Consider the following 121,896-nt stretch of genomic DNA (forward strand, 5'->3'; position numbering starts at 1 on the left):
TTTATCACAGCTACAGCTGTTACAAAGCAGTCTCCTCGATAAAGGTATCATGGTGAATGGAAACGCTAAACAGGAAATTCCAGCGCCACAGCCGTGTTCTCTGCCACCTGACGCCGTCCGGTACGAAGCCGAATGCCTACGGACAGATTTTAATCTTCGAATAAAACAAGTTCTGTTTCAGTCACTTGTATGCGCGTATTATGTTGGTTTTATTCCAATGAAGTTTTCAGAGGTGAGGATTATAAGCAAATTGAATGATAACTATAAGTAAAATACGTTGTTTTAGTTGAGCAGACGTATTGAAAATGCCGCTTCGGAAATTTGCGCACTTTAAAGTTTCGATCGTACGACATCTACAGATTGCAGTTAAAACTCTTAACGCCCTAACAACATTTTTCTGAAGCAGACTTTCAGCCAGTTGCGACGTTCTCGTTGTGGGGCGTGGACAGGTTGCGTGAACTTTAAATTCGACTTGGTTGAATGACGTTTCTCTTTGATTTCTGATTGGTCGAAGCGTGTTTGGTCCACTTTTTTCGTTTAGTTAGAAGAACACGTATCAGGGTTGCTAAGGAACAGACGTATCCGAATATTTAATTATACTCGTGTTTGCCCGCGCTATTTTGTGATTGGATAACAAACATCAGAAACCAAGGTCTGGCCAGAAGAGTTACCAGTTCCCCTGACTGGACAACCCAGTTTACACGTCCGTGCTTAGTGTTCAGGTCTTTGAACAGAAGCGAGGCTAGAGTTGACTTTGTTTTGATCCAATACAAACCTTGCTACTTTTCAAATGTAAATGATCCTGTTATCATGCGAACTAGTTTCTAATCCAGTGTCCAGTGTTTTGGCTGTGTTTTGTGATCATTCCCTTGAATTTTCTATTATTCACAGCAACATTACGTGTATTACGACATGTGGTGGGCTTGTCAACACACGCTGTTTGTATGGCTGAGTTCTCTTCTAATGCTTATGATGTTTCTGTTACCGCTCAACTATTGTGACGCCCTACACAAGTGTGCACTGCATCTTGGGGGATGGGAGAGATATCCATGCGGGCACCGAGACACGCCACACGTGTAAGTTACGGAAACTTTATGTTCTTATTAACAACAGTTTTGTTCGGTCAGATTCGGTATCATTCATTTTGGACGGGGAAGTTTTAAGGTTGGAAAGTTTAAGAAGTGCTTGTCTCCCTTTTCCTGCAAGAAATTGAAATGTTTCAGTCACCTCTAGCGCCTGCGTTGTAGATTGAACTTTAACGTAGTAAAAGCTGCTATACGCCAGCGGTAAATTTCGCAGCAGCGAAGACTAACCATTAGAGTTTTACCGATGTAGCTATCGTTTATGATAAAATTTCGGGAACCCAGAAGTCCACAACCACTGCTTGCCCTCCACCCCATCCCCTCCCGGGTTGGAATGCTAGTCCATTAGATACAGGCTGCTGCCTAACGCCTTCTTCTCGATTCTAAGAAGAGTCTGAGTACGGGCTAACCCTGAACTGAAAGAAAACAATTGGAAAATATCCCAGTAATAATTAATGTGGCGTTTACTTGATTTGAAACCTCTGCTATATAACGCTTGGCTATTGTCTTTGGCTTTTCCCTCCCCTAGATGGTCAGCATTAACAGTATGGCCCCAGGGGGTCCTAGTACGACACGGTAAACTACTTTACAGAGCGCTTGGTATCCACAATGTAGCTATCCCAGGAGACTCGCATCATGGGAGATTTTTTGTAAGTATACGATTTCGTGAAAAGATTTACTATGTGAAAATACTGTGAAGTACGTGCGTTTCTGTATTTATTTCATCAATCTAATTCAATATTCGGTAGTGGCTGGTACTAAATGGATCTAACAAACTCTGACATTGTTTTGCAGTTCATGTTTGAATCTCCCTTGCGACTTATTAACTGGATGTCTGCAGTTCTCCTCTTACTCGTCCTATATCAACTCTTTATGATCACGCGGTCCCATTCTTGGCACCAGCTCCTCTCGGTCACGGGGCTTCTGGCGTTTAACTACCTGATACTCTACCGGCTTTTCCGGGATCGCTGGGCACTCCAGGCAGTGGTGCGAGAGAGAACGGGAAGTTGAGCCCCTAATTATAGACCTGCTATATCGGTTTGAAGTGCGAGAATTCGATTAGTTATAACGGATGTGGTATTCAGGCGTAGTGTGTCACAATATTTTCTCTCTTTATACTTACAGTTACCATTTCTTTCTATCGCTATATGCTAAGCTAATATATTGTTCTTCTTTCTACACATTATTCTTTTATTTCGCTTTATCGTTTTCCAGTTCTTTTTCCTTAGTTCGTGAGCCTAAGGGAGGTCTGCATTTGAATCTCTTTTCAACTGCTTTTGAACCATTTCCTAACATAGTTTCTCTGCGGTAAACAAGCTTATGTTTTCGAGGAATTCCGCAGCTTTGAAGTTTTATTTATTATTTATTAAATATCGTGGATACAAAAATGATAAAATGATATACAAGGATACAGTAGAGCCTTCTTGTGATATTCAATTAACTCTTCAAGAAAAATAACATTTAAAGTACCTGCTTCAAAGAATGGCAGTGAACCTTGTTCGCTTTAAAATAGTCTTGCCGCGAAAAACTGAGGATGGGCAAGGATTCATCGGTTCCTTTGACGCACCTTAGACCACTGATCTTGACCCAAATCATACCAAAGGAACGCACCCTTTAATCGGTTGACGTATTCTAAATCGTCGTTTTGGTTCGGCGTGTTTTAAATTGACGTCTGATCTCTTCTCTTGTAGTCTTTGTTCTCCGCTAAATTCTGGATTTGACAGTGTTTTACGGCTTCTCGTTATAGAAAATTTATCCCCATCGCTTCTCCTTGAGCAACTGCCCACTTCTATCCTAAAATCATTTTTTTCTTCCGAAATGCAGCTCTTCTAGTTGAACTTGGCTGACAGTTTCCCCTCTGGTAGCATTATCAATATGCGATGGATTCTCCACATTTCCTACAAATTCGCATAATTTAAAAGCGAACTAAAAAGATTTATTTTGGGCAATCATTCGTCATTTAACAGGTCTGCGTGTAATTTGGAATATCGCGAACGATAAGAAATCGAACATTTTGACGCAAGTGTTTTCAAACCATAAGTTTCTTTTCAAAGCAAGATATGGCTATCGCCTGCAAACGCACTCCGTTGTAGCTAGTCGCATTCCATCTGCAACTATCGGCTCCAAAGTTAACTGTAGAACAAAGTTTGTTTTAATGTCACAACTGGTAATTTATAGAATAAAAAGGTATTCATCTGAGAGAAGTTATGTGTTCTTTGAACAAATCTGAAGCGTTGCAACTCTGTGTTGTGATCTCCACTGTATGTCTTTAATATGCGTTTGCAATTACACAGTTTCTGAAGTTTACTGAACAGCAATTTAAAACTGGCAATGTCTGACTGGACTATAACTGAACTACTAAGAAAACGCGAACACTAAGGCTCTGTCCACACGTGAAGACAAAGTTGCGGACTGTTTCTAGCAACTAAGACATCTGCGTTTACAAAGGCAGGGCCCTGGTTAGTAACAGGCAACCAGAGGCTCTTGCCTCCGACAGTTTGTTCGTTTTTGTTGTTTATAGTCATCATAAACACCCTAAATAGCCTGGGAGAGAACAATTTTTGTTCTGACACTGAAATGTACTCGTTTCTAAAGAATCTGTCGGCTCCGACGAAAGGTCAATGCAGGAAACTCGGCTTGACAAATTCATCACGGCGGTTAAATTAACTTTGATAAGTAGCTAATCAGGCCCAGTTAAGAGGCTGAACTTTTCACGAGCCGAACCTTTTTCAGCCGGGAATTTCGGATTTGGAACGGCTTTGATTCAGACTGCGTCGACCTTTAAATATATCTGCCGAAGCTAGTGCTTAAATTATTATAGCGTGGTTTACAAGCAGTTTATTCCTTGCCTTAAAATCGCTGACATTTCGATGGGATTTGTTTCAAACTAAATAAAGTTCGGCGAATTAAGTTCGACGTCTGAATCAACAGGCGTGCTTTTGATAATTTGGGTCGGTCCCATTCGAATTAAGTTGGGCTCATGAAAAGGTCGGCGTCTGAACTAGGCCGAAGTATCTTCATATTACGTGATCTCGTGTGATCTCTCAGCATAAACGTGGGTACCGTAACTGAGTAGGTGCCAGAACACGTATGGTGTCGCTGTACTCATATGCACGTTTTTAACGTCGATATCGTCCCCGGGCTTTTTTTTGGAGAGCTTGGGATTATTGCTCCCATGTTCCGAGCCCACAGTTCCTCGGCGGTCAGCGGGTGGGTCGCTGGCGGGACAGGTGAAAAACTGGGGTTGTTTATCTTTTACCCAAAAAATCCGGAAATTTCGGATGGAATGTAAATGGAAAGATTAATTTTGTCTTCCCAAACGGAAATTTTCTCGGGAAAACGGGATTTCTTGAAAGGTAGACTAAAATTCCCAAACGGAATTTCCCAATTCGGAATGGAAAATGTACGTTCCATTTCCTAGTTTTACTGCTGTCTTCTAGTCCTTTTGGTTTGGATCGCCCTTTATCCTATCTTCGGGAAAAAGCTATGGAAATGGAACGAGCGCATCCCCGTGAAAATTTCCATTCGGGATTTGACGCGTCCCATTTACTACAACTGTCGACCAACCGGTTTTTCCGAGTGATTGGTTCACTACCTGGGACTGCTGAGTCAGATCTGTTGATCTTGTGTATTTAAAGCAACGTGTACAGAACCTGTACTGTTTAATACTCACGTGCTATTCAGAGAAAAAGAAATCGGTTTTCTGGGTGCTATCAAAGCCGCTCGATCGTGGATGTCACCGCCAAGTTTCATATACACTAATTATTTTGTCTAGCCTTTTGTTAGCTGTAAATTTTCATTTATCTCCAAATCGACAGGGACTCTATTCAACTGTCTTTGTTTTTTTCACCTCGCAAGAATTTATTTTCCAAAGCTGCTTTCCAGCCATTCATTGTCACTGTTGTTGTTAAAATCTTTTATTAGTTCATCTTCAGTCGTAGTGTTAAATGTTTCCTGATCGACAGGTGAAAATACCTCGTCATCGTGGTCTTCAGAGGTTAATAAGGGATGTTCAACCCCGCTACCAGAACAGCCAGACCTGTTTTCTTCTCGAAGCGTATCTTGTACAGTTTCATCGTCTCCACCTTCCTCCATTTCATTTAAACCTCCGTCTTCTCCTTTAACCTTTTCTAATTCTCTTGGTGGTTTTTCTTCATTGATCAACTCTTTACATCTATTTGAGTCTTCCTTCAATTGAGTTATATCCACTGTTTCTTCGAATATTTGTGTCAAGACTGCTCCTGCGAAATTCGTTTGAGGTACTGTAACTTGGTCTGGACTGCTTAAATTTTCTTGGAATTCCACCAATAAAGGCTTGTTGTGGAAAACATCGTCTTGGTCGTTGTCCATGTCGAATTGCTCAACACTTTCTTCTACAAATTCTTCGTTCAACGTGAGTTGAACGTTCTCATAGTTGCTCTCTTTGTCTTCTTTGGGATGCCCCTCATTCGGAACCGTAAAAACACCGCCAAACTTGCAAATTGCTGCCAACAGCTTTTCATCCTGGTACAGAAAATGAAACTTCATATCTTCGTCGTACTCCTGAAAGTCGAACGTGACTCCCTTTAGATTATTCAACTGCCTTGTCAATGCTTTTTCCCATTCCTCGGCATCTTCGACTGCTCCGGTATTTTGGGCGCAACGCAGTACATCTTCAACAGCTCGGAAATGATCTTGTACGAGTTCTTTTTCTCCCTGTAAAGCGCGCAGTTTTGCCTCGGTAAGTGCGCAAACTTTGGAAACCAATTTGTGTCTGTGCTCGGTGATAGTTTGCACGAGTCTTTGTACAGCCGTCTCGATATGCAAAATGGTCCTTTTACTTCGTTCGTTCACATTGGCGACAACTGCGTCAACTTCGCTCAGTGTTTGATGAAGAGAAGAAATAAGGTTTGCTGCTTCCTCCATATGCATTTTGACAGAGGGTCACAAATGTTATCTTTTGATCGTTAAAGGTTGTAATTGTTTTCGTAGAAGTTTGAATTTGAAATGACTTCGACTTCGACTTCGTTAATAATTCTTTTCCCAGTGGGATTTGCTTGTTTATGAAAACAAGGCAATTAAATTTTGGGCGCTTACCATTCAACTAAAAATTCCAGTACTTTCGAAACGGGGGCAAATAGTACGAAAATTTTCTGGAAAGTTTCGGAAAAATCCGAAAATTGTTGAATTTCTGAAATGTGAATCATTCAACCGAAAATTCCAGAAATTTCAGGAGAGAAATCAACTGAAACTGGAATTCTCGGTTAGAAATTTTACGACAAATGGAAAACACCTTCCTCGCCTTATCGCCTCTTGAGGTTTGAAACAAAGACGTACACACCAGTTTGGTTCCTAAGAACATCCACCCCTAGAACATTACATTCATGAATGGCCCAATTTGTTGTATAAACAAATCATCCTTTTGTGACTTCGTTGGAGGGACAATTCATCCCTAGTATATATATTGAGCTTACGTAAATAAGCGATAAAGCGCTCGCTCGCTCCAAGCGATAAAGCGACCTTTATCTCTTGGAGTGATTTTAAGGCCTTTTGGAGTCGTGAAATCAAAGTGCATATAGCTATTATGGTGCAAAATCTTTAACACGGTTTTTATAAATTCAGTCATATATACCCTGGGTGAGTATACCTGCATCATACTGGAGCCCACCTGCATCATTTCAGTACAAAGATCCCTCCTCCCCGGCCCCTTTGCGACCGTTAGCAATAGCCTCTTTCAGGGTAACTTTTTCCGTTTGCATCAGAAAATAATTCAACATGTATGCGAGGCAAATTTGGGTAGTTCTGCGGTTTTCCTTGCAATTGCCACGCACCTCTTTAGAAAAGTTAACCGAGGAAAGGGCCGTTTTCGCGATCACGAGAAGGACTGGGAAGAGCACAGAGTTAGCACCTTTCTCCACTCCGTACATTCTCGTCCGGCCGCATAACCCTTTTCGCTTCTCTTAGCCGGTGCGGCCTTGGCACGAGAAACATTACGACTGCATACATGAATACCGAAAGTCCTAGAATCTAGGACTGGGAAATCCTTTGTCTCCAAAACCCTTCGTTTCTCGTGCCAAGGCCGTGCTGGCTTTAGAGTAGCGAAAAGGGCTATGGGGACGAGAATGCATGCTCACTCCATAGGGATTTTCTTTCGTACTGCCCTTTTCTCCCGCTATACTGTTCACTCTTCGTGACCTTCTGATAAGACACTTGGCATCTCACTGTGCCTCTACCTAACAGGGCCGTGATCAGTATGAGGCAAACCGAGGCACTCGCCTCAGTCATTTTTTTTTTTCGCTGTCTTTTTGAGGGGAGAGGTAAGACACCGCTAAATACCTAATAAGAGAATTTAACCATGGACATGGCCTCAGTCATAATTTTTCTCTTGCTTCGGCCCTGCCAAGGAGTATCACTACTTACCGGCGAACTTCATGCAACCCAGACCATGCAAAGATGAGGAACAGACCCTTACCATTTGACTTCTCAACAGACTGGAGATATCATAGAATGATTGCGAAAATAGAACCCTTCCGTTTTGACAAACGCAGGCCTCGAAGGCAAAATTTACTGCTACAAAGACTGAACTTCACGTAAAGATTTGATTGTCCTAGGTTCTTCGGTTGATTTTTCATAAATAAACTTTCGACATGAAGTCAACATACCAACGCAATAACCTATGAGGAGAAAATTATGGGAAAGGAGTTACATTATGGAAAGTCTACTTGATAGCCACGCAGTAACCTTGACGCCAGCCCAGGAAAGTTAGAGGCTGGCATGAAATAGACGCACGGGTCTTCTTGCTCACTTTTCCAGGCTCGGTTACGTTTCTAAACCTGTCGCTTGGCCAAACACCAAAACGAGTTCCAGAAGCGCAGTCCGAAAGCTCGCATTCTCGTCTCCAGTGCTACACGTGATGAAATGACCACAAGGAACGGAGGCTCTGGGGACGAGAACGGTACTGTAGAACTGAGCTCTGTCGTCATTGCAGGTGCTGTAATTGTTTTCGAGCTAGGGGGCATTGTTTCTGTTGTTTTTTTTCTATTGTCCTCTCAAAGGGTTTCAAGCCATTCATGTGAGACCTTTACGAAAGGTGCAACATGACCCGGCGGGAATGGAGAGCTCTGCACAAGCTATGATAATACCAGCTCTTTCCGCCATTCTATTCTCTCCCGCACAACTGTCACACGAACATTCAGAAAGGGAATTTATTTTCCATCATTCGTTTCTTATTTACATTTCTACAAATACCACTAATAGACACACCACCGAACATACAATCTACGAGCCAAAGGCCATTACAAACCTCATGACAACTCTAGCTTTATAACAATAAATAACTTCTCTCTTTACTATAAAGTATCTTGAAGTTTTTTGAACGCTATACAATATGTACATAACATGGAAAGATACGAAGAATGAACTTTGGATGAAACAACCTCACTTTTCGTCAAACATCCCTTCGCGATCCAGTTTACAACCCCTAAGCAAAACCTAACACAAGAGACCACTTGAAAGAAAGGTATGTGTGAACAATAAAAGAAGGCAATCTTATTTGGCATGTTTCTTGTCACCGACAAAACTGAGTGTTCTATTCGCCAGATTTAATCTCTATTGGTGACCTCCACTTCTGTTGTTTGCTGGACATTTCCACATACCATCTAGAAGCTTGGCAGACACGCGTAACCGAGGTTGCAAAAGCTAGCTCTCAGTTTGTCAGCAACGCATTTTTACTTTTAGTTACAATTTGATGGCATAGCGAATGAATTTTATGAAACACAACAACCCTCCCCAAACTATGATTAAAAAAAGATAATCGAAAATTAGACTGTTCACAGCGTCTCGGTATTAAATCTTGTATGAAACAGAGGATCAGAAACAGTCGCAGTGTATATGGATATCCACGCGTTATTAACACTCAATTCAATTCGTCACGCTATGGCTATCCGAGCTGACTGTGTGGTGATGTTCATGGACTGTCGATAACTTCGCGGCAATAGCACATTCTGTCGTGATAGTCGCGGCGTTTTTCTGTATATTATCTAGTGTGAAGAAGGTTCCTGGTCGACAAATGTTGATTGGCCTGCGCTTGTCTCGTTCCTGAACCAGAAGGACTCTAAAATAAAAATAGGTAATTAGCTTTAACAACGTTAGCCTTATAAGCCAAGGCATAATACCTTTCAAAACCCAATTCGAGAGATCCGATCCTCACTATCTAATCAAAACACAGTACTTTCACTCGAAAGTTCTGCGGAAGTGGCAATTGTGTATGACGCCATAAGGATGGGTGATGTTCCCTAGCAACTATGGACACTCCAATGGCTCCCAGAGACGGTACTTTCGTCCAGAATTAACAGATTGGGGCCATTTTTATTTTTATTCCCTACTTTTAATGCAAGGATCTATCTCTATTGTATTCTGTGCAGTATGTATGTAGTTCACAGAGCTAAGTTTAAAAAAATAAATTTGATTTTATTTGATCTGATGTATAAATACCTGTTGGGTCTTTCGGAGGCCACCGCCATTCATTCTAGGTTTCTGTGAAATCGCTTTGGTGATTTCCTCTTGGGCTGCAGATAAAAAAAAATAAAAAATTCAAACATCATAATCCCATTCATAATCAGCTGTATTCCCCCTCTTGAAATATTTTAACACCGTGACTGATATCAAACAGAGGTCAAGATATTTACATTTTTTTGCCATGTACGGCTTTGGTTTGTTACTGGCATCAATTCCTAAGACAATACATAAAAAACAAAATTCACGCCAGCTACTCAACTCTTGTATTTTAGTTCATAGTTCATACCTTTTAACCTTTCGTTCAAACGATCCAAAGACTGCAGCAACCGCTGTTCCTCCAATGAAAGAGCACTAGGACCTAAACCGCCATGGACAAACAAGAGGATCAGTCGGTTTGATGCAGAGTTGACTTAGTATAACGTACTAAAGGATGACATCCGCTGTAAATTCAGCCTATTAAACCTAAGAAACCAGGGCGCTTGCATGCAACAGGTTTACAGGGTAAAACGAGAACAAAGAAGCAAAATCGATTCTTATTTTTTGAGACACACATAAGCGCGTTGCTAAGTGCAGAAAACACTTTCCAAGAGAGGGGTACCAACAGTAACAGGTTGTCGTAAAGATAGACGTACAGATAGACGCACAAATAGACATTTTCAAGGTACGTGCGCAGTTCCTACTTAAACTATCGCTAAAAGATCTTTGAAATCCTTCAATTTCACGCTAAAACTTGAGCCTTTTATTTACTGAAAAATTGCCATGCACGTTGAACGAAAAATGAGCATACCGAATTTCACTGTACTACTTGTTGTCCGACCATTTGGTTTGTTACTGTAGTTTTGGCAACGTTTTCTTAGAAAACGTCACACGATACGCTTCACGCTCTTACAGAATCCAAAGCAGTAGAAACAGGGAGTGGCGCCGAGTTTCTTACGTTCGACCGACGACTAGTGACGCAGCGTTCTCAATTTCTTGGACAGAATCTCAAATCTTAACTCGCGATCAAAGCGATGGAAAACGCCCTTTGATACAAAAACCACCCAAGCTTACGGGGCAATGAGGCATTTCACAGGAATCTGAGTATATTTAAAGACGAACTGACCTGCTCTGCCGCTCATCATAGCTTGGTATTGGTGGTGAGGAGACACCTCTGTGTGTGCATCTTGTTGATGCCTATGAAACAATTCCTTTTCTGAGGCCATCATCACAGCCTGCATTTCCGCTGGCGACAATGGCTGCGGGGCTACAATAGAATGATTGATATTACTAACACATGCACCCACAAAGAAACGAGTCAGATGGGAGGGGGGGGCAAGGGGAGGAGAATGGCAAAGAAAGGGGTAGTTGTCATGTCTTATAACGCCTCGATGCCAGCGTCACCAAAACATCAAAAACTATTGTTTAAAGCAAGCGCATATTTTACATGCGAAGAAAAAAAACAAGACTTTTTCTCATACAATTTGTCAGTGAAGCCAAAAATAAATTCACAGACAGGGCAAAAGACTGCAAACGAAATCTTAAAAAAAAAAGGATTAAGAATTCGCCCTAAACACTCTAACCTCTACTAGATACTGAAGCAGAGGGTCCAGCCTGACTTGGTGAAGGATTATACTCATGCTGTCGCGGCAATGGCGGTCTGCCGTTCTGACCATGAGCGTGCTTCTGCGGACGTCTGTTTCTCGAAGCACGGTGCTGCAACAGTGGCGACCTCTTAAATGACAAACTATCCGAAGAGCTATCTCTCCTGAGGACCTCATGAGAGCCGTACCGGCGAAGACCTCCGAGCGTGCTTCCCCCAGTCTGAGGGGGTACCCCAAGGTGTTGCGCATTCAACAGCTGGCCGCCTGGTGGATTCTGCTGCGGGACAGCAGCGCGCGGATTGTAAACTTGCTGCATCGAGCTGGAGCGTGTTCTAGAACGCCGAACATCAACTCTGTTCACGCAGGAGTCTGATCCGACGGACTTGGTGTTTCCTCCATGAAGATACGATCGGACATGGGCCCAGAGGTGGTTAATTTCATCGTCTGTAGGCGTCTTGTCTAGAGATATGGACCTCTTTTGGTCGCTATCCTCCCGTTCATAAAGCGTGCTCCCCCTCGCCTGTAATGGCCTTTCTCGCTCTTGACTTGTTGTAGCGGCACTTGTTGAATGACCAACTGTTGACGTGGGATATTCATGTCTTCTGTCGTCGTAAGCGAACTGCTGGTTCAAGACTGGTTCATACGGGGATTTCCGAACAACTCCTCTTGCTCCGTCACTAGGTACTCTTTGAACACTCTTCTTCTCAAGTGGTTTATCTCTGTTTGGATATCCATCAAATCCCGTTTGGTGATTGCTGTCATCGACAAGATCCAACTTGACACTGAAGCCAGCAGGAGGTCTGCCACTTCTTGATCCAGCCGATCCCACCCGAGGATGATGTACTCTTCGACTGGCAGGGTCTTGTGTTTTGATGTGATGTTCAGCTGCACCATCCCTCTCTCCGCTATTCCCACCATAGACCGCTGGTTCCTGCTGCACCTTTCTACCATCGCCAAACTCCAGCCTCAGTGAATTCAGGATCCGCTGGTGCTGTTCCTCGGCTGCTGTGGTCCTCGTTCTCATGCTCATCATCTCCATGTTACGTTTGATGCTTTCAATAATACCGTCATGATCAGCGCTGTTATTTTTCTCGTTGCTGTTTACTCGTTTGGAATGGATCCTCTCTGTTCCATTCCTGCTACTCTCTGTTCTTTTTGAATCTGAGTTTTGCCTTTCGCCTGCATGTTCCCTTTGGCTATTTCTGTTATTTGTGCTCGTCTTTGCGGTTTTTACCGAGTGACCACTGTCGGATACAGCAGAATGGTTATAGTTTGCTTTGCGTGGACGAGCAGTAATTTGCTTTCTGTGGAGACCACCTGGGTGAAAGCGACTTTTACCAGATTTCTTTGTGGCCGGGGGTCTCGGGATCATAGATCTTTTGGATTTACTTGTACTAGTTGATGAGGCAGAAGATGCCGTCGAGGAAGGCGAAGATGTAAGCTTCTGTCGAGATGTCGCAGCTTTGTTTGTCTCGTTTTTGGTTTCAACCCACCGACTGTCGCCGTCTCTAACTCCAGTGATGGCGGGAGTGTGACTGTTGAAAGTATGTCCCACATTCACCGTAGAAGACGATGAAACCGCTTCTGCGGCAGGAATCTCTCGAGAGCTGGTCGGATAGGCAACTTCTCGGCCTTCAGGACGATAATTTATTGTTGAAAAATGAGAGGTTAGCGAAATGGGTGAAGTTCCAATTTGATGGGGTTCCTGTGGAGCTTCACCTACTCCCATTAACACAGACCCAGCACTGGTGTAGAAAGGATAAGGGAAGTTGGAATGGAATGTTCCCTGGCTTGCGAGGTGCACGCCACCGTACACTGGTGTACTGTGATGGTAAACATGTGGAGACGTCGTAGCTGCTTGAACTGCACTACTGTCAAATGGGTAATGATACTCGTACCCGGATCTGACAACAGAAGAGGCTGTGATGTACCCTGGCTTGGAATAAACAGGTTTCCTCTCTTCCAAACCACCATCGCTAGGCGGAAACGTTTCAATTGGTTCATCTGCAGGTATTTCACCAGTGCTCTTTACGTACCTTTCTAAAGAATCTTTCACCGCCGAGGGAGATACTGTAGCAGTCCAGTGTACAGCTCTGCTTTTGTCGCATTGCAAATCATTTTGATCATTTAAGCGAACATTCTTTAAACGATCATCTTCGCCGTCCAAGCTGTCCTTTTCAACTTCCAAACTGTCATTAAGCTCCACATCACTGACAACATCAGTTTCATCTTTTGGTTCATCTGGCTCTTTAACACGAATCTCTGGGTTTGAAGAAGCTGGTGTTTTCTCAGGTTTGATTTGTGGACTTTCCAGAGGAACCGGTTTTACTCTGGGATGGTCAGAGTGAACCACAGTTGCAACGGAAGCCTCATTTCCTGATGTTTTAACTACACTGGATACTGGACTACTTTGCTCAGTCCCCGTTTGGGATGCAGATGTCAGTACTGTTGACTTGTTGACCTTCTGGCTCATTCCTGAGTGCCTCGTTGTTGATGAAGGGCTTGAAGACGGCATGCTGTAATAGTTGTTGGCATTACGAGCGTACAACATGGTGTAAACTTTGGTACTTTGTTTCTCTTCCGTGACAAGTTGCCCAGTGACACCATCATCAAACTCGATGCTGTCCGAAAAGGTGACCCTTCTTTTACCAGCAGATTTGGTTTCTTTACCTCCCCTGGCAATTATTCCAGACCTAGAAAATGCTCCCGACTCTTGCCCTTTTCCAAGCCCCGTCAATTGAGGGACTTCATCTAAACTATCTAAGCTTGTGATACTCCCTCCTGGCGAGTCCCTGCCCATGGCACACGGCAAAGCCCCTTCAGGGGGTTCCTTTTGAGACTCTTCATTGATGAAAGCGAGCTTTGGTCCAGTCATAGCAATGGCATCAGCTCGCAACTTTTCCTGCTGGGCCACTGTCCATGCATCAGGAACGAGTCCGTTTTCCATTCCATTACCAATCTTCCCATCAGATGAAGAACCTGCATATGCCGGGTCAAAGGCAGGCTGCATGGAATACTGCCTATCTTCAGTCATTGCGTATAAAATTCCACTGTTTGAGTGGTTGTTTGATAAATCTTTATATCGGCTTTGAAAGTCGTAATTATCGGGCATTTCAGTTCTCCAGACTGCTGGTCCACCTTGATGAAGTGTTTCTGTCGCCTGTGGAGAACTGTATGGCATTTGCTTTCCATCCTTTACTTCAACCACATGACCTCTGACTACATAGCGACCATCACGAACAACTGAAATGGGCTCTGCAAAAAAAATATACACAATGTAAAATTAGAACTTGAACCTTTCTTTATAAAACAAATGCAGGTTGTGGAGGGTACTTCAGGAAACCCTTATTCACATTCTCTGACACAGTTCTGAGAAAACTCCCGTAGCTTCTTGTAAGTAATAATAACTGAGTAGTACAGTCTCAACTGGTGGGAGGCGCAGTGGCCTCATGGTTAGTGCACTCAACTCCGGATCGAGTGGTCCAGGTTTGAGCCCTGGCCAGAGACATTGTGTTGTGTTCTTGGGCAAGACACTGTACTCTCACAGTGCCTCTCTCCACCCAGGTGTATAAATGGGTACCAGTGAACTGGCATCCCATCCAGGGGGAGTAGAAATACTCCTAGTGCTTCACGCTACAGAAACCGGGATAAGCTCCAGCCTGGTAGGCCACTTGGCTCGTATGCAGACTTTTACAGTCTCAAATGTGAGGATATCAATAAGGTGTGCATGCACTAAATTGTTTAGGCAACAAGAAACAAGAACACAGCACAATGACCCCAGCCAGCCCTCAAACTCAGACCACTCCATGCAGATTCCAGAGCACTAACCATTACGCCATCATGCCTCACACTTCACCAGCACAGAGATCACCCATTATAATCCACAAAATATTTTCGCTTGTGCGCCATTGGTCTAAAATGCATCACATGACTGAATATGTACCAGGTAAAACTGGGAAATATCCAAGTGATATTTCCCAATTTTCAAGACTTTGCCTGTTACGAAAATATTTGAAGGCTAACAATCACAATAGCCTCTATTTGGCGCTAAAATAGACTTGCATAATTGCCCTCACACCTAATCTGTTCCTAAAAGCTCACAAGTTTTCTCGAGCTACACTCTCAGAAAACTGTTAACTTCTTAGAGCAGATAATGTCTGCAGGCAAATATCCAAAGATATTTTCACACCAAATGGAGGCTATTGTTTATTTAGTTCACTCTCTTAATGGTTTAAGATAAATCAAGTTTGGTTTTAACACCTGCATTTTAGTAGCACATACCTTGATCACTTCCATTCACCTGTGTTTTAAGTTTTTTCTTGTGTACTGTATCTTTTTGGAATCTCTGTGTTGCCTCTTGCTGCTCTTGTTTTCTCCTGGCTAAAACCTCCTCTCTTTTCTGTTCCTCATTGTCTTGTTGTTCTTTTTTCCTCTCCTCAAGAGCTCTAAACACAAAATTAACATTGTCAAACATTTGAAGTCTCACACTCTTTGATTCTGAGAGCTGCAGATTATTCTGGATATTTCAGCAAGTGGAATGCAGATGCTGAACTAAAGATGATTTGCAGTCCTTTTTTAGTGTTCTTGGGAATGTGCTGTTCAAGAAGATATCCATACTTCCCCCACAAAAGGGATTGGAATTTCCTGGGGGTGGTGGGGGTCTGTAAGATAAAAAATTAAAGAAATGTATGAAGCTTGCTTGGAATGTCTAGAGGGGTGGGGGGTCTTAGAAAAAATCCCTTCTGTGGGGGAGGGATCCATATTTTCTGGAACTACACAATTGAATTATCCCTTAAAATTTATGAAACATCAGAGAAATCAGAAAACTTTGCCATTATGTGGACAAACTCCAGTCACTGCATTCTAATGGCTGATAGTATACAAGCAGATCAGCCAATTAGAGTGCAGCATTTGCATTACTATACTAGTAGAATTCTTCTAATTAATAATATGACCTCTTTAGGTGTAAACTAGAATCTGAGATGAAGCTTCTCGATTTGAGATAAATGAAAAGCACTGTAAAGGCATTAACTTCAGTATCACGAAATCAGTCCTCCAGATCAATACCATCAGCTGACTGGTCTGACAAATAAGTGGAGGCCCATACACCTACTGACCTGAACATTTATTCATTTACATACATTGTTTAAAACTTATCTCGAACCCTATAAAACACTGTTCAATTTTATCTTATAAAAGTTTGTTTACACGTAATGTCATTTTATTTTCCACATTTAAACTTTTAATGCATTATAATTTTATATAATTTTTATGTGTGACGAAGCATCACATGGAAGTCTGAGATTATAAATTTTAATGATGATCAGGCTTTTAGCCAGGATTTGAAAAGTGAGCATCCAAAATGTGCTATAGGGCCTGTTTAAAATAATGAACAATTTGTAAGGCAAACTATATGAAAAATAAAATGATTTTCTTTAATAAGTGGCCGTCCAAGGACGCCTGGATGCCCATCGGGTTAAAAAGCCCACTGCTGCTGCTGCTGCTGCTGATGATGATGATGATGATGATTACATGAAAGTAAGACCTCAGCATTTGCTTACTTTCTTCTACGATTTGTTTCCTTTGATAGTTCCTTTGCTCTATCACCTCTTGTCTTCAGTGAGTCCTTTTGTTCTTCCTTGAACTTGTCCAGTTGCTCTTTTTGGATAGTTTTGAACTTGTCACTAAACATTTGTCAAGGAAAGTATACCCTGGTTCTAGTATTGAATGACTAGGACAGCGTGTAATTTACCTCACAATATCACTTGATGGGCAGACTTGGAATAATAATAAAGAATCATTTCTACCTCAGTCTATAACTAATCATACTTTTTTGTTACACTAATGACATAGAGTTAAACCATGCGATCTTAAACTCTTAAGCGAAAGAAAAACAAATTTGAGAAGTTTGAGATAGCTGAATGACTGAAAAAGAGGGAAAAGAATTTGAGTTCAAGATAGCTGGTAACTGAACCAAGATTGCCACGTTCAACTGCATCAGACAAAAAAAGTGTTGTCCCGCCAGAAATATATATGCTGACACCAAACCTCTGTTTCTATGTCTTTACTCTCTATACTAATGAATATCACATGCCAGATGGCAAAGAGGAAATTTGAGGAAATGACCTAATGTGCTTTAATTCAACAGATTTTACAGACATAAAAACAGAGGTTTTAAATGTAATAGTATCTATCTTTCTCCATACTCGACTGATGACAACCTTTTATTTCTGTGAGAAAGGTGCGTACAAGAATCTCCGTTGTTTTTAGCTTATAATTATGAATAGATTACCTTATTACAATAACAAGTTTCTATTTTACCTTCTAACCTGTCTCCTTATATAAGGTCTAATGTGGTAAGGGAACATGTGAATTAAAATTTGAATTTGTTGAACATTTTCTCCTCACTTGGTGATCATTTTTTTTTTTGCAAAAGGATGGCCAATGAAATGGCTCACCAAAATATAAGTTTTTATACATCAAAGCTTAGTAGTAAACCAAAAAATTAAACAGGCCGTCCATTGTTGTAAGCTCACGTTTAAGCTTAAATTTATGTAGGCTCTTATATAAACAATTCCCCCAAAAACAGCTTCGTAAGACTGAGAGAATCTCGCATCATAAACTATTTGCTACCAGTTAACGGGAGGAAGAAATTTAGCAAAATATGGGCTAATGATTGAGACTACTATAAAATAATAACCAACAAAACTGAAAATTTTTAGATCGAGTACAACTGCGACAGTAAACTGTCGATTTACAAAGGATACGAATAAGCGCCCTTTAACATACTACATCCTCCCAAAAATCCACAAAAGGCTGCAAGTAGAATGATTAAGCCATCCCATGCAACAGCAACTCCGTGATTTCATTTAAATAGAGAATTATCAATGTGATTTATCACTTTCAGCTTTCGGCATAAAGATCTTGGCAACAAGCAAGTAACTTGGCTTCTCTTTCCGCAAAGACCGCTGGGTATCACTCGCCCCAGCTTCCCACTCTACATTATTAAAAAGAGCCGTGAGTTGGGGGACGGGAGCTGCCATGAACTGTGATCATCTCACGGATATTCAGCTAAAATTCGATCCAGATGCATGGAGAACTGAATAACGTGCCTGAACTGAGGCAACAGCATGCTTTCCTTGATCCAGTCAAATTAATAGTTTGATCAGTAAAATTGATGTCTCATCTACTTTTTCATAACAAAGTAATAGCCAGAAATCTGTCTGCATTCGCAGGCTAACGTTTTCAGAGATCAGCCTTGATTTTTCCAAAGTCAGCCCTAAATATGTCCCAAACTCAAATACTGCAGGAGAAAGGCAAACAAATGTGCACAAATGAAATAAAGTTGGCTCTCTATGCAAGGAATTGAAATAGAAAGGGGTCTTGACTGAAGTGAGGTATTTGGCCACCGAGCTACATCCCAGTTCCCAGCAATCCAAACCTAAAACAGGCTACTCACCTTCTGCTCAATAACGCCTGTCAAAATGAACTCACAAGTCTTAAAACACGAGTTGAAATGGACTTTGGAATTGATGGGTCATTTCTAATACAGCAAAAACAACTTGTGGTGACTCTCCTAACTACATACTAAGTTGGATGAAGGTGACAAAAATAATGGTGAAGCACTTGCGTGAACTTGGATGCAAATTTCATTTGATCAAAGACATTCGATCAAAGAGAAAGCAAGTTAATGCAATTCAATGAAAATGTATACAAGTCCTGGCCAAAATCTACACAAAAAGGGTAAGTTGGATCCTTGCATCTCCTTACAACTCTGTTTGGCAAGTGGGTTCAAAAACTGATTATTGTCAACCCTGTTTATTGAATCTACACAAAGACAATGCATTTTTATTTATCAACTTTATTTACATCAGAAAATCAAATTAACATCACTCCAGTTAAGAACACTCAGGAAGACACAGCCTGGGAATAAACAAATTGTCTTTGAAAGATGGTTTGCTTGCCCTCTTAACCCATTGCATCCTTCGCTGGCTGAAAAAGAGAGATATCACAGAATGAAATCTGTGTTTAAACATTTTCACAGTGTAACTCTAAAAGAGTCCCAAAGCAGTGTGTCTTATATGACATTTTAGAAAATAGTTCAAAGAAAATGTGTGCTGATTGGTTAAAAATTGTGTTTCTAAAAATAAGATTATGAGCTCGAGATCTCTATCATGTGATTGTTGACGAGGGCAAAGCTCAAGTCAACTATCATGCATAGAAATCCAGAGCAAATAATCGAATTGTTTTAGTATAAATCTACTAGTCGTTCAAAAGTTTAATCTAAATCCTCTTCAAAGATGCTTCGAAACACAAAGAGGCGGCCCCTAGTGCACACTGCTATGCTACTCACTATCTACAACAGAATAGATAGTGAGTGGCGTAGCCAATCAGAGAATGCCAGTCGTAATAGAACGCTAGTAGATTTATACAAAACTCAATAGGAAGAGAGAACTAGCACGAGCTATTGACTACAGGAGATATGAGCAAAGAGAATTTACATTTTGATGATCAAGTTTTTTTCTTTTTTGCATCACAGAATTTTCTAAAAGAAATAGGAAACATGTTCTCTGTTTGTCTATCCCATTTTAGTATATATAAATCTTCTAGTGTTTTATCGCAAATGCTGTTCTCTGATTGGCTACACTACTCACTATCTATTCTGTGATAGATAGTGAGTATGTAAAGGTCTACATATATATGTCACTACTCAAAAACCAAGAACCAGACATCCATTCAAAAGTAGGATATCCTTGTTACTTGCCTGCAAAGACAGATATGTTTCTACTTTCCTTTTCACACTGAATGGCATGAGATGATCTGCATTTACATACCGTACATCTTGTTTTATATGTACATAGTTGATAATTTCTTTGTTTTATCAGCTGCCTTGCTTGACCAATCAAGTAATAATTACTAATTGCAACATAATAACTCATCTTCAATTTTAGTTGATCTCTGAAAGGTCTTTGTTGTGAGACACACCCCAACCCTCAAACCCCCACCCCGCCAATCACCACCACCACCAAACATCTGGTTTTGGCTTTTGAAACCCCTACCCCCTCAGAATTTTTGATGACTTTGCTTGGAATGCCCAGGAATATTTCCTGCAACTGAACAATAGGGTCACGCACATATGACATCACAAAAATTTAACCCCCAGTGAGACTCAGATGAAAAAATCATTCCATGCACTACTCCTTTGAGAGCACTGTATGACATAATGTCACTCATGAGCACTTCAGCAAAATACTTGTTGATTAATTTCCACTCCATTTTAAAGTCCATAACCTCTCTATAACCTCTCTAGCTCAATATGAAAGAGAAAACCTTCAACATGTACCTTGGTATAATAATTATGAAAAAGTTAATCATCTAGGGGACATTCTTGCCTGTGGCCTTTCAATTATGAGTTTGAAAGAGGGTGGCAAAATATGAAAGTCATCCTTTGTATAAAGGGACTACACTCCTTACGTCCTCAACAGGAAATAAAATTATTACCACTGTATCCAACATTCTGTTTAAACACTCACAAGAAAGCCAGCAAGCCAACGGGAAAGAAATACCATTCAAAAATGCTGTAAATCTGATCCAATTCGTCGCCTTGCTGTAATGAAACTGGCCTACTCTATCTGAAGTCACATATAACAAGAATTTCAACCCGTGTTATATATTGCCGTACCGAGGATATCTATGAAATATATGCAGCTGATGTCTGTTCACAGACAAAGATTTGTCTATGTGGTCAAAAAAAAATGGCTCTCTTAACACCTACATGTAGGTCCTCCAAACTGCACAGTACACCAAATTTGGCCATGCATTTAGAATTTTCTCAGGGGTAATAATGATGTACTTTTATATTGTATTTGTCAGAGTGGATGGCTCGGGTCATCAAATATGAGAAAATATTCTGGAAATAAGTCGTGTCTTAAAGACCTGGATAAACACTACATAATACTCTTTGTAATACATTTCTGTGTAAAGTATCTGATAAGCTGGTTGCAACCTGCCGCATTAAAATTTCTCGACTTCCGATTCCTGCAGGTTTTTGAATCTGTCAGACTGTCACTGGACTCATTACGGCTCTGTACGATTCTCATGCAATTCGCAACAGTTAGGCTCTTTTCTGGACACATTGAATCTGTTTTACATTTTACCTACAGCAGCACTGTTTGCTTTCTAACATTATCAAAAACCTGGGCCACCAGTCCTTCCTTTCTTGCCCGATTTTCTGGTCTCGAATATAACACACCCATACAAAACCTTCTACCGGACTGTAATTCTTGTCTGAGTCATGAGGGGGCTGTCAGGTTATGTAAGTCATCGATTTTTAGCAATTATGTGCAACGCTATCGATAAAACATACATATGCCCAGTAGAAGAAGGACAGTGTTAGGTAATCACCTGCGTCTTGCAAATATAGAGCACAGCAGCAGGTACAAGCAAACAACACATCACTGCATTACGAACACTGCGAGGCTTAAACTTGAAGAACTTGTCTGTGTTTTCTCTTATCCAACCAAATTTTTCAATGGCTGGATCTTTCTGTAAAACAAACATTGGTCAAAGATCTATATTATAACTCACATTTTCAGTGCAAATTCTAGGTGAAGTTTGTTTCTGAGCTGTATAAAACCTAAAACCTATTATTTAGAAGTGATATCTAGCTAATGATGTTCGATGTGAAATGGGCTTGTACTAATGGCATGATTTCTTGTTTGATCTTCCATTAACATTGCTTGGATTTTGATGACCACGTAACCAACATTTTGACTTTGGTTCACTGGCATTTAAGTATGGGTAATTGACCAAGTGTGAGGTCAAGATGGCAGGATATTGGCCAAGTTCTTTTTTTGTGTGTGTTTATGGACTGAGACGGAGTCGAGGTCCATAAACTCGCAAAAAAAAAAAAGAACAAGGCCAATATCCAGCCATCTTGACCGAACAAGCTTGGTCAATGAAGGATTTATCACATGTCTTATGGGGAAATTTTTCTTGGGGGACACGGCGGGTAGTCCCAAGCGGGCAAGATAGCTCCATCTTGCCCGCTTGGGTAGCCAATCACAGCGCAGGATTTGATTCATCTTGACCGCTCACGGAGCTAGCCATGTAATAAGGTGTCTTAACTCCGGCCGAGACAACTGGTAAACAGTCTAGAGTTCAAAAGCCGAGTTATTTTACACTTAAAAAGGAACGAAAGCCCATCAAATGAGTTTCACAAGCAATATGAAATTATCTGGGATTACGAAAATGTAAGTTAAGACAGTTTAATAGAGGAGTGATTGAGATTTCACTTACTATAAGATCAGCACATTCTTCGGGAGGTTTCCACTTTCCAGTAGCCTTGTATTGAGCGGCATATTTTGCCTAGGAAAGAGGCCATCGGAAATATATGAGAGCTGGTAAGTTCATTTGAGAAAAGCTTAATGGGAAGAGAAACTTTCTACGTAGTTAAAATTGACCATACCCTCAATTTAAGACTTTCCTCAGTTGGATTCGGCCCGTGTCGATATTCCCATCTCCAGCGCTGATCCGCCATCTTGAACCCGAAGACTCCAGTGCCAGGCCTCCCTCGGCCGTATGCTGTTGGGTCCCCCAACAGGAGGTCCCTGGAGTATTCTTGCTGTTGTTTGATTTTTCCAGGGGGAGGAGGAGGAGGGAGTACGCTCAGAGAAAGCTTTCAAGAGCTTTTCATTTTTGCTGTTGTTGTCATTATTATTGTTATGCTGTAGTTGTTGTTGGCAGAGTGTTCAAGCAGCAAGCACATTGGCTTTGCTACTGGGAAGATGGTTACTAAAGGGTTTCATCTGTAGAATCTGCCCCGTGTAACATAATACTGCAATAGCTCATATAGTGTGATTGTCCTGGTGAGGGTAGCTCTGAAAAGAACTGTTGTTGGTGACTGACGTTTTGATGACCTAAGCAGAATTCATTTTCAGAGTCAAGTGAATAGTGTTTGTCAGTCGATGGTATTTTAAGTCTGTTCTATTGAAAGACCACACTTTCAGCGGACCACACTTAGTTTCAAAGTTTCACTTTCAAAGTTTCACCATTGATGTACCAGACTTATAACACCATCCACTGGCACATGCTATTCACTTGACTCTGAAGATGACTTCTGCTCAAAACGTCAGTCATCAGCAACAGTTCTTTCCAAAACTACCCTCACCTGGATGATCACACTATATGAACTACTGATGCTACTGGGTTCAAACCATTTACTACAACAATACTGCAATAGCATTTATTTGTGTTTTTTATTATTTATTATTCAACTTTAATATTATTATTACATAAATTTGTGGAAAAAGTTGGGACCAGCCTGCACTGCAATAGACCAAGTTCATATTCTCGGTATAGGACTGGAACTAGCTTGCAATGGAGACTCATGCGGGGAAATATCATTAAAAAGAGATTAATGTCATTTGCATTTGGAAAGACTCCCCGCAGTTTAGCCTCAGTTGCAAGCTAGTTCCAGTCCAATACCAAGAATACAAAACCAGTATATTAAGTAACACTCATATATATATAAAATAAAAGAAGGCCTAACACTGAAGCAGAGGTTCCTACATTTCATTGTAATACACAAACTGATACTAGGTATAGAAAGAAGTATTAACACATGAGTGCAGAATAGTGCTCACTGACTGTTCAAGTGCTCCATGTATGATGGTTCAGCTTAGTTCACACTAGGGACATATAATGGCAGAACAGCATTCGCATACCAGTAAGTGACATAACAAGGACGTTATGATATTATGTTTGCAGTGTGAACATTCAGACATAACGACATAATAGCAACGTAACAAACAGCATGAACAAAATGACATATGGAAAAAAAGATCTTTTCGTTATGTCTTTATGTTGATGTTCACATTACCGACATACATGTAAAGCGATTACGATGTTATGTCATTATGTCATTTATGTCGCTAGTGTGAACCAGGTCTGACTGATACAATAGATCTAGAAGGTTTCTCCACACACTGGTGCTGTAAATGAACACACACACCATTTACTGCCTCTCTCCAACCTGCCCAAGGTTTATCTATCTTTATCTTGGAAGCACACAAAATCTTTGCATAAAGTGGTTTGGATTAATGATAAGTTTCAATTCGTGTCTCTACTAACTACTTGAACAACCCACTTCTTTGCAGTCACAAATAAACCCGACTGCTTGCTCGTCCATGACATTCAGGTTGTAATCACACATCTTGTAACTGCCGCAGTAGCAGGTCATTTTCTTGAAAACTGCGCAAATGCCACAGCGTTTTACGCATAGGTCAGTACAAGGACAAACTTCCGTTTCCCCGTCACACGTAAAACAACAACAAGGTCCGATGCAAAACCAGCAAACACGCGCAGGAATGCTGTCTTCTCGCTCTTCATAGCTTTCCATTAAACTGGTCTTTCTCGTGTAGCAGTCGCCGCAAGTCTCGGGGCAAATTTTCTTGCAACCCCAGCACAAATACACACTGGGCGCGCAAAGAAGAAGATAGGATAAGAATCCCAAACAATTAAAACAAAATATTTCGCAGTCGCATGTACATGGTGTCCACTGGAACGCAGAACATAAACAGTTACATCTTACGAGTTTTTTGCGAGGCTGCGTGACGCCATCTTCTTGACGTGCCCTGTGTGCACCTATTCTCTCGTTTCGTCGGCCTGGTTGATTTACTATAACACTGTCCGGGCTCGTAATGATCGGCGAAACTCGGGAATGTCTCTGAGTAGGTGTATGAAGCTCTGATCGTGGAGTATGTGTTGATTCCGGCGCTTGAGTCTCCGAATATGGCGGCGGCGGACGATCGTCGCGGTCGTTTATAGCTTCCTCGTATGTCGGTGGTGGGCTTAAAGATCGTTGTTGGTCGGCCATTACAAACACAATTCAGCTTTTGATAAACCTTCTTCTGAGGAGGAGAACAACAGTTTTACGACATGATGTAGCTGTTATAAATCAGTAAACGGCCAGAACATTGAGTATGCATATCACTTTATCGCCAGTTGATCAGCACAACAAAAGATTTTTAAAATTCAACTGGTTGGCAACCGTAGTAAACAATTCCCAATAGTCCACAGTGGCGTGAAACGAAGTCACGCAAAAGTCGCGCTATCTCTATGTCCTTGTAGTTTGTATACACGCCCGGACACGTTTCCCTGACCATCTTCTCATTTTGGCGATAGTACCTAAATGGCACCAGGTTTGTTTTTGGCCCAAATGAAAACTGGACTTATTAAAGCATCGCCGAACTGTAACCGCTTTATATTGTTCGCAGTCTCTCTCTTCTCTGGGACTTTTTTTACGTCATTAAATGACGCATGATTTTAAATAGAACTACGTCATAGGTAGAGGAAGGACTGGGTTGAACCTATCTTTGGCAACTGACATGGCGGACGAATCTGTTAAGTAGAGCTTTTTCTGTGAGTCCCAGGTTCTTGTTTACTAGAATTGAACACAGAAGCGTTTCTTGATCTCTTCAACATGTTTGGAAGAAAGAAGGATCCTAAGGGTAGGATTTCATCTCTATCTGAGTTTGATTGTGTCCATTAATGGCAACATTTAACGCAGCTATTTTTTAAGTTTATCAAGTTTTAAGGGTCTCAGCTGTTAGGGATGTATACGTTCAAATACGGTTTTATATGGTGTTGATTTATTTCAGGAGCGTCTTAACTAAAGCAAGTACCAGGGAGGTTTTCAATTTTTCTACAATCCCATGATTTATACAGGTGCTTTGAGTGTCATGGTATGACACTTGAACCACCAACTTTCCCACATGCTTTTGAGAGCATTTATGAATTATTACCACTGCACTGATGCACACCATTTTGAGAATTCATTTTCTCCTTTATTTATTTGTTTTATGTTTGTTTGCAGAGCAAATGCGACAACAGAAGAGGGAGCTGAACAAAACGCAGAGACAATTAGCGAGAGATCAGACTGCACTTGAAAGACAAGAAAAGCAATTGGTAAGACAGATAGTAAGCTGGACATTTGTTACTGTTTGGACCAAACCTTTGGACCATCATGCTAAAAGTTTGGATCATCAGTTAGTGATAGTATACAGTCAAACCTCCTGTAAGCAGCCACCCAAAATGTCAGCCTAGGTGGTCGCTTACGGGAGGTGGTTGCTTACTAGAGCTTAGACCATACTGGATCAAAATTTTGCCTCTTTAGCATATGGGAACTGCAGAGACTTACCCCATGTTTTAATGTTTTATTCATGTGAGAAGTCGTTTTCGTGGAAAAATCTGGTACTTCCCATTGAAATATTTCCATCTCTTGTACTACCTAGGAATGTGATAATGTTACAACTTCTTATTATCCAATTTCTGCTCTAGAATCTGTCAAGTAGTTGCTTATGGGAGATTAAAAACAAAAGAAAATTTCAAACTTTTAGCTCTTAAAGTGGTTGTGGTTGTTTACAAGAGGTTTCAAAATAATATATTGATCTTACTTTGAAACTTTTGGTATTTTGGAAAACTGGTCGGTGAGGAGGGGTGATCGCTTATGAGAGGGGGTCCCAACAACAACAACAACAACAACAACAACCACCTTTTATTTGTACTCACAATTTATAAAATAATTACAATAAATATTAAATTAGTATAGAGTACTGCCTGCCCAAAATAACCATAAGGGCTAAAAAGAATGGGCAGACATTAAGTTACATAGATTATTTATACAGTTATCGGTCGGTAACACACTTACACACACACTCACAAATATAACGATACAAACAGAATGGAAACTCACAGCAGAACAGAATATATCCTTATGAATTAATTAAAATAATTGTAATATTTAATATTACAACAGGGGGTTATTAAGGAGGTTATTAAGCCATCACCCTCAAGGAAATAAGAGGTGGCTGCCCAATAGAGGCTGGTCACTTAATAGGGGATCATCAGGAATTAGCATGAAGCTTGGTAGAAACATCAGTTCATTCAAATACAAACAATTTGATGCCTGGCCTCTACTTTGAAGTTAGTGTACTCCAAATATTATTTACCATTGGGTTAATTGCTTAGTGAACATGGATTTCAGATTGGATCACGTCAAGACATTCATAATAATTGTGTGTCAGTGAATGTTTTAATCAGTCATCACTTTCTATTGTGGACTCTTTTCTGTCATTGCCCTTTCCAGAACAAGACCAAACTACCTGTATTAAATTTTGGTTGGCTGCTTAATGAGGGTAAAGACAATAGAAAACCCTCACCAGGACAACCGAAAGGTGGCCAGTTAGTAGGGGCTTTATCTGCATTGGGAGGTTGACAACTGGTGGCTTAATAAGGGGTGACCACTTACCTGTAATGGAGGTTCAACTACAATAGAAATTTTAGCAGTAATAGCAGTAGCAATAGTTTTTTGCTGGAGATATTTATTGCTTGTACAAAAATAATTTACAAACAAATAAATATTACAATGACCACTAATAATTTGCAAACAAGTAACTTATTATATTAGTACCAACATGCATACATGTACTAAAGATAGAGGTTTGACTGTAATAGTAAATAATTAGCAATGGCAATGGCAATTATAGTAATTATAGTTACTGTAGTAATTATTTATTTGAAGTCGTGACACTGGAAGTGGTAACACATTCTCCCCAGCCAGGGGCTCTTGATAAAAGGGGGTTTCATGATAAAAGTTCAACCAAGACCCACTGAATACCAATACCAATCAAGCTTGTTGTACTGAAAATATATTTTACAAATAGGCACTTACTAGCAGTGTATATTAATTTCCTTAATGAGATTTATTTTGCATAATATGTCTACAGGAGGCAGAGATCAAGAAAATGGCAAAACTTGGAAACAAGCAGGTTTGTTGATAACAGTAGGCAATATTCATATTCTTGGTATCAGACTGAAACTAGCTTGCTGTTGAGGTAATGCAGGCTTTCTTTTGAAATGCAAATGTCATCTACCTCAGTCTTTTTAATGACATTCCCCTGTATGAGCGTCTGTTATAATCTAGTTATGAACACTTTCTAAAGGTAGAAATTTTTCCTAAACAGAAAGTCCCTCCTTTTAAGAGAAGGAAGTCTACACAATGATCCAATGGTTTAATTATTCCATGTTTTTCTCACATGGAATTACAATTTTTCTACTAGTTTTCTGCAGGAATAAATTTATTCAAGAGAATGATCCAACTGGAAAACATTGCTAATTTTTGTTGAAATCCACACATGCACCTTCATTATTTTTTCATTGCAAGCAATGACGAGGATCAGTATGGTCTTCAACATGTTTTACTTGAATCCAAAACATTTACACAGACAGCGGAGGCCTCTTTTTTTGCTTTGCTTCCATGGTCAGTTTTTTTTTCTATGGCTGGAAAAGTTTCGAATCAGAACATTGGAATACTTGTTCACAAGCATCCTCAATACAGTTTACCCCTTGAGACACCTTTTAGTAATTTACCATTCTTTGATTTTCCCAAATACATCTTCTGGACTGGTCACATGGATCAAGTGGCTGTCTGATGCCAATTTGAGTAGAATTTATTTTGCACACCACAGACCATATCTTTCCTAAATTCTAAGAAATATCTTTCCTATAAGTGTGCAGGATCAACTTTAAATACATGTAGGTGCAGAATGTAATATTATGTGATCAGATATATCATACATGTAATTAAGAAAAAGAAAACATGTACTGTGCTTCTATCAAGTTATAGAAACACAAGTGGAAGTTTGAGAGAACAAGGAATGCTATGGAAATACAAACCTACAAGAAAGTGTTTCCAAAGCTTTCTCGAGTTCTCCCAAACTTCCACGAGTGTTTGTATAACTCAATAGAGACACAGAGAACATGTTTTCTATTTCTTTTAAAAATTCTGTGATGAAAAAAAGAAATGAACGTATTTGGAACTTGTATCAACTTGTTTCAATCGAGTCAAAAGAAACAGGATTTTTAACCAATCAGCATGCATATTTTCTTTGGGCTATTTTCTAATAAGCTATCAAGCCTTTCAACCACCTTCATGTACATAATTAACAGGCTCATTAAAAATGCTAATATCTCTACTCCTAGATCTATTAATAAATGAGCAAAAGTGACATTATTGTATTAAAACCCTTTTACTTAGGCTGCAACAACCTTAGCCAAGCAGCTGGTAAATCTACGAAAACAGAAAGCTAAGAATATGAATGTAAGTTCTCGCGTGATGGCTATTGGACACCAGACACAAACCATGCATTCAACAGCAAAAATGGCTGGAGCCATGTCAACTGCAAGCAAGGTATGGTTAATAATACAAAACTGAACACAAATTGCAGTTCAGGTTTTCCTTAAAGTTGCTTACATTGCAGGCCTGGTTTGTGCATGGCCAATAAATAAATATCTTTTAATTCAACGTACTTAAAATAAGTTGAAATATATGAAGATATTATTCAACTATTTTTTCCTTTACACTTCTGTACATCACATGAGCTATTTCATTTATATGTCAAATATTACATTTTACATTACATGTAAATTATATAAATTACTGGCCTATTTAATAGACTGTGACAATGTGCACTCATTTGCAGACCATGGGAAGTGTAAATGCCCAGATGAATCCAGCTCAGTTGCAAAATACTCTACAAAACTTTGAAATGGAGTCGTCAAAAATGGACATGAAAGAAGAAATGAGTAAGTTAACTTTGATTACTAGACAGTTTATTTTTAATTACTATATGCAGCTGTTAATTTGGTTGCTGTATTAGCCCGTTCTTGACAGATTTAACATTTAAATTTATTATAGAAACTCACATAATTATGTTTAATATGTAATGATGGGTGTTTGGGAGGCACTCCAACCTATTGGTTATTGCCTTGAAATTTTTGAACTTTAAAATTTTTGTTTTAGCCTGATCAGGTTGCTCTCACTTGTGTTCTCAAACAAAAAACTTTGCACCATAATGCTACAGGGGTAACTTCCTTGCTGGTAGCTTTACAAATTATTGCTGACATCGCCATTACAATCACTCAAGGATGATGTTGGGGGAGCACTGACAAGTGATATTTAAGTTCTCTAGGGTGTAACACCACAATCTAATTTGCCCTTTTAGCAATATTAGCTAGCTCTTTGTACACATTGCAGGCCTATGATGATAAGTTCTCTGTTGCCTTGCGTTCTTTTGTAGTCAATGAAACTTTAGAGTCGATATTGGACGAGTCTGGTGACGAGGAGGAACAGGAGGCAGTTGTCAATCAAGTTCTTGATGAGATCGGCATTGAAATCTCTGGAAAGGTAAGGTGGAGGTAGTCAGAGGAAAAAGAATGGCACCAAAAGTTATTTTGTTAAAAGCAACTCAGTCGTGGTATTTTGAGTTATTTTGGCCATGTTATTTATTCAAACGTTTTGTTTCTCTACTTTTCAGATGGCAGAGGCACCCTCTGCACATGGGGGTAAATTACCAATGGGACAGCGAGCAACAGCTTCCAAAGGGTCAGCAGATGCCGACATCGAAGAGATGCTTGCTAATCTTAAGGCTTAAATATGTCTAATAGATCTGGGGAGTGGATAGACTTTCCATAAAACACTGAGGTGGTACTCATTGTACCTTTCATTTAGTTACCATTTTAGGGTGTTCCATTTCATTTCAAATTTTAACAGTCAGTTTTCTTTTATTGGGTGCTACAAATGGCATCCCCATCACATCTCTATAGGAGTTTCTCCTACCCCAAGTAGAAGATTAAACACACCTTACAGTTCTAAAAGAAACTACCCTGGTTATTTTCAGAATTGGTAGCCTTTTCCAGTAAGATTGCCAACTCCTTTAGGGAATTGCTACTCTTAGCACTGTTGTAAATAAACAAAATTATGATATTAAAATGATAATAGAAAATTTACTCATTGAATTTCGAAGTGTGCAACTAGCTAGTTCAGGTATTTTGGAGTGGATGTGAGAAGTAGCTGCAAGTGGTATCTGTCAGTCGTTTATCATTGGTTTTTGACTGCCAGTCCTGCTCAAAGGATGTAACTGTCACTACTTTTGGAAGGTATTTCTTGCTAAAATTGTGAAATTTTAATTGTTAGGGTTGAGCGGTTGCACTTTGGAACTTAACAGTACATGTATATCACTTAACTACAATCTCTAATTAAAGAAAGTTTTAAGAGTGCAATGCTTGGTGAATTTTCCCAACATTTTCTTTTTTTATGGACACAGTTTTTTCTTGTACTGTTACAATAAATTTTCTTTTAAAAAAATTTATAATTTTATAGTTTTATAATTTTTTGTTTAAATTTTATAATAATTTTATGATTTTCTTTTTTTACCATTTTATAGTTCTAAGAAAATTTACAAAATTTATAAATTAATTTTGTAAATCATTCCAGAATGTAGCATACTGGATTGATGATCTAATTTTAAGACCAGTTTCCTAGAGCACAATGTAGTTAATATGAAATTGAACAACTACAGATGGTTAAGATTTCAGGTTTGGTTTTACTGCTGATGTAAAGGTTAAAAACAAAGTGGTGCGAGTTTTTTCAAGCTAATTGCTTGGCGCAGTCATGCAAAACCAAAGTGAATGCAAATTACTTTTGATAGTCAAGTGAAAACTGCTCTATAGCATGGATTTTTCTAATTGTGCTAAGTTTATAAATGATTATCTCATCTTTATGAAATAAACAATATACAGGGGTGGATCTAGGGGCAAGGTGCAGGGGGTGCACACCCCCCCCCCCCCCTTGTGAGATGAAGCCTTCTTCGTCGTTTTCACTTTTAAAATTTGTTTACCTCACCAGTCAGTTGCGCCATACTTAGTGATGCACCCCTCCTAAGAAATATCCTGGATCCGCCCCTGATATATCGTGTGCACTATGAAGTCTTTTTGACTATTTCTGACAACTCCATGGAAACATGAGTATGACAGCATTAACTCTGGCCAGCAGGTAGCAGCCCCCTTCTCTCCCCTTGCCCCCCTCCCCCGTCATCTCTTGTGACGTGTGGGGTGATAGGAAGGAACCATAGAAGTGAGAATCTTCCCTCCTCACCCCTTTCTAGTCCTTTCTTTTATTTACGTCATTGTTTTGATCGCTTCAAATCGGCATAAAAAGCGTAAAGACAACAAGTAAGCTCAGCTTGAGGTTGGCCACCCTGTATGTCAACAAGCCTAAGAAAGGCTGGAAAATTGCTTTGAATGAAACTAGTTTATTTTGTGAGAATGCTTAAATGGACCTAACTTCAGTTTATGTTAAAGATCGATAAAATATGTAGGCCTGTTTCCGAATATGTTGTGCCTTAGGTTTAAGAGGTAAGGTAAAGGTAAAGTCTACATACGAGCCAAGTGGCCCATCAGGCCGGAGCTTATCCCGGTTTCTGTAGCACGAAGCGACTAAGAGTAATCCTACTCCCCCCTGGATGGATTTCTAGTCCATCGCAGGGTTACCCCAGCATTAAATTCGCCGGTACCCATTTATACACCAGGAAGAAGAGAGGCACTGTGAGAGTGACGTGTCTTGCCTAAGAGCACAACACAACATCCGCGGCCAGGACTTGCATGCACCCGGACTCTCGATCCAGAGTCTAGCGTCCTCGCCATGAGACCATCACGCTAATGCTAGGCTTTTGTACATTATGCTAGCAATTGTTCGAGCATTTTAGTGAGGCAAAAGCATTAAGCATTATTCGAGCATTTTAGTTGCAATTTCCCAAAAAATTCAAATACTTCTTCCACAGAAAATAGAAATAAAAATTATTTTTTACAATAAAATGAAGTCTTAACTTAGCCTCTTCACTGAAGTATCACTGAAAGGGGACAACTGAAGGATTAACAGAAAAAAAAAGATAATTTTGAGAATTATCTTTTGGCATATTAAAACTATTACATACGTTGTTGTTACTTGTTATACTAAGTATCTGTTTTTGTTAAGCACTCTAAAGTGTTGTGTTGAAACGTTAAAATCATTAAAATTTAAAAAAAAAAAAACCTGTGAACGAGCATTAACCGAGCATTTCAGTGGCTTTTTGGGGAAACCAAGCATTTTAGTGGGAAAAATGGAGCATTAAGGTGGAGCATTTTAGTGGGGAAATAAAAGCATAATATACAAAAGCCTAGCTAATGCTAATTAGCGTCCACAAAGCTAATTAAGAGTCCACCAAGAGTCCACAAAGCTAAGACAGTCGCGAACGAAACAAGTTTATGTTCCACCATCTTGGTTTAGTCTGTTGAATTTCATCCCGGTCGACCGGGCTGAAATTTTACCCGGCTGCCGGGCTCATCCATACCGCCCTATTTTCCCTATAAATCGAACCACAAAAATATCAGTTCTGAATATTGAAAGGGCATAGCACGATTAAACTGTTCCGAGGAATTCGACCCGAATACTTTTTGTTCGACGCGCGATAAGGAAAACTTGTATTGATAATGCAAAAAAGAAAATCGGACAACCGCAGTAACAGTAAAATAATTTTCGAGCCGATGTCTCATGAGTTCAGTGTAGTATGTACTTCGTACAACTTTCGTAAACACGTAGGTTCCATCAGCAATATCTACATTTCAATCCTCATTTGAATACTTGTAGTCACATCCACGAGGATATTTGGGAATTGCAATGATGGAAATATTCAGTAGAAAAACAAAATACGACTCTACGGTGCAGACAGTGCAATACGAGCTCATATATTGTGCGAGTTCTCCTGATCAACTACGGTAAAATGGCGCACTCGAGAGGAAGAGAGAAACACTTGGACTTCTTGAGTGCATACTCAAGCAACAGAGGTTAGAAGTGCTAAGCTATGCCGGGCATATCATTATTTCTGATCATCCACGTCACGTCACATATGTTGAACAAAAAATCGCCTGTCGATGGCGTGAGAATTTGTTTAAGCTCTGTACTTTTGTACTTTGTATGTAAACCAGCTAACATCATGGCTTAGAGGCTTTCAGGACAAACTTCTATATTTGGTGTTTGTATCCAAGTCTCTTTTGGAAATTGAGAGACAAAAGAAACTCAAAACAATTTTGACCCAAAAGCCCCAGAGCCATGTTAGAATATTGATCTATCGAACGTGACCCATTATTTTACACCACTATAATTACTTTTATTTCTGGCCTAGAGTAAAAGAAATTTTTACGTCGGGGATTAGCTCTTTTTGACATTTTTCCCTTTACAAACAATGAAACGTCGATCTAGACCTGCGCCAGTTTAAACTGCTTTTAATACATCTTCATCGGCTCTGGATAATCTCGAGGAACGTTCATGTATAACGAGCAGTTCGGAACCATCAATCAAATGTCAAAGACCCTAGTGAATTTATGCATATGTAAGGACTTGCGCAGTTCACATTAAGTCAAGTATGCTTGCGCACAAATTTCATTTCAATATTTTCCTTCGACCGAGCAAACAATGTGTAACGCATTTTCTTTCCAAGTTTACATTGCTACTCCAGGGTAGTGTGGCCAAACCAAAGGTACATAAGCAATATGAAAGTCACAAAGATCATTTTAACATTATAAATTAAATTCAGTTATAAGAATGTACAGGAAAACTTAAACTAAAGATTGATACGCAATATCTCAAAACAGGAACTACAAAAAGCCAAGGTAACGGCGGATTTTCTGCTATGCCTTCTTGCATAAATCAATTCTAAGTTGTTTTCACAGGTTTCAGAATAGATATAAATTAGAGAACTTGTTTACCAGGTGTCCTTTAAAATACGTCGTCAAAGCAAAAGGACTATTTATACAGTGACAATGTTCGTGTCCTGTTTTTTTCTTTTCTTTTTTTTTTTTATTTCATATATTCTGTAACTTTATTGCAATATTTTTTCCGCATGGCCCAGCCACTTAGCTCGATTAGCCTTAGCTATTTCTAAGTGGCTGTGCTCTGTTTTTCATTGTTATTTTTTCACATTGCATGTATTTATTTTTATTGTAAAATTTTTCTGGGCACGAAATAAAGATTGTTGTTGTTGTTGTTGTTGTTGTTGTTCATATGTGCACAAAATTGTTTATCAGCGAAATGGATTGGCATTGACTTCCAGACGAATGAACTCAAACCAATATCCGAAACGGAAAGGCAGGTAATTCCATGAAAAGCAGCGTAAACTAGTACTTTGGGTTAGGTTAAACTAGCAATGTTCAATTTTTACTAAATTTTAATACTTCACACATCAATTGCAACGCCTCTATTGTAAGGATACACAACGATACATTTTTATCACGCAAGGTTCTATGTCGTAAAGTTCGTGAGTTTGTGGTTTAACACTCGCGCAAAGTTTTTCGATGGCGTCTAAAGTGGGATGATATTGCGATCTGAGTTACGCAGTTTGCACGCGCAAAAACAATTAGCCTGGATATGCTAATTAATGCGGGGCTAACATGAGGGCCGTATTTTGGCTGGGTATTATGATTTTAACGCAAATATCTCGTTCACGTTTCAAGCAGTCAAAAATCTCTTAGCTCATACCATATATCCACGTTTTGGGCTGTTTTGTAAATTTTTGGTGATTTTTGGGTATATTTGGGGTTAAATAGTTTTTCTCAAAGGATTAGTTAAATTTATGGAAATAGGAAATTTTGAAGATTTGATGTTGTTTTAAAATTTAATCCCCCTTAATGGGCGGGACATAAACTTTGCCCGTTACACGTCTTTCTTGCAACTGAATGACTCAATGCTGGGTATGCTGGAACTGAACCCAACGGCCTATTTTTCCACTTAACATATTTAGCAAGGGATCGTTTTACACCTACAGTGACAGTCAATACATGCAAATAATTACGAGACTGAAAAAATATATTTTAAAATTCTTTTTTCTGCAAAGCGTTGTCCTTGGCATCGCCGTTGAGGTTGCGTTACTGCAGCTTCCTAACTACGTTGGACCAAATGTGGCCCTGCATACCTTAGTTACTCCAAAATAAATCATAATAAATCCTCTTTTTGATCAATTCTCACTGTAAAATCAGAGAGAAACTGTACACTGACTAATTAAAATCTCAGCTGTGACATATTGCCATTCGCAAGGCAAAGATCAGATTTACCCATAATGCTTTGCACATCGATGGGCACGTACACATCATCCATAGTAGTGACCATCCTTCTGATCCGTTCTGTCGACCAGAAACTACTTGACCTTCTTGCTTAGTGCGGTCTTGAAGGGAAGAAAGGCGTTTCCAAATATTTCCACTGCAGGAACAGTTTTTCAGGTGAGACACCTTCGAATAACGGGGCTGTGGGTTGGTTTCGCGTGTGACTGATCTGTATGCGAACAAGTTCAGCGATCAATATATTATGTTTAGAGTACAGCCCTATATAGCTGGAGGCTAAAACAATAGCATCGGGGAGGCATAGGAGTGGCTGCTCGATAGGTTTATATACCGCAGATAATTGATAAAAATATACTAGAAAATAAAATGTCGTGTGTTTCAATGATCAGCTGCAGAATAAGATTAACAAGTGCTCATCCCACCCAGGATGTTTGGAGAGCACGAGAGAAGCGTAGCAGTTGCTTGAGAACCAGCTTCCTGTCGCGAAAGGAATTTTGCACACGCCATGAGCCTGCGTCATCGGATTATGATGCACGCAAGCATATCACTGCATTTAAAAAGCACGGCTTTTCTAGCTTTGTTATAATTTTTTGTTACAAATTAAATTTTGTCGATACGACATTACTGATGGCGGCTTAGTCATTCCGTCTCCTATATGTTTTTAAAAGTCACAAGAGTATCACATAAAGGAAACTACCCGTTTTCTTTACCTTTGGCGCATACTTTGATAAATGCATGGAACGGTACCTTCGCTCTGGTTAGATACGAACTTAGCGCGTCTTGCGTTTTTCCGTTTGTACACGCATTCTTTCCGTCATCATCGCATTCTTTTCGTTTATCTCGCTTTCACGTTCTCAAATTTTCGCATAATTTTGTTTTGTTTCAGTCCCCTTTTGTATGCGTTTTCTAGTCTATTTGTGCATGTTACTGTCATCTTGTTTCATTTACCGCCTTCCGCTTTCCTCTTTCGTGTTCCTAATCGTCCTAGTCATACAACGTTTCAATCGCTCGCTTTTCATCGCCTTCTTCGCTTTCATCGTTTTATCACCGCACTCTATCGTTCGAATTGTACATATTCGTGGCATCGATTAAAGCACATGTAGCGTGTTGAACGTTTGACTACAATATTAATGCATTACTAATTCTGTGAATTTTGCTTGAAGTCGGCGATGGTGAATCAATCTGTTCTTATTTCTTTAAAACTAGGTCAGAAATGAAATGTTACATCAGTCACAAAATTCTAGGATTAGGTAGACGAAAGTCAGATATTGTAATCACACCTCCGTGGAAATGCAAATTTGCAAAAATAAATGATAAGCAAAGCTGTAGCCTGCGAATACAGCCGCCTCTCATTCGCTCCCGCTACTACGTGCGAAACGCGAAAAGAGACTCTCTCTTCGCGTTTCGCACGCAGTAGCGGGAGCGAATGAGAGGCGGCTGTATTCGCAGGCTGGCAAAGCTGTTTAAATATACGATGGCCTCCTGTTCAGTAGGAGGCGGGTGGGGGAAGGGTACTCCATTATATGGGCCCCATAGGCATATGCGGTCCTAAAGGGTCTTTGGTCATAAATGGGGTATCGATTTTGACCATTCTGGTCATAAAGAGGATATGGTTTTTGCACTTTAGTCTTAAATTGGTTATGTCTTTTTAGAAGAAGCTCCCTTTTAATCATTATCCATAAGACCATCAACATTAGTCCTTCATATATTATGTTCAGAGCAACTGTGCCAGCCCCAATTGTCATAACTGAGGGTATCGAATTTCTGGTCAGGTCATAAATAGGGTGGGAAAAATTACACATTTTGGTCACAAATAGGGTAAGCTATAAGCTATAGCTGGTTTTCACGTGACGTCACCAAAATTCGAACTACAAAACTATTGATCTTCCTGAGATTTTACTTAAATGATGTATAAGAGCAGCTGAAAACTAATATTCATACAAATTTTCGCTCCGAATGGGTTCTTGGTTTTGTGATACACTACGCTTGAATTTCTAAGCTTTTGCGTGACGCGGCACTCACATGACGGCCAAGAGAGCTGTCATGATGGTTAAAAAAGTGACTTACTTCGGGGAACTTGGCTATCTGAACAGTTCATGTCTTAGAAAAAGTATGATTTTAATGTTTTAGAGTTCCTCGAGGGATAAATTCACGCTTTTGTAGCAAAACTCAGTGACAGATGTTTCTGTTGGTTTCCGGCCGCCATGTTGGTGCCCATACGGATGGCACCAGCATGGCGTCTCCATACAAATCTCTATAAATTTGGGTAAAAAATTTCTCCGCATATCTCGCATAAGAAAAATTGCTGTGACCAGAATTTTGGCGAGAGTCTTTGCATATTTACCTTCTTTCATTTCCCAGATTCTGGACTTTATCTATTGACCGGTTTTGATTTTTATTTTGATCTATTTTCAAAAGGCGTGACACTGAAAACCAGCAATAAGGGTTTTGAGAAGCGTACCGTACACCCCCACCCAACTTTTCTGGGAATACCCCCCCCCCCCCGGGTTCAGTAGGCAACGAGAGTTTTGACTGAATAAGTAGGTCGGTGTGTTCGTTGTTCCACAACTGCAAGGAAACTCTATTTTACTCGAATGGACCATTGCTCGTGTTATTTGGTTTTCTGTTGATCCTGGAAAGCCAGCTATAAGCCGGATATGCGGTGTAATGAATGAGTTGCCAGTAATCGGATACCCGTGTTTGCGCGAAGAACTCTGGGATCGTCATGGGGCAAGCATTGCTAGTCGCTATAAGGGAATGTATAGCTAAGAGTTGTTTCAAGGAACAAGAAAACGATTTTTTAGAGAGATCAACGCTTTTTCGCCGTTGTTTTATCGCGAATGGATTTTGGCAATGTTGATACATGGAAAATGTAAGTTTTTATTTGAATAACCGTTAAATAAGTGATAAAATTTACCGATAAACTCCCTTTTGCTTGCGTGAGGTTTATTGTGAGATACATTGAAGAGAAGATTCAAAATTTCAATACACGCCTGATCTCGATAGGCTACCCGGAGGAAATGGTAGAAAAGACCCTTCGAGAAGTTAAGTATAAAGACAGAAAAGAAGCTCTAAAACAGAAATCGAAAATTGCAGAAGGAGCTACTACCCTTTGTGTCGGGCAATTTCACTCAACCGTCAATACAAAACTTTGGAAAGCATAATCACGCACAAATGGAACTTTTAAATACAAATACTCAGAGATATATTCAAGGAGCCCCCCTCGATCTGTTATAGAAAAGGAAAATCACTGAAGTACGCGCTTGTAAAAGCAAAACAAAGGCTTTGAGCAACACAGTAGCCACACAGCATGAGTCGCGCGGACTCATTTGTCATTAAATCAACCCCAGACAGTACAATGATCGCCACCGGACTTATTTCCAGTATTATTTGTATGATTGAGCTTTCAAATAAGCCAAAAGTAGCCTGTACACAATTTAAAAGGCTTTACTGGGTTATTTCCTCTCGATTTATACCTAATTAATTTTGCAATATTTTCAGAGACAGACCATTTTTAATACGCGATGTAAATTTCACAATACACCTCACGCAAGCAAGGGAGTTTAGCGGTAGGTTTTATCACATATTTCACGGTTATTCAAACAAAAATTTACATATTCCACATATCAACATTGCCCAAATCCATTCGCGATAAAACGACGGCGAAAAAGCGTTGATCTCTTTCATAAATCGTTTTCTTGTACCTCGAAACAACTTTTCGCCATACATTTCCTTCTAGCGACTAGCAAAGTTTGCCCCCTGACGATCCCAGAGTTCTTCGCGCAAACACGGGTATCCGATTACTGGCAACTCATTCATTGAGCAAGCGAGAGGTCAAGGTGTCAAAAATGGCTCGATATCGCGTGTTTATGGCCGATTTATGAAATAAGGGAGTTTATGGCGTGAAGAGTATCGTTTTCTGGGCACGCGAGCCGGCTCAGGTAGCGCGCTAATCATAGTGTAGGAGCTGGATTTTCTTGCCCCCCTCTTTTGAGCAAGTTGTAGTCTGGTCAATACCTCGATTTTTAACCGCGCGGCCATGGGCCGAGCGCGGTTCTGGGTTTACCCGTGGTTTATTATTTTTTTTTTTTTTGTCGGTGACCAGACGCAGACTTCCGCTCGGCAAAACTTTGAGTCACGGAACGTGTGATGTTTTTCCGCCAGAAGCTGTTAAAACATAAATACACGGACAATTTTACGGATATTGTTTTCTTTTTTGTGGGTAAAATATATTTTCTTTTTTTTTTATCAAAGCGTTGGATTTAAAGGGAATAATAAATACGCTGAAAAAAGGTATTACGTCAGCCATGGAATGCGCTGACGTTGCAGCTTTCACTTTCGCTACGTGACAAATACGATCGTGTTTACTTTGCAAGTTTATTTCGGCAGAAGCGACGGTCATTAATTTATTTGTAATTTTGTGAGTATTTCTTGTGGTTTTACGCAAATGAAGTAAATCCTTTGACTGTTTCATCACAGCCAGTTCATAGATCGGAAGGAAAATTAAATATTTGCAAGCTAAGCAAAGAACGTGTCAGAACGTGCAAAGATTACGTCATTGGTAGGGAAATAACCACCGTACTAAAGATAGCCGTAGATAACGCAATTCTTGAATTATGTAACTCGTGTGACTTCTTTGCTAACCCTTAACTCAAGGGAAAAAACAATTAAATTTAATCGTGACTTTAAAGAAAGAAAGCGGTTTGTAATAATGTTCGTATCTTCATGCCCATACATATCCCGAAGAAAGTTCCAGATTAAGACTACTACGTCATCGGAGATGTCACAACGGCTACGACTGATGGTGCGGTAATAGAGTTTGTGTTGATCAAGTGCTGTGATGTCTACAGTAATCAATGAATCATCAAAGATTGCTTTGGAATATGCACTGCGTTGCGACTGTAGTACTAAGAAAACAGTTAAATTTTAAACGCGCGGTTATAAGATCTAACAGATCTTCTTGTTTATTCAGATTTACCCTCTGCTTTGTTATTAATCAGAATGACTACAAACTCCAGACTCAATTGATAATTCGTAGACGCTACGGAGCACGTTATACTGCATTCTTTTATCGTTTCAGTGTCGTTGTTAATGCAGAAGAGATGGAAAGTGGCGGCGCATATATAAGCAGGTTTCACTTTGACGTAGCATCTGTCCGTTGCTGTTTTTTGTGTGTGTGTTTGTGTGTGTTTTTCGTTCATGGCGCTCCGCTTTAGTGCTTTTTAACGCAGACGGTCAACTATTGTGTTTTTTTTTTTGGTCCGCGGAATATATTTGCTGTCTCGCTGATTTCTCACGCCCTTTCCGAACCGCTTGGTCGGAAAAGAAGAAAGGCCTGCAGCTGAAAACCTTCGAGTACTGAATGATTTTGAAGAACTGTGAAAGCAGGAAAGCACTTATCCCTGAAAAGTGGATAAAAATGAGTTTGGAGTTATTTTTAGGGAACAAGATAATATTGGACTCTTCAGACACACCCTCAAAAGGTATTGAATTTGGCGATAAGGGTATGACTTTCATGGAGCAATGTTGATCAGAAATAAAACGAGACTTTTGACCATTTTTGACTAAATAGAATCTGTTTTACACGGGCCTGGAAATTAGACAAAACAAATTTTCACGAAATCGGCACATTTGAAGTTTTGCTCCAGTGAGTACATAAAGGAAAGCTGGTCGGTTAGCTGAGGTCACGCGTTCTAATTTTAGAGAACAAACTAAAGAAAAATGCAAAGCCGTGAACGAAGGTCTTGCTTGATTTAATACAAACCCAGCACTGTTGTCGAACATTTTCTTTCTCATCCTAATCACTGCTACACTGACACGCAACTAATCCCGCTTGATTTTGTCCACTCCTCACGTTATTCAATCAGAAAATTCCAGTGAGTTCTTTAGCGTCATTTAGCGGGTTCAATGGAACCCCACACTTTGAATAGACGCGATGAATCGTAAAACTTGTAACCTACAGAGACCTGTTTTATCTTAACTATATTTAGTTTATCTTAACTATATTTAGTTTGTTTTGTTCGTCATTTCCGCCACTCCTTTTAGTTTCGAAATATGTGTTACGTTACAACATACACAATTATATAATATTGTAATTTCATATTTGCTGCCCGCCTAGGGCAGCCTCTTATTTCTGTGTTGATGTCTTTGCTGCCCGCATATGGCAGCCTCATATTTCTTTGTTGATATCTTTGCTGCCCGCATAGGGCAGCCTCCTATTTCTGTGTTGATATCTCGTCTTGAGCCTTGAGGGTGTCTGTTTGTACAAGATAATGCGAAAGTAAGCTTTTTACTAAAACGGTAAGTTACTCAGTAGCTTGTCTTGTCAGGTGTAAATTTAAGTATTTGGAGAAGTGTTCCTGAGGGTAGCGAACGTTTTAGTGATGAATTGAGGGGAAGACGATATTCTTTCACGAGTCTCACCGCGCTGGGTCCATGAGTATTGCCCAGCGAGGTATACAGACTGAATTATAATTTGCCCAACGAGACGAATACAACAAGTGAATTGCCCAGCGAGGTGAACAAACTAAATTCTACTTTGCCAAACGAGACGATTAAAACAAGTGAATCGCCCTGCGAGGCGAACAAACTGAATTCTAATTTGCCCAACGAGGCGAATGAGACAAGCAAATTACCTACCGAGGCAAACAAACGGAATAATAATACTTAAATTTACCCCTGATATGACAAGCCACTGAGTAACTTACCGTTTTTGTAAAAACAAAATATCTATCACGTTTTGAGTGCGAAGCTGCAAGACTCATGCCTTAAGAAAGAAAACAAGGCTTAAATAAAAATACAACTTAGAATTCAATTTCAAACTTGCTTATTTCTGCGATATTAATTTATTATATTTTTCCAACGATCTCCAACACCATGTGATATCTTCACGTCTCACTCCCACCATCTTTCTACATGGGGCAGCACTTCACTTCCACTTTGAAACCACTAGTTATAATTTAGTATCATCTAAACCTGAAGAAGGCTGATCTGCCCAGCCGAAATATTGTTTTAAATATACCACGTTGTGTCAGCCTTACAGTAGTCCTTGACATCTCCTCGTTTTAATTTTAGAGCCTGGAATTGGGGAATCTTTGTTCTTGCCTCATTAGCTCAAGCCATTAAGTTTTTGATCGAGCTACAAAAAATATTAGGTCTGAATATTGAAGGGGCATAGCATGATTAACTGTTCTAAGGAATTTTGGCCCGACGTGTATTGAATACTTTTTAATTTGTGCGACGCGGGATTAAAAATCAAAATTTGTACAAAATATGCATGACCTTATTAGCGCTTTCGAAGCACCCAGAAATTTTGCAGTTTTTGAAAATGAATTTCTCTTCGGAATGCTACATCCAAAGAGCCAAGCATTTCACCAATTACTAAGTTTCAAAAGCTCTTCAAACGTTCGGCAGGCCCTTAACGAAAATACCAAAAAAAATTATCAAAAATGTCGAGGGTCACCTCCCACGTGGCAATTATATCTGCATGCTTGCACTAAATATCTGTTTCTCCGTCAGGGGAAACTAGCCCATTTTCTTGCAAACCGATGTCTGGAGAGACGGGATACGAATTTGTAATATATTAGGGATACACAAGCCTTTGTTAACAAGATTTTCGGCTGCTCTATTTTCAAAGCGTCAATTCGACGATGTCTTTTGTTATCGTGGCGATAAACATTGAAAGTGTTATTGAATGCATTTCCGCTCTCATTCACGTGCTGTTCCTATCAAGCATCCGGTAGGACTGTGTTAATTGCTACCGAACACATCTGCTAAAACTGAGCTTGCTGTACGAGGGTACGTGAGTTCGTACGTGATGATTTAGTCCACATGTCTAATTCCACATGAAAGTATACTTGTACCAAAAAAATTTCATGCACACGATCATTGCCGAAAAAAACATATTCAAAAGCCAAAAAAGCATGTTACACAGAGAACACAAAATCAGGCATACACGCGCTCTGAGAAAAAAATTATTAGTGCATGAAAGGGCTTTAAAAAAATGCCTGCCTGTACCAAATAACTTCCTCCCCTCCTCCTCCCTCCTCAAAAGTCAAATGATCCACAAATAATCGACTTGCATGACAGCGTCTCAGTTCATAAACACGAATCCAAGTTTTGCATGGAAAGAAAAGTGTTGCATGGAGAGAAAAGTGCTCGTGAAAGTATGCTTTATGTGCCGCGAGCTGTAGCAAGTTATGTTTTGGGTGGGTGGAAAAGACAACTGACGCCTACCTTTGTTGTTTTTCTTGTTTGCCCTTGAGGACTGATTTATTTTGCAATGATTTTAAATTACGCCTACGTAAGATCAAGAGTCAGAGAGGTGAATAGTTTGAACCAATCAGAAGACGTTTTTGTATCGTGATATTTCCCTAATCCTTTCTTTTGACTTGCCTGTTGTTTTGAGGGACTGTTTGTACAAACCCTTCACACTCCCACGTGCATAGAGGGTACGTGACGTGTACGAATGCCGGAAAGGTGATCATTTTTGACCAATCAGGAATCGCAGTCTAAACGGTAAATAAAGTAAATGCAAGCTCCGAATGAAAGCTCCACACTTCGGCTTGGACAGCGACAGCAGGGACTGCTTCTGCCATCTTTGAAGTGAAGCTATCAACAATTTCAACCGTGCACGCAAGGAGGTTCAGGTAGGAAAAGCAATCACCTTTGCCGCGCAGCTCAGCTACAGATACAAAACTACGGACGTACCAGTTCGCATACCGTAGGCCGGGACCGTAAGTCGGTAATTTTATCGCTGTTCTGTTCGGAGTATAATATCCCCGTCGTTAGACCGTTATGCTCACAATTAATAAATTTATAAATTCCCGTCGGCCGAGCCACGTTTTCATATGCCACTTTGCAATCCTCGTTTTGTCATTGATGGCGTAACCATTAAACGACTTCAGTAAACAGAGCTTGCGGATATTTGGCCGCTTTGAACTCAGACATTCTTGCTAAAGTCTGGATACTCGATCGATAGGTGGACATCATTTACTCTCTGTACATGTCAGACTTGTGTAACATCTTTTACTCGACTATATTACCAGATGTTTACATACTAGTCATATAAAGATATTTATTTTTCTTGTAACCAGCGTCTACTGCCACGCCTTGCCTTGCAGAACTCTAATCATTATTCAAGATACAAAGGTTGTGTGATAAACGCACGCCTTCATGAGAAATAATGAACCGCAAAAATTCGGAATTATTGATTTCTTGGCTGACTAGGCGCATGCACATTTGCTTTCAATGTTCAAGATTTGATTGGCAGCAAATCTTATTTTTGTTTAAAAAAAAGCAAGGACAACGACGGTCAACGACAGGAAACGTGATCTCTCGTGATTTAGTCTCGTGATTTAGTCTTTTTTTTCTCTAAGGGTCACTTAAACGGGTGTTAAATCATCGCGAACGCAGAAGGGCGTCCATGTCTCGCCCCATTCCCCTTTTCGCTAAAGCGTCATTCCTCATAGCCCCTGCTGAATTTCGAGAGAAAAACAGACTGCCAGCAGTCTACTCGTGATTCGGACTCCTCGTTCTCGAGCTCGCGAAAAAGAAAACCAACAAAACTTTCATGACTTCCAAAACATGTCTTGTAGATGAACTGTCGGTTCATCTATTGTTATGACGCAAAATGTATAATTTCAAATGCTATTGTGATTTATTCGAGATCAAACATACATATTTTTTTCTCAAGACTACGAGTAGTCCGCCGTGCGTGACGCGAAAGAAAATAGCCGCGCGAAATCCTGGGGACGAGGAGCGTGCGACCGCCTCATAGGCGAATCTTTGCTGACGTCATTGTTTGCATTTTTCTTCATTAACATACGACTTTGCGCATAGAAGGCATCATGCTAGACACGATTTTACTAGAAAAACTTAAAGAGCTTGTGAAACTTAGTAAGTGGTGAAATTTTTGACTCTTTGGATGTAATATTCGAGGAGAAATTGGGTTTCAAAAACATCAAAATTTCTGTGTGGCAAAAGCGCTAATGAGCTGATACATTCTTTGTAAAATTTTGAGCTTTGGAACCCGCGTCGCACAAAAGTATTCAATGCATCGCGCTCAAATTCCTTGGGACAATTAATCGTGCTGTGCCCTTTCAATATTCAGTATTAATCTCTTTGTAGCTCCATCAGAAACTGTATCGCTTATGGTAATAAGGCAAATATTGTAAACAAAGATTCTCCTAAAAGCCAGGAAGTTTGACCTTTCACGGCCGAGTGATTTTTCGGTGTAGGACTTCTGATCTTGACGTCGTCTTATTATCGCCTGTTGATAATAACCCCGGGAGATATCCTGAATATAAATTTGTAGGTGTAAATCGAAAAGTTATAGCGAGTTTCAACCGAGAATTTACATTAGGTATTTGACATAGGAGATCATCCAACTGTGGTGAAATGTTTGCCGATAGCAGCGGAAAGTTTCAGGTAAATGTCCGGTTTCAGGTGAAATTCCGGTTCAATCTTTCTAATGGACGGCAGAAAAGCCAAGCTCAGTGAATTCATATTCACTGAATTGTTCTTGGACAAGCGGCGAAATCACTAACACGCTCGAAGTCGGGTTGGAAGCGGAAAGCTCTGCCAAACAAAACACTTGATAAATTTAAATCTTTTCAAAGCCTGTTGGCAGAATCGCAAGAACATCACGGCTTGCGAAGCGCGAGTCCAACGCTTCGATTTGCTTCGGTTCCAAATATTCCCGCAAGATGTCACACGTATCTCGAATGTTGACAACGCGTTGTCAACTCTCCTAACATAAGCCGATTATACTTTTACGTTTTGAGAACGGTCCTCGCCCCTAGGATTTCGCGCGGCCGTTTTTCTCTCGCGGTTTTCTTTCGCCGATTTTCAGGGGTTTTTTTGCCGATTGCCTTAAAAAATACATAATACCAAATTTCAGTCCAATTCCAATTAGACAGTTGAAAAGCTGATTAATAAATTAATTCTACGAGACAGAGCGGCATGCGCGCGTTGTGTGAGTCGCGGGCGGAAAGAACCCTCGTGAGTCTGAACTGACACGGCGTTAGCACAGGTATCCCAAGCTCCTTGGGTAGCTGGGAGTCGTGAATATGATTGTATGACATTGCGTAACAGCGTAAATATAAGAGTTTGTATGGGGATGTAACGATCATATGTAACAGTTCAAAATATGGAGAAGAAATTGAATTAAATTACTTCGACTCCTCTGGGTGTTACTGTTGGAGCGAATTTATGGCTGTTTTCCTTCAGTCGATCTGCTGGGTTCGCCACTCGAGTTTCCTACCTTGAGGAATATATAGAGGGGAGAAGGATGAAGCTGAAACTCGCTGGGAATCAGTTTGAAATGGCCCCAAAACGGCACGGGAACAAAAGTAACACAGAGAAGAGTCAAAGTACGTCGTTTTTATTCAATTTCTTTTCCATATTTCGACCTCAAACGAAATTTGAATTGCCACGAGAAACGATGGAGATAACAGACACGTGTTGATCCATAAAGATCTGATATTCGGTTTAGATCGGACCCTTATTATAAAGGCCATATAAATTTCTCTGTCTGGTGTAAAATAAATTCTTCACAATTGCAAGATTTTATCCCTTCTTCTCGAGAGCTTATACACACATACGGGTTATATAGATGTGCGGCCTCGAAGGTTATGGTTTTCAACTGTTTTGCCAGGAATAGGTTATCAATTTTGTCCATTTTGGTCTCAAATAGGGTATGGTTTTTGCACTCTAGTCTTGATTTGAGTATGTTTTGTAGAAGCAGCTACTTTTTTTCATCCTTATCGAGAACACCATCAACAATAGCCCACCACAATGCCTTTAACATCGGTCTGAACCTGAGACGGATCCAGACCTTTAGCTAAGGGGGGCCCCGGTTTTTGTTTTGTTTTGTTTTTTGTTTTGTTTTGTTTTGTTTGTTTGTTTGTTTGTTTGTTTTTTGCTTTTCCTGCCGGCTTTTCTTCCTTCCGCGATTTCTTTTCTAACCAAAATAAGTGAACAAGGGAACTAATTACAGAGCAGGTCTGGAACAAGGTATTGATTTTAAGGATCTGGTCTAAATAGGGTATCGAATTTTTGATCAGGTCGTAAATAGTGTAAGGAAAATCACAGATTTTGGTCTTAAACCCCCACCCAGTTTTCCTGGGAGTATCCCTCTTCCCCAGGCCCCAAAGTACGTACCAATTTCCCGAAAGCTAAGTTTTGCTAGATCCGAAAGTAAACACCACGTTAATTTCGATGCTTTACAGCCTTTCAAAGAAGTATTATTTGAAAGATACATTTACGGTGCGTTTCTTTATTTTAAATTACCATGACAATCTCATAGCATATTTATTTGTTTCTCCTCAGACGTCTGATCATAGCAAAATGGGTGAAGAGAAAAAGCATATTCAGCAACAAGTAAAGCGAATGCACGACGAAATTCAGCATGCTAGTGAACAGAAAAAGAACCTCAAACACAACGAGCTGTTCATTCTGGACAATTCCCTGCGTGAGAGCACGGTCGGTCAGCTGCGAGGACACACCATCGAGAACAAATGGAAAATTTACGAGCAGGTGGGTGTCTACTATTCCAAATTTTTAATCTAATTTCGAAGCATCCCTCTTCGTATTAGAGCGGTCTCAATTGATTGTCGTAAAATCAAAGCTAAAGTAACCGCTCTAGCCAATCACAGAGGCCACAAGCATTACAGTGAACTAATCAAAACTCGAAGAAATTACATGTAGCTGACGACAACAACAACCGTCATACATCCGAGGAGTGAAACATTCAAAAGAGCGTTTCCACTCACGTGGCCCAGAGAGCAGCCATGCAAATTTGTTGGAACAAAGGAAAGTGTTTACATAAAAAAAAAAGAGTTTAACTCCCACAGAATAGGCCACTTCCGAGTTGCCTTTGCCCTGTGTCAAGACAAGTCTTCGTGTGAAACCATTGTTATGAAAATGCATTTTATCTGTAAGTTCATTTTCATTCAAATTAAACTCGTTGTCATAAAGAAAGTTTTGCGCAAGATTCGTTTTAAAACAGAAGCACAAGGTTACTCGGAAATGGCCTATGGTTTCTGACACCAACATGGCCGCCGTTTCCATCTTGAAAATAAAAACTCCTGATAAATTCATCACCTCGTCTAATGTTTCGTTCAAAATGCTATTTTTTCAAGGAAAAATTGTACTACATAAAGAATGGTTATCCATACGCCGCTAACCATGGGTTATGTATGTACTCAAGCAACAGCAATCGTTTTTAAACTCAGTCGATCGATCGATCGAACAATCATTAACTTTATCAATGTGTCTTCGCTTCCAACTGACTACAAGTGGCCTGCAAATTGGGGACATCCGATATTAATCATATACGTAAAACTCCAACCTCGTTCCCAGGGTCTCTCATCTTGCTGCACCTTGGAGCGAGCGAGGAGAGGTGGCGGTAAGATGAGAGACCCTGGAAACGAGGTTGATAAAAACTCTTAATAACAATAAAACATAGGGCACCTCTAAATGGAGCTGATAGAATAAACTAAATAAAATTAAATATCTTTTAGTGGTTTGTAAATTTGCGCGAATATTTAATTCTACTTGGGTGGTATAAATCTTGATTTTAAACGTAATGAAAAGTCAGTATTGACGTTGTTTTCTTTCAATATTTACAACTAGATTAAAAAGGTTGGTTTCAAGCACATCATTGTGGCCTCTTTTTCCCACATGACTCGCTTGGGTGACACGTTCATCAAGCAGCTCCATGAGAAGGGAGAAGACTTCACCAACCTTTATGCCTTCTCAGAGTTTCTGGAATCCATCGATAAAGATAGGGTGCCAGATACCAAGACCGTTCCAATTGGTATGAAAAAAATGAAAGAGCTGGGCATAAAGAATGCGATCATCGAGATGGATCTGGTTTACAGGGGGATCGACTACAAGAAGTTCAAAGTTGAAGCTATCAACGATCTTCTGCGAGAGAGGCTGAGGTGGATCCGTAAAAACCTCGCCAAGGATGCCAAAGTGTTTATCAACCTGCGTGACCTTCCTGATGGTATGGTGAAGAAACCAAAGCGCATCTTTAAGGTGATAAGGTTCTTATCTTCTCTGCCAAAAGATGAACGACCCTTTGGCCTGGTGACGGAAGAGTCTGGCAAGTACCTCCCAGAACAGCTTGGTGTGTGGATGAAAGCCATCCGAAGAGAGATGGACGCTTGTGGTTTCCAGGACGGACACTTGCTGATCCATGTCCACAACCAGTGGGGATTGCAAGACAGCACTCAGTTGGAATGTCTCGCCAACGGCGCAAATGGCATCTGGGCAAGTCTGATTATACAAGGAGCCTCCATGGGCCACTCCTGTTCCACCGTCATGCTGCTGAATCTGATACGCCTTGGAAACAAGAAGGTTCTTAAGCAGTACAACTGCACAGCCCTCCGAGAAGCTGCGCAAGAAGTCTGCAGGATCACCACTGGGCATGAACCTTGGCCCTTGCAGGTTGTGTATGGCGAGCGAGCTCTGGACATGGTGTTCGGCATGCCTAACTTCACACCAGACAAGAAAGAGTTTGACATGGCCACTTTCTTTGGTGAACGACACGTCATGCGAATGACTACCCTTGCATCGCCAAAGATGATTGTCGACAGGCTGACATTCCTTTTTGGTAAAGATCGTCAATTTACTGAAGAGAGAGGCCAACGAATGCTGGAGGTGATGTTGGAAGATCTCCACAAGAACAGGAAGGAAGAGTACATGAGCGCCGTGGGTATCGCCTTGCTGTTCGACCGATCCGGTGGCAGTCTGACCGAGAAGATGAGTGACGCCATTGCTGCAGAAGAACCGAAGAGGGTTCACGCTCAGCAGCTGATTGACGAGATCCGCGCAATGTGGGATGAGTGGGATCTGCGAGATGGTAAGAGAGACGACAAGCTGGAGTTTGATGCTTTCTACAATGGCTTTTTGGCACCGTACTTTGGATGCTACAGGTGCGACGAGACCAAGTTGGCCTTGAAAGCCATCGACATGGATGAAGATGGATCCGTGGATTGGAACGAATTCTGCTTGTACCTGAAATGGGCCATCCGTCAGTACCCTGAGACCCCGACCGCTGAAGAGTTGCTGTCCATTGCTTTCCGTAAAGGCCTCATCCCAGCCATGCAAGACGAGGTTCTCAAGCAAGCATAAGAGACTGTCTAACCGAGTCTTTCTTTCATATCTGAGTAACGTTATGTAGTGGTTGAGCAAACTATCGGACCGACGGTTTAGCATTTTTGAGCAATTTCGTCACTGTCTCTGTTGCCCAGGGACATTCGAGTGATTAGGAGTTAATTAGTGAATTACGATAATCAAGTATTTTGCAACTGAGGAACGCGTTGTTTCTAAAACCGCGGACCAACTTTTTGATTGAGATGAATATTTTTGTGATGTAGTCATTTTTGTGCCAAAGCACACAATGTAGTTCCGTGGTGCTATGTAATGATGTAATGGTGCTAGAAAATTAAAATTTTGCGCGGTGAACAGCAAGAAAGGTTTTGTTTTCCATTTCTTTGTTTAAGGATAATCTCTTTAACCAGTTGATCTCCACCTTAATTTCCTTTCGTCCTAAGATCTCGGTGAATCTTGTCAGGCTTAGCCTGCTTAGCGCGTTTCCTTTCCATTTTCCAGGTGGGGAGATCGAGCAAACGAGTGCCCCTTTTCCTTATTTTTTTGCCCTCGCTCGCAGTTTCGTTCCCTTCGCGTGCCTTTGCACATGAACGCCTGTTAAGCAGGCTACTTGTGGCTGTCCCAATCTGACGCGACGAGACGAGGTCTAAACCGATCTACTTGTGAGCAGCTTTTGGTCGCTATTTTTTTAACTCGCTAATTTTTTCCCGTGAGCCTGAGGTTTTCCGATATTTTAATCATTTCCACTCTCGCGTTGCATTGGTTAGATTACGTCCCGGCTAATTTTACACGGAGGAACAAGGACCCTTCAAAATTATTCAAATGCTTTCTCGATATCATCTAATATTAGCTTTGGTCCAGCATCGTTATCCCAGAGCAATTTAAATGTGAAATAGAATGAGTTGTCTCCCCAGTACGACTCGAGCAAGCTACATAGGTCAGTTATTAGATAGCACTCGGGTCATGCTTGTTTATTTAATGTGGCGGCTTATCTATATGGCAAAATTCAGACTAAGAAAGAACCAATAAGAACGTTCGGATTTATACCCTTGAAGACTGTCTTACCATGTAGTAAATGGAATAATTGTGTGGATAAAATACAAAAGCAACCTATGAATCTCGTCAGCGTTTTTGTTTTCTTTGTTTTCATTGCATTCTTGTTGACGATTTCAGTTTTTTCGCTTTCCAATTGCGTCGGTAAAGAGACGATCCTTAAAGTGCACCTAACCCCAAAATTTTTTTTTCGCTGAAACGAATCTAGACTTTATTCGAAGCATTTGGGCGAAGAAATTTTTGAATTTGGTTGAATCCTCGATTTTCTATGCCGTTTCAAAGTCGCGCTTGAAGGTTTCACGACCGCGTTTTAGGGAGTCTGGGGCGGCGGTACCTGATGACGTCTACCCAGGAACCAAACACAATGGCGCCTCAGTCAACTCTCTGTATTTGCTCGAGAAAATGGAACACAAAACTAATCGTTCCGATGTATTTTGGGACTAAAACGTCCAAGTTTTGTCTCAGAATCATTTCTTTTTCGTCACTGGAGTCAGAGTTAAGTTTCGATTCGGAAGACTCCGAAATAAACTTCGATCGAGCACGTTCGACAACTGTGAACTCACTGCTTAGAGCTTCGAGAGCAATTTACAATATTTCAAGCGACGAAGGGGAAGACTTCTTTGCGGACGAGTTGCTTGTATATTAGAATGGAAAGCTAGATACGAAGTGGAGGAGCAGGCAACGAAAAGCAGGAAAGAAAACTCAAGGACTGCTTTGGATGGTAATTTCGTCAACTAAACATAAGATTCCCACGCGTGTTTATAGCCCGTTTACATTTGTCCTTAGCGAGAATGTATTTTATCAAGGTGTGATTGTTCTGTTAAATCCAGCTTGTGTTTTACTTTCAGTTGAATGCTTCATGTTTATAAGAGCGACGTACGTGTCGCAGTTTTCGAGACTTGATGACCTCCAAAACATTGGCTTCGATCGATTGAAAATCGTATTGTTTGGACCTGTATTTTTGAAGCTGCGGGAAGTAAGGCGGAAGGAAACATTTCATACAATTACCGATTTCACATTGTCACACGTTTTAAGTCGTAACTCCAAATAACCAATGTAAATTGTTCTCAAAGTTTGCAGCGAAATTCGTCGGATAAGCGAAAAGGATGTGTTCCCTAAGCGGTCCGCACATGTTACGCGGTCATATTTTCGACGCTATATCACAGAATCTTTGTCGCACTGCTGATTTCCAAACCTTCGAAAAACTCTGTGAGTCTAACAATTTTGTTATCATGTAATTCTAAAGGATTAATCTTCGACTTTCATCTAAATCGAAAGAGAAATAAGTGTTGGTTAGCGGCGTACAGTTGCGATCTATTTACACATCAGTATAACGCTTCTTGATCATGATCGGATCACACAACTTTGTATGTTATAAATACTGCGGGATTGGAAGATATAGGTTGTAGGTAGTATTTCTACAAATTTCTGGTTAGCTTTAAGCAGAAAATTTATGAAAATAGCGTTCGAAAGTCTGCGGAACAAATTCCAGTGAGAGTTCTTCAATGGTTCTCACAGATTCAGTTCGCTTGTTTCGGTTCGACAAAATCAACCATCGTTTACGTCTTTGTTGCACCATTAGCCGATCATCGTCAGTTAATTGTACAGTATATCTTTCTTTAAATCTAGAATATTGCTGCAACAGCCGATAGCACCTCTGGAAGGCGTTTCTACGCACTTTTCGAATGTGTATTGCACCATCCTGAAGGAAATGAGAGGACGTGAGATATCCAACCTTCCTGCGTAGACGTCGCAAGAGCCGCTAGACCCATTCTCCTCAAACTCGGTCGTGAAACAAAATGGCGGTGTTTTGGAGCTATTTTCGAGATTTCGTCGGGGCACAGAAAATCGAGGATTTAACGGAATCCAAAAATTTTTTCGCAGAACTATTTCAAATAACAAGGAGATTCGTTTTAGCGAAAAAAAATTTTTGGGGTTAGGTGCACTTTAACGAGGGTCCGACATAGATTTTTCAATCCCACATACCGCCACTTTTATTGGGTCATCCCGCCATCTCTCCCCAGTCAGAATTTTAACAAGTTGACGTCAGTTTTTCATGCGTCTGTCCTCTTATGGATCATGAATTTCGTCATAACACTGCCAAAGTAACTGTGGATGCCGGTGGATCCGCAGACTACTTTGACAATGTTATGACGAAATTCATGATCCATAAGAGGACAGACGCATGAAAAACTGACGTCAATTTGTTTTTACGATAACAAATTGTCAAATTGTCCGCTCTCGCTCTCGTAAATTGATGTGTCTGTCCACTTATTGACTTTGAAAATTAGCCAATGAGCGCGCGAGAAGATCCGGCCGCCTGGTCGCAGTTCTCCGCGTAACGCCTGTAACGTGTGATTTTCCGATTTTCATTCCGCATCCTCTGTCATTTTTATAACTATTCAGCCTCCCGTCCGCCAAAAAAGATTATCCTACGTTGTGTCGGCTTCTTCTTTTATATTTTTCATCATTAAAGTCCTGTCACTCCGTATCCCGCCTTCATTTTCATTCTCTCATCCTGCATCTTGCCAAATCTATGCTGGGCCCTCTGACAGATCCCTTACACACACCCACACCCCACATTGACTCTTACCCCCATTTCGTTATTTCGCCATTTTCCTGTCGTGTGACCAAATATAACCCTGGGAACAACGAGGTTGATGAAGCCACATGACAAAACTCCTCGTCAGCGTTTCGTGACAAAGAAGACTAGACTGGACTACATGTAATTTAAGACCTGGTTGTGACCAGAATTATTATTATTATTCAAGTCAACGAACATACACAGTCTTAGTTAATATGCCAGCTCGGAGAAATTCACTGAAATTTATCATACTATTGCTTATCCTGCACAAGATCACGATGGAAGTAAACATAATAAATAATCAATTATTTAGTGTGAGCTTTTCTCTTTACGGTCTCCTACGTTTGGCTCGTCATGCGAAACCAAATATTCTGTGCTTTTATCCTTTGCGGCATCATTCGGTCGTCTAAACTTTTAGTTGGAAGTTTATATTGTCCAACACGGCCTATTTCCTGTATGACCCTGTATTGAATCCTTCCACCGACCCAAGTAACATGAAACCCAAATTCCCAAAGTGCTTAATAAATGTTTACCTCTTTTAGCTGCGGGAAGCAACAATAAATGCTGTCATTCCTCATCTAAAACAATCAATAGAAAACCATGAAGGGATTTGAAAGTAATCTAGCCCATTAGCCTAAGAGCCAATCAAATGACTCCATGATTCACGCGCGCTGTTGAGCACAACGTCACCTTGGAGACAGAATCTGAAAAAAGGGCCCTGAACGAGTGATTTCGTCTGAATTATATACATCGAAATCGCTTGTGAAGCTCTGAAAAAGTGCAGACAAGTGCTTTATGGCTATATTTTCTTAACGTTGATGGAATTTTGACGAGATTCGTAGCCGCAGGCGTTGGAAATTCAAAGAATAATGTCGGAGGCGCCACAAGAAGAGGCTGCAAAATCGCGAGCGGCTTCACCACCAAGCGGTGAAGTTGCGCCTCCTCTGATCTCAAATGCCAAAGGTATGTGTACACATAACCTTACTTATCAGCTCTACGTTAACGTTAACTCATAACTGCATACAGACCTCCACACGACGCTTTTTGTTGTCGCATTTACGAGGGGTTGCTCAAGACGAGATCATAATTTCGTTCGAAGTGCGCTCGCTCCTTGGACCTTGGCATTAATTTTACATAGACTGCGTCTTTGGTCGTGTGGGATTATTAAGACCTATTATGTCTTCCGTTCGAGATCTTCCTGTGAGCTATGTAAAACTGCCTTGTCCTTTTATAGACGAAGAAGCAAAGAAGGGGCCTAAAAGACGAGGTGCTCCAAGATCGGCCGGCAGAACTGCCGCGAACACTGGCCCGGTAAGTTTTGAAACTCTACCTGATATTTTGATTCGAAGTAATACAATCATTGCAATTACTCATCAATTTAGAGAGAATGAATATTCGCATGCTTAAATTAAACGATCTGTTTAAACATTGGGCAAAGTTATTTCAGCTGTTTACTCTATGAAGAAACACGTTTCACTATTTAATACCGACCGTTTGGGTAACAAAATTACTTACTTATTCTGTAATCTGTCCAACAGATACGGTCGAGTTTGCATTTATCATGGAGTACTCTAATGGAATTTAATATTTTATGACGTCTAATTTTGGTCAGCCACGGTGCACGATAACTCTTGTTTAGTTTAATTCTAAGGCATTTAATCATTGACGATATAAGCAATAACTTGTCGAACTTGAGTTTCGTGAATCTGACGGCTAATGAACCTCTGTTTATTCATCGACATCGTAATTGAATTGTCGCCACAATTTATCATTGATTCCGTTCTTTCAAAAACAGAAGAAGGCAGTTACGCTCGTGACGGGTTCTGAAGCCATGAAGGAAAGACAGAAACAAGCCAAGGCCCTCAAAGAAAATCGCAAAATGACGGTAATTTATTTTGTAATTGATCTTCAGCAAACAAGTTGTTTACCCGTCTAATTTCTCAGACCATGGCATATGTGTTTCATAACACTGATGTCAAACAACATCGCCTGTTCTGATTGGGTAAGGGCCCAGTGTCCAAAGTCCCCTTATGAATAAGAAATTAATGATGTTAATCAACAGACAAAGTATATGTAGATTTCGTCTGTGCCAATTTTCCCATCTCTGAGATACAGACCGAATCGCCTGGTCTCCTGTTAGGGTCACCAAATCTGTGGCACAATATGAAGGAAAGAACATGATATATATTTTTTCAGACACTTTTTGAGCGAGTTTTGGGGAAATTTTTTGTTACTTGACGCATTTTTGTGGTTGAAGTGGCGGCACTCTACTTTGCACTTTTTTTAGGGCCAAGAGGGTAAAATTGGCAATCTCCTGGATTTTGACTTTTTTAGGTTAACATCTGCAGGGTTCAACATCTCCGCTAGCCCAGTAGCCCGAGGCTAGTAGAAATGAGATCGGGCTAGTAAAATGTCATGTTTAATAGCCTGCAGGCTAGTAAAAAAAATTGAAAGAATTAATATTTTTTTTCGTGCATTTTAAGTTCATAATTGTTAAAGAAAACAAAAAACCTTTAAATTGTAGGGATAACATTAGTAAAGAAAGTACAAAAGTACCCCTCTGTGGCGTCTATCTTGTCGTAAAATATAACTGGAAACCAGACCCTATGCTTAGTGGAAAATGCACTCCCTAGCTCTCTCCCTACCCATCTTGCAACGCCTTGCACATCACCTCGCACTTGAAGCAATTGTAGAGAAGATGGAGCAATAAAGCAGCGCCGCCAAGCAAAAAGGCGAAGACCAGTGAAACGGAAGAGAAAAAAAAGCAGGAAAAATGAGAACAATAAAAGGAAAAGAGCATTTAGTCTATCGTGGAAAGAAAGTTTTTTGTGGCTTCAGTATCATGTTATGAACAGCGAGGGTAAGATGTTCTGTGACATTTGCAGAGGGTATGATCATTCAGATTCATGTTCGGTTGAAACACAGACTTTAAGCTAGAAACCAATAGGGCCCATGCTAGATTAGCCTTTCTTTTCATGTATGTTGTAAGGGGCAAAGTAAGGAATGTGAAAATAGAGCCTGAGAGGGAAACTGACCTGGGCTACAAAGTCATGTTTCAGGCTAGTAAATTTCAGCAATGACTAGCCTGGTGGCTACTAATACAGCTGATCAGATGTCGAACCCTGCATCTGTGGGATTTGTAAAGAGAATAAAATATCTCAGTTGAACAGAGAGGTGAGCAAGGCTAGGTGGTCAGAGATAAGAATTTCCAAGCTTTCGCAGAAGATTAATTGTCTCTCAGGTCTACTGGGAAGATAAGACCACAAATAAATTATCTTATTTTTCTGTAATGTTGTTTTGGCATTCAAAGTTTGTGAAGTGAGTTGTTTTGCTTGAAATTATTTCTACTGAACATTCACTAGGCTGATGCAAGAAGGAATTTGAGAGCACTAAAATTGAAAATGTTTGATTCCAGAAAAATATCTATATCCTATACCACGTGTGCCATGAACATTTAAACCCACCTTGCCTTCGGAAATTCCAAAATACTGTACCCCCATGCCCTCCGAATTCCAAAATCATTAACACCTCCTCCCCTCCAGAATTTCCAATCTTTTTCAGACCCTTTGGAATTCCTGTTTGACTGCCCAGAACTTCTAATGAACGGGAAACTTGCGCTTTTCCCTCCCTCCAAGAAAATTCTGCTCACAATTTTTGGTCAAGCAAACAAGCAACTCAAGTCTGTTAACGTTTAATAAAGTACACCGTAGCTTTCCCTTCTTTAAGTAACTTGCTTACCTCTGAAATTTTCCATTCATTAGCTTGATATTTTAAGGAGAGTAGATCATATTGATACCACTGGAAGACAAAAGTAAAGTTCACGATGTGCTGTCACCTGTCATATTGAAAAGTTTGTTCATTGAGTAACTGCTGAACTATAGTAATGCAGACTAGTACAAATATGTCAGGCATTCCATTTGGAAATGAGAGACTGGTGCACGTTTTTTGCACGCAACCAGAAACACAGACTTTTTTATATTTTATTAATCTATCTACTAATTCATCAACTTTAAGGCCTCTTCAATGCTGATATTGTTGCACAACCCATCTGCTCTCTCATCTGCATGAACGCCAACACCTGCTTGATCGATCTTTATCCTACTTCCGTGGTCAGGTCGTGCTTGATTTACAAACTAGAAAAGTTAACTGAAAAGCAATTTCAAGTGAAGCTTTCGCCATATTCTCCCTCTGGAAATTTAGAGCTGAAACCCCCCATGCAGTCCAAGAAACCCCCCTCTCCCTTGGAATTCCGAGATGCTGCCCATGGTATGGGTATGGATATTTTCTGGAATAACCCAATGAATTTAATCAATCCAAAACTAGATTTCTTGGACAAGAATATTGACAGACTTGATGATACGAACAGAGTCAACAGACTGGATGTACAACCAGGATTGTACATACGGACATGATCTGTAATGAAAGGTCACAAAAGCACTAGCAGTAATCTTCTTAGCCTGCATAGTATAAATCATGACCTAACTTTCCGGATATAACCTTGTTATTACATGTTCATTGAACTACTAGGCTAAGAGTGGAGTTTCAACATATCACTGGATCTTATATGATTGTATTTTTCCAGGTCTTAACCTTTTGAGCCAGGTTGACCCTCAGTAAACTTAATGTTAAACAGACTTGATTACTCAACATGTCCTGTGATGATTTGACCTCTTTATGTAATCAGTCAATCATATCACAAAAATGTAATTTTATGTATCATACTGGCCTTTCCGAATTATTGCTGCCAAGAAACTCACAAAGGAAAACTCTTCTTCTACCCTCCCCCCCCCCCCCCCCATTGGTCTGCCTCACCCCTGGGAAGCTTAGTGTTACTATTGCTAGTTCTACAGGGTGGATTAGTGACAGGGTTTGGGGACATTGCGGGACAAACTAGCAGATTTGGCCAGTTTGGTGTCAACTTCTTGTCCTTCTTCTCTGAACTTATTACAAAAAGGTCCCTACCTGTAATCTTCACTGCATGCTATTACAATTCAGCAAAGACTGCTATAAATAGCTTCCATTCCATGTAACTAATATATTCTTTTAAAATTGTCAGAGTTTCGTTATTAATTAGATTTGATAAATTGCAATTGTAGTAACAATTTTGTGCTGTTTCGTTTTCAGATGGATTCGAGACATAACTTCATACTATCCAAGGTACATGTAGTACCATATAATACGTTTATTGTTATGGTTGTTGACTACACTGTAGGTGTATGTGCAATTACATTCATTGCATTTTAAAATATATGAAGCTGGCTCGACTGTCCTCATCCAGATTTAGGTCATTGTTAATAATAATTATTGCTTTTTTCTAGATTGCTGATTACGTAGGAGCAGATTTGGCTGTGATTGAAGACTTCGCTTTGGGAGATGATAAAGTAGGTTTTCTGTAATACAATTGCACTGGGAATTTTTCATTCTGAAGTTCAGCAGGATGCATGAACCTGTATGTTTGCTGGGAAAACACATACATCACTCTGTTCTGATTCTATCTTGCAATTATACACTGCTCTCTACCCCCTGGAGATATTAATAGCCTTAGAAACTTTAGAATTTTAACTTCTTTTATCACCAGTTAGCTTCCTCCTTATTTGGGAGATTGGTCAACCTGTCCAGCACACTTGGGGATTCAATTTTTTTTTTTATCCAGGAAGGAAGGAAATAGCAAGCCTAATATTATAAGCTGTCCACTTCCTTTTTCAGACCTCCATGCCATCTCTTTATTCTTCAACTGTTTTGTATTACTTTTGTATACTTTAGTTTTCTCGTCTAGATCTCTTCTCTTCTCTTTCAGTTTAGTCTAGTCTGGCATGAGCACCTCCTACCAACTTATCATTCAAGTCATTCCATACACTTCAATTATGAAGGAATAATATCAAGATCTTTTTTCATCTTCCACAGTTTGACCAAATTGAAGATTTTTTTGCTACAGATGGATCAAGGAAAATAATGTTTTTCTATCAGGAATGCAATGTAAGTTGCCTCTGTTATCGCTTAGTCCATAATTTCCAGAAACACTTTCAAAGGCAATATTCTTCCATTACAATTTGCAAAGGTGGTCAGTAGAACTGATTATTTAACATGTGTTTTCCATTCGTATTTATTGGGCCTGGTTAATTTCCAGATAAACAGAGTCGACCTAAGCTCACAGGCTGCCAATTCACCCAGAAAACTCTTTATCACAGGAGGGAACACAGAGGTACAGTATTGGCAAGCAAGCAACCACTTGTTGAAGTTAATGTGTTCATACTAGATTAGTAAAACCACAGTTTCTTTTTAGACGTTTAAGTATTGTAGGCATGCGATGTATACAAAGGACTGTTACAGTAGAACCCCACCATCTCTAACTAGGTTATCTTGAAATCCCTGCTATCTTGAACTCATTCATGAAATCATTTTCCCTTGGACTTGCTCTCTCAGTCTACTATCAGCTATCTTGGACCCCTGACATCTCGATGGCTACCTCTCCACAACTGCCACCCCTCTATGACAGCCACTTTTTTGTTGCCAGCTGACCGTAGTCCATACATTCACGCTTCTCTACAAAGGCCACCTCTCCACAATGGCACACCCACTAAAACTCATCCAAACTGCCAAAATAACCTCTTGGCAGTGGCCAGTTAATCAATGACTGCTGAACAGTGTATACAAAACCCCATTTGTGTTATCTCTTTCTGTTAATGTTACTGATACATTTTTGATTTACATGATAAATAAAATAAGCAATTTTTCTTTTTTTTAAATGTTACACCCCTGAAAAGAAGTGTCATATTACACCCCTACCTCCCCATAACAGCTGCCTCTCTACAACAGCCACTTTCCTTTGTCTCCAAGGGGGCTATTTTGGAGAAGTATTGCATTCTCATTTGATAGCAGCCATTATTTATCACCGGGTTTGAACATGTCATTGTAAGAAATGCCATGCCTACCCCATACTGTACATGTAGAAGCTGTATGCATACTGTTGAATGCACTTGTCAAAAGCTGAATTCAGGGTTGTCATTAAGTTTTGAGTCACCTGCAGCCTCGTTTTCCACACCCGTAGCAAACTAGTCTTGTTACTTTGTGGTTGAATTCTATCTACAACAGGCAATTTCATGCATAGCATCAAGGGACAATCAAGCAGTTTTGCCCAGCCGTAGCAGGTGTTACGGGGTTATGGCCCTTAGTGACAGCCCTGTAATTTATAAATTATTGAATTATTATGTAAAAATTAAGTGCTATTTTATTGATACTTGCTAATTTTGTTTCTTCTAGGAACTCTGTGGTACTTGCCTAATATTTCTCCGTTCATCAACCAAGGCAATTACTATACAAAACATTGCTCAGGTATAAATGTTTATTAGTAATAATATTATAATTAAATTATTATTAATTAAATGCCCATGTTTCTCTTTTGATTGATTGAAAAGTGCTTGCTACTTGCAGGAAGTAAACTTTATGGCAATGGATGTGTCCAAGGGTGATGTTCTAGAAGGATTTCAAAAACTTCTTGGAAGTGTTATGATCCCTGCACTTCAGAAACAAGAGGTGTGTTGTAACTTTTTGCCTGCAACAACCTGCAGATAAATAGTCACATCTATTAGATGTTAGTGAAGTACGTGTTGCACAAGTTAATGGGGCTAGGATTGGAAAATATTGGTAGACAAGTTCTTTCTGAAAAGTTTATGGGCTGTGCTTTTCTGAGATGACCAATAAGACAATCACTGAAACAGTAAATGTAACAGATAGAAGGCAATGTAAAACTATTGGTTGAGATTTTAAGGTCAGAGATCTTTTTTGAAAGACACAGTTCATGTAACTCTTTTTACAGAATTGGGGTGAGCTTCCAAGTAACAGTGGGCAAGTACAAGAATTCCTGGAGTCGCTTGATAAGTTTGTTGGAATTTTGGGTGGAGCCAGAAGTAGCCTGAAAGGGAGGTAAGGGTGAATGGGTGGAAAAATACATTGTGATACTGGAGACATTAGAGATCAGATTATGCTGTTAGCAATTCCATGTCAGTTTTGTCCAATTTTTGGCCTCTAGTGTACATGTATGTAGGTAACATAATGATTATACAGTCAGGTCTTGTTATAGCAGACTCCCTTGGGATCCATCATTTGGTGTAGCGATTAGATTAGGACTGAAGTTACTTTCTTGTTCTTTTTGCTGGAATGTAGAGTTCAGCTTGGTGATCATGACTTGGGACCATTACTTGATGGACTCAGAACCCCTACAGATTATGTACTTGCTGGTGAGAAGAGCTTAAGAACTATGTTTTGAATAGTTAACTATGATTAAGCAATGTTTCATGTGTATCACTTGTACTATCAACTGCTGCCCATGGTCAGTCAAATAGTTCATGGGTGGGGCAGCGGGGGATCAGTAGAGCAGTGTAGGTTGGCCAAACAGCACGCCGTATCACTTGTACTATCAACTGCGGCCCAACAGGTCAGTCAAGTAGTCAGTGGGGGATTGGTGGAACAGTGTAGGTGGATCGTTCAGTTGTTCAAGCAGAATGATGTTCAGCTGGTCTGTAAGAACCCCTTTTATCATGTGGACAAAATGAGCCAAATGCTATGTTATGACTGGCTACTCAAGCAGGCAGTACATTGCTCTGTTGATCACCTGCTGTTTCTGGCAAGGACATAATGGTATTCCTTATATGACATGATAAATCCTTAATTGGCCAAGCCTGCTCAGTCAGTTGGATCATGACTAGATATTGCACACTTTTTTTTTTTATAATGCAATTTTATTTACAGGACGAACTCTTACACTACTTACATCTACACTTACACAGTACTTGCTCCTTACCCTACTTATACTTACACTATTTATACATGCACTAGTCACAAAACATCTATTACCATGCAATAACGCTAATTAAATTACAGTTGGCTTACTTATAATGCTCTTTTTTTTATTAAAGATAAATTACTTGGCAATTATCTAAAACGTATCAAGGATTCATTTGGCATCACTGCGAACCGCTATCAATAGAGGATGATTTCAGCCCAAGAAGCAGATTAGGATGGGGGTTTTCCCTGGAACAAATATTTACATATCGTTTCTCTTTCAGCAAATAATCCTGATGTGTTGGACAAACTTGAGGGTCTTGTAGCCCTGTGGTCCAAAGTAATTGAGCAAGTTCTTGCTGAGAGTGAACAGGTAGGTTGCAGACTTTTATTTGCTTGTACATGTAATTTAACTTCCCATTTTTACATGGTGCTTGCTGCACAAGACTCTGGATTATAATTATAATTTAGTAGTTTATTGAAACTCTCTGGCAGTCTTAGACTGAATTAACAAGCTAGGTTTAGCCTGACCAAGCCTAGCCAGGGCCCACTGTGTATATTGCTGCTGGGTAAGATGCTTTTCCTTCACACTAGTATTTCTTGATCAAGGAGAATATATTGGGTATCAGTGAATAGGAAGGGGAACCTGACAAACACAGTTTACGCTATGAAGTAACTCTACAAGTGTGCAAGATGAACCAAATCCTTTACTGAGGGTGCTGTCGGAGGGCTATCTTGCCAGCGTGGGATTAACTACTCTTTCCTGCAAGGCAATCAACAAGTACATAATATTCTTTTTTTCTTAGATGAGAAAAGAGGCTGATGACATTGGTCCAACAGCAGAACTTGAACACTGGAAAGAAAGGATGGCCAAGTTTAATGTGTACGTGCCCCTGAAAATTGTTTATTGTTTGTCTTTTTTTTTTTTAGAAAAGCTAGCTCTGTTGTGACATATTAATAATTATTGCCTTTTGTGCAAGCCTGCTAAGATGTCAGTATTGCCACCAGGAAATGGAAGTCAGATCAGTGGAAAGCTTAGTGAAGCATATATTTTACCACAATTGCTGCTAATCTTGCAATCTGATTGGCTAATTTGCCATTGTCAATAAGAGTCCATACCATGCTGCTCACGTCAGTGTGTCGCACAATGCCTTTTTTAGCTCACGCTCTGAAAAAACCATTTTCTTTGACATCGATATTGTGGTAAAAAACAAATTGAAATGTGGTTTATCGTGGTCTATACTCTTATCGACAACAAGTACGCATCATTACTCTTTTCCCGAAAAATTTTTTCTTATTGTTTCTGCGTGTTGAGCAGGTTTGCAAAAGTTTTTGACAGGAAAGTCTGACGCGTACAAATAGCTCATTTGCATAGTGCAGCGCGTGCATTTTCAAGTCCAAGTCGGTGTTTTCAATTGGCAACAAATCTTGACAAAGATTTCTTTCATTATCTTTGATATTGTGCGCCTTGTGAGTCCACAACATTTTTACCACTTTGATGAGGCGTACTCATTGTCGATAAGAGTACAGACCATGCTAAACCACATTTGATTTGTTAATTGTCACTAAAAAATAAGCTTTCAAAAATCCAAAATTTGCTGTGTTTTGGGTTGTGTGGAATGCTACATGGTTCAGCATCAACAACTACAAGTATGATGATGATGACTGCACTGGTTAGTTGAATGTGAATGAACGACTCATCCTTTGCTTTAAGTCCCTGTATTGTGGTTTTGTTAGTTTTAACTTATAAATTTGATTTGCTAAATAAAACTCAGAGTTTTCATTGTCTCGTACAGCCTTCTGGACCAGGTGAAGAGCCCTCACTGCAAAGCCACTGTAGGAGTTCTGCATGCAGCTAAATCAAGAAGTCTAAAACACTGGAAGGAGTTGGTATGGTGTTTATTATCATTATGGTTATCATTGTCATTATCGTTATCATTATCATTATCATTACCAGTGTCAGTCTCATTCTCATTCTCACTATCATACAGTGATACTCATTTTGTCAAATCCCCTTTCAATAAGGTACTGCTTCTGGAGTTTACTCTAACTGCTTTGGTCGAAGAATCAACAAAGAGTACATGTAACATTTGCTTTCTCTAATTTCTAAAAGTGTCCATCTATCGCACCTCAGTCACTTAGGCTCAAACCTTCACCAAAAAGGCCATGGAAAATTTTCAGACTCACCTCAAGTAGAAAAAATCTGTATTGCTCAATTATTTTTTACCAGCTGAAGCCAACGTATCGAATGGCTGTCAAGGGAAACTGCAAATATATATGTCAACCCGAAAACCCCAGTCCTAAGGTCCATTCTTCTAACTAAACACTCAGAAATTAATCCTTGGACTCACAGGAGCTAGAACTTAAGTTGTTAATTGGAAGTTTAAATAATGTCAACTGTCATTTTAAAAGTGATGAGAAGACCTAAATCAAATGTGATACCTAAACACGTAGGGGCCAAACCACCCCCCTAATGTTTCATGAAGGCTATATTTGTTTGGTCTATATATTTCCAAACCAAGTTTGGCAGGTGAGCTTTCTTTGTTCTCCAGTTTATTTTAGTTTAGAAGTTGTGACAAAATGTCAGATTATGACATTATAATTGATGACGTCACCAAAATGTGCTATAATTTTGTGTAAAATCTGATGTAAAGATTATGTAATTGGAAAGGCCTTGACTTGAGGGTGGTTTGGCTCCTACGTGAAACATTTTGCACTGATTCCCAAATTTAGGATAGTCGGATAACAGATGCTGCTAATGAAGCCAAGGACAATGTGAAATATCTGTACACACTGGACAAGTTTTTTGGACCTTTAATCAAGTGCTCTCCGGTATGTATGCAGAGCATGCTTCATTTATAGTACTTGTATGCAGCATTATTCACTTAAATCTGAGAATTTGAATTGCTGTGACATGTTATGACTTTTTCTTATGCATTAGTTTTTGCCTCTTCTGTCCATGACTTAAATATGTCAAAGTTTTGTTTGCAGTTAATAACATTCCAGTGTATGCATTTGCCTCTTGCTTCTTTTTCTGCCCAGCCAAGTTCATTCTGCATTAGTTGGAAAATTTATTGTCAGTTGTATTTACTTCCAACAGACGGAAATGGTGGAACACATTCCCAGTTTAATGAATGCCATCCGAATGATCCACAGCATCTCCCAGTACTACAACACTTCTGAGAGAATGACATCTCTTTTTGTCAAAGTCACAAACCAGATGATAACTACTTGTAAGGCTTACATCAATCGAGATGTTATGAAGATCTGGGAACATTCAAGGTATGCACTAGACACATTGATTGCTTATAATAATATTACCTGCTCCACCCAGCAGCAGTTTACGTCCTACCAGTTAAGGGTAGCATTCTATTCTCTGTTTGAATACACAGTATCCAGTGAAGTGTTTTGTCAGCTTCCACATGCATCAATGCATCTTATTCCTGTTTTCAGGGAGGTGTTGTCTGGAAGATTGAATGAGTGCATTAGGCTCAATGAAGAGTACCAGAGGTGTTTTCATCGAACCAAGCAAAAGCTGCGAGAAAATCCAAATGAAAGACAATTTGAATTCAGGTAATGATATGTTCATTGTAGTTTACACCCCAGTTTCACTTTCTACACTACTTTTGTTAGTGCCACCTTGTTGCACAAGCACCCAAATTGTCAAACCAACGATCGGGTATCTTGATAATTTCTGTAGCATACTTGTGTTTTTCTCATTTCATGATACTTCACTGGTAACCATGAACTCTTAGAATGCTGGATTTGATGATTCTTTTGATATAAGGCAAAGTTAACACTCTTATTATTGAAAGTTAATAAGCAATTTGAGTTTGAAGCCAGCAGCACATTCTTAATATTTTTCTCACAGTGAGAATTACATCTTTGGTAAATTTGACGCATTCTGCAAGAGACTGGAAAAGATTAATGACATGCTAAACACCATGGAAACTTTTGCTGGTGTAAATAACATCAAAATTGAGGTATAGTTCGTTGGTGTGTTTTAATATACTGTACATTGATTGAAGTACATTATCAGTCAAGGCTGCTTGTACAAGTCATTAGTAATTAACCCTGTGGGTAAAAGAAAGTGATATTTTCTACTGTTTCTAGCTTACAGTCTTCAAGGTAGTCAGTGAAGGACTCTTGAATGTCACCAATATGCCCTCAAATAATTTCCTCAAATGCATGCCCAGATAAAGCATTGATTTGTGTGTTATAGTTAGTATTTGTTCTTGCTATTCTTTTCTCATTTAAACTTCTTCAGTCCTCTTCCTTACCTCATCTGTTGTCGTAGATGTAACCATCATGAAAGTCAGGTTTCAGATATCCAGCTTTCTCCCTGTTTGGGGAATCAGTTATGTTTAATCTTTGTTCAACCATGTTGACTCTTTTCAGGGCATGGAGACCATGATTGTGCGCTACAATTCGATAGTGACAAGTGTGAAAAAGAAAGGTTACGACTTGTTGGATCACAGAAAAGGAGAGGTATGAAGGGATGGATCAGTTGCCACTGGTTAAGTATTCAGATTACTTTATTGCAGTGATCTAATGGCTCTTGAGTTGTACTTACATGGCATGTTGTAAGAGTAAGATTCTAACTACTTCTCTCTGCCTTGGAGTAAAATAAGTTTTGGCAAATTGCTGGAGAAACCTGACAAGATGTGAGTGGTGTACGTAACATCAGTGTGAACGTTTTACACTGTATTCAAATTGTGTAATTGAAACCTGAATTTAGCACCATCATTGGCAAACTACCAGGCGTCTCCAGTCTCAAGTATTGCAACAGACCATGCTGCTCTTGATATGACAACATATTACCTTTCTGATACAAAACCATACATGTGTTTTGAGGGTGGATGGAAAATCAAAGTAAGCAATTTTGGGGGCTGTGATATTTGAAAACAGAGTGAAAAGGCAGTAAGAAGTCTGAGAAAGAATGGATAAAAAGTGACTACGTGGCAGTGGAATGGTACATGATATATGTCTCTGCAATGCATTTTTGTTTTTTGTTTGTTGCAGTTTGATCTTGACTATGAGGAATTTAAACAAAGCATCGATGGATTGAAACAACAGTTGCAAATGTTTGTTGACTCTTGGTTTGAGAAACCACTGTCTGTAAGTGTTTTATTTCACCAAATTACCTTGTTTCTTGACTTGTTACCTAGAGAGCTTTGTGGTTGTCAAGAGATGATCAACAGAATGTCTGCAAATAGAGTTCTGCCAAGATTTAGTTTTGTCTTGGCATCTTGCAGTGACATAAAACTACTGTCTCAAGGGCATCAAATTTTCTCTTCAGACCTTGAGGGCTCTAGAGCTCCTGCAAAAATTCCAAAACATAGCAGGAGTTCAATTGTATCTCCATGACAAGTACCAGAGGATTCTTCTGCAGTATGGCAGGTATGAAGCCATTAAGTTAAAATTATACTAAAATTATTATTATTATTTTAATTTATCCTTTACATTTTAAGAGACATAGATTTAAATAATTATATGCAAAAACTGTTATAATAGAAAAAACAAGGGAAAGACATGGTCTGTTTATTAATATGATATCAGCAGTGCTGTGAGGTAGCTTATGATGTGGTCTTAATAAGTTACCTTGTTTTTATTTTTTAAGGGATCTTGAAACATGCAAGAAATTGTACCAGAAACAGAAAAATGATCCACCAATTCTCCGAAACTTACCACCAGTAAGCCTTTTATTCTATCTTAAGTTTATGTTGCAAATTTGAAGTTTCCCTAGAAGTATGTAATGTTATTTGCTGACTTTACCTTAGTCAGTTTCTGTCAAAGAGTGCCAAGGGAACACAAAATAAACAAATGCTTGTGACTTGTCTGATTTTTTTAGGTGGCTGGTAAAATAACCTGGGCTCGCCAGCTTTTTAGAAGAATTCACGAGCCAATGAGAGTATTCAAGACATACCCTGAAATCTTAAAGGTAAGTGGAACAAATAAATATTTTGTGTGTGCTTTTGCAAAGTTATTTGATTTAATTTAATTGCAAAATGGAAATTTAATTTCTAAAGACTGTTGCTCTTGGTGCATAAGTGTGTTTCCTAGTTCTCTTTATTCTGATTCATGTTGCCATATGGTCCTTAAAAATCTTTAGGGGGAAGATGCAAAGAGAATCATTCGTAATTACAACAAGAATGCAGCTGTGCTTGTAGAATTTGAGGTATTTATTTCTTATTCAAAGCTATTTTTAGTGTACTTTCTCTGAACACAGTGACTCTTGCACATGTTTCTAATTATTAACAACATATATGGGCACCTCACTTCATCACTATCTTTGTTTTTGCCTCTTATGCCTTTTTGGCTGTATAAATCAGTGTATCAATATATATTTTCAGGTTTTCTTCAATTTAAAGGTTATTTGTACATGCATGGCCAAACTACCGTGACTGAGCTCCTTTTAACAGGTGCAATGCCATTGGTGTAAACTTTCTAGGCAGTTTGATCAAGCTACATCCTCGACGATCCAGGGGCTAGAACATTGAATGTTGGTAATCATACCCTGAAACCTGTATTGAGAATGAATAGCAGATACTGTTTACTTATTAAGTAAACAGTATCTGCTATTCATTCTCAATACAGGTTTCAGGGTATGATTACCAACATTCAATGTGTTTCTGTTTCTCCCTCATCTGTGTAGTTACTTTATCATCGTGGCTGGTTCAAAGCAGTGGAACTTGCTAAAAGTGGGTTAAATGCATCGCTGCTTGTCAGACACCCAGAAACCAAGGTATGTTCTTCCATAAAGTGTTTTATAGCACTTTTTTAAAATTAATTCCAAACTGTTACTGACTCCACTGTTTTTGTTCTATACAGAAACTCTTTGTGAACTTTGATCCACAAATCCTTGAGTTAATCCAGGAAGCAAAATGTATGCGACGGCTGAACCTCGAGGTTAGCATTTATCAGTATTGTTGAGTTTAAGGTTTTAGCAAGGGAGTAGCATTTTGTTAACCAAGTACAACTAGAGTCACATATGAATGCAGATTCGTCAATGCTTTTTCCAGTTTTCTCTATAGTGACATTCCTCTTTTATGTGAATTTCAAGGCGTAAAGTGATATGCGTTCTGTTTTATCATGCGTCTTGCTTGTTGATGCTGAGTATCGTGTGATTTTAATGTGTTTACAGATCCCTGAGGCAGCTCAAGTTATGTGCCTGAAAGAGGAGCAATTCAAAACATGCAACAATCGGTACATAATTATGTATTAATTGAGTTTAATGAATTTTATGTGAGACCATAAACAATCATATTTTCCCCCTTCTAACCTCTATAGATAAGCTAGTTATAATTTTAGAGAGGAGGTAGGGTGGGATTTGTTGGTCATACTTATACCTAAGGAGAACCTATTTGATAAGCTGGCAATGTATGAAGGAATAAGGCGCATCTCAGGACAACCATTTATGCCCTTTTAATGAAAAGCAAAAGAATCTAACCTCTACGACATTTATCGGGGCAATTAAAGATTCGCAATTATTATTATTATTATTATTATTATTATTATTATTATTATTATTATTATTATTATTATTATTAGTGCTGAGAGTATTCAAATAAAAGACGGCGTACTTTTATTAAGCTTTATTAGGGACTTGTCGCAGTGAACTGATAATCAACAAAGAAATACATGCATGCAGAATTGTGTAGAAAGCATACAAAATGTTTTATAGTGAAAGACAGCTGCAACACGCTTTATCAGTGTCCATCGTTTGGATTGACGTTTTTTTAAGAGGGACAATGTTTCCAAACTTTGGGAGTAATTAAGGATGGCGTAGTGACGCGAGCGCTCATCTCCCACCAATTTGGTGCGCGTTAGGCTGCGAGCAGTCTCTCTTTTCCTCGAAAATCCGTGGGAAGAACGCAAAACGGTTACGCAAAACAAGTAAGCACGCTTATATGTTTTGTGTTCTTCCCCACCGTTTTCGAGGAAAAGAGAGACTGCTCGCAGTCTAGGAACACGTTTGATCCCGACGTGGTGTCCTATGTACATGTAGGTTGACCTTTTTGGTTGGTTCTTGTCTCTGTCCTGGAGGTTTGTCCTTGGGTAATCTGGCTTTCCGCCTTTCTGAAAAACCAATGTTGCCAAATTCCAATTTTACCTGCCTTTATAGTGAACCCACATGGAAACCGGCTAGGTCTAATAAGATGTCCCATACTCTCTAAATATTTCAACTCAGTAAAAGTGTTATTAGTTGCTCAATATTTCAATGAGAATCCGCTCGTGATACTTTGTCTGTTTTTCATGTAGATGTTAAATATTTGTTTTTGTTTGTAGACTTCAAGAGGTTTTGAAGGAGTATGATGGAGTTGTTGCAGATATTCCAGAAAATGTACTACCCCTTATGAAACCATTTACCAGCCGTGTAGATGAAACTATCAAGCCTGGTTTGACCATGCTGAACTGGACGTCCCTGAATGTCTACTCGTGTGAGTACATCATCTACCTAGCTGTTTGTAAAAAGTTTGCATCACGCCACGCCATTTAACTCACTACATGCGTACGTAAGCTTGCACCACTTAAACAATAGAGCACTTTTTCTGTATTTACATAGTCTCATGTAAACGCGAAGGGGATTCAGAGAATTCGAGACAGTTATGCAAACTCGAGACGCAGTCAATGGTTTGCATAACTTTCGAGAATTCTCCGAACCTTTAAGTGTTTAGATAAGGCTATGTAATGCTAAGCCAAGAGTCAATTGTTAGACAAGTATGAAGCTGACGTCTACATACGGATCTAATTCTGTGTGAAAATAAAGACGAAATTGTTTGCTTGCTGAAGATGTTTGGAAGCTAGCAAAGTGCTCTGACAAATTCATTGTATCATATATTGTACCTTAAGAAAGATTTTAGTTTAGCAGACTTTATTCCGTCCTTAAGGGTATGGTTAATCTCGAGAACTCTGCTTGAAACTCTGTCTTGTTCCTTTCTGTTGTCTGTTATTATCAATTTCTTCATAAATTCGCTGACATTAATTTTGCATAAACATAACGATGGTCGCAATCCTCTTGGCAGACATCAACAGCATTCAAAAATCAGTAAAAGGACTGGAGATTCTTACAAAAGGGGTAGGTTTTTCTTGTTGCAACACACATTTTTTTTACTTCCTTTTTGGAGGGTTTTATCCCTCTTTTTTAACACAATTACAAAACAAATAACGGCATTGCTGCGGGAAATCTCGCGAGGAAAATAATCCAAAATAACACGCAATATGATAAATTTCTATCGTGTCCAAGTTTACGTTTCTTGTTACTATCACATCCTGTGATAATGTTTGGACGTCGACTGGATTTGTGGCATCAAACGTAGAAATAGTTAACCTGTTGTCCTATTTGTTAAACAAATACAAATGTTACGTTTCACAAATCCAGGTTTAGTGACAGATATTTTGTATGAAATCACAAGAAGAAAGTTTGCGTGATTTGCTGAATTTAGTTGATGCAAGTAAATTTTAGTTACACTGTAAATATACAACAGGTGAACGTTGCAGTTTTTGAGTGAACTCTGTACTTTCTTAGGTAAAAGACATGCTTGAGTGCCGTATAGAGGCAGCATTGCAAGACATTGAGTTAACGCGACTCTGCGATCTTCCTGAAGATGAAGCTGTCACTGTGGAGGAATTTGTTGATGTGACTGAAAGAACGTGTCAAGAGGCTGCAGAATCGTTGTCCAAGTTAGTATGTGTTTCATAGGTTATTATATGAATGAGAAGAATTAATTTTTTGTAATTGGATAAAAGCAACCAATTTATCGCTAATTTAAATTTGCATTGCGGTGCAATGTTCTGATGTACAAAGTTTTTAAAGTGCCACTGAAACGAAATTTTTGTATGTGAGATTTTTGCTTAGTAATAAAGTTTCAACCTTACTTGGAAACACTGCAAACTTTTTTTTCGCATACGGTAAGCGGAAACTGCTTTTTCAGCCGTTCGAAGTTGGCTGGTTAAGCCCAAAATTGGCGGCCATTTTGGCGCGGCCAAAACAGCCTAGTGACGTCACTGGTTGTATTACTCTCATGGCGCGCTGAAAATTTAGAGTGATTATGGGAGAAGAGATTACTGTTCGAAGCCCCCCCAAAAAACATCTTAAGGACATCTCAGAGCTGTAAAGCAGATAATAACAGTAGCCTTAGAGATGAAGAGGTCGAGAATCGATCCTGGGGCTTTCCAGTCTATTTAATTGGATATTTGCAGGATATTTTATGTAGGCAAGCAAACGAGTGGGAGTTCTTAGATCGCAAAATGATTGGGACTCTTGGTGAAATGGCCAGCACTCAATTAAACAATATCTACACTCATAAAGTAAAAAAGACATGAAAACAAGAGGAAGCGGCTTTTGAAAATAATATCCGGACTGCTGCTACACGAATCGCAGCAACAACGCTTCGAGTTTTCGAGTCGCTTCGCTTCGAGGAGACCGGACGCTTTGTGAGTTTCACAGCGGACGAGATTGTGCCACAATGACCTTTAGTCCAGTTGTATCTGCTACATCCTACAAGTTATCACAACAGCAACAATTTAAGAAACCCTCTTCTTTTATATGAGGGAGCGAATTTAAACTAAGCGAAGGTAAACTAAGCTGCCATGACCCAGCAAGTATGCTTTCAGGAAACGAGAGAAAGCGTGACAATGTCGGCGGCGAAAGGTCATATATGCAAATTAGTTCAAATTCTGTTTAATAAACCTTCGAAAGGAGTGTAAACTAGTGACATTTTAACGAATTGTTTTGAACTTGGATACTATTAAATGAAGATCATAGACATGAGTATGTGCTAAGAAACTCAAAGTAATCCATCGGCCGTGAAATATTGCAATTGGGAGATACGTGTAAAAGAGAAGCGAAATTCCCGCTTTGTTTACACTGATACGTATGCGTCGATAAACCAAACCCTGCTGCGGATCAAATTTTCAAAGATACACTTTGTCTACCACAAGAACTCTCACTTATTAGTATCATAAAAAGATGCCCTCTGTGTGCAAAGAAGTACTCGACTCAAAGCTTGTGGACCGTTAATAACTTCGTGATTTTGCGGATGGCTGATGCGCTTACGGCTTTTAATGCAGTATTAAAAGTTGCCGAGGATATATTCGAACCTTGTTAATTGACCTTAGATAAACGTGAGAATCCAAATTTCGGAACTAGGCTGAAAACAGACGACGAAATATCGTGTTTAGGCTTTAGGACGTGATTTAAAAGTTGCCACACTCGTCTTCGAAACATCCAATCGAGTACTCAAGATGTTCGAAAAGTATACTGAGCTGTTCTAATCTGTAGCATTTATTTTGGTGAATCGACACTCTCTGGCGCCCCCCAACGTTTATGATGTGTATTTCTTATCAAGGCTGGACAGAAATTACAAGGTAGAAAACTAGTAGGTATCGACAATATGAAGAATAAACTTGAATAAATCAAGTGAAAACAAGAAAGAATCTATAGCGCTTCTTGCGTGAATACAACCAGTGACGTCACAAGGTCCTTAAACTCGGTTCCAGAGCCCGGACACAGTTTTGCTCCAAAAAGTCGACTTCAACAGCTAAAAAAAGCACTTTCCGTTAGGATTTGACAGAAATAAAGTTCACCATTACTTTAAGCACGTTTGAAACTATAGATTGGGATAATAAAAGAGAGTACGAAAATTTCGTTTCAGTGGCATTTTAAGAGCAATTTTTATCCGCGGTATTCAGGTACAACCATTTAGTGGAGTCGTCAGTGAACATCCTTCTTCAAACTCTAAAAGACAACTTAAAGCCATCAGAATTAACAGGACTTGATAAGGAAAACTACCCATGCCTGTACCCCGAATCAAAGCAAGCAAAGAACAACAAAGGGAACAGATGCTGGGAATGCATGCCATGTTGCTATTGGAGCTTGTTCATCTTTTTTAATCAGAGATGCATTGAAGCTTTGGTGAAATCCAAAAGGCAGTCACTGGATGCCATTAAACGGCGCATGCAAGCAGCTAGCAAACACAGCAAGGACAGCAGTGATGCAGATGCGAAATCGCCAGCTCTTTTCAAGGTGAATAGTTCTCTTGGCTTAGTCGGTTTCATCGTTTTCCGCTTCCTCTTCTTTCCTTTTTACAACCACCTTTGTCTCTCTTTATTTTCGCCTCTCCCCTTTCTCGTGCCTTTTTCCTCCATTTCACTTTCTCACCTTTCTTGTTTCATTTATTCCAGGCGGATATTGTTTTAGAGATCCCATCAATAGTAATGAAACCAAGTTTGGATGACATTCAGCAGGCATTGAACAAAACCGTCCAGATCATGCTTAAAACGACACAGGTAGGGCAGAGAAATTGTTGAATGTAAACTTTCTTGGTGGCAAATAACAGACAGTGACTGTGACATTCACCATAATTTCGTTGATGTGACTAAGATTTTTTCACTAATCATTACAAATAGATTTGAAAGACTTAATGTAGGTTAATAAGTGTTACACCCCGTTTCCTCTTGTACACGATATGACATGTAATCTCACACTTTTTAACATTTTTTCAAGAATGTCTATGAATGGGAACAACATGGAGTGATTCATCAGCCTCCAATCATTGTCGCAGAAGAAGGAAAAGTTCTTCCTCCTTTGGTCCCCAAATCTCTTTACAAGATTGTGTCTGAGCACAAAGATGTCACAAAGGTAAGAAAGTGTTTGCAACCATCAAGTCTAAAACCTTGGATAAAAAGTGCAATGTCTTTCAGCTAAGTAATGATAGGCGGTTGACAACATCTGTGAACTTCAAAGTTTACACAGGTTTACATCGATAGCTGGTGCAAATGTATTCGATTTTAAATAAGATGCATTGCTGAAAACGTCTCATTTTCCGCGACTACCTCGTTATTCTAAAGAATACTGCATTGAGGCCTAACTACACTACGTACACCCAGCAGATGGTCAATTTAATGCATGTTAAGTGTTAGGGTTGTAGATAAATTACCGATTATTTATGTATTGTGTTGATGACTTGAGACTTTTCTTACGTTTGTCCATGCAGGTGGTCATTACTTTGAGTTCAGTTGTAAGTTCACTGAAAATGGACGCCACAAAAATCTTAGAAGAAATGGACCAGTTCAAGGAACTATGGAATCAGGTAACATTAAGTTTCGATGTGACTTACATAACAACGGCATTCTTTACACAGACACAAAACAAAATGAAAAGTAATGATGTGTGGCAAATCACAAGAGTAACAGTAACCACAAAAGCAACAACAATAACAGCAAAATGGATTTGACCAATCAGACCTTGAAGTAGAAACGTGCCAATGGTGCTAAATGGAAATGCACACAAGAAACAAATCAAGTCACAAACAATCTTGTTTTGTGCAAATGGGAAATCTGATAGTTTAGAACAGTCGTATCAGTTGCTGCTGTTAGCTCTTGTTATAGCTCAACATTACTAAATTAGCCACCTCAAAGGTTGTTGGTCAATAACGTCTTTGGAAAACTTTCTGGAATGAATACATGCGATTGTAAAACAGCTTGTTTCATGTTCATCGTCAGATTCGGTTTCCGGTTTTCATCGTAATAAAGTGAAACTCGTATAAAGCAAGTTCTTGAGCAAAGTAGACCAAACTGTAGCCCATTCCTCGTAATTAATCTTGCTTTTTGTAATTTTCAGGATCCCAACACAAAAGTCAAGGAATTCATGGAGTCCAAGCCATTGCTGTCAGACTTTGATGCACAGATCAAGTATTATCAGCGGCTGGAAACTCAGATTGAGGAGTTACCTGGAAGTTATCACATTGGACCTGTTGAGTATCTCACTGATAGAATCAAAGAAGCTTTGGTCACTGAAACTAAGGCCTGGAAGCAGGCATTTGGCAAGGCACTGGCAGAGAAGGTAACTAACTAAAACTAAATATTTGTGTTTGATATGTTCATTACTGAGATGACAAATGTTATGTTGAAAAAATGCTAGTTTGTTTATCACTCGTAGCATAGCAGTGTTTTGCCATTACTTGTTATCATACATTTGGTTATGTATGGGAATTTGCTATTGATCTTTCCATTACTTGCATTTTTGTTTCGATTTCTAATAAATTTGAAAATGAATAAATATATAAATAAATAAATAACTTTCATTTAATAGTCATAGGCCAGTGGGGCCGAGCAATTAAATATCAGAAACAAATCAAATTAGACATAACAAGGGTAAAATTTAACCCAACTGGCCGAAGGCAGACCAGTTAGCGATTAACACACGAAGCTAAGTTGAACTAAGGTCTACTGTGAAACAACTCCAGTTAGAGAAGGGGATCTGAACCCGTTACCTCCGGATCTCAAGTGCAGCGTCTTAACTACTCAGCCACGTTACCTACTCCTCCTAAACATAGCTGAAATCTCTTTTACTCTGAATGGAGAAATAAGTCGTTGAGGATTTCTTTACATGTGCGTGTTCATGATCAACCTCAAGAGTTCTTTGATCAAAATACAAATGTACGTTGGAAAGCTGTGACGATGAAACGATATCAAGAAGCAGTCTCCCTGTATAGGTTGTTAATCTATGCTTGGGTAATAAGAAGTCAAGAGTTTCGAAGACAAAGAGACCCAAAAGGTCGGAAGCGTGGCAATAAATTGCACGCGTTGTCACAATGCGTCTATTAGCTAGTGATATTGCTGCCATGTGTCTCTCTGAAACTCTTTCAGATCTGAGATATTTAGTGTTAGAAAAAAAGTGAAAATGATGTGTGGGACATTGATGTGTGGGTTTTTGACTACTGCTAAAACGAGCACTTGCTTCTGTTGTGTTTTGCAGGCAAGTGCAGACATGGAAGAAATCTTCTTGTTCATTGACAACCTCAACAAGCGACTTGCGCGTGGTATTAAGGATCTTGATGATGTGAGAAGCAGTATGGCTGCCCTCAGTGAGATACGAGAGTCAGAAATAAGGTTTGTGTTGGTGCATTATCGGGAAGAAAAGGGTCAGAAACAGACTGAAAGTGCCATCAGCTGCACTGATTCAAAACACCATGTTTTTACCGCCCTTTCGGAGACATCTAACATAGGAGCTGCAAAATTCCATGCTAATGGTGGAGGAATATAAGTATGTTATTTGCCGGACTGAAGGGCCGTATTGAGATAAACTGTGTGCGTAACCGTACTCAAAACCGAGGGCACAGTTTTTCCCAATAGGGAACGACCACGGACCATGGTCGGTCCAAATAAGAGACGGGTCTCGGGTCAATGACCAGATAGTAGCAGCTACTTGACCCAGCAAATGAAATAGAAAATTATATTTACAATAATTATAACAATCTCTGTACGTACTCTATAATTTGTGAACTAAAACAGTTTGCAGCCATTTGTAGGGGTTTGACGAACGTTTTTAGCTGAAGGGCAACTGGTTTTCACAGTCAAGCAAAACTTTTTTAACAGAACTTCTTTGTCACAAAATGCTTAAATGTTAAGCATCCCAGAGTAAAGGGACGTGTGTTTTTTCAGAGTAGTCATAACCAAGGTGATTCAAAGGCTCGCAATGTGAGGTTTATAAATATGTCTCATCAAGTCGTCCTACACATTTTATTTTTGCTATAGGATTGACATGACAATTGGCCCGATTGAGGAATCATTTGCTATGATGAATCGCTATGGCCTGGTTTATTCAAGCAGTGACGCTGAAAGAGTTGATGGTCTGACTTACGCGTGGCATAAATTACATGCCCAGGTATGTTTCGTTATTTTTCGAGGTAGTTTAAAATCAAACAGGATTTTCTGATACGTGGAACTTTGCAATGTTGTGACTCGATGTTCCATAATAAAACAACTGAGATGCTATGCGCGCTCTCATTGGTCGATAGCTGTGTTCAGATGAGGGTGTGTAAACACGGTGGTGACGTTTTAGATTCAAGCGCATTTTTGAGAAATATTTTATAAAAGCAACTTTTTCCATGTTTACATTGCCTCATCTAAGTAAGTAAGTAGTAAGTAAGTAAGTGGGGGTTGGCAGAATTCTTGAAAGTTACGTAAACCCTCGACTGCGTCTTGAGTTTGCATAACTGTCGTTTAGTTTTGGAGTTCTACGCCTAAACCGACACCTATGTGCGGGAGGAAGTCCTTTAATATATCTAACGGATAGCGGCAGCGATAACTTTAAGGCTTGCTATCTGAAAGACAATAGACCCTTTGTACGACTCGGTCACAAGGGCCAACAGGGCCATTTTTACACTTGGGTGGAGAGAGGCACTGTGAGAGTAAAGTGTCTTGCCCAAGAACACAACACACTGTCCCCGACCAGCTCTCGAACTCGGACCAGGAGTCCACCGCCCCTGCCACGTGTTGTTGAGGTATAGAATTAATATGTTTGTTTGTGGCTTTGCAGGCTGGTACAGTAGCAAGTCACCTGCTTCAGATCCAACCCACATTCAAAGCTGATCTCTTGGATGGTGTGGAGAAGTTCAAAGTTATGGTCACCTCATTTGTTCAGGAGTACAACGAAAAGTAAGAACTCACGGAAAATTCAAATCAATCCATCAAACTTTATTTAAATAGGGTGATATAGAACTACAAAACTTGGTCTTGATTTTAAGCAAATCAGGGAAATATTGAAATCACATATCTAAAGAACAAACAAGGTAGTAAGTAATGTTAAATCGGAAATCATTCTGTCATTCTCTCTAACATCCCACTTAATGATAAGACCAAACCGTCTACGACGTGCTTTTTCTTGATCATGTTTAAAATCGTTGAACAAGCTAGTTTATTGGCGAAATTCAAGAATCGTAAGAAACCGTCTTCCCCCACTTCCCAAGCATCTTTTCCCTTTGGTGTCGGGAGCACAAACAAATGTGACAATACCAAATGTAATAAGAAGTTTTCTTTTTTGCATCGCAGAGGCCCCATGGTACCAGGCATTCCTCCACGAGAAGCTAGCGATCGCTTGGGCATTTTCCAAGCGCGATTTGACGAACTGTGGAGAAAGTATGAAACGTACTCTGGTAAGCGTTATGAGCTTTAACACTGTTCTTTTGGTCACGTTCAACCATAACACAATCAACGTCCGCTTAGAGTGATAAGAATTGGTCACCAACAATGTCTTGTTTGAGAACTACACTCAGCCAAACGTTAACAGTAGATCAACTTTTAATTCACATGCGGTCGAATGCTTAATTCGAACAATGCCCTCAGTAACTGTGAATAAACGGAAGGATACATTCCGGTGTAGAAAGGCGGCGTTTCCCACGTCATAACGCAGACATCGAACCCTCTTCCTGACAAAAAAAATGAAACAATAAAACAAAACGAACAAATTGGTGAATTTGGTAGTGATTTGGTACGCCGGTTACCGTCGTGTTCAAGAGTACATTTTGCAACTCGGCTCACAATAAGTGCAGCTGAAGGTGTCTCGATACAGTTTTTTCTGGACCATGCTAATAATTTTCAATCAGCTTTTAAACAGTCTTCCCTCAGCTGGATCGATATGAAAGTTTCACCAGCTACTGGAAATGGATTGAAGTTTGGTTTCATGTATTTCGTAAGGCAGTCGATATTTCCATGGAAACGATAAACAAAAAACAAAAATTGTAAATTGGTAACACATGAATTTTGCGCGAACCAGATGTGATATGAAAAAGCAAATACCAGTGCCTTAAATATGTTGTATGGAAAGTAGAATATACAACAATTAAAAAATGCTGCATGTTTTATCCCGAGTAAATCGTAAAAACATTAAAAGTTGTATTGCTGTTATTGTGTCATTATATTTCTGATTATGATATGGTTTTAATGTGATTTTAAGGTGGCGAGGAGCTGTTTGGTTTGACAATGACTGAGTATCCAAACTTACAGAGAATCAGAAAAGAACTGAGCCTGCTTCAGAAACTGTACAACTTATACAACTCTGTCATCGATAATGTCAACGGTTACTACGACATTCTGTGGCAGGAGATTGACATCGAGAAGATCAACAATGAACTGTTGGAATACCAGAACAGGTATGTTTGGGGAGCAGGGATGGTCCCTCGATTCTTGAAGTCACCCCCAAACAGTTTTGGAGAGCAGGGATGGCGCAGTGGTGAGAGCGCTCGCCTCCCACCAATGTGACCCGGGTTCGATTCCAGCCCGGTGCCATATGTGGGTTGAGTTTGTGGTTGGTTCTTGCCTTGCTCGGAGAGTTTTTCTTCGGGTTCTCCGGTTTTCCTTCCTCCACAAAAACCAACCCTCCAATTCGATCAGGATGGATCAGGATCAGGAAAACCAGCCAAGGCTGATACGGCTTCCTCTCTACATGTTGTATTTTTTTTAATAGTTTATTAGCTGTCGTATGTAACGAATGAATCTTTAAAAGGCGTGCACCAGAGCAATCAGTCAACGTTGTTGTTGTATCTGAGCTCGACACACCTATGATTTTGTTTCAGGATTCGCAAACTGCCGAAAGCTCTGAAGGAGTGGCAAGCCTTTTTAGACCTCAAGAAGACAATTGACGATTTCAGCGAATGTTGTCCACTTCTGGAAATGATGGCTCACAAGGCGATGAAGCAGCGCCATTGGGAGAGAATCTCTACCATCACCGGTGTAACGTTGGATGTGGAATCTGAGACGTTCCAGCTCAGACAACTGATGAGTGCTCCTTTGTTACCAAACAAGGAAGACATCGAGGTACATTATGACGGGATACCGATGCTATTACACAGTTTGTTGGCATGCCTTGAGCTGCTGCTTTCATTGCTTCCTCGTGCATCTCTCTCTCAAAACAGTAGGGAAAATAGTGCGGTTTTTTAGTGCCAAGTCTTTGAAGAAACCCGACTTTAAAAAACCGCTTTATTAGCTCAAGTCAGATTCAAATTCATAGACCAACAATTTGACCTCATTCAGGAATGGACCTTTCTACCGATGTTGCGCAACATCAACAGTTTTTCTTATTTTTGAAATAAACAAAAGTTCACCTCCATAATTCAATTTATCATGTCGAATTTAGTAGATCTACGAAGGTTCATAAGAATCCGCTGCAAACTCGTAAAATTGTGGGATCCCAAACCTGGCACACATTTCTTTGTAAAAATTGCCAAGTTAGGGCTCCCATATTTTTATGAGTTTGCAACGAATTCTAGTGAAACTTCGCGTATTTAGTACATTCGACATTATCAATCGAGCGGTGCAGTTTATTTTTTATTGGAATCAAAAAAATCGGAAAAGCGTGATATCGGTAAAAAGGTCCATTGTATATTAATAATAGTTTCATCTCTTTCTCTCGCTTTTGCCAAATGCATACACTGTTTTATTCGCTATCATTCCTGAAAACGAATATTTGTATGATTGTAGCCTGCAGCAGCAAACCAAATGCGATCAAGGCATATCAGACTAATGCACTTTCAGTTTATATTATGGTGGCCATTTTCTCTGCTTATGAAACCCTTTCGTTGCTTGTTCTAGGATGTTTGCATCGCTGCAGTGAAAGAACGTGACATTGACTTCAAGCTGAAGGGAGTGGTGTCTGAGTGGAGCACGCAAGTGTTTTCATTTGCAAACTTCAAGAATCGTGGCGAACTGCTCCTCAAAGGAGGAGAGACTTCTGATATCGTGTCCTTGATGGAAGACAGTTTGATGATACTCGGTTCTTTGCTTAGTAACAGGTACGTAAGGAGCAATACTGAAATTATGGGAAGACGACTTTTCAGCAAAAAAAATGCTTATACAAAGTTAAGGAAAGGTTATTTCATTAGCGTGAAAGATCAATATTATACATAAGGACGAAACTAGGAACAGTTGAAAAATACTAAGTTTACTAAAAACTGTTAAATTCTTCACCGCAGAAAATACGGTAACTTAGTTTTCAGCTCAAGTTAAGGCCATGTTCGCAGATTTAATACGAATAACTGTGAGAGCCGAAGTTTCATGGATTGAAATTGTTAGTTAGTCGTATTTTTACTGCGAATGACTCCAGCATGAGCTCAAGACATAGCCAGTGACTGTAAAAAATTTTAGTGTACCATCTAAGGTGCATATATGTTCATTACATGATCATCGTTAGTTTTGTAAACGAGATCAGATAATTTCTAAAGTTTTGAAGGACGTTTTGTTATTTTCAAACATCTATTTACCTTAACTTAGAGTTGACTGTAGCAGCCACACAGTCAGTTATTTCTCACGTTTCTTCCTGAACGATTGAACAGTGACCCAGATTAGTGTGAAGGAGTACGCCTTTGACGAATGAACCTTTTTTCCGTAAAGGTACAATGCTCCATTCAAAGCGGACATTCAGAAGTGGGTAGCGAAATTGACGGGTTCTACAGAGATTATCGAGAACTGGTTGGTTGTGCAGAACTTGTGGGTTTACTTAGAGGCTGTGTTTGTGGGTGGAGACATTGCGAAACAGCTACCTCAGGTTTGTTAAATGTTTTGGAGACTTGCATAGTTATGACCCTATTTTGCAGGTTAGGTCGTGTTCTATTGGGATCAACCGTTTCTGGTTGGATGTTTTTTTTCGTGTTCTATTGGGGAAAACCGTTCTCGGTTGGTTTGGTTGATCAACTTGTTCAACCGGCCTCAAACCAGGTTGAAAAAGCATTGGCAGTTTGTTAACTCTTGAACGAACTCGAACACGGAGGTCTGGTAAGGACTATTCCCAGGAGTTACCGCGTTTCCACCGAAAACGTTTGGAAAGGTGTTCTACTGAAAAAAGTCAACCGTATCAACCCCACTGCTTGCGTTTAAAACTGTTGATCCCAATAGAACACGACCCGAATGTCCCATTTTTTAGTTTCACCTAACCTTTCACTACGAAAAGCTATTAAGAAGGAATCCACCACAAGTTCGGGTAACAAGTGGACAAAAACTCTGTACCGAGATTATTTACGTCGTATTGCAAACTTCTGTGCAACTTTTAAGTATCTTCTCAAAAGAAATCATTTCTAACTACACCAACTGTCGAAAACAAATTTTGAAGTTTGTAAGAAACACTTGAAAGTACGGGTGAAATATAACTCATGTTGAAATTTTACTTGTGTTTGTACAATTTCTCTGAACTTTCCCATGGGAAATTGTTTTGGTGTTATCTCAGGAAACGGCTTATATCTTTAGCTTTTAGAAAATGCAAAAAGGACCGTAATATATTGAACGTTATTCTGGTACAAGGGTTTTGTCCATTAAAAACTGAAATCGCTCGATTTCCTACCGGATTTCGTCTTAACATTGTTTCCTTGTCATTTTGTAATCCACAGGAAGCAAAGCGTTTCAGCCAGATTGACAAATCCTGGGTGAAGATCATGAGCCGAGCCCACGAAAACTCCAATGTAGTGCAGTGCTGTATGGGTGACGACACGCTGGGACAACTGCTGCCACACATTCTGGAACAGCTCGAGATTTGTCAGAAATCTCTCAGTGGGTAAGCAAGGAAATATTATTACTGCCCGGGTATGGAATTAAGAAGGGTATACAATCTTGCTAACTTATAATGGAATGATAGAAGGGAAAGTGGTTGGGGGAGACCTTTGTTTGGCGTGAGCGGTCCATGTTCATCAGAGAAGTCAGAAAACAAGGTAGTATACCGTTATGACACACTTTGTTGCATGTCGGTGGGTCGGTAGATCGGTCGGTTGGTTGATCAACCATCAAGCCGTGTAATAGACCCCATATTCATATTCACAGCATTGGACTGGAACTAGCTTGCAATGGAGGCTCGTGTGGGGGGAATCTTATTAAAAAGAGATTAATGTCATTTGCATTTGAACAGACTCCCCGCATTAGCCTCACTTGCAAGCTAGTTCCAGTCCAATACCGGGAATATGAAAATGGTCTTTTCTTTTCTACTTCGTTATGATTGAGTATTACGCAAATACTAAATATTGAAACCATGCGAGAATCAAAACTTCCCTCTGTGAATATTTGCCAACAAACGACAAACTTTCGTTGTGCTATGATCAAAGGACACGATAAGCTTTGTTTCAAAGGAGTGTTTTCTGGCAGCAACTCCATAACTATCAGTTGTGTAGCTTACCAGCTTGTCATTATCCATTTAACAACTTGTTGATGATGAATATTTCTTGTTAACAATACAAAGGTATCTGGAAAAGAAGCGCCTGGTGTTCCCACGTTTCTTCTTCGTGTCAGATCCTGCCTTGTTGGAAATCTTAGGTCAGGCCAGTGACTCACACACTATCCAGGCTCACCTGCTTGGTGTGTTCGATAACGTGAAGACAGTTTCGTTCCACGAGAAAGACTATGACAAGATTCTTGCCATCAACTCTCGCGAGGGAGAGTCTGTGAGCTTGGATAATCCAGTTATGGCCCAGGTAGGTCTATGGCTACTGATCATGTTGTATACAAACAAGTCGAAAGTTGCGTATATCTTTTGACGCATTGAAGACCAACTCAGCTGTCCTACGCTCCATATCGGATCTGTCTGCTGCACGTAGTAAAGTAAATAATTAAATTAGACAAAGGTCTTGTAATTGGACACCACCTCTGCACTCTTTGGTGCCGTCGTCGAAGAATGACGTAAGATTACGAATATGATGAAAGGGAACGTTCATGGATGGGGACCACACCCACGTAATGGTATAATGGGTACACTTTAACAGCAGCAGAATTTCATCATTTCATCAGCTGATGTAGAAACAAATAAGCAATTTAAGACCTTTTTTTCCAGTGTAGTGTGCACAGGTGGGGCTATATCCATGGGAGAGACATCAGAACGTAGTGAAGTGGGCTATGTATGGGGAGGGATTACCTGTGGGGTGCGCTCTGTCTTTACGTTTAACTTTATTGGTACTGCAACTCCTTCGTTCTAGGGAAATGTGGAAGTGTGGCTGAACACACTTTTGATGGAATCCAGATCTTCTTTACACTCTGTCATCCGCACCGCCTCGATTGCCATCAAAGATCCCAGTTTCAAGCTCAAAGATTTCTTGGATACTTATCCAGCACAGGTAAAGCGGCTTTGTTACTGTACTGGGGCTATATGTTGTAAATACACTGGCTAACATGTATGTAGCTTGCGGTGAACAAGGCAAACCGTTCAGCGTCACACTAACTCCCCAATATCATTTCTTGTCTTCAGGTCGGTTTGCTTGGAATACAAATGATCTGGACAAGAGATGCAGAAGACTCCTTAACATATGTAAAATCAAACAAAAAGGTAAGAGAGTGTTTTTGTGGGCTTGTTTGATGCGGTGACGTAAAGCTTAGATTCCAGATCTGGTGGTCTGCGTTTGATCGCTAACAAGGGTCGTTGCGTCGACGTAGAATATTTCATTGATACTAGCGGAAAGGGAATAAAACGAACGTTGATTAAACTGGTATATGTAATTATCTTATCTCTGGCGAAAAAGGTTGCAGTCGTCAATGATTCATCTTTAAGCAAGTGTTATGCCTTTCTTGTAGATCATGGATGAGAGAAACCAGTTTTTCTTGAACATGTTAAACGAGTTGATCGAGATCACCACACAAGAACTGACAAAAGTGGAACGTGTCAAGTTTGAAACCCTTGTCACCATTCATGTTCATCAAAGGGACATTTTTGATGAACTGGTAAGAAGGAATCTTTTGTCTTTGTCTTATACTATTAATGTGTCATAATGTGGTCCAGACACGACTAGTTAGCCTGAGTGTTGGAGATGGCAAGCTAGATAAAGGTGATAAGTTGGCAGTTTGATTGACAGGAGCGCTTGGGAAACTAACAGAAGGTAGGTCGTGTAAAAAGCGTGTGAGAATGGTTTGTAAAGATCAGTGTGTTCCCTCCTCGCATTAAATTTTGGCCATGGTTGTTGATTTTTCCTTGTTCTGAGTGTTCTGTTGTTTTTTCCTAACATGTTTCCTTGGTTTTTCGTTTCCCTAAACACACACATTTCTAAATGCAATTCGATCTGGATTCAGGGTCACCAAGAAAATTACACATTTCCATCAATTATATAACCCAGTTTTCACCAGTCTGTGTCAGTAGTTAGCCGCTTCTTATCAATTTTAGAGTAAATCTGGTCGCCTTTGATGACATTCAAAGGAAGGGTATAGAGTGAAACTCAACACATCTTCAATGTCTCACCAGTGTCGCAAGAATATTAAGGTGCCGACAGATTTCGAATGGCTGAAACAGTCACGATTCTACTTCCGTGAAGAGACTGATGAATGTATCGTGTCCATCACTGATGTTGACTTTTCTTATCAAAATGAATTCTTGGGCTGTACAGACAGACTCGTCATCACTCCCTTGACTGACAGGTAAGCATGCTTTCAAATTTCCAGACGGACATTTTCTAGACGTCTTCTTGTCTGATTGTTTGTTTTGTGTCCCTGACCTTAACATGTAATATATATTTTCTTTTAACTGGCTGCCTGGCATTTTTAACTCTTAGGTTGTTTCGGATAGGCAGCACCCCCATCATTTTTGTATTTGTTCTACAACATTGTAATGTAAACTCTGGAGTGAAATAAAATTTTTGTTGTTGTTGTTTTAAATTTTTCGTGTCGGTTCTGTAAAGAAAACGATGTTTGATCCTCCCTGAGGAAGCCAGGAGAGGTTTTGGTTCTTTGGACATGTGCGAAGAAGAGTTAGTTACATTTGTTTACGCGTCACTCATCACACTCATTATTTACAGACTCACTTTTCGCGCTAGCAGTTATTCCACGCACTTCCGTGTTTTTTCTCCCTGGAATCTAACATTTTTTACCACTTCCTCAGATGTTACATCACTCTGGCCCAGGCTCTTGGAATGTCAATGGGTGGTGCCCCTGCTGGGCCGGCAGGAACTGGAAAGACAGAGACAACAAAGGTAATGGTTTCACAACATTGACAGGCTGGTAGGTTGTGCCCAAGCCAGGGAATTCCTACAGATAAAGACACCAACGTCTGTTTCATAGATGCCAATGGTGTTCGAACTGCAAAAATATACTGTTGCAGTAGGAGCAATTTGCAGTATTAGTTTGCAAATTTTACGTGTTTCTTGCAATATAATTGGCCTAAATGCAAACCAAACAATTTCTCCTCATAACAGCGTAACTTTTTGATACAATAACTACAAATCTGAATTATTTTAAGTTTAAAACTAGGCCCAGCCCTTTTTAACTATATGAGCAGTAAACCCTACTACTTATACTACGAAACCATGTACTATGTTTTGTATTTGTTTTTAGCAGTAGCATTTCAGTCTCTTTAATATTCGTTTTGTTTGTCTTCATAGGATATGGGTAAAGCCCTGGGTAAATTTGTTGTCGTCTTCAACTGCTCTGATCAGATGGACTACCGTGGCTTGGGTCGAATTTATAAAGGTAAATCTCTTTATTCAGAGTCCCATTAAAGAGTTATTGAAAGACTTGTGTGAAAATATCTTCAGAGGGAGTGTCGAACAGCTGTGATGGATACAATTGCGCTCTGCTCGTCGTTTTTGCCGTTGACGTTTCTAGTTTTCCCAATTATTACCTTCAGTAGGTATATCTCTTCGGATTCACTGAAAACGTTTAATTTGTGCTAAAGATAGTTATAAACAAATAGCGAATGATTTTTGTCACCAGCTGACACTGTGGCCTAAGAAGTGATCCACAAATCGAACGTTTCAGTGATCAATAAAATTACGTAAAGGTTTTCAGCAAGAATTGGAAAGAAACATTAAAGAGTGAATTGTAACGGGGGTATATTCTTTGTTCCAACAGGCCTAGCCCAGTCAGGCAGTTGGGGCTGTTTTGACGAATTCAACCGTATCGAGCTACCCGTGTTGTCAGTGGCTGCACAACAGATTCACGTGGTGCTCACGTGCAAGAAAGAGCGAAAGAAAATGTTCATATTCACTGACGGTGACGAGGTTGACATGGACCCAGAGTTCGGCATCTTCTTGACAATGGTAAATAACTGTCACGTGGGATAGAATACGTGACTTATTGCTCTAAGAAGCTAATGAAGGTTTCTTTGAAATGTCTGTTTGTTTTCATATTTTGCCTACTTTCATCTACAGTTGCAATGCACTGCCTGTTACATTGACACCCTTTGAAAATATCTATTTCCAGCCATGCTTATTTAATATTTATCCGCTTCTAATAATTCAGTTAATACGTCCTTTAGTCTAACGAAGGCTGATTAATAAATATTTAAATTGAAGTTTGCTGTCGTTTTTTCCTTTTTTTTTTTTTGTCAAATTTTCTGAGAAATGTCTGAATGGGTTCTTCTTCTGAATCGCCTACCAAAAAAACTAGTGCACCCTGTTTCCTTTCGGCTTGGTTTTTAAGTTAATTATTACAAGCTTTCTTTGTGGTGTAGATAAATTGTGTGGTTTTTGTTCTTGTTGCATGGCTTTGGCTTTGAGGCTACTTATTCCTGCTAAGCAATTCATCTAACGCAAATTGCCGTTTCGGTGCATTCTCGGAGGTCAGATTCCTAGCAAACAAGGTTTATATTTTCAAACTATTTTTCAACAGAACCCAGGCTATGCTGGACGACAAGAGTTGCCAGAAAACTTGAAGATCATGTTTCGTACAGTGGCCATGATGGTGCCGGACCGTCAGATCATCATCCGAGTGAAACTGGCTGCTAGCGGCTTCATCAGGAATATTAACCTTTCCCAAAAGTTCTTCACGCTCTACAAACTGTGCGAGGAGCAGCTCACCAAACAGGTCTGTCTATTTGTCTGTCTGTTTGTCTGCCTGCCTGCCTGCCTGCCTGTATGTGTCTGTCTGTCTGTCTGCCTGCCTGCTTCCCTGTCTAGATGACTGTCTGCTTTCATTACTTTTCTTTCGTTTCTTATGTTTGCTTGTTGTTTGTTTGTTTGTTTGTTAATTGGTTGGTTCCGTTTCGCCCTGGAAAAAAAATCATACACATGAATTGTATCCAAAAGACTCAAAGCTATTACGAAGGAACTGCTGTCAGTTGAGCAATTAGAAATCAGATCCACAGAAATATACTTGACGCAAGTCTCTGAGTAATGAAAATGAAGGCAAATGCTAGCTTTGCTTGAAACCTCTAACTGGAAAATGAGCGCGACGTCTCAGATACTCCTTCATTTGTTTTTTAATTAAGTAGATACTGAAGCAAAAAAGGTCCCGTTTTATGGCAAAGCTTCTGATAATGGGGTAAGATCTCATGAAGAATGATTTTGATTTTTTTTGAAACTTTTTGTCTTTCATGTCAGGTGCATTACGATTTTGGTCTTCGTAACATCTTGTCCGTGCTTAGAACTCTTGGAGCAGTGAAGAGAGCCAATCCTGAGGTAAATCACCGTGAAACTTTATTTAATTTTGAACTGAGTATTAACTTGTTTACTCCTATACAAATTGTTTAAGTTTGATATCAAACGCGAAAGACCGTGTTTCATCATATTTCCAAATACCGAGAAGAGAGTTGAAAATAAGACGCGCAGCGGAGTATTTTTGACGAACGTCGAGACGAGGTGTTTGGAAATGTCGTTAAACACTGTCTGGAGTATTTGTTACATCTTCTCAATCGAAACTGAAACTAAGGAGGAAACGGAGAAATAAAATCATAAAAATCTATGCTGATTAAGATCAGATATCCAAACACCCTGACCGTTACGGTTGATTAAACAATGATTTTGAGAATTTCATATGCCATATTGTTTTACTACTGTCTTCTAAGTAATCCCGTAAGCTCCAGGTCCTCGAGTATAAACAAAGTATGTATGTGTGTAAGCGCGCGAGGATACTTTCACTCCAGGACATGACTTTTCTTCAAAGTCACTAGTCCAGCGCCCTATACTGATTGTTTTGTCTTCCGCTGACAGGACAGTGAAGATCGTATTGTGATGAGAGTTCTTCGCGACATGAACTTGAGCAAGCTTGTGGACGAAGATGAACCACTCTTTATGAGCTTGATCGACGACTTGTTCCCAGGCCTCACTCTTGACAAAGCTGGGTACCCGGATATTGAGCAGGCCATTGCTGATGCTGTTGAAGAAGTTAAGCTTGTTAATCACCCTCCCTGGACGCTCAAGTTGATTCAGGTGTTATGTCTTACCTGTATAACTTGTGTAACGTTGCTTTACAGCTGTTTCGACAAAGTTTCTCCTACGCTTTTACGCTTTTGAAGGAAAACCTTTTTCGAAACAACTGTATATTAACTTTATATTATTTTAATCTATGAAAATCTGTCAAGAAAATGTAAGCCCGGAATACAGGTGTCTCTTATCGCTCTCCGCCGGTTGGGTGACACCGGTCAGAAGGGATGACAGAGAGAGGTCTGTGGTCACAAGCTAATACGTTAACCGTTTCAAAGCTCGCACACAGGTAGGTCATGGTCAACTTATGATTTTTGTTTTCTTGTTAACCAGTTGTATGAGACCCAGCGTGTTCGACACGGAATGATGGCCCTGGGACCAAGCGGTGCCGGCAAGACGAAGTGCATCAACATTCTAATGAAGGCCATGACTCAGTGTGGAGCCCCGCACAAAGAGTACCGAATGAATCCCAAGGTAATCAGTGACCTGCGTTTGTAATAGTGATATATCATAACTTCAATGTTTGCCTTCCTTGTATTGTCTTCAAATTAACTGATGTACAGGGGCGTTCTTGTGCGCATTCTATCCGACCAAAAATTCCGGTTTGCATTTCCGGACATTTCCAGGGGCGAGAGGAACAGCATTTTCCAGAATTCTTGGAAAAGAGGACAATCTAGCGAGGTATACCTAATTTTCCGAAAATTTGTGTCCCGCAATTTCTGTTCCATTTGATTTTCCTCCCTGGATTTCCGGCATTTTCTGTTGAATGGTTCGCCTTTCGGAAATTTAGCAATTTTCGGACTTTCCAGAAACTTTCCAAGGACATTTTCGTACCATTTTGCGGCCGTTTCAGAAGGTCCGGAATTTTTGGTTGAGTGGAAAGCGCCTCTTGTTAACCAGCTCCTAGGATAATGAGAGAATCGTTCCTTGATCATAATTAACCCGAGCACTTGTAAGCTGTGTGGAATCAAGTTCTTTCTAATAACACTCTATGATCTTTAACTTTAACACTGTTTCACTGTTTCGTTTGACTAGGCTATCACTGCGCCTCAGATGTTTGGCCGGCTTGACGTTTCTACCAATGACTGGACTGATGGTATCTTTTCCACGCTGTGGAGACGAACCTTGAGGGCAAAGAAGGTGAATAACCTATATATCGTGAAACAGGATGTCAAAGCAATTTCTATACTTCTCGCGCGAATCGCTTGCTTCATTCCTGCATATTTTTTCAGCCTCGGTTCCGTCCTAGTCTCTAAACACGCAAAAAAAGAACAAAGCCAACGTCCAGTTATCTTGACCGAACAAGCTCGGTTGATAAAGGATTTATTATATGGGATAAAGAATGCCAAAATGATGATCTTCGGGGAATTTTTTCTTGCGGTGGGACAGAGCGTGTAATCCCGAACGGGAAAGATAGCGCCATCTTTTCCGCTCTGGTAGCCAATCACAGCGCAGGATTTGGTTGATCTTGCCCGCTCACGGAGCTAGCCATATAATAATTCAAAATCTTGATTCTTTGTATTAAGATAACAATATGCTTCTGCTTGCAATGCAAAAAAAAGAGGGGGAAAAAAGTGTGGTAATCAGTACCTTAAAGGACCCTAGTCAGCCTCCGCCATTTTCGATGCCATCGAAATTATTGATTTTGCATGTGAAGTGAGATCTTATTGCTTCACTGTAAGTTGTGTTCCTAAAAGTATGTTTAATTATCTTTTGTAGTTTCACAGTGATTTCCTTCGTTTCGACATGCTCCGAATAAAATATAATAGCCAAACTCTCGCATGTAAACAAAAACAAAGGTGTGGCTGACGAGAACAGTTTTCAACCGACCCCTCTAATATCGCTTTTCATTCCTGCCAGGGAGAGCACATCTGGATTGTTTTAGATGGTCCCGTGGACGCCATCTGGATTGAGAACCTCAACAGCGTGTTAGACGATAACAAGACACTGACACTGGCAAACGGTGATCGTATTCCAATGGCGCCCAACTGTAAAGTTGTCTTTGAGCCTCACAACATTGATAACGCTTCACCTGCTACGGTCTCGAGGTAAAATTGTCGTTTTCAATTTGGAGTGATTTGCATCAAGAGAACTCATTGTTTGAACCGCAGGAACTGAGTGATTTGTTTCAACAGAACTGACTGCTTGAGCCGCCAGACACATTCATTTGTCATTTACTACACTGGGCAGTTTACGTTATTTTCGTTTCTCGTTATTTTTTCCATTTTAAAAAACGTGCACAAGTAACGATCCCACAAGCGACTACAGGACGAGACTCGTCTCAAATTACTTCCTCTTTCTTAAGTTGCAATCTGAGAATTTTTTCATTTAGTTCTTTGTTTTACAGCTTTTTGTGTTAACCCCTTTAAGCGTATGTTTGTGACTATAAGTACTAGCTGTTCTCTGTTATAGAAATGGTATGGTGTACATGAGCTCATCTGCGCTGGACTGGAGACCTATTTTAGAGGTACACTTCGATATTGCTCTCTTTTACTTACATGACGGGATAGGTGTGTCCCATACAGGGCTACTACAGGTCAGGAAATGGTCAGGAAAAAAAATAAATTTCTTCAAGGTCAGGGAATTTTTATTTGAGCCAGGGAAGATTGGCCTTTTTACAGAAAAGTCAGGGAAAATGTAAATTATAACAGTGCTGATTAAAAACTGCTGAAGGCTGAAAGAGGCTCTTCAGGCCTCTATAGTCTCTTTACTTTATGAAGAAGGTAAATTTGTCGAAAACGATCAGTTAGTAATAAATGGAAGGAAAGGATGGCTGTAGGGGTGGGCTGGAGGCTGCTACTATATCTGGTCAGGCAAATTTTCCTTTTATCTGGGAAAAGTCGGGGAATTTTGACAACTGATGTCTGTGGCAAACATGCCAAAAGCGAAAGGCTAGTCGAGGGTCAAAAAGAATGAACACACAAAGGGTCCGAAACAAAACTTATCTTCCTATTTTTTTTTTCTTATCTTTCATTCCTTTTAGTCCAAACTGAACGAGCTTGATTTGATATCATCAATACTGTAGAATCTCGCCATCTCGAAGTCTCTATCTCGAACTTATCCCTGTATATTAATCAATGTGGTCTTTTTTCATTACCAGGGATGGTTAAACACTCGTCCTCAACTGGAGAGAGATGTCCTTTTCCCGCTGTTTGAGAGCGTCTTTGACGAATTAAGGACATTTGTGATTCAGAATTGTTTTCCAAAGATGGAGGTAGGTGACTTACTGTACATTGTTCATAAATTGGCTTATAAATAATATTGACTTCCGCACACTTTTCTTTTAAGACCAATCATCACAATGTGATCGAATTTTTTTGCCTAGAATATACAGCTATAATGCGTTGTCATGTTTGATAAAAGAAATGGAAGAATGTCTGTTTGGTCTTTTTCTATCTATTAAAAGTGAAATATTTCTGGAAGATCTTCACTGGAAGGTTTGACTCAAGTAGGAATAGCTTGGGTCAAGAGACCTCTCTTTTTGTGTGATCAGTTCTTCACCGGGCCCTTTTGAGAACATTCTGAGACTTTGTCTTTGATTGGTTGCGCGAAAATTCAAAACAAGTAACAACCAACCAGAAATATCCGTAGACAGGGTTGCCACAGGTCAGGAAATGGTCAGGGAATTTTATTTTGAGTCAGGGAAAATTGATATTTTAAAGAAAAGTCAAGGAAAATTGAAATAATTTAACACGGCTGATTTAATACCACTGAAGGCTGGAAGAAACATTTGGGATCATTGTGATCTCAACGATATTTTTACGTAATAAAGAGAAGGAAAATTTGTTGAAAACTTGTCAGTCTCAATGAACGAGTAGAAAGGACGGCTGAAAGAGGAGGCTAGAAGTCGCTACTATACCTGGCATTTTGTATTTATTTGGTCAGGGAAATTCTATTCTTATCATGGAAAAGTCAGGGAATTTTGAAAAGTGATGTCTGTGGCAACCCTGGGAGAGAGAGCTTTCTTACCTACAACAAGAATACTTCAACTCGTGGACACAAGAACAAGCACGAATTTGCAAATTGTATTAATATTTTTTAAGAGCCTTATTCTAACCTGTGTGGTCTTATTTCTGTTAAGGTCCTAGAGTGTAATAACATTGTCCAAGCCATGAATATTCTGGAAGGTTTGATTCCAGGCGAGGATGCTCCTAAACAAGCCGATGCGAGTCATTTGGAAAAACTGTTTGTGTTTTGTCTCATGTGGAGTGTTGGAGCTTTACTTGAGCTAGAGGATAGGAAGAAGGTACTACTGTCAGACCGACTGGAGCGAAGCAAAGAAGTTTATCATCCTGTAATTAAGATAGTTATAGAGGAAAACAGACGATGCCGAAGATTGTTTTCAATGTTGAAACCAAGTTTTGGTTTATTACAGTGAAGAAAGGTTTACAATATTTCGGCTCAGCTCTATTTCAGAGTCATACTCATGTAATTAAAATCGAAGCAAGTGGACAGCTTATATATCGAGGTTAATTAGGTTTATAAACAAGTAATGATACAGCATGATGTAATCAAAGGGAAAGGTCCAATATATGATATTATTCCTGTCTTTGATTGCAGATGGAGGGATTTTTAGCTGGCAAAGACACCCTCAAGTTACCCCCAGCTGATGGGCAAGACACAATTTTCGAATACTTGGTAAACGAACAAGGAGATTGGGAACACTGGTCAGAGAGGGTAAGTTCATTAAACTGGACAGCTTACGCTAGAGTTTGTTAAAGAAGCTACGTCACGGTTTGCGCATGTTGAAGAAGTTTAGCCGAAAGTTTTCAAGTTCGTCGTCTGTAATCCGTGTTAATCTTCTCAGTCCCTAACCATCCTTACACCGTTATGGTTTATTACTGTCTCTTTGATGTTTTTCTTTCTTAGTAAACTATTATTTTCAGGTTCCTTCAATTTAAACTTAACTCCTTTAATCTTCTCTGTGGCTCCAGTTTACCTATTTCCGCCTTGATTTTTAGGTTCCAGTGTACGAATATCCAAAGACCTCCATTCCTGAGTATGCGTCTATTCTGGTACCAAACGTCGACAACACACGAACAGACTATCTCATCCACGCTTTGGCCAAACAGAGCAAGGTAGCTATCATTCGTCTTTTTTTCCTGTATTGAGATCCTCTCTTAACGAAAATTTTGGTTTTGCATGCGTGTATTTTAGTGAACAGTCAGAGAGTAAGGGTGCTTTCCATTCCACCAAAAAATTCGGGAACTTTTGAAATGGGCGCAAATGGAAATTTCTTGGAAATTTTCCGGAAAATCCAAAAATTGTCAAATTTCCGAAATGCGAACCATTCGACGGTCCGAAAAATCTGGAAATCCCGGGGTAAGAAATTTCCGGGTTGTCCTCTTTTCAGAAAAGCAAACCGGTATTTGTGGTCGAATGGAAAGCTCGTTAATGCGGAATTTCTATCTCTGAGAATCACTGTATCTGATCAGGAAAATTATAAATTTCTTATCAAAGTCAGAGTATTTTATTGCAAGGTTGCGTCAGCTTTAATTACGAGTATTGTTGATAACAGTCTGTTCAAAACGGTCGATAAGAATTGTTCTCTTCAAAAGGAATTAACCAGAATTTATTTGAACAGTTTTCGTTGGTGTTATTGCTGCAATTGCAAGTTGTTCTCTGGTCCGAAATTGTATAGATATGCATGGGAATCATCTCAGCGTAACTAAGTTGAAAATTTCGATTTTTGACGATTTAGCGCAGAAACTGTTTCAAATTATCTCTCGGATAGCCATAATTACGCAATAAGTTTTCCTTAAGGCTGTTTAGCTGGAATTCCAGTTTTAGAGCAAGAAACCTCATTACAGACGGAATTCTTGGCAGTTCACACAACCCGACATATTCTTACCAAATGAAACATTTCCCGTGCGTACATGCTAAATATGGGTATGGATAGAATTCGAAGTTTATCGCTCTTCAAAGCTCTGTTTGCATTGTTTCTTCACTACGCAGGAATTGCTCTTTTTGTTACGTTATTAAGCTGTTATCAGTATTAATGGCTTTTCAATCCTCTCTTGGTTGACAGGCTGTGCTGTTGATTGGTGAGCAGGGCTCGGCTAAGACTGTCATGATGAAAGGTTACTGTAATAAATATGACCCAGAACAGCAGCTCTTTAAATCTATGAACTTCTCCTCTGCAACCACGCCAAATATGTTCCAGGTAAGAGACGTTTTATGTACTCTGAATTTACACAGAGCCTTTCTCAACGTATCAGTGTTTGACTTGCTTGATTTACGACTTTGTTTAAAGACCCAGAATTGACCGTCATGCTTGTCGTCCGTCTGTTATTGTTTTGGTGTACATGATAGCGAGGTTTCTATTTTCCAATGCTGCACAGCACGCAAAGCATCCTGACGAAAACTGGGTCTTTAAGGGAGTCGTGTAAAATAGTTTTCTCCTGAGCATAAGCGTTTCACTTTCTGTTCGAGGTATAAAAATATCAGCTCTCATTGTTACAAGGGAATGGGTATTGATTGGGTGCTTTAGACTTAGTCGAGTATAAATAGTCAAAATTCTAAAAGGAATGTGTGGGCTCATTAAAGCTTTTGCCACCCAGAAATTTTAGTTTTTGAAAGCCGGTATCTCCGTCAATATTAGATCCAAAGAGCTACAAATTACACCGATCTCTAAGTCTCAGCTTTAAATTCTATAAATATCAGTTAAGCTTTATAAAAGTCAATTCGTAGCACGATGCCTTCCCCGGAAAAGCTTAATATACTAATGAAGAAAATTGTAAACAGATGACGCCAGCGAAGATTTCTCTATTGGTCTTGCTCCCTCGACTCTCGAAAAAAATACTACAGGCCGCAAATCTACTGCAGTACTCTGTCTCTCAGTCTGTGTGGCAAACGTAACAGAACTGGCAGTTGGTAGTATATTGTAAGTGTAGTCAGCAATTTTCCTCCAGGTAGGAGCAGAACCCATCTACAACATGAAAGACGATTCCACTGCATATAGTTTTCGTGGCTCATTTGAATCCTTTTCTTTCGTGTTTGAAATAGCGTACCATCGAGAGTTATGTGGACAAACGAATGGGCACAACATACGGTCCACCAGCAGGCAAGAAAATGACTGTGTTTATTGATGATATCAACATGCCAATCATTAATGAGTGGGGAGATCAGGTAATCCAAAATGAAGTATTGATAATATAGTTATAAGTAATCAATAACTATTTAACATTATAGTTAGATAACTATTTTGATGTATTCTGCCTGTCAAATTGCCTCTAGAAACCTTAAGGTTGCGTTTTACTAATACTTTAAACACAAGAGGCAGTGTTTCATCACATTTTCAAACACCGCAAGATAATGGTATTGTGAGACAAGTTCCCAAGTTGCCCCATACGTTAAACGCGACAGACATCGTTTCATCACATGTTCAAACATGGTAAAGAGAATTGCTTTTGAGACAAAATCCTAAGTTTCCCCCACAACAAGGTTCATTTCAACTGTAAACATTCTCAACGTTTTGAATGATGAATGTCAATGTCCTTTCCCGTATGTCAGATCACGAACGAAATTGTCAGACAAGTAATGGAAATGAAAGGATTCTACAGTCTTGACAAACCGGGAGATTTCACCAACATTGTCGACATTCAGTTTGTGGCTGCCATGATTCAGCCCGGCGGAGGACGAAACGACATACCAAGCCGACTCAAACGCCAGTTCACCATCTTGAACTGCACACTGCCTGCAAATGCTTCCATCGACAAGATCTTCAGCTCCATCGGTAGTGGATACTTCAACGCCGATCGCGGTTTCCCTGAAGAGGTGCAGAAAATGATCCAACCTTTGGTGTCGTGCACGAGAAAGCTTTGGCAAAAGACAAAAGTTAAGATGCTGCCGACACCAGCCAAGTTCCATTATATTTTCAATTTGAGGGATCTCAGTCGAATATGGCAGGTATGAAAACAGAACGTCGAGACAACTCGCGTTCTAGAGCAGGTAGCGTTTACCGAAACCCGAACGTGTAGCGCAGTAGCGTGGTAAAGATATCGAAACGCAAATATATCACTTATGGTGAGTTGGACGGTTTGGCGATTTGACTTATACTCTTTGCTGTAGTTGGCAGAAATATATTGCACGAGGTTTGTCAGCAGATTACGGACCTATTCAAACCAATAGTGAACTAAACAATGAATGACTCGAAAGTCTCTACAAACAGCTCTCTGTAAACTGGACTAAAACTCCACTACTGTGGGTAGAACTGTCACAGAAAGGAAGCAATTTGATACTAGAGTTTCGAAAGCGTACAATCGCTGTTTTAGGTTTATGAAACTGGCGTTTTGAACCAACACTGAACGCTACGCTACTCTAGCCGATACGATTTTGTCAGGTTTTGATCTTTGCATCATGTTTTATCTTAGTGTGGAAAATTGTATTTTGTTACCCTTTTAGCGAGTGGAAAAAAAAACGTAAGCGATAGTAAAAGTAACGTTTCTTCTAAATTTATTTCCAGGGCATGTTGACTGTGACGTCTGAAGTGGCCACCACTCCCGCCGTTTTCCTGAATCTATGGAAACACGAGTGTAACCGAGTCATTGCTGATCGCTTCACAAACCAGCAAGACAAGGATTGGTTCGAGAAGACGCTGAAACAGGTCATAGAGGAAGACTTCGATGCAGACACAGCCAACTTGATGGACGCCGAACCTTACTTTGTGGATTTCTTGAGAGATGCTCCAGAACCAACTGGTATGACAAGTATATTAACCCTGATAGTGTTAAGAGTAGACTAGGCTGCTCAAAACCTGTTACTCAGTGCTGAATTTTCGCGCGTACGTAACAGGCAATCGAGGGATTAATCGCATACACACGCTGCTCTAAATGAAAAGTATTTGTAGAGTGTATCTATAAGCAAAGCGTAACGTGACTGAATGATTGGAAACCCGCTTACCTTTTAGGGAAAAATCTCATTTTGTTACTGCTATTGTTTTGTTTTATTTACTTTCTATTAATAGCTTTTATCCAACTTATACATCCAAACTAAAGTATCAAAGTTCAAAGCGGCGTTCAAAGCGGCGGTTTCATTCAGCGTTCATTCACTTGCCGTTGATACAGCGCAACTGTTTCTTTAGGAACTACCCAATCAAGCGTTAAATTCTATCAGTGCCTTACAGTCTGTGAGCTTTACTTTGTTTTCTTTGTACATTCTATGCTGTGAATGTTTTTACTTTCAGTAATGCACTGTACTCTGAGGTTTTTTCCGATCATTCTCACTATCTAGATTCGTGATTACCTTCATACTCACTTTACAGGCACGTTCTCCAACTTATGTTTAACTCTTTACTTTCTTGTTCCACTCCTTGTTTTAAATCTTATCCTAATGTATTTCCAAGGATGTGAAGCTGTTGTTTGTAGCAATTGTCGTTTTAGACATTTGCCTCTCTTCTTCTTTTTCTCTTCCTTCAAATTTTCTCTTCAGTTCTCGTTGGAGAGGAAAACAAACGCAACAAAGACGGCAAAGCTGGGCAGCAGAAAGTGCCGACGAAAGGTTCTGTCACTGTTGGGCCTCGTGGCCCAGGTAACTCTACCAGTCCTTGTCTTACTCGTCTTACTCCGTTTCTCACACACCACTGATAGCCATGCCAAGCTGACTGCCACATCCTGACCTTTATTGTAAACTCAACAATGCTACACACGTATATCATGCATGCACAAGTAGGCAAGGTTTGTAGGTAAGACAAACAAACATACAGCACCAACTAGATTTCTTTGGGTGGATGGGACGAAAAGTTGAGAAATGGCGGATGCAACGGAAATAACTGCCCACCAAAGGTCACGTGATCCATTCCCAGGCCCCGGTGGTGTGTGAGAATAACATTTTCCACTTATTTCGTTTCACTCAGCCAGTGGAAAATAACATTTGTTCTTCTTCTTGATGTTTGTTCCTGAAACAGCACAGGGACTCATTGATTGTTTCCAGTCTTACTGATTGTATTATCTTGTGTCTTTTACTGTTCCTTCGTGTGCTTTCTACGATGCCCTGTCATTGAAACTAAACTCCAGAAAATGTCGCGCCTAACTGCACGATGACCAACTTAGCGTTGTTAATCGCGCTGGGAACTAATTGGTTACTGTCAATCTTGGAGCACTTTACTGTTGTCTATTCTGTCTATATGGTGTATCATTTGATTTCTGTATGCAAACCTACTGACAGAATAATTGAACAACTGCTGTCAACCTCGTTTGAAAACTGAGGCGTCTTTACCCACTTTCACTCCCAAAATCTCTCCCTGTTGAATACCCCAGGCCTCATTCATGATATGAGTTTTGTTAGCTCTTTCCTCGTCTCGCGGGTTTCCATTGGGCTCTCCATTTTCGAATATGGGATTTGTTATTCCCTTATTATGTCATTTTCTAGTATTTCGGCTTCTAGTTTTTGAAATACATCCTGCATCATGATTCGAAAATCGCACCGATCGCACAAGGCGCTTACGAAGTGAGGAAAACAAAATACGACTCTACAGTGCCCCCATAAGCTATATTAACTTTAAAACGCACCGTGTCTAAATTAAAGACGCTGTTCTTGCTGTTGTTGTTATGCAATACGGGCTCATGTTTTGCTCTCTTTACTTAATATGAGAAAATGGCGTAATGTTGGAATGATAGTTAACAATTACTCCACGAGCGCGCGCTGGATATGAGATGGTAGATAGCCAACGAGGCGCTGGCTATCTACCATCTCATATCCAACAAGTGGAATAATTATTTGATTAAAAACGCCCCAAAATTATAGAAAACTAGACTAAAATGAAAGTAAAAAGGCCCTAAAAATTTACGCGTACGCTTCCCATATTTGTGGAGCATGGTATAATGGCTCATAACCCATGATGGCTAGGCCAATGAAAACTCTCGAATTGCATTATCCAATGATCCAGTTTTTAATAAAACTGCATTATACAACGAAATTCAAACCTACGGTCAAATTGTTCTCTTGTGTACGTTATATATACTTGTTTATCTTGATGCAGTAAGTAATAAATTTGGCAACTACCATGGTGAATGACATCGGTTTCAGGCAGGAGATATGCCACGGGCTCACAAAATTATTTCGCCCTTGTATGAACTAGTTTAACTAGTATCGCTAAACCTGTTTGACTTGCTGCAGGTGAGGAACCCGAGGATGCAGATCTAGAAGCACCAAAGGTGTATGAACCTGTGGTGTCACTGGACTCGCTCAAAGATCGACTGGGTTCGTTCATTGTAAGCTACAATGAAATGGTCCGTGGAGGGCACATGGACCTGGTATTTTTCAAGGTACAAATCGTAGTAGTTGTCTTTCGTGTTTGATATATTACTTCTCAACCGAAACTAAAACCAGGGAGAAAATGGAGAAATAAAATCGTGAAAAACTATGCTAATTAAGATCAAATATCTAAATACCGCCACGGTCATGATTTCCTTTGTTTAAACTTGATGATTTATTATTGAGCTTGAGGATGGTGGTAGAAACGGACCGCTTTTTGGGCGTCCTTTGGCTTTGGGTTTTGTGGCTAGCAATCAGGTTATCGTTTTGTTCTTTTGTATCCTCATTCTAAGTCTGCATTGTTTTCTTAGGACGCCATGGTGCATCTCGTAAAGATTTCTCGCATCATCCGAACTCCTCGAGGTAACGCTCTGTTAGTAGGCGTTGGTGGTTCAGGAAAGCAAAGCTTGACGCGTCTTGCTTCCTTCATTGCTGGCTACAACATCTTCCAGATCACTCTGACAAGGTGAGCTAAAAGTTCAACCAACGTGACACCAAGAGAAATTGTAATGTTTTCGTCAGGAGGCTGATTTCAACAGCAGACATCAGACTAGAACGTTTATGACTTGTATTTTGTATGTCCTGGTATGACCTCTTGGAGTATAAAGATATTTGGTTCCAAAACGAAGAACTTCAACACGTACTGAAGTACACAGTGTGACTTTTATATCCCAATCGTATCGCAATTATATTTTGCAATTATATTTTGACGATAACGTGTACATTTCATTAATATACAAAAACAAAACAAAACAAACAAACAAAAAACAGGGGGAATAAAACGACAAGCAAACGCGTATCAAAATAGATTGAATGGTGGTGTCTCTTTGTCCTTATTTGCTTTCCAGGTCCTACAACGTCACCAACTTGATGGACGATCTTAAAGTGCTGTACAGAACTGCTGGACATCAAGGAAAAGGAATCACGTTTATATTCACAGACAACGAGATCAAAGATGAAGGATTCTTGGAGTACATGAACAATGTGATAGCTTCAGGAGAGGTGCGACAAGTTTGTTTGTTTGTGTTATTTTTTTGCCATTTTTAAATATATTTACAAAATATTGAAGTGTAATGCAAGGAAGCCCAGGGAAGCTAATAAGGCTTATGTAAAGGACTACCTTAAGGATACCTAAGACTTAACAAAAGTTCTATCTCGTATGATGTTTGTGCCCTTAAGAGACACGTTGAACGAAAATTTGCTTAGTGTTCATCTCTCGGCAACACAAGCAGCATTGCTGCCGTCGTGGTGAAATTCCTTGAACAGAATTTATCTCGAATAAAGATATTGTTTCCCGACTCTGTAGTAGACATAATAAGAAACGAGATACCGAAACAGAGTCAATGTTTTAACTATCACGTGCTTTCGACGCTGTCACAGCGTCTTTCTCAAGTGCATATGGCGGGAATCTATTTGTCACGTGAGCTTGGGTGAACTAAGTCACGTGCCAAGACATCCCCGTATAGGGCCGGAAGTTCAAGTCCACGATCTCTTTGTGCGCCCTGTTAATTTTTAGTTCGTGGTATTCTGCAACAGAAGAAGGTTTGTTTACCTTGTAACGGAACAAAATTGAAAGCGGAGTTCCAAACTGCCTAGTGCACACCTCCCAGGGGCGTAGTTTTTTGCAATCTTCTTATACCTGCGTGTTTTCTTTTTTTCCTTCAAACAAATCGAAACCGTTGTGGATCACTGAAAGTATTTATTATTTTGTGGAACGCTTCAGGCCTTTGAGACTGTAACAATGAGGAGATAGGAAATTTTGGTGGATGCTGACGTTTATGACTTACCCTATGTAATTAATTTTAGGTGTCCAATTTGTTCGCTCGGGACGAGATTGATGAGATCACTCAGGATTTGATAAATGTCATGAAGGCCGAGTATCCAAGGAGACCACCAACCAATGAGAATCTGTATGACTACTTCATCACTCGTGTCAAGAATAACCTGCATGTTGTACTCTGCTTTTCACCAGTAAGAATCTTTTTACCTCTCTATGTTCTTTCCACAGTTGACAGATAAACTGTCTGTCTGTCGGTGTGGCTGTCTGTCTGTTAGTCAGTGTGACTGACTGTCTCTCTGTCAGTGTGGCTGACTGTATGTCTGTCTCCTGTCTGTGACTGACTAATTGACTATCTTTTTATGTGACTATCTGTTTCTGTCTGTCTGAGACTGTCTGAGTAAATGACTTGCTCTCTGGCTGTGTGACTGACTGACTGACTGGCTGACTGACGGACTGACTGATGGACATACGGACGGACGGACGGATGGATTGACTGGCTGACTCTACTGGACTGATTTTTTGCACTGCCCTAAGAGGCGAGCTGGCTACCTGATTACTCGATTCATTCACTAATTGATTATTTTGCGTTTAAAAGTACTATTTGTATTTCTAGGTGGGGGAGAAGTTCCGTAATCGTTCTCTGAAATTTCCCGGACTGTTCAGTGGTTGCACAATGGACTGGTTCAGCCGCTGGCCTAAAGATGCATTAATTGCTGTCGCCTCACACTTTCTGTCCTCATTTGAAATTGTTTGTTCTCAAGAAACGAAAGTGGCTGTTGTCAATACGATGGGCATCATACAGGTACGTTGTGGCTCTCCAACCAACAACCAACCAACCTAACAGGAATAATTACTACGAGTGAATATATGAAAGTAGGAATAATTACTGTTTTGTTTATTTCAAGGACAACGTTGCAGAGATGTGTGTGCAGTACTTTGAACGATTCCGTCGACAAACTCACGTGACACCGAAGTCCTACCTATCTTTCATTAGTGGTTACAAAGGAATCTACAAGATGCAGCACGAAGCAATTGGTCTCCTGGCCACGCGCATGAACACTGGCCTCGCCAAGCTTGTGGAAGCAAGTGAGTCAGTAGCAAAGCTTTCTGAAGAGCTCGTTGTCAAGGAAAAGGAACTTGCTGTAGCCTCGAAGAAGGCAGACGTGGTGCTGCAGGAGGTGACCGTCAGCGCTACGGCTGCAGAGAAGGTCAAATCACAGGTTCAAAAAGTTAAGGACAAGGCACAGGCTATTGTTGATGAGATTGCGGTAAGTAGGCGATTCTGTCACGCTATTTTGGGCTTGTCGGTCACGCGATTTTTTAAGAAATTCTTTCATTCTAAAAAACGCTATTACTTGGGGCATTCTTTACCCACAGGTCACTCTACTTTAGGTTAGGTTGTGTCAATTCTGTCACGCAGTGTTGCACGTACGTTTGCTCTCATTGTGAAGTACGTTCTTCAAAAATACTCATTATTAAATCCCTACTAACTTTCGAGCTTCGGTGCTCTTCTTCCAACAGGAGGACAAAGAGGTAGCAGAGGAAAAGCTTGAGGCTGCCAAACCAGCTTTAGAGGAGGCTGAAGCCGCTCTTCAGACCATCAAACCAGCGCACATTGCCACCGTCAGGAAACTGGCCAAGCCGCCTCACTTGATCATGCGCATTATGGACTGCGTGCTACTGCTGTTTAACCGAAAAATCGATCCCGTGACCCCCGATCCTGAAAAGCCTTGTTGCAAGCCATCCTGGGGTGAATCTCTAAAACTCATGAGTGGTGGAGGATTCTTGAACAACTTGCTAACTTTTGCAAAGGTAAAGCGAAATCATTACATCACCTTTAAGAGTTCCTCAATCATTCTCCGCAGAGATCTCGGTACCGCGGGCAGTGTAATAACCCTAACATAGGTTAAAATAGTTCAAGCCTAGTCACAATTATGCCCTTACCATCCCTGTACAATGTTGACAACTCAGTGAAAAAGGATGATAACAAGGATGTCTGCATGTGTTTCAATTAGATATATGTCGCCTTTGTGTGTACGGCTACTTTCAAATTTTAGCAGGGACTGCCTTCAATAGAGCTAGCGTTACTGACGTCATTGTTTAAACTTTTTTCTTTAACATGCGACTTTACTCAGAGAAGGCATCAAGATAGATTCGACGCCATAACCCGGGCGTTAGAACCTACGTTTTTTGAAGTCTGGCAAAAGTTCTTGTAGTTTTGGGTAGTTATCTGCAATTTTGATTAAGTAGGTTCTTAATTTCTGTGAAGGAGATATAGGTGTTGATTACCAGAAAAATAAATAAACTTGCATGGGTTTGGTCCTGAAACTGTATTAGGTATTTTCTCGCAATATAAATTCTCAATCTCAAAGTCACACACCTTGGTTAAAATGTTATCATAATTTAACTGTAACCAACATATAATAACCTGCTTGATTTTTGGGTAGTAAAATGGCAAATTTCTGCTAGCAGTTTCTTACGTGCGGGTTTGTACTGTACCTCATTCTGACACTCAGGATTCCATCAACGAAGAAACTGTGGAGCTGCTGATGCCTTACCTCGAGATGGAGGACTACACCATGGAAAATGCCAAGAAAGTTTGTGGTGATGTGGCTGGGCTGGCATCCTGGACCAGAGCTATGGCCTTCTTCTTCGGAATCAACAAAGAAGTTCTTCCTCTCAAGGTGACTAACATGTCTTGCTTCTGTAGTGACGTTGAGCATGTCGTTATCTTTTGAAAGTAATCACCCCAACCCCACTTACCTCAAGCCCAAAAGATTCCCCTCCCCGAACATGTTTCGTGTTTCCTTTTGTTACATTTACAGAGTTCTTACTGATCGTTAAAATCCAAGCTATGCTTCTATGCATGCTAATTTTACAAACGCAAAACTCTTGCTACTGTTAACTAGGCCGATTTTTTTGAAGGCAACAGCCCCTGCCATAATTATCTCGTCCCCAAATGTATCCGTACTTTTAAAAAAGTGTTTTCTTAACTTAGCGCCATATGAGTAAGCTCTTGCTCTTAATACATTTCATACGGCCAACGTTTTACCTATAATATATAATAAGAAATTAATATTTTAAGAGGAAACCTCCAATCAGGAGGGTCCCCTGATAAAATAAAAGTCTAAAATGGAGCCGGTATAGCAATGAAAGCTAAAAACTTTAGAGTACAACTAAGGATTAAAACTAGAACATATAACTTAACTACATTTTAATACGTTTCAAATTTCTAGGCCAATCTGATCATTCAAGAAGCTCGCTTACAGAAAGCAACAAGTGAGCTGAATGAAGCTCAGGCACAGTTGGATGAAAAACAGCGTGAACTGGATGCCGTGCAAGCTAAGTACGATCAGGCCATGCGCGACAAGCAAACGCTAGTTGACGACGCGGAGGCGTGCAGGAGGAAGATGGCTAACGCGACAGCGCTGATCGATGGATTGGGAGGCGAGAAAACGAGATGGACCGAACAGAGCAAGAAATTTGACCAACAGATTCAAAGGTGTGGTTCTTATTGGAGTGAGCTATTTTCATTGGGTGGTTCAAGTCCCTTGTTTTGGTTACTTAATTAAGGACTGTGACATCGTCCCTCTGTTTCCTTGGGCGCTTTTCATTCAATCGAAAGACCGGAACGTTGGAAGCGGGGTTAAATGGTATGAAGATTGCCGGGGAAAGTTTCCCGAAAATCCGAAAATTGTTGAATTTCCACAATGTGAACCATTCATCCGCATTTTTTTGAAAATTTTGATACACCTCGTGAGAGGTTATTTATTCTCTTTCCCGGAAATTTCGCAAAATGCTGTTCCATTTGCCACTGGAAATTGGCTGAAATTCAAAGGTCGGTAATGGCGGACACAACAGAACAGCTGCGCGCCTAAGGTCACATGATCCATTCCCAGGCTCTATGGTTCGTGAGAAAAACATTCCTCACCTATTTCGTTTCATTGAACTAATGGAAAATTACATTCACTTATTGTAGAGGATTGATGTGATTTTAATCACAGATTCCTGGTCATTCTGTGTTCTTCAGGTTGGTTGGTGATGTGTTGTTGGCCACAGGGTTCTTATCCTATTCTGGGCCGTTTAACCAGGCGTTCAGGACTTTGTTACTTGACAACTGGAAAAAAGAAATGAGAAAAAAGAAGATTCCTTTCTCAGAGGTAATGCCTTACGAAAATATTTATCAGGAGTAATGACCTCTCGGTTACCCAGAACTTGTCAAGTTATTTGTTTTTTCTCCAGAATTTTGAATTGAATTGAATTTTTTTCAATTTGCTAAAACTCAGCATAAGTTTTTTTTTTTTTTTTTTTTTTTTTGTGCTGTTTTCGTTGTTTGTTTGTTGGTATAATCGCAAAATTGTGGGTGTACAATGACGGCAACTGTCGAAGTTTAAGCTTGCCTGTTAAGTACATTTTTGAAGGTCGTCAAGAACTTTAGCTCGTTTTGCACAGGTTCCCTGATGTTTAAAGAAACCTCTCGTGCAACACCTATCCTTTAACTTATACGCTCTTGATTTCGTTTGGCCCGGGCGTGACGTTCACCGTTTTGTTTGTGTCTGAACAGGATTTGAATCTGGTGAACATGCTGACAGATGCTGCTACGCTTGGTGAATGGGCCCTTCAGGGATTACCGAGTGATGAACTCTCAGTCCAGAACGGTATCATCGTCACCAAGGCTGCACGATATCCTCTTCTTATCGACCCTCAGGTGAGATATCGATTATTATTACCCTGAGCATGAAGCGATGTCCTCCACAATGAAGTTCCTGACGAGAAGTGAAATTCCGATCGTCCCTTGTCTCGGTCACAACCAGGCCAATAATAAAACTATCCAATTTTTGTTTGCCACAGAAGTTTGAATTCTTATTGTTGTTTGTCTTAACTTTCCATTTGCTTTTTGCGATGGTGCTCTTCAGAATTTGCTCTGTTAATACGGTGTGCTTTAGAGAAGCATAAATCGCTCGCTGCTGGACATGGAAGCTTTAGGTTTCAATAAGGATCGACTTGTTCCTGAAAGAAAATAGCGGAAGTCCTTTAACCATTGACATGACAATATTGATTTCAAACTCAGGTTTTACAAGCTCGAATTGTTCAAAAAGTCTTCACTTTCAGAATCTTGCCTGGAAAACATAGATGTATTTATTCGTAGAAAAAAATAAAGTTCTTTGTACTTATTTGCTTTTTAATGTTACTCAGGGCCAAGGGAAAGCGTGGATCAGAAAGAAAGAAGGACCGAACGAATTGCAGGTGGGTTTCATAAATTATTTGTTCCACTTTACCCTTTCAGTATAAAAGGTATAGTGAATAGTTAGCCTTTGATGTGACTCAGAGTACTTCTGCTTCCCTCAAGATGGGATGCTAGTTCACAGCAGGGTTACCCTCTAGCATTAAGTTCGCAGGTACCCATTTATGCACCTGGTTTAGTTGGAGAGAGGCACTGAGAGAGTGAGTCTGGCCCAAGAATATGACATAATGGCTATAAGGCACCGCGCCTCCCTTCCAACTGATTTCATACTTTTGTTAAAATAGTAGTTAGTTCTGAGAATTGTGTGTACCATTTCTACTGGTGACTTGTGTTTGCCATCAGGTCACAGCCCTCAACCACAAGTATTTCCGAACGCATTTGGAAGATGCGCTCTCTTTGGGAAGACCGCTGATCATCGAGGATGTGGGCGAAGAGCTTGACCCTGCTCTTGACAATGTACTGGAGAAAAACTTCATCAAGTCTGGCAAGACGTTTAAGGTACAAAATAACGTGCCATGGCGGGGACATTGACAAGCACAAAGTTTCGTTTTGGGAATGAAACTTCGATTTTCAATTTCATCACTAACTTGAAGCCATGCGGGTTTTGTTTTTATTTTCGAGAAAGACTGTGACAAAAGTAGCAACTGCGATAACTTTTTGTTCACCTTCCAAAAGTTCGTTTTTTCGCTCGAAACTTCGATCCAGTTTCGATTTTATCTCTAACTTAAAGCTCCGTTTCTGTTTCTGTAGAAAACATTTCACAAAGTAAAGATAACAGTGACATCTTGATATCTTTCACGTGCATGTACTAAACTAAACAAGAAAATACTCGTTTTAGCCGACAATCGGTAAAGAAAAGATGACCTTCGGTTACACACAAGAGGGAATTCACCACAATGGATTTGAACTTTTTTCCAAAACTCGTCACAGGTTCAACCCCTATTAAACGGCCACCCTCGGGGAAATGGATAGTGGCCACTTAAAGGGGCTGGCCGCTTAATAGAGGTAAAAACAACAGAAAAAAGAGAGTTTAAGCATGACGTTTACGGCAGACGGCAAACGGCAAAGATTACCTCTGACTTTTTATTCTTTTCTTGTAATCCTTAAATAAATCACACAAAAATGGAAAAATATATTCTACTATTCACCGCAAATAAAAATATTTTCACTCTACTGCACAGACAGCTGAGGACAGACGTAAAAGTTTCATTTTTGCCGTTTGCTGTTTGACGTTACGTCATGCTTAATCTCTCTAAAACCACATCAGGACTTTCATTTCTGGCCGCCTAATAGGGGTGGCCGTTAATAGGTGGCCGTTCAATAGGGGTTCGACTGTAGTAATGACTGCTGTGTTATTTCTGTTATTAGGTCAAAGTAGGTGACAAGGAAGTGGATGTTATGGAGGGCTTCCGTCTCTACGTCACCACCAAGCTTGGTAACCCCTCATACACACCGGAAGTTAGTGCCAAGACCGCCATTATCGATTTCACGGTCACAATGAGCGGCCTGGAAGATCAGCTGCTTGGAAGAGTAATCTTAACAGAGAAGCAGGTAAAAAAAAAAACGTTCTTGTTCTGTTCTGATATCACGACCTGTTATTCCTGGATTATTACATGGAAAGATAATAGCTTTAACTTTCCACGTCATTAATATGCGAGTCACTTTTGAGGGCGAAAACCTCAATACAAATGAAGTAGATGTTTCGGATGACCTGCATCCATCGTTAGATCCTAGATCCTAGATCCTATTCAATTTAATTATTCAATACTATTCAATCCTTTCGCTTACATTATAGAAGGCATTTAGATACATTTTATAGGTTAAGTAACGAAAGTAGTAGAAATATTAAGCCGGAAAGAAGTACAATTTATACGTGAGCGGTGGCCAAAGTGGCAAGAGCTTTCTGTTTGGACATCGCCATGGTCAAGGAAATGGCAGCAAGATTACTAGCCAATCTTGTTTTCTATATAGATTCTAGATCCGATTAACGGTAACCGATGTCGGATTTAGGTTATCCGAAACTTTTGTTTTAAAACTGTTTTATTTATGCGAAGATCATCACCTTTTCTGTGCTTTAACTTCCGAAATTTGGAAATATCGTGCGCGTATGAAATATGAATAATTCATTGTGGTTGGTTTAGGAACTAGAAGCTGAGCGCACCAAACTGATGGAAGAAGTGACCGCGAACAAGCGTAAAATGAAGGACCTGGAGGACAATCTGCTATATCGACTGACTAGTACCCAGGGCTCCCTGGTTGAAGATGAGTCTCTGATCCAGGTTCTTAGCGTCACTAAATCTACTTCAGAGGAAGTGAGTGAGAAGTTGTTGGTTGCCGCGGAGACTGAATTGAAGATCAACACTGCTCGGGAGGAATACAGACCAGGTCAGTTATTATTTGAACTGAGAGTTTTTGTATAGCCAATGTCCTTCCTTGCTTCTTTTCCCTTTCACTTCGTTTGTTCGTTCACGCGTTCGTGCGGTCGGTAGGCTTGTCGTTCATGCGCTCGTTGGTTCGTTGGTTCGTTGGTTCGATCGCTCGTTCATTTGTTCGTTTGTTCGTTCACTCGTTCATGCGGTCAGTAGGCTGGTCGTTCATGCGTTTGTTATTCGATCGCTCGTTCGTTTGCTCGCTCGTTCGTGCGGTCGGTCTGTCGGCTAGTCTTTTTGTCATGTCTTCGTTTTCGTTCGTTCGCTCTTCTTGGTCGGTCGGTTGGTCGTTTTTGTCAGTTCTTCGTTTTCGTGTGTTCGTTTGCGGCATTCTTAGGCCCACACTGAGGCTGTATTCCACGATGGACTCCACGCCATCCAGTGAGAGTGGTATTGTTTCGAGTTGCTTCCTGTTGGAGCTTTGGTAGCACTGATAAGTTGTCATACCTCTTCGATTCATAGAACTGAAGCAAACTTACTTAGCTTGCTGTAATACTGTAATATGATTGATGACGAATTTTCATTCTGTCCCTCTCCCCCACAGTGGCCACACGAGGCAGTATCCTGTATTTCCTGATTGTCGAGATGTCTTACGTGAACGTTATGTACCAGACCTCTCTCAGGCAGTTCCTGGGTTTGTTTGACATTTCAATGGCACGTTCCCAGAAGTCTCCGATTCCCGCCAAACGAATCCAGAACATCATCGATTACTTGACGTTTGAGGTGTTTCGCTACACGACGCGTGGCCTGTATGAAGAACACAAGTTCCTCTTCACTTTGCTGCTGACTTTGAAGATTGATTTGCAAGAGAAAAAGATTCGCCACGATGAATTTAAGGTTCTTATCAAAGGTATGGAGACCGTGCATGTACTTCGCCCCTTTTTGTGCGTGCGAGCGTGCGTGGGTGGGTGCCCTTATCAACTTAATAATAATTTCAGTGTTTCATTTGGCTACCGAGGCAGCACCATAGTATGTTAAAAACTCTCTTACGAACAACAGCGACCAAGTATAGGTGTGTGTCTAGTTGTGTGTTTATTCTCGTACCCTGTTTAACTGGTTACTGAATACTTGCTTATCCCGTATGACAGGTGGTGCCGCGCCTGTACACAGTATCCTGCCGGATACTGTGTGTCTAGTTGTATGTTCATACCCGTATCCTGTTTAACTGGTTACTGAATATTTGCTTATCCCGTATGACAGGTGGTGCCGCGCCTGTACACAGTATCCTGCTGGATACTGTGTGTCTAGTTGAATGTTCATACCCGTATCCTGTTTAACTGGTTACTGAATACTTGCTTATTCCGTATGACAGGTGGTGCCGCGCTTGATCTGAATGCTGTGGAACCCAAGCCTAAGAAGTGGATCTTGGACATGACCTGGTTGAACCTTGTTGAACTCAGCAAACTGCCTCAATTTACACAGCTACTGGGACAGGTGATGTTGTGTTTGTTATTGTTGTTATTATTGTTGTTGTTGTTGTTGTTGCATGCAATGTTACAGAATCAGTAGAGTGTAAGAAACGAGGCCGAGGTCCCACCCTCTTTTTTGTTTAAGAATGAGGAATTTTTGTAACTGAATAGGTCCGCTTTCGTTCCACCTCCTTTATCAGACAATAACAGGTCCCTCGATTGTGAATTGTTCATGAGTTCACTCATACTAACGAGTCATGTTCAACTTGGTGTACGTCATTATAAGAGGTTTTTTGAAAACGGATCAACACGCTTACGACCAAAAATGCTGAATCTGATCAAACGTTCATGAATCCACTCCGGTCACAGCCTTTTTTATTTCTAATGCACGAATTAAGCCATAGTGATCAGTTTATCTTACCTGGCTTTCATTAATGAATTTTGCGTACTATAATTCCACAGGTTGCAAATAACGAATCAGGGAAAGCTTGGAAGACCTGGTTTGACTCTGAAGCCCCAGAGGATACTCCCATACCCGATGGATACCAGGGCTCTCTCGACACATTCAGGAAGCTTCTGCTTATCAGAGCCTGGTGCTCAGATCGTACTATTAACCAGGCTCGACGTTACATCAGTGACGCCATTGGAAAAGAGGTAATGTAGAGGCAATAATTACTTTTGCTCCCCAAAATTACTTTCGGGAGTTCAAACCAGTCGAAGAAAAGTTTATCATGCCAAAAACTGAAGAACATATAATACCGTGTTTGACCGCATTTCAATCACCTCGAAGTTCGTCAAAAATACTCCGCTACGCGTCGTATTTTCAACTCTCTTCTTGGTGTTTGGAAACGTGGTCAAACACGGTCTTTCGTGTTTGATTCTTAAAGCTCAAGCAACCTACTTCTGTGAAGCTTTCATTTGACTGAGCACTAGAGGTTCACCAGCAGAAAATAAGGCCTGAGCTCAGAAGTTACCTACCGTTTGAGGCGAGGAGTAAATAGTTAACCTCTCTGAAATTTTTCTTTGCTTTACTTTGACAGTACGCTGAGGGCGTGATTCTTAACTTGGAAAACATGTGGGAGGAGAGTGATATCAGAACACCAATGATTTGTTTCTTGTCAATGGGTTCAGATCCTACAGCGTCCATCGAGGCTTTGGCCAAGAAACAACGTTTAGGTAAAGAATTCTATTCTTGTAATGACTATTGTAGTGTTAATCTATTTCCTCAAACTGACAGCTGTTGCAATTGCAGGCAACGTTCCCTGACAAGGTAGAATTTTATCCACATGAACTCTGACAAAAAAGAACGCAATATGTTCCAGCCAATGTGAGCCTTTCGTTAGATGATGTTTAGACAAGAGACTAGTTTTTGCTCTATTTACTCAAGTGTTGTGTTTCAAGCTTAGAACTTTTGAGTTCGTGACCGTGAAACAAAATATACCATCTAAAACACAATATGGTCAAGGATTCCAACTATTAAATGGTTAATCAGTTGGCTGTTTACATGATTGTTCCCGGGACGTTAAACTAACTTCCTCCACACAGACCAGATCTTATTGTCCCAAGATAAAGCAAAATGTCCTTGGTCAGTTTGAAGATTAGCCTTATTAGACAGGTGTTATAATTGGATTAAGCATGTCGTGGGAAAAGTTGTCTAATAATGGTGATTGTTTTTGTATCTCGCACAGACTGCCGGGCCATCTCCATGGGGCAAGGACAAGAAGTGCACGCGCGGCGTCTGTTGGGACAGTTTATGAACGAGGGAGGCTGGGTACTACTGCAGAACTGTCACTTGGGACTCAACTTCATGGATGAGTTGTTGGAGACGGTATGACGGATAGAACTTTTTTCAAGCTAGAAATGTCAATTCTCGATATACAGTGCTTTACGTTTCTTAAATGTTAGTTCTAACAATTTGGTTTTGCAGCAAGGCAACTTTTCCTTGTTGACTATGTTCTTTTCTCTCATGGCTTTGTGTTGTGTCAGATTTTACTAACCAAGAGATTTATTATTTTCGGTTTTCAGATCACAAGCACTGAGAATGTGAACGAAAAATTCCGTTTGTGGATTACGACTGAAGTTCATCCTAAATTCCCAATAACTCTTCTCCAGTCCTCCATCAAGTTTACTAATGAGCCCCCGCAGGGAATCAAGGCTGGTCTGAAGAGAACGTATGCTGGAATCACACAGGTTTGGCTCAGATCAAGTTGTTTTTTCGTAGATATTTTTCAGCTTCAGTGAGCTGAAGGAGAATTAAGTGTATGATTCTGGGTGCTATTTTTCATCATCTTTGGAATAAAGGAACAAATTGTACTTTGGTGACGTGGGTTTGAAAATTGTGAACTTTATTTTAGGCAAAAGAATTCTGATCTTGTTTTAAGTGTCATCCCCTTGGAGAAGCGATAGTCTCCAAGACTGCCGTCGAAAGTGTATGTACCTTCGTCATTGCGGAAAATTTCGTCTAGTTCTGCAGTCTTTCAGTCCAGAAATTGTGCCCATTTAAGGACGTTGTCAACTAAACAGCTGAACCTTCGAGAGTGCAGAAAAAGGTACAAAGTATCCAAGGTTGACCCAATGGGGAAGTTGCATTTGATGCAAGTCCGATAGCCCTTCTCGTTGGCCTTATTCTATCTGCCAACTATAACTCTAAAAATGTTATCAACTCATTGGACAAGAAAATAAAGAAATTTCAATTTTTCTACGGAAATCTATGCGAGTCCCGAGCTATCGGAAAGTACTTTCTTTGCACGCTGGGTATAACCTCTTCGCATAAACACGTTCTATATGATAGGGGTTTCAATGACGTTTTTAGCGGGAAGTCATTTGGTTTTCGCAGGCGGACAAACCTTTTGAACAGAACTTCTTTATGAGAACAACTTTCCTCTACATAATCAAACCAGGCAGGCAAAATCTTCCTCACAGCCAGGCAATTAGCCCTGTTACTAGCCCTTATTGAAATTTTCATGGAAGAATAACGCAGGAAACTTGTAACCGGTGTTTAATTTAATTTTGTTTTCCCATAGGATCAACTCGATGTGACTAACATGCCTCAGTGGAAACCAATGCTGTACGCAACAGCTTTCTTGCACACCATTGTTCAAGAACGACGCAAGTTTGGACCTCTTGGATGGAACATCCCTTATGAATTCAACTCCGCTGATTTGACAGCATCTGTGCAGTTTATTCAGAATCATCTTGATGACATCGATCCAAAGGCGGTGAGTTGTGTTCATTGCTTATTGCTATGAGTTTATGTAACTATGATGGCGACGCCGAGGACAAGGTTGATTAAAAATGAGTTTACATTTTACCTACGAATCTCGGGATACTTTTCAGTCATTTAGTTTGTTCCTCTTTGTCAAAACTATCACGAAACTGAATATGGAACACATCGTGAAATTCGAATATGAATTTTAAAAATTATTTTTCGTGGTTCACGTTCTCCAGACAACGCAGAATTTGGTCATTTGGAGAGGAAGGCAGAGAAATGTACCAAGAATTGTAACTCACGTGCACAGCCATTGTTCTGCTCATGAAACCTTTTGTTTAGTGACGTTCCCGTTGCCGTTGCCGTTGTGGTAACTGAAAAAAACTGCGTAGTCAGATGGAAAGAAGATTATCGTGAAATTCCTACTATACACGCGCCAAAATTGCAGGCGCCAGAATCCTTTCGATAATAAAACCATTCAAATACCGGTTTATACTGAGACTCTGGTAGTAAACAACGCTGAAATTCATCTTCCGATTATTAAGCCCTCTAGAGAAGGTTTTGTTTCATGAGAGTAATTCCAGAGAGTTTTGATGTAGAACGTGTTTTGTGTTTCATCTCGTTATGAGACTTGATTTTCATTTGATGGGCATTCAGTGTTCTTTTATGCAGCTTTTATGATGAAGACGCAGTCTCTTCCAAATACATGTTGAACCATGAAAAACTCCTACCGATAATCAGTCCCTTTGCGCCCGGAGAACAAGTGCGCAAAAAAAAATCATTTTAACCAAATTACGCCCATGTCAAACACCCTTTTCCATGAGTAAACCATGTAGTTATATAAATTTCAAGGATGCAAACAGCGGTTTCACAATGCAAACCGTGTTGGGTATCAATCTGTTTAATCGGAGACATTTTCTCCTTTCTTCCTCCCCGTAGGGTGTTTCATGGGTCACAGTACACTACATGCTTGGTGAGGTTCAGTACGGTGGTCGCGTCACAGACGACTTTGACAAACGCCTGCTTAACACCTTCGCCCGCGTGTGGTTTAGTCAGGAAATGTTTAAAGACACCTTCAAGTTTTACCAAGGCTATAACATTCCTCGCTGCTCGCAGATTGCGGACTTCAGATCTCACATAGATGAGATGCCGTTGTCGGACACTCCAGAGGTAAGTGGGTATAAGGTGATCTGACGTCTGACGTCATTGTTCAAATTTAACCTCATTAGAATACGACTTTGCGTAGAAAAGGCGTCAAGTAAGATATGAATTAAGTCTAACTATTTAAAGAGCTTGTTACACTTAATAATTGGTAAAATGTTTGGCTCTTTGGGTATGATACTCACGGAGAAACTGGTTTTCAAAAACTCCATAATGTTAATGAGCCCATACATTCATCGTGAAATTTCGAGTTTTATAGTGATCGTCCTTACTTCAAATGGCCGCTTATTTTGAGCTATTTCAAATCTCGCACAGAAAACACACATATCACAAAACCCATTTCGTTTTTCTATTTTAAGGTGTTTGGTCTTCACTCAAATGCTGACATCACATATCAGACAAAAACCACTTCAGATGTATTGGAGACCATTGTGAACATTCAACCCAAAGACAGCTCAGGTGGATCAGGAGAGACCCGTGAATCACTAGTTGCTCGCCAGGCTACTGAGATGTTAGACAAGTTGCCGGTGGATTACGTTCCTTTTGAGGTCAGAATACTGAGGCCTTAATGCATTATCATATCTCGCATGTGCTTTGTTTGTTGTTGTTTACTACGGGTAGACTGGAACGTTAGAAACGTCCCAAATATTTAGGTTATGTAAGCCCCGCCAGTTTCTATCTCGCTCAATAAAATAAACACGCACTATTCCGTTTATAAACAACATGCAATGTTAGAACTTGGCCGTATCTAACAATCAGAGCGCCTGTTATATCAACATAAATAACACCTTGTGGTTTCTAATGTCACAGCCTGCGTTGTAGTACGCTTTTTTGACAATCTATATTTTTACGATTAAAATTGTAATGTAACCTTGCAATTATTTGTGAACGTGTCGTTAATTTTACCCTTGTGAATCGCTTCAGGTTAAAGCACGCCTTCAAAAAATGGGTGCATTGACGTCGATGAACATTTTCCTTCGTCAAGAGATTGATCGAATGCAGAGAGTAATAACAGCGGTGAGGAACACACTGGTGGACCTCAAACTGGCCATAGACGGTACCATTATCATGAGTGAGAACTTGAAGGATGCTTTGGACAATATCTATGACGCTCGAGTACCCGCCTTGTGGAAGAAGGTATCTTTGCTTTTAGACAGGTCGTGTTCTATGGGAAGAACCGTTTCAGCCAATTCGATTTCTTAGCCGCCTACTTTTCGTGAAATAGTATGTGTGTAAGTTGTAAAGAATAATTTAGGGAAAACACAGGTATTTTGGAATGTGAGTGAACCTTGACTGTCCTTGTCCCAGGACCGTCGAGGCTGTAGCTAGAGAAGAGACATGGGGTCAGGGTGTGGTGTACGTCATCAATTACGCTAGCGTTGCTGAATAGAAACTGGCAGAAGTCCTGGTAATCCCTTAATATCCTTGACAGTTTAATCTTTTCCAAAGTTGATTTTTTTTTTGTTTTAGGAAAATCTCCAAGAGAATGTATAAAGTAGTATTTCAGAGCCTCTTCAATTTCAGGCCTACCCCCAGACCTCCCTAGAGGCTTGTCCATTCAGCACTTGAATCAATGTCAGCCGTCTACTTCATGAACTCGCCCTCTACTCCCTAAATTAATGAGAGTCCGAATTGATTAGATGGAAACTTTCCAACGGAACTCTTGGGTTGTTTCACTGGGATCAATCTTTTTAACCTGGTTTTGCGACTTTCATGGTTTATTGGAAACAGCAATTTCTGGTTGGTCAGGTTGTAGGGACTAATGCAGCCTGAAATGCCAGTCATCTCCACCCTCAGCCTAATCATCCGGGCTAGAGACTCTCGCCCGCGGATTCGGGTGAGGGTGGAGATGGCTGACATTTCAGGCTAGGCTTGATGCACGGTTCCCACCAAAAACGGTTAAAAAAGTGTTGCAACCGTATCGGTGATGCGTTGAACAAGGAGATTAAGCTAACAGACCACTTAAAAACAACCATAGCAACAACAATTCAACCAGGAGAAATCGATTGATCCAGATGAAACGCGACCTTAGATTATCTTGTTCAATTGCATATCATAGCAGTAGCAACGTGTGAGCTCTAAAATATCTTTTCTTTTCATTCAAGATTTCTTGGGACTCCACCACTCTGGGGTTCTGGTTTACAGAGCTCATCGAGCGTAATAATCAGTTCTCGTCGTGGCTGTTTGAAGGGAGACCCACTGCATTCTGGATGACTGGTTTCTTTAACCCTCAGGTATGTTGCCCAGAGGTGAAATGTCTTGAAGGAAATATATTTCAATTCGCCACTCCAGGACTAAGGAAGATTGAAGAAAAATGTTTGGCGCTAGAATTTATCAGATCATTCGAAAGCTAGCATGAGCAATGTATAATTGATGTTTGCCAAAATAAAGTAAAAAGGAAAACACTTTGTGAATTGGAGAAAAGTGGGAGGATAGCTGGTACCGAACAAGACTGTTTTACTTAAGTAACAAGATGCTGACTAATTGTCAGTTATTACTTTCTGCTCTTTTTACTATGAAGTTACCCGTTTTGTCGTGTCTAATGTTTTCTTCATTCTGTTTCCCTCAGGGTTTTCTCACAGCCATGAGACAAGAAATTACGCGTGCGCACAAAGGCTGGGCTCTCGACAACGTGGCACTTGCCAATGACGTCACCAAAATGATGAAAGAAGATGTTTCGTCATCACCGGCAGAAGGTGTCTACGTGCACGGTCTGTTCTTGGATGGCGCTGGATGGGACCGAAGAAACTGCAGGCTCACGGAACCTTCGCCGAAAGTTCTGTTTACCGCTCTTCCAGTGGTGCACATATTCGCAGTGAATACTGCTGCTCTGGTCAAAGACTCGAAAGACAACAAAGATGCGCTTAAATTTTACGAGTGCCCTGTTTACAAGAAACCCAGACGTACGGACTTGACGTACATTTTCTGCTTGAACCTCAAGACTTCACAACATCCCGACCACTGGATTTTACGTGGCGTCGCCTTGTTGTGTGACACAAAGTAGTGTAATATGACAACTATTTACATGAGCGACGAACCGCGTGTTCCTTTTCGCTTTGCTTTATAAGCGTTTTTTTTCCAACTCGTTTCGAGAATTTATGTAGTTTTGGTTCCTCTGAAGGTAGAAAGAGTACAGTTGGCGTGTGGAGTGGGTTATAAGTTATATCTTGTTAAGTAACTACAAAGTTTTTTAAACCACAATTGTTTATAGAATTTATTTTTTGTTTAACATTGTAAAAATTGGTTTATACTTAGGGCACTGAATGTGGTTATTCGGCGTGTGATTGAGTAAATAATTTACGAGGTGGGCTCGGTCATAACATAACTTTCGTGCATAAAATGCTGTTGATTTGCAAATCAACGAAGAGTGAATTAATTTATATTTATTATAAAAAGAGCGTGAATCGTAATAAACGGAGCTGTAAACAAAGGATGGAGAGTGGTTTTGAGAGATGGGAGAAGGAAGCGAGGAAAGGGGTGTGAGGGACCCATAGTTTTTTATTCTTGTCACGAGTAATCTTGACTGAAATTTTCGTTGTTCTTTTTGGCATGTTGCAAACTGAACATGCTTCAAAATCCCATGAAAACAAAAGATACTATAGAAGGAAAGTCTCAGTAAAACTGGTACATTCTATTGGCTGGTAACGCCTTGAGATCTGACTGACAGTTGGGCGTGAAAATCACCAGGGAGCACTGACTGGTTTATTACATGTTTTATCACTTCAAAATAAATCTCAAATTATGAAAACAAACAGATTAACAAAAAGTACTTGTAGCCCCACAAATGTTACTCCCCTTACAGAGCTCTCTTCGCCTTGGTCAAACGCTTAGAGGCCGTTTTTTCTTATTA

At 40.0% G+C, this 121,896-nt stretch overlaps 7 protein-coding genes across 9 annotated transcripts in view; 4 read left to right on the forward strand and 3 right to left on the reverse strand.

Moving 5' to 3' along the window:
* The window catches only part of LOC110057901 (transmembrane protein 39A-like), an 8,550-nt gene extending 5,264 nt beyond the window's left edge, over positions 1-3,286 (forward strand). For both annotated transcript variants that reach the window (XM_020764511.2, XM_020764512.2), the window contains exons 5-8: positions 1-232; positions 892-1,076; positions 1,612-1,732; positions 1,878-3,286. The exon at positions 1-232 is cut by the window's left edge and continues 93 nt beyond it. In XM_020764511.2, coding sequence (XP_020620170.1) covers positions 1-232; positions 892-1,076; positions 1,612-1,732; positions 1,878-2,093 — 754 coding nt within the window. In that variant the 3' untranslated portion in view covers positions 2,094-3,286. The remainder of the gene's footprint in view (positions 233-891; positions 1,077-1,611; positions 1,733-1,877) is intronic.
* A 745-nt stretch (positions 3,287-4,031) lies between these two features.
* Positions 4,032-6,045, reverse strand: LOC149117601 (uncharacterized). Its single transcript, XM_089283384.1, has one exon. It carries the CDS (start codon positions 5,991-5,993, stop codon positions 4,944-4,946), a length of 1,050 nt encoding a protein of 349 aa, XP_089139510.1. The 5' UTR covers positions 5,994-6,045; the 3' UTR covers positions 4,032-4,943.
* A 2,207-nt stretch (positions 6,046-8,252) lies between these two features.
* LOC110057828 (uncharacterized) lies at positions 8,253-18,875 on the reverse strand. The gene is made up of 8 exons (XM_020764431.2): positions 17,926-18,875; positions 16,720-16,842; positions 15,440-15,603; positions 11,138-14,413; positions 10,681-10,821; positions 9,865-9,936; positions 9,555-9,628; positions 8,253-9,174 (listed from the first exon to the last, which is right to left on the reverse strand). Exons 1-8 carry the CDS (start codon positions 17,943-17,945, stop codon positions 9,097-9,099), a joined length of 3,948 nt encoding a protein of 1,315 aa, XP_020620090.2. The 5' UTR covers positions 17,946-18,875; the 3' UTR covers positions 8,253-9,096.
* A 128-nt stretch (positions 18,876-19,003) lies between these two features.
* On the reverse strand, positions 19,004-22,743 carry LOC149117602 (uncharacterized). The gene is made up of 4 exons (XM_089283385.1): positions 22,626-22,743; positions 22,457-22,525; positions 21,563-21,703; positions 19,004-19,150 (listed from the first exon to the last, which is right to left on the reverse strand). Exons 1-4 carry the CDS (start codon positions 22,695-22,697, stop codon positions 19,127-19,129), a joined length of 306 nt encoding a protein of 101 aa, XP_089139511.1. The 5' UTR covers positions 22,698-22,743; the 3' UTR covers positions 19,004-19,126.
* A 2,749-nt stretch (positions 22,744-25,492) lies between these two features.
* On the forward strand, positions 25,493-31,279 carry LOC110057887 (charged multivesicular body protein 2a homolog 2-like). The gene is made up of 7 exons (XM_020764497.2): positions 25,493-25,668; positions 26,034-26,125; positions 27,946-27,987; positions 29,256-29,408; positions 29,701-29,803; positions 30,298-30,404; positions 30,535-31,279. Exons 1-7 carry the CDS (start codon positions 25,641-25,643, stop codon positions 30,649-30,651), a joined length of 642 nt encoding a protein of 213 aa, XP_020620156.1. The 5' UTR covers positions 25,493-25,640; the 3' UTR covers positions 30,652-31,279.
* Positions 31,280-36,154: 4,875 nt separating this feature from the next.
* On the forward strand, positions 36,155-51,632 carry LOC110057921 (uncharacterized). 2 transcript variants are annotated; one of them, XM_020764532.2, is made up of 3 exons: positions 36,155-36,307; positions 48,479-48,685; positions 49,784-51,632. In XM_020764532.2, the coding sequence occupies exons 2-3, from the start codon at positions 48,497-48,499 to the stop codon at positions 51,287-51,289; spliced, it is 1,695 nt and encodes a 564-aa protein (XP_020620191.1). In that variant the 5' UTR covers positions 36,155-36,307; positions 48,479-48,496; the 3' UTR covers positions 51,290-51,632. The 2 variants fall into 2 exon arrangements, with proteins under 2 accessions (XP_020620191.1, XP_020620190.1); XM_020764531.2 differs by lacking the exon at positions 36,155-36,307 and adding an exon at positions 44,639-44,796.
* Positions 51,633-55,578: 3,946 nt separating this feature from the next.
* On the forward strand, positions 55,579-121,476 carry LOC110057866 (dynein axonemal heavy chain 5-like). Its single transcript, XM_089283386.1, has 94 exons — positions 55,579-55,868; positions 56,140-56,216; positions 56,701-56,790; positions 60,030-60,062; positions 60,224-60,286; positions 60,810-60,881; positions 61,033-61,107; positions 62,166-62,237; positions 62,337-62,438; positions 62,722-62,828; positions 63,069-63,142; positions 63,971-64,059; positions 64,493-64,569; positions 65,483-65,576; positions 66,420-66,518; positions 66,787-66,968; positions 67,140-67,259; positions 67,558-67,669; positions 68,085-68,174; positions 68,709-68,804; positions 68,986-69,086; positions 69,307-69,379; positions 69,538-69,627; positions 69,799-69,864; positions 70,342-70,431; positions 70,518-70,595; positions 70,831-70,892; positions 71,976-72,127; positions 72,713-72,765; positions 73,216-73,370; positions 75,381-75,714; positions 75,873-75,977; positions 76,195-76,329; positions 76,685-76,780; positions 77,311-77,532; positions 78,448-78,581; positions 79,227-79,356; positions 80,011-80,129; positions 80,523-80,626; positions 81,427-81,622; positions 82,046-82,286; positions 83,061-83,260; positions 83,859-84,012; positions 84,848-85,011; positions 85,687-85,918; positions 86,417-86,554; positions 86,686-86,763; positions 87,009-87,155; positions 87,670-87,842; positions 88,303-88,393; positions 88,802-88,889; positions 89,271-89,458; positions 90,030-90,224; positions 90,740-90,817; positions 91,349-91,567; positions 91,895-92,035; positions 92,597-92,701; positions 93,422-93,609; positions 93,974-94,028; positions 94,662-94,775; positions 95,643-95,807; positions 96,122-96,238; positions 96,523-96,639; positions 97,590-97,724; positions 98,567-98,689; positions 99,074-99,469; positions 100,026-100,260; positions 102,677-102,825; positions 103,126-103,280; positions 103,663-103,816; positions 104,621-104,785; positions 105,208-105,396; positions 105,500-105,862; positions 106,116-106,406; positions 107,111-107,278; positions 107,831-108,096; positions 108,625-108,754; positions 109,159-109,302; positions 109,791-109,841; positions 110,182-110,337; positions 111,208-111,390; positions 111,981-112,224; positions 112,813-113,118; positions 113,581-113,702; positions 114,140-114,331; positions 114,718-114,853; positions 115,366-115,505; positions 115,703-115,867; positions 116,701-116,895; positions 117,825-118,055; positions 118,406-118,594; positions 118,971-119,183; positions 120,152-120,280; positions 120,616-121,476. The coding sequence occupies exons 1-94, from the start codon at positions 55,775-55,777 to the stop codon at positions 121,048-121,050; spliced, it is 13,851 nt and encodes a 4,616-aa protein (XP_089139512.1). The 5' UTR covers positions 55,579-55,774; the 3' UTR covers positions 121,051-121,476.
* Positions 121,477-121,896: the final 420 nt, after the last annotated feature.

Source organism: Orbicella faveolata, unplaced genomic scaffold (assembly GCF_042242905.1).
Source record: "Orbicella faveolata isolate gen_17 unplaced genomic scaffold, um_ofav_v1 contig_12, whole genome shotgun sequence".
Taxonomy (NCBI): domain Eukaryota; kingdom Metazoa; phylum Cnidaria; class Anthozoa; order Scleractinia; family Merulinidae; genus Orbicella; species Orbicella faveolata.

Excerpts from the sequence above, each read along its gene's own strand:
- LOC149117601 (XM_089283384.1), bottom strand. The coding sequence starts at position 5,993 with ATGCATATGGAGGAAGCAGCAAACCTTATTTCTTCTCTTCATCAAACA.
- LOC110057828 (XM_020764431.2), bottom strand. The coding sequence starts at position 17,945 with ATGTTAAAGGGCGCTTATTC. Across the intron at positions 9,937-10,680 it reads TATGATGAGCGGCAGAGCAG|GTCCTAGTGCTCTTTCATTG; the intron begins GTCAGTTCGTCT and ends ATGGCGGTTTAG. Across the intron at positions 9,629-9,864 it reads TTTGAACGAAAGGTTAAAAG|CCCAAGAGGAAATCACCAAA; the intron begins GTATGAACTATG and ends TTTTATCTGCAG.
- LOC149117602 (XM_089283385.1), bottom strand. The coding sequence starts at position 22,697 with ATGGCGGATCAGCGCTGGAGATGGGAATATCGACACGGGCCGAATCCA. Across the intron at positions 22,526-22,625 it reads AGGAAAGTCTTAAATTGAGG|GCAAAATATGCCGCTCAATA; the intron begins GTATGGTCAATT and ends CCTCTTTCCTAG. Across the intron at positions 19,151-21,562 it reads TCTATATTTGCAAGACGCAG|CCAGCGAAGGATGCAATGGG; the intron begins GTGATTACCTAA and ends TCTCTTTTTCAG.
- LOC110057887 (XM_020764497.2), top strand. The coding sequence starts at position 25,641 with ATGTTTGGAAGAAAGAAGGATCCTAAGG. Across the intron at positions 26,126-27,945 it reads AAAGACAAGAAAAGCAATTG|GAGGCAGAGATCAAGAAAAT; the intron begins GTAAGACAGATA and ends ATATGTCTACAG. Across the intron at positions 30,405-30,534 it reads GCATTGAAATCTCTGGAAAG|ATGGCAGAGGCACCCTCTGC; the intron begins GTAAGGTGGAGG and ends TCTACTTTTCAG.
- LOC110057921 (XM_020764532.2), top strand. The coding sequence starts at position 48,497 with ATGGGTGAAGAGAAAAAGCATATTCAGCAACAAGTAAAGCGAATGCAC. Across the intron at positions 48,686-49,783 it reads AATGGAAAATTTACGAGCAG|ATTAAAAAGGTTGGTTTCAA; the intron begins GTGGGTGTCTAC and ends ATTTACAACTAG.
- LOC110057866 (XM_089283386.1), top strand. The coding sequence starts at position 55,775 with ATGTCGGAGGCGCCACAAGAAGAGGCTGCAAAATCGCGAGCGGCTTCA. Across the intron at positions 55,869-56,139 it reads TCTGATCTCAAATGCCAAAG|ACGAAGAAGCAAAGAAGGGG; the intron begins GTATGTGTACAC and ends GTCCTTTTATAG. Across the intron at positions 114,854-115,365 it reads GGCCAAGAAACAACGTTTAG|ACTGCCGGGCCATCTCCATG; the intron begins GTAAAGAATTCT and ends TATCTCGCACAG.